This window comes from Canis lupus, chromosome 28 (assembly GCF_003254725.2).
Source record: "Canis lupus dingo isolate Sandy chromosome 28, ASM325472v2, whole genome shotgun sequence".
Lineage (NCBI taxonomy): Eukaryota > Metazoa > Chordata > Mammalia > Carnivora > Canidae > Canis > Canis lupus.
In genome coordinates this window covers 28,543,434-28,687,612 of record NC_064270.1, presented here as the reverse complement: position 1 = coordinate 28,687,612, position 144,179 = coordinate 28,543,434, and the positions used below count along the sequence as shown (strand labels likewise).

Below are 144,179 nucleotides of genomic sequence, written 5' to 3'. Positions count from 1 at the left end.
GAGACTGTATTATTAATGTGCTTCAAACCTAAAAGCCATTACCTCATTCCCCTCATCCAGCCTTGGAACCAGGGGTGGGGTGCTTATTCATCCACAGAGACAAACCCTTGTTATGATTCTGGGCCTGAGTACATATCAGCAAGAAATGGTCCAGCCTTCCCCAGCATCTCTTATAAATAGGTAGCCCTCCATTTCAGCCCTGCACCCTGCCTCTCTTTCACCTCCTTTTCTGCTCTTTGTTGAGAAATTCATGACCAAAGAGGCTGCCAAAACCTCAGTGCTTGAAGGTTCCCCCAATTGGGGCCAAAGAGTGTTCTGTAGGGGTCATCCAGAAGGCACAGCTTTGGGACTTTAAGTTCATCCAAATGGGGGCAGCGAAGAGTCTCCTTCGAGCCATTTCAACGATGAGCAAAGTAAGATAATCAATCACATCATTACAATGACAAAATAGTAATGCAGATGAGTGGTCACAAAAAGCAGTTCCGGGTTCAGACTCTGGAGCAAGATGACTGGTTTGAAATCTGCTGGTTAAGAGCTGTGTAACCTTGGGCTAGTTGCTTCATTTCCCTGTGTCCACATCCTCATCTCCAGTGGGGATGATTTTAACAGTATCTACCCCTGAGATGGAAGATTGCCATGAATTAAACTCTGAGAACTCTGAGAACAGCTTGTGGCATGAGATAAAGTCTTAAAAGTACAGCTTTCATTAGTGACCCCCAGCACAGCCTCTCCCTGGTCAGCTTCCCTCCCTGAATGGCATTTACTTCCACTTACCTGCTGGAAGTACTCAGGGTCCTCTGTATGTGCTTTTTCCTTCCCTATTGAAACCCATTCTCTAAGTCTTTATTTAGCGTAAAGGGAAAAAAATGATCCATAACATCCTGAGTTATTCCCACGAAAGGTACATGTGTATTTCTAGGGATCTAAAACCAGCATGAAAGAATTTGGACAGTGTCGTTATAGAGGCCAGCCAAGAGGTTGAGGGTATTGGAGGGGCCTAGGGGTATAGGAAGGGTTTTCCTGGGGCCCTAAAATCATGGCATTCTGGGAGGGCTGCCTTCTCTATGTGTTAAAGGTCACCTCAATTGGCAAATGTTCCAGTGGAAGGAGAAAGATGTTCATCTATCATATCATTTTGCTGAATAGCCCAGATCAGCCCACAATGCCTTTTGATCTGCCTGTCTGCACCTAGAAAATCCTCTGAGGATGGGGATGAGAAATTGATGAACTGCTTCCTGGATATGGAGTCAGCACCATCCCCTCCTGGGGTTGAAAAGAGGCAACTTGACATTCAGATCCTCCTCAGTGGAGCTCATGACAAGGGTAAAGGACAGTTTGCAAAATGCTTTCATTTGCATTTCATCGTAACAATTTCACAAATGTTTCAACATTCCATATGGCAGTTGCTTTTTGATCCTGAATATCTCGACAAAGTAGTATCAACAAGAGTGGGAGAACTTGCACTTCTTCTCAAAACACAGGCTTTTTCCCCAGAGGACTTTCATGTAAGAGGCATTTGTTTTGTTTAGCCTAGGAGTGGTGCCGTGGACCAAGGGAGAATGGCCATGAAGGAACCAGTGCACACTCTCCTTCCCCGGGATGAGGAAGCCATCCTGCTCGTCTTGGGGAAAGGAACATGGATGGAGATTTGGAAGACCTGGCCTCCCACTGATGAACTGGGTGGCCTTTGGCAAGTCCTTTCCTTCTGGCTTAAGTCTTCTTAGTCATAGGACCTTGAACTGAATGATCAACATAGTGCAGTCCACTTTCAACATTTAATGTTTGGAAATAGATCAGTCTTCTGTTTCCAGGAATCTAGTTTTTGCCTGTTTATCCTATTTATAACTAGAGTCTCCTGGAGAGAGAGGCACATGTAATATTTTAAAGAGTATATTAAATATTCCAAAGAATTCTATCAAGATGTCTATGTATGCGTGTATACACATATCATCCCAATTAGTCACTTTAATTTAGCTCCATTAAGACCATTATTGTTTTTTTACAGCTGGTCTTTGATATTTGAAAAGAGCCTCCAGGAGGGATGCTGAGCTTATCAGTGTAAAATACTTCAGAGGTGCAACGCTTCCCTAAATATTTGGTGCCACTTCTGAGAAGGGAACTGGTAAGACTATTACATCATTACCTCTGAAGTTCTGCGAGGGCATAAAACTGCTTGGCCTTCGTGTTTGAAATCAATCTTAGAACTCATCAGGCAGATAGATTATTTTTTTATTCAACAGCAGATTTTTTTTTGCTTGGATTTAAGGAGAGATCAGATAATACAATACAGCATTTGCTATTTTTCATTTATTGATACTATACAGTGATATTACACGATATTTATGTTATAGGTAATGTCTGATATTATGTATAATATAATATTGTTAATAATATAATGGTACAGCACCAGGATTGAACAAAATAGTTAAGAGTTTGCCAGTTCTTTATAACCTGGCAAAACTATTGGGATGCCTGGGTGGCTCAGCGGTTGAACGTCTGCCTTCAGCACAGAGCATGGTCCTGGAGTCCTGGAATTGAGTCCCACATCGGGCTCCCTGCAGGGAGCCTGCTTCTCACTCTGCCTGTGTCTCTGCCTCTCTCTTTCTCTCTCTCTCTCTGTGTCTCTCATGAATAAATAAATAAAATATTTAAAAAAACCTGGTAAAACTGTCATGAAATTCGTTTAGAGCATTTCATTTAACAGACCACATCTGTGCCCTTAATGAATAGTAATTAAAACTCACAGCAGCACTCCCATTAGGTGACAGAGGCTTATTATACACATCTTCTAAAATAGGTAGACTTTAGACCTTGTAGCCTGCCCCTCTATGTGGGTGCCAGCTCTTAGGAGGAAATTGAGACTTAATTTGAATTTTTCCATTTCTGGAGGACTGGGTACTCTTTACAAAATAACTATTAAGACGAGGAAGCAAAATTCCAGCTTGATCATTTGTTACTACAGCAAGGAGTGATAAAAAAGTACTAATGACAGATTCTAGTCCTGGCTCTAAGTGTTTTGTGATTGACTGGGGTAAAGCATGCACCCTTTCTGATCCTCAGTCGCTCATCTGTAGAAGGAGGGGTTGGATTAAATTCTGCCCAAGACCATGTTTGGCTCTAATTGGCACTGAATTTCTCTCTGCTCCAATACTCCTCCTGGCATCAGCCACCATGGCCAGCAACATTTCCTCATAGACTCCAGCTATTCTCAGGAATAGACTTCTTTCTTTCTTTCTTTCTTTCTTTCTTTCTTTCTTTCTTTCTTTCTTTCTTTCTTTCTTCTTTCTTTCTTTCTTTCTTTCTTCTTTCTTTCTTTCTTTCTTTCTTTTCTTTCTTTCTTTTTATTTTTATTTTTATTTTTTTTAAAGAATTTTATTTTTTATTTATGATAGTCATACAGAGAGAGAGAGAGAGAGGCAGAGACATAGGCAGAGGGAGAAGCAGGCTCCATGCACCAGGAGCCTGACGTGGGATTCGATCCTGGGTCTCCAGGATCGCGCCCTGGGCCAAAGGCAGGCGCCAAACCGCTGCGCCACCCAGGGATCCCTCTTTCTTTCTTTTTAAATAAATAAATTATTCATGAGAGATAAAGAGAGAAGCAGCAGAGGAAGAAGCAGGCTCCCTATGGAGAGCCTGATGTGGGACTCGGTCCCAGGATCCCAGGATCATGACCTGAGCCAAAGGCAGACGCTCAACCACTGAGTTACCCAGATGCCCAAAGAATAGGCTCTTTCTATTAAGAAGGGTATAGACCATTCCCGAGTCCCCTACCCCTTAATCTCAGGGCTTTTGTTCCTTCTTGTTAGGGAGCTGATGCCTCTTCTCCCTCTCTATCCTGTCTGGCCTGTGGCCCCTGACTCTGCCTGGACAGTGGTTCCCCAACAGCTTTCTGTTATTGGTGTCTTCTGGACCCAGTCAGCTGTCAATCAACAGGCTCTGACCTACTGTTTCTGGTAGATTTCTGAGCTATGGTGAGACTTCATGGGTCTAGACTCCTTCTATTTTCCATTCCTTTCCTTAGCCTCCTTGTCATTCTCCTACAAGCTGTGGCTATTCCCCAAGATGGCAAGGATCTTTGTGAGCAAGATGTGTCTTGTTTGGGTTTCTCCAGAAACCAACTCTGGAAAGAGTGCTCAGATGCAAGTAGTTTATTTGGAAGGTAAAGGTAACATGGGTAAGGAAGTGGGGTAAAGGGCAGGGAAATAATTCAAGCAAAAGAAGAGCATGATCAAGCAACTTCCCACAATAAATAACTGGACCGTAATCCCCACAGAGGCCAAGGTAGAGTATACACTCAGAGCTGCACCCCTAAGGAGTGGGGGAGCTTCAGCCACCTTTCCTTCTCGAGACTTTATCCTTCTGGCTTTTGACTCACTACTTCTTTCCTCAACTAATGACCAATCGTCCAATGGCTGAGTTTTCTGCTCCAAAATATCTGCCATGTTGCTACTATTTCTGTGTGACCTCTCCCCTGAACTGTTTTATGAAAAGACCAGTCATTTAGCTTTCCATTATTTACCCATTTTTCCTGGCTTTAGCTTCAGAAGGTCAGAAGTAAGGTTTAAGGGGTCTGATAATGTCATATCTCACATTTGTAGGGCATTTTACAGTTTATAAAAGCAATTTCATGGCACCTTATTAAAGAGTATAAGGGTGAGAGTCAAAAGCATTGAGCTTGCTAACTCTGTGATGTTGGGCAAGTTATTCCTCCTTGCTCAGCATTGGTTTCTTCATCTATACCGTAGGAATAATAGTGGGGACCCTGCCTTCCTTGTGTCAAGGTTTGGTGCAACATGGAGCAGGGCAATGGGTCCCAGACAACCATCAAAGACTCAGTCTACATCTTGGTCACCTGGTTTTCCATAATTTTAGTGTCCACAGCATCCTCATGAAAAGGTAGGTATGATGATGTTTTCCTTGTTTTAAGGACCAGGAACAGAAAATCTCTTCTAACTCTTCTAACTCCAATGACTGAATCTGCAGTTAGTTCTCCACTGCATGTGAGGAACTATTGTAGCTTCAAATCAAAGCAAATCCAAAATACATTTGTAATGTCACATTCTCAAAGAGAAAAGCAAATACATAGTGTTCTTTGAATCAGTACAGTCACAAATCAGAGATCTTGGACTAACTGGGAGTGTGTGATACTTGGATCCTTTAGAAAAAGTTTTGCTCTCCCTCTCAAGATTAGCCACACAGTTAACAGGATCAGTCATTTGAGATTCTAAAATGTACTAATAGGGTTGGGCTGAGAGACCGCGAACTGTGTACTTATCTGTTATTGCTTTTTTAAAATAAAATTCTCCCCAATGACTTTTAATTTCCTAGAGAGGGGGCAGCCAGCCTTTTGAAGAAACTCATTTATTTCAGGGTCAGTCCGAGTTTCTAATGTAAACGTCTTTAGGGGCTGATTTGGAGGAAATAGGGCAGGACATCTCCACTATTGCCTGAAGGCAATTTGCATCTCTTAAAGATGAAGAGGCAGAGATTAAACATAAGCTGAAACTCATCATGACTTATATATCATGGGATTTTTTTATATATCATTTCTCACAAATCCATTTTTAAAAGTTGAATATGTGAGTTTTAAAGTCAAATATCTGCAAAGGAAATTGGACTGACCTGAATCTGCCTTCAATGTTTAATGGTGAGGATGTTGTGAAATTTGAAGCAATTTTGTTTCCCATGCACATATTCTTTTTTAAGGAAGAAAATTTTTCTTTGCTCCACATCCCTCTTTGTGCACACAGAAATGCTTGATTTGGTTTGGTATGAGTCAAACAAACTGTTCTCATCACAGTGGAGCAAAGGGCGGGGGGGGGGGAAAGCTTTTCATTCAAGTTATGGGTTCTGGAAAATTTGTGTAAAAGCATTCTATGTAACTGTAGTTGTTGCCACTCTTTTGTGAGCTATCTGTAGAAGAGTTATTTTTTCCTGCACCCAACAGGAAAATAATGGGGCACGAGAAAATTCAGCCTATTAAAGTGTAGGGAGTATAGAAAAGAGCTTATAGAACTCCCCCCACTTCTTTTCCCCCATCATATGAATGTTCATGCACATCTATGGAGGATTCTTTCTCTGTTACTATGCTTTCCTCCAGACTGTGCCCTGTCAGCCTTGTGGGTTTAAGAGGTGAACTACAAGATGGGAACCATATCAAAAGCTGAATTTCATGTGAAGGTATGGGATACCTATTAAAATCTCCTCTACCACTCATTGCTAGGTTAACATATCTTATATAAATGATTATGGTTCCTGAATCACTTTATATAAAGGTGGGTTTTTAATAAGAAGGAGGTTAAAATGAGCCAAAAATAGAAGTTACATGATTAGCCATTTCCTCTAATGGCAAAAAGCTTCTTAGCAAATGAAAGCAAAAATACCATCAGTGATCACAGGGGAATGAAGCTAAAATCTCAACCAACCCTCTTAGAGATGGTTAAACCCAATCATCCAGTATAATAGAATAACTTCTCCAATGCACTAGGACACAACTAATGTCAACTCTGAAGCTCTTTAAAAGTATCGAGTGTATCAGGCAAAGCTGGGATACTAAAACTGGAGCTTGACTGGGCCTGCCTGATAAATCCGGGTAGATTGGAACGCTGGTGAGGACCCCTGGTAGTTTCGGTGCCAGAGGTATTGGTAGGCCGCTGGAGCTTCCTGAGTTCCAGGAACTGACCTAGGAAAAAACTCTTAGGATCCTCAATTCAGGAGGAGACTGGAAACGCCATCCAGTCTGCCCCCCTGCCTCCAATCCAGACCACACCCAAACTTCTGAAAATCCCATGGAGTTTATACATTGTAATTTAGTAGCACTGTTGCAGAAGAAACCTTGAAAAAAACCACAATCCATTCATTTTCCCCTTCTGAAAAACCTTCATCGGCCTAAAGGAGTTAGTTAAGAGCTTTCACATCATTGTTGATTCTCAGATGAAACATTGCACAGAAGTGCTGGGCATCGTCATTCACCATGCCTCCCCCTTTTCAAATAAGCTTTGGAAACACTTAAGTCTTGGATGTTTTGTCATTCTGGTTTGAGATCTAGCATGACTTAAAAACACTAACCAACAAGTAAATGTCAAGAGATGAAAAAAATCTTCTGTCATGTTCTGGTTTTCATAAAAAATATAGATTTAATAAGTTTCTAAAGGAGAACAGAATGGCCACGTTAGAACCCTGCCAAACTTACAAACTTTGACAGTCCCACATACAGAGATGAACAGGAAAATGCATTTCACAAGAAATAAAATACATTTTTCGTCTTTGGATTCATTGAAGAAGATGAAGAAAAAACACATCTGTCCCAAATTTCTTTGAAGGAACCGGATGGCGTTTAGTTTTTCCGAGCAAGTGAGCTTGCTCTTTCTACTGGATTACCTTAGAGGGCTTTAAAAAAATAATTTTAAAGCTATCATCAAACAAAATCAAAGAGACAAATTGAAAAATCTTTGTGTCTATTAACGTCTCTGGACTGGAAAGAAAAATTTCCGTAGATGGAGGAAGAATATCAATATAAGTAATTAAATATTTATGTGGTTGCTCACTGCAGGGTTGCATGAAATAGGTATAGTATTTTGTGGTATAATCACTTTAAAAATGGGATAATTATAGCCATTTCAGAGCTCTTGTGAAGATCATATAAAATTAATGCTTCTAGCTACAGAAATGTAAGGTCTATTTATTGTTACCAAGTTTAAGATGATTGCAGCTCAGGGAAGTGCATCACAGCATGGACTGCAGAGCAACACCCTCTCGGTTCAAACCCTAACTCTGCTTCTCACTACTTAATCTTGGGCAAGTTTCTTCATCTGCCTATGCTTCATTTTCATCATGTACAAAATGGAGATACTAATAAGATCTACCTCATGTGGCTGTTGTAAGAATTAAGTGAGGTAATATACGTAAGTGCTAAGCATCAGACACGTTGTAAACATGCTGCAAATTATTTCTACTTCCCCATTGTTGCTGACGCTGCCATCACCATCATGGTCATTGCTGTCATTTGTGTTAATATTCCATGCTGCAAAACTGGCCTCTCTGGGGACAGGCTACCTTCACCTAAGTGGTCAAGGTTACAGACAAGGATGTCTGAAAGCAAAGCCCAGGGCTCCCATTCTCTGGATTTGTAGGTCAGAGGTGAAATGAATGGGACTAGGTAACCACGTCCCAAAGGGACAGGACAAGGAAGGCTATGATCTGAGTCCAAGAAGCGTGGGCAAGGGTATGTAAAAGCTCGATCTGGAGGCGCTTCCTCTCCCCTACCATGCACCAGCACTGCTTTGGGTCTGGATCCTGAGGCTGCAGTCAGGGGGTGGCCCTGAGGAACTAAGGGAGTGGACATGTCCCATCTCCTTCTGAAGGATTTTAAAACATAATCTGGAAAAATGTTACAAAATAGCAAATGCTGGATATGTTTTAAAGCAATGCTCCAAAATGACAAGGAAGTCTGAATTTGACATTCAGATAAGGAAAATTCTTTGTAGGTATAAATGGTGTATCAGGATCTCAAAAGACCGATTCAAGCAACCTCTCCAGATAAGGTAACTTTCTGATCCACCAGGGGACTGTACCATCTAATCCAACAGTGCCCACTCCAGGAGAGAGTCTTCCCACCATATATATAAATCTGTATCTGGTTTGTCAATTCAGTAAACGTTGTAGGAAAAAGTCAAATCATTGAAGACATCAGTAAAACAAATTGGTATTTTGGCTCAAAGTAGACAAAAGATTTGAAGCGTTGATTTTCAACTAGCTTTTTTGTCCCTGTATAAACTACTATTGTAGACACCTTTCCTATGCTTGATTGTAATCCTTTTCTCCTTTGAATAGAAAAATCATTCAAAACAAAGTGAGGTTGCAAATTTTTATCATTTTACTTATCTTCTGAGGAGAAGAATTAGGAGAAAATTTCCCTTGGGTAGTGAGCGCCTCTGTATTTTCAGCCTTCTTTGGAAAGGGTGCTCCTTTAAAAGGCAGATTCCCAGACCCCACACTATGAAAGAAGTCGGCATCTTTGACCTATGGGGAAAAGTCAGTAGGTATAGAAATAAATATGAGGTCAAGAAACATCTTTCAGAAAAAATAATGACATGTGGAGTGCCTCTCCATTTGCAAAATGAGAATAACAGTCTTGTGCTGAAATATGTTGTAGATATTCTGATAGAGCTATCTCCAAGACTAGTTCCAAAGCCTAACTCATCAGTCTTTCTTGTTTGTTATATATTCTTGTCTGATTATGAAAGTTCTGTTTTTCATAAAATATAGTTAATTATTTCTAAAAAAAAAAAGCACAGTTTTATGGTAAACTGTCTTTTTTTGGAATTAATTAGTATATAAGTAAAGGAATGAATGCCTAGAAAAAAATACAAGTATGAGCAGAAAAACATTAGCTGGAGACAGGATTTTTCTCTCTTTTTAATATATATGTTTTACATAACAGGAAATTCTGTAGTTTATTTTTAGGAGGATGTAATATATATGCCTAAAGGAATAACTATAATCTGCTCTTTCATGAGACTATAGATAAGACCTACTGAAATTCCTAAATACTGCATTTTCTGGAAAGTTCCCAGCAATCACAAAGATAGCCTAGTATGAACAAAACTAACACCATCTGAGAACATAGCCACCAAGATCTTTAAATTCACAGCCACCATATCTTTTGTTACTTGTAGTTCAAAAGTAGAATATTCCTTGAACGAAAATGGCCCCTCTCTTGCAATTTTGATGAGTAAACCAAGCTGATGATTTCTCAAGGACAATAATATCTGTGTACCCAGGTAGTCTTCTTTAGCTTGTTGGCACTTATCCTAATATTCTTTCTGTCTCTCCATCTAGATTACATTTAAGCTCTGAGGATGACCTCCCGCCCACCCTCCCCAACCCACCATATTCCGCAGCCTTTATATACTTGTCAGCTCTCAGACTGAGGGAAATTGATCATGGTTACATTCAAAATTATTGGTACTTTTGAAATGACCAAAATGGATGTAAATGCACTCTGTTCTACAAAGAAAATTGAACACTTGGGTGATATGGTTAAGGAGAAATTTTATTAGTGTGTCATCATGTTTGATAACAGCCATGTTAACAGTTACTATTTCAAAAATCATTATTCTACTCTTACAAAAGGCTCTCACAAGAGAAATATTTCTGGATCTCATATGTCTTAAATTCTAACCCTTGAATGTTGTTATCACTAATACCTAAGAGGTGAGCCACAATCTGATGGATGCATACGTCCAGAAGAAGAAATGTAAAAGGAGAGGTAATTATGGGAACTAATGCTTGTTATCTTTATTGACCTAATAGCATCATGATACAAGAAAGCTAATCAAAGAATGATGTCATCTGAGGCCATGGTTTCCATTTTCACTCCTGTAGATTGGAGACTGTATAGCAAGGAGAAAAACATTACTGGAACAGAGTCAGGAAGCCTGGGTCCTAATTCTGACCCTCTGGCCAATTAGTTCTATAGCATCAGGCAAATAATTTAAATCCTGTTGGAATTAGTTTCCCCACTTGTGAAAGAAATGAATTGAACTACAAAATCTCTAAATTCACCTCTAGTGTTAAAGCTTTAAAATGGACATGTGTGTACTCTCCATGACTAAAAATAAAGCCAGCTAACAATAAGTAAGTGAAAAACCAGTAATATTTCTCAATTTGTCCAACTGACTGATAAATAAAAATCTACACAGATATTTACTGTTTATAGAGATATCTCCAGGCTATGAGATATAGTAATGGAATAGCAGAAGAAGTCAGGTATTCTTCTCTTAGTCAAACCAAACCTATAAATTAAATAAGATTGATCTACAAGTTAGAGATCTTCTTGGAGTTATCTGTTAAGATTGCTCGGACAGAAAGCAGGAACTGTGTGCTTGCCCCCCTTTGCGACAACAGTAGACAATTTGCCTTTAAACTTTTATATGTCCAAAGTAGCTTACATAACCAAGCAAAAATACACAGAAGTGCTCTAGCTGCAGAAACAAATTGTTGTTCCATACTGAATGATCCACTGACAGTTGCTCACTGCTGAAGGGGAGACTCCTTGTTCTTTAGGGTCTTAACCAAAGTAAAGAGACCAAACCAACCAATAAGCACATTAAAATGGCATGAATTTTCCTTTTGAAGTAAATGTACATAAGAATTTGTGTGGTATAACCAGATACTCTACTACTGCAGTAATTTCCAGTCAATGCCATAAAATTCATGAAATGTGCTTCTTCCAATTGGAGAAATGTTAAAAGTGTTACCTATCATCCTTGTTCCATCCTATTTTGCTATACTCTCTGACTCAACCAGGCTGCTGAAGGCCTCAGAAGCTTTCACTTAATTTTTCTCTTGGAAGGTACTAGCGTTACATCAAGACATAACCCCAGGATTAATAAACTCCAGTCCACATTCATTTGTACTTCCTGTCTTGCAAGAAGGTGAATGAAGGGAGAGATGTGGTAAGGTTTCCCAGGAGCCCATGGGATTAACTGACCAAGTTAAACAGGAATGTCAAGTAGAGAGAGGGAACCAGAGAGGAACAAGACAGTTTGGAAGCACAACCTCTATCAGGGGCATCAAGTACAGGAGGTCAGCAAATCATTTTATTCTCCAAGATGACCAACAAGCTCTCAAACTCAAGGAACACCAACCAGTCTAGCAGGACATGGAGTCTGCTTCTTACCAGATGATGGGTCTTGAGCCAGTGTGCTAAATTTTTGACAGAAATGTAGCTCCAGAAGATATGCAAGCTGACCTTGTATTTCTGAACAATGCCAAAGATGAGATAGTCGCTGAGTAAAAATAAATAGAAGACAGATTTGTTCCAAGTCTATAGAACATTTGACAGACACTGTCATGAAAGAATTTGCTATGGCTTATCACATCTATCATCTACTCATGGATTCCAGAAAATAGTTAAGAAGTTATAGAAGCTTGGATTTTGTCTTCTGTTTTTAATTTTTTAACCCAAAAATTGTTTTCATGATATTCTTATTAAAGTTCTAAAATTAGTATCCTAAGGAATTGTTAGCATAGAGAATATGGAGAAGTGAATAATGAGCATGTTTGGAGAGATGGTATTAGTCAATCTGAGTGATACGGGAAAATGATATGCTTCCCTTAATAGCAGGCTACCATGTCCAATTTAGTCATCTAATGATATATTTTCAGTCAGAAAGTGGCAGGAGATATTCTGTAAGCCTATTTGAAGTTGGGCAAAGTTTTGGTAGGTGCTAAGATGTAATTCCCATGCTTTTAAATCTACCTTCATTCCTTTGAAAACATTCTGAGTATAAGCTGTCAAACAATGAAATTGACCGAAAGTTCTGCAGAAAAAGTAGTTCTGCGGGTCAAATTATTCTAAGCAAAACAATCATTACTCCTTCAGCAAAGCCTGAAAATTCTTGCCTTCAGGTACCTGCTTAGGCTGTTTCTCCCACCCAGAGTATACTCTTGATATTGAAGGCTGCATAAGCAAATTCGATCATTCATTTAACAAATATTTACTAAAACCGTGTTCTACGCAAGGCATCATTCTAGGTGGTGGATGATGAACAAAAGACCAAATAGCTACACTAATGGAGCTTCCATGAATATGGAGAGAGATGGATGATATCGGGTTTAAATGGTGGTAGCAGGATAAGACTTGGGGATAGTAAGTCCATGCTACTTGTCCCATGCTTAGGATCCATTATTGCCACTGTATTTTCCCACACACTCCCGTCCCCATTTCACTGACCTGCACCTCAGGTGGCTGAGGAAAGAAGCTGCCTGGCAGGCCCAGGACCAGCTTTTTGTCAACCCAGCTGTCACTCTTTGCTTTGCAGTGAATTCTCGCTGGTGGACGTCCCTGTGAGATGCAAGGATGCTTTGTGCCCATTTCCAAAATTCCATCCACATGGTCCTTCCAGACTTCTCGCCTCCAATCTTCTAGTTTTACTTATTTTAGGTTCCTGACAAATGGTGAAGCTATTTGTTTCTGCCCAAACGTTTGTGTACATCCATACCTCAGGGCAGCCTGCCTCCATTCAAACAGTCGAGCATACTGCTCACAGCTATACCTACTACAAGAATCTTCCTTCACCAATGACTTTAGGCTAACACCCACATTACACAAACCCATCTGTGAACTAAGCCTGCATTTTTTCCTGAAATCTCGTTGTACCTCCCCCACCTCCACCCCATGATGTCGTAGGTGTGAGTTGAGGGAGGGGTTTTGGTTCAACAAAGGTGAATGCCATTGACGTCTGGGCTATCTGTTTGTGTAATCTACTTATGTCTTGTGGACACAATCCCAAATGTACTTGACCTGATGCCAAAGGTACCATTTCATCACACAATAGTATCATTTGGCCCGAGCTCCAGATCAGTTGCCCCATAGTTGGGACCTTGGTGGAGAAAATAAATTCTCAGGCCTTTCCAGCTCTTATCTCCTATAGGTAAAGCAGTCCTCTGGAACCCGAAGACCACCCTCTAAAGAAGAACTTCAGGTGTTGGGTTTAGAAGCAAAAACACACCAAAATGTGAGACAGAGTGCATAAAAAGGGGGGGAAGATAGTTGAGAAGATCGGAGGGGAACACCTCCATTGCCTGCCATGTCTGCTGTGTCCACCATGGTCTGTTACATTTCACCAGACAGGTGGAATGCACAGAGGTGTAATGGAGCCACTAGCACCACAACTTTAAATCTTAAGAATAACCCTAGCAACTCCCCTGGGATGTATGTTACTTCTGATACTGTCTTAACTCAGGGAACCAGCCCTTTCTACTTACATGGCTCTTCCGCCATAGGTCAGGATGAACCACCTGACCTACTAAATGTCAGTGACATCCTGCTCCCCCTCCCCCAGTCCTAGTTGTGACAACCAAAAATGTCTTCAGACATTGCAAAATATTCCTTGGGTGCAAAAATGTCCCCAGGTAAGAATCACATCTCTAGAAGACCCAGCCTCCTTTCAATCAACAGACTCTAGGTCTGAAAACTGACTTAGATCTGGATATTGGGTGAGGGACCAGGATTTTCCAATGCAGTGCAGACATCAGCTTTCTGCTCTTATTTTAAAATTATGATTATTATACCAGCCAGGTAACCGGCCGTGGGTTATTCACACAGCTCACGCTCTGTTGCTATAGCCACAGGTTCCTCTAAGGTCCAGGCATCCAGCTTGCTACTCCACCCTTGAAGCCCATGTTAGGAATCACATGTGTCTTATCTCTAAGGCCCAAGAGCTGTCACCTGTCCTTGGCCACTCCAGAAATATCTCACTGCTCTTTCCTCTGCAGTGAATTCTCGCTGGTGGACACCCCTGAGAGATGCAAGGATGCTTTGTGCCCATTTCCAAGGGTCCATCCATATGGCCTTTCCAGACTTCTTTGCCTCCAATCTTCTAGATTTACTGAGCCTGTTTCCATGTAATATCTCCTGTTTTCATGAAATATCTCCCATCATACTTCTAGCCTGGAATGGTGAAATGCTTTTCCTGAGTTTAGAGACACATTTCATAAGGTTTTTATAGACTCTGCAGAATTAAGACATCCATAGTGGTTTTTCCCTACTCCCCTGTTTTACTCTCCTTGCCCCTAACTCCTGATTCCTGGGGATCACATTTCAAAATAGCCACCTACATTAGGCCTTTGTTTCAGGTGTGTCTTAACAGGTTAAGACTCCTGTTATCAAGAGTGACCCTAGGAAGCAGACCCTCAGGGTAGGGTTTTGTGGCTGGATCATTCACTAGCCATTTAAGGATAAGAATCCCATGCTTGTGGTAAGTGGAGTGTGATACAGGCAAAAGCTATTTGTGGCAATTGAATATTATGGAGGCAATAATAATTATATAGATTATGGAGTGGCCTGGCCTTTGTTGAGTGCTTTTAGAAATCTGGAAAAGTAGGGACCCCTGGGTAGCTCAGCGGTTGAGTGTCTGCCTTCAGCTCAGGGCTGTGATCCTGGAGTCCCGGGATCAAGTCCTACATCGGGCTCCCTGCATGGATCCTGCATCTCCCTCTGCCTACGTCTCTGCCTCTGTGTGTGTGTGTGTGTGTGTGTGTGTGTGTCCCATGAATAAACAAATAAAATCTTAAAAAAAAAAAAGAAATCTGGAAAAGGGGAAGAATCAAGAAACTCAGCTCATTAACTATTAACTTAAATCATACTGTGAGATCCTGAAGGGCTCTCTGGTGCATTAAGAAGTCCTGGATCTTACACAGCCACAGAAGAGATTGCTTAAAATTAGACCCAGGCTCTGTTTGTGAAGGGACAGAACTATAAAGGAATCTGTCTAGGTTATGCACTTAGGCTTGTTTATACCTCTGCCTTACATCAAGAATCTTAGCTGGGACTCCCTTAGAGAAGACACTGAAGAAAAGGCCTAGTGTAGGTAGTTTATTTTGGAATGTGAACCTCCTAAAGCAGGACTAAGGGAGAAGGATAGCTAAACAGAGGAGTAGGGGTAAACTGGCCTGGATGACTCAGTCTGATAGGGCCTTCACAAAAGCCTTATAAAACACGTCTCCAATCTGTCTGCTCAGGGAAGACTGGAAAAAGCATTTATCCCTTTGGCTCCTATCCTTGGTTTGTCAGAGATTGCTACAAGGAATGTTAACTCCCCTCCACTTCTGGATCATTCGTGAGTTAGTTCCACCTGGTTTCTATACGATGTCTCACTGCTTGTTGTAGGAGAAGCCCCAGGGCAGGAAGCAAGAGACATAAGATAGGGTCAGCTCATGCATGCACAAAACTGGTTGGAACCTTCATGTAACTCTTCCCCCACAGCAATGGCTAGAGTAAGAATTGGGGCCTAGAATGTTTGAAGCAATGCACAAAATATACCTGATGCAGCTAAGAGAGACAGTGTTTCAGGGAATGGGACATGATAAATTGTGTCCAATGCTGCTAATAAGTGAGATAAGGGCTGAGAATTAACCTTCAGCAACATTGGAGGTCATGGTGACCTTGACAAGAGCGGTTCTAATGGAGGGATGGGGGCCAAAGGCTGATTCATCCACCTAGACTCCGCTTCTCTTCAATACGACTTTGAAAAAATAAGCCCCAAGATAGTAACACCCTCAATGTCTGCCACGTAACATTGCAGTCTATCTTGGCAATCGTCTTTGGCTTCTTCCCTTTAGTTGCAAGGGAGGAGGCAGTCCTCTTCCTGTCCAAGAGCTAGCCTGTCCTCTCCCAGCATCCCAGGGTCTTCAGCTTCTTCATTATTCACTTTTCCTTCTATGAATAAAAAGGATGGAGAACAGGAAGCATTTAAAGATGTTCAGGTCTTCCTCAGCTCCACACTTCCTTCTAGCTTACACCTTGCTTTTCTTTCCCCGTCTTACCTTGAAAAGACTTCTACTTTCACTATTTCTGTGCTCTCACCCCCCACTTGTCACTTCCTCACCATCTGATTTCCACCCCCACCCCCACCGTGACACCGCCACGGCTCCTGCCAAGCTGAGCGATGACCTCACTGTCACTCCACCTCTGTCTGAACCTCTTTGCAGCACTTGATTCCTTTGATTGTTTCTTCCTTCCTGACAACACCCTCTTCCATTTGCTTCCTTGACAGTGCATTCTCTTCTCTGACACTTTCTACCCCTACTTCCACCCCTCTCCCCCCACTTCTTTGAAGTCTCTTTTTCCTCTGCCTAGATTGCAAGGTGTTTCTATCTCTGGTCTCTCTCCCTTCCGACTCCTTGGTTCTCCTCCAGTGAGCTCATTCCCTCTACCACTACCATTTCTCCATGCTAATGATTCCCAAATCTATACGCCACATCCATATCAGTCTTCCTCCTGGCCCAGTGGGTGTCTGCACTTGCATGTCTTCAAAGCACCTTGAATTTCAACTTGACTCAAACAGAACTCAGAATGTCACCCTCTCCCACTCACCAAACTACTCCTCCTGCTGAGCTCCCTACCTTGTTAATAGCATCATCCAGTGACAAATGTCCTTTTATAGGAGATAGAAGAAGAGAAGACAGAGACACAGAGCAGAAGGCAGAGAAAGATGGAGACAGAGAGTAGAGTTAAACAGCCACATGCCTAAGTATTCCTAAAGCCAATAGAAGCCAGAAGAGGCAAAAGATGGATTTTGCCCTAGAGCTTCCAAAGGAAGCATGACCCTGCCGACATCTTGATTTCTGACTTCTGGTCTGCAGAACTGTAGAAGAATAAATTTCTGTTGTTTGAAGGTGCCAGGTTTATGGTAATGAGTTATAGCAGCCCAACAAATAAAATGCCCAAACAGTGTTTTTTATTTCCTTTCTCAATACTTTTTTTCCCATCTTCCTCATATCAGTCAAGTGTGCTAAAATCCACCTTATTCCTCAGGTCTAAACTCTAGGAGTAATCCTTGGCTCCTCTCCCAGCTCTGTTTTTTAAAAACTATTCCAACCCTAATCACTTCTCATGAAACCAACTATTACCACAACGTTTCAGGCTGTTGCCATGTTTCCTCTAGACTGTTGCTTTCATCTCCTAGATAGTTCCCTGGTTTCCTTTCTTCTTGAACCACCATGGGGCACTCCTAAACTCAGATGCCATCTCATCTCTGATTGAAACCTTCCGGTGGTTTCTCAAGTCCTCAGACTAACCATGGTACCAAAATTGGCTCATGGGCCCCAAATAGTCTGACGTTTGCTACCTGCCCAACTTCATCCCCACTATGCTCCCTTTTGGCCACCCTGCTCTGGCTGCTCAGGTCACCTATCTATTCCTTGAGAGCACCAAGCTCTTCCCTCTCACAGGTGCTTACAGTTGCCACTTCCTCTGCTCAAAAGTCTCTTTTCCAAGGCTCTCCCATGGTCTGCTTCTCTCGTTCATTAGACCTCTCTCCTCCAGAGCCTTCCCTAGACATCCTATCTAAAGTGACCATGTGCATCTTTTCGTCATCTATCCTGCTAAACCAGTTTACTTTCTTTGTAGTCTTGATTATGTAAAAATAAAAAATATTATTAGACGCTTACTCATGTATTGAGTGTCTCCTCTACTATGATGTAAGCTCTGTAAAGGAAAGGGCTTTGCCTGTTCTTCAGACAACCCTCAGAGTCCAGAACAATACTTGGCATACAATAGAGCCTCCATATACGTTTGGCTGCTCATATAAATTTTGACTGCCTCTTTATCTGTATCTTGCTTACAATAGTCCTTAAATGTATATGTTAAATCAGTGGATGTATAAATGAATAGTTTCTTGATTAAATTAGCTGGAAGAAATCTCTCCCTCCTCAGAACTCATACATGAGCCTTGGAAGCAGTTCATTGATATATGCTATTTCTCTCATTGACTATAAACTCCTTAGCTCAGGACCACAGTCTCTCTCATGTTTAGTTTCCACACAACGTAGTTTGTCCTACATGACAGAGAGTGGTACTTCAACAGATATTTGGTGACTAACTGAATGAATGAGTGAATGACTAAGAGGGACATAATCTGTCAACTTATAAACTTCCACATGCTTAAGGTTGTTGAATCCTTTCAGATTTGTCCCAGATCTGCCACAGCTCTCCACCAAATCCACCACTTGAGGTATTAAGAGTATCGAAAAACTTCATTCCTTCCCTCTGAGCAGTGAATACAAGAGGCTGCAAGTAGCAAAACACTCATGATACCCATGGGCCTATTGGACTCTTTTTTGGCCACTAACTCACTTAATTTGGTGTAGTTTAGCACATTACAAGATTGTTCAAGAGTACTATAAATGATGTCAGACACCATCAGAAACCACTTCAGAAAATCATTGCCTGTAGCCGGATCAAAAGGTGAACACCTGGAAACTAGCAATGCTAGAAAAACAGAATAAATCACTTTTTTTCCCTCCACCCTGTAGATATTTGCACCTTTTTGCTCTAAGGAATGTCTATATCAACTTAAATTTTAAGCTTCTATAATATAGTTATAAGATGTCAGTATAAGAAAGCATTTTGCTACCTGACTAAAGAGGAATTATCTTGGGTTCTCTGATTTCTCTGCAAAGACTCCGGGCTATTTTCAGGCTATTTTATTTATTTGGGTCATTTGTTCAGCATATTCTATTCTGATCTTATTTTCAACATAAAGATAGTCATATTTAGCCAAATCATTATCATCACTTTGCATTTTCAATAAATGAACTTTTTGAACTTTATATATTTTAACTGAAATATTTTAAATTGACACTAGAATTTTTTTAATGCATTTATTCATGAGAGACACACAGAGAGAGGCAGAGACATAGTAGAGGGAGAAACAGGCTCCCTCAGGGGAGCCCAATATGGAACTCGATCCTAGGACCCAGGGATCATGACCTGAGCCAAAGGCAGACACTCAACCACTGAGTCACCCAGGCGTCCCTTAAATTGACTTTAAAAAGCAACGTGGCAATGTTAAACTGCTTTCAGCCTCCTAGTTAGGGCTCAGAACATGATGCTTTTACATCTGTATATTTTCCTTTCTGTCTCAGAAGACGGTTGCAAAACACCAGTTGGCCAAACAGAGTTCTTATATGAATGACAGTTAACATATCCCATTTTAATCCAATCATTTATTTCTTGAGTGTTTGCTAACTAACTACTACCTCCTTAGCGCCTTGCAAAATGATAAATGTGGTTAATATGACCTCACATCGACTGTCAGGGTGCCTGGGGCAGGTAACTTATACTGCATTTTGAGTAGATATCCAGCCAGCAACAGCCATGAATGTATCTGCAGCAACTCTCCTCTCCAAGAGATACCAAAGCTGGACTTTCTTAAAGAAGTGTGGGAAAAGGAAGTGAGATGTGGGAAAAATTAAGGCTTTTTTTTTTTGGTCATTTTATAGCTTGAACGTGGTTTATCTGAAATTTTGTGAACTTGATATGCTATTGTGTTAATGCATCAAGGCTGCAGAGTTCAAAAAGAGATGGTTTGTTTGAAATTATGGCACCAAAATGTGTTTCCACTTAGGATTTTACAAAACAAATGCTTTAGAGATTTGAAGAAGGGCATAGCACGGAAAGAAAGATCTTTCACATTTTATGTTAACATTCACTTCTCAGTGCTCAGAGGAATTCAGCCCAGTATGCTGTGACAATCACATCTGTGAAGCCCCTTTTGGATTCATCTCAGTCTTGAGTGGAACATTCAAAAATGCCCAGGAGAGTTTTGTTCTTCTGGAAAGTGAACCTGCTTCGCTCTGAAGACACTTCTGAAATAAGATTGTTACTTTCTTGAAATGTTACTAGACTGGAATGTATTATGAATTATATATACCTGGACTCCCTTGGGTTTTTTTATTTTTTAATTTTTTAAGAAGATTTTATATATTTATTTGAGACAGAGAAAGAGAGAGAGCACAAGCATGGGGAGGAGCAGAGGGAGAGGGAGAAGCGGGGAGCCCACTGAGCAGGGAGCCAGCCATGGGGCTCGATCCCAGGACCCCAAGATCATGATCTGAGCTGAACATAGACGTTTAACTGACTGATCCACCCAGACCCACTGGAATCCTTTGTTTAAAAAAATGTAAAACTATGAAATTAATCAACTGATCAAAAAATGTGTTTCTAAGTGGATAGTTTTCCCTCAAGATATTTTTCCCTAGTTTATATAGAATGACCATCAATATAACAGAGAAGGACAAAATGTGTGTGTACAAGCCAGTATGTATGGGGAGAGTGCCTTGTTGTGCTTGATATGCATTCATTCATTCATTCATTCATTCTTCTACCTCCACACCATTCACAGAGGAGCTGGGGAGGAACACAGGCCTGATAGAATGTTGGAGAGGGAGACATGACCAAGGGCACAGGCACTTGATACTTCAAGTCAGTTCTGCTAAGAATACATCCCCATGCTAGTCAGGATCTCTCCCCTATGCCATTTAGCTTTAAAAAGCTGAAATGGGGTAATTGAGTGACGGGCACTGAGGAAGGCACTCGATGGGATGAGCACTGGGTGTTATACTATATGTTGGCAAATTGAATTTAAATGAAAAGATGCTTTTACATATGTAAAAAATAATAATAAAAAAATAAAAAGCTGAAAGATAAACACATCAACAGAAGCTCATTGTAAAGATATAGTTCCCAGACTTATCATTTACATCTCACCTTCAGAATTTTTGACATATTCAAGTGTCACCAGCCTGTTAGTTACTTAATCCTTGTTAGCATACTTGACACACATGGAAAAACAAACAAAACAAACAAACAAAGCACCTTAAATAAATTAATTTTGTGAAGGGGGATTTTTTTCACTGCCATACATAGATATGCTATTTAGATATATATTTTTACATCTCTATATTTTATATATTATATTGGCATTATATTTATATATAAGTATATAACTATATATTTATTATCTATTTATATAAAATAGATAAATACTTATATAAATAGATAAATATTTATTTATATTAATAGATAATAAATATATAAAATAGAGTGATTTATTTATTAATATATTATAATATGCATATATTTACATGTAATATATATTTCTGAAACATTGTATATTAAAAAGATCAATATTCAGCAAAGATTTGCCATCTGAAAGTAATTCTCTTTAGAAGACATTGTTCTGAAGTATCCAAAGTAGAATTTAAAAAGAAAGGCAAATCTTTAAAAAAATAAAAAAATAAAAAGAAAGGCAAGAGGCTTAGGTGTGGGAAGTGCCATACACCCACACATGGGGAGCCTCTAGCTGATAATGCTCCTTCTTTGCTTCATGACTTCTTTCTATTTTTCTGCCCTTCTGCCATGACTTTCTCAGGTAACCCTTTCCAAAGCCGTATTTCCTTTTCTTTCCACCCCTTACCTTACATACCTCACAGAGATCACACTTAACCTTTGCTTTAAAAAAAAACAAAAAACAAAAAAACAGGCATGGACACATTCACATATACGAGAGCAATCAACCAGTTATTCAAAAATCGTATTCACTGTTGAGCAAAGGGTCCTCAAATCCTACTCACTGTCCCATCATCCAGGATACTGCATGTTAATTACACGTGGTCGTCAAAATATCGGAGACATGAAATCATATTTTTTAATTTGTTAAGATTGCTAAAATTGGTTTAAGATTTTTTAATATGTCAATTGAAGTCATAAATTAAGGCGACCTTTTTATCAGACAATGATAGCAAATATACCTTATTAACCAAAAAATCAAGACTAGATTTTATTATAGGTTAATGGCCAGCCACCCATTTCACTTCATTTGAGTACATAGAAAGCTGTGCCTGGATTTAGAAATATGGTACTTCTCAGATACTAACATAAAAAAATAAAAAATCAGTATCATTATTCCCTTTAGCTTTCTTAATTCATCTAGAAATGGACTTCTTTGTTTTGCACTTATTTGCTCTTAAGATGAAGATTAGGCCTAAAATGTATAGCAATAATAAGCAGTTTTAAAGTGTTTTAAACTTAGTATTCTTGAATATAACATATATTTTCTGGTTAGCAAGCTCACTGACTCTTTGATGAGTTGATGTACAATACAGGAAGTTTTGGTATGATATAAGGGTACTATTTTAAATAAACCCTAAATAAAATACTCTGCTGATAAACATTTTTTTTTTATTCAGTCAAAAGATAACTCATTGGTCCTCAGTTTCCCCATTTGTAAAAGGACTGGATCTAGGAAGGGAAGTCTTCAAGTCCACTTCCAAACCTAAAAGCCTCTAATTCTGAGATTCTGTATTTTCCAAAGATGTCAAGTATTATATTTTAGTGTTGATAAGATAACTAGAGAAGCAAACACAAGTTAAAACATTAGAATAATGATGTACTTTTTTGTTTATTAATAAATTGTGGACCCTACACTAAATACTTGTATATTCACAGTATCCTCCCTTAAATGATCTCAATGTTCAGTTGATCAGCCCAAAGCATCACTACAAAATTCGAAATTAAAAATAAAACAACTATCCAATGTTGACATGTACCCAAATTGCATTCTATGGACAAAAAATTAGTGAGCTAAATTCTAGCCATCCTTCTGTGTCTTATCATGGGGCTTGAGTCTAGACTGAGCCAGAGATACATATGGCTGCATATCTTTAAGTTAAAAGAAAAAATACAGCTGTGTCTCTTTAATGTTAATACACTATTTTATGTGGTCCTTAAATTAAAAATTCTCATTTACATATGTTACAAACTTTAAGTCTAAGAGGTTTACTCTGAACAAAGGCTAAGAGGAAAAGAGGAAATGTCATTATTTTTGCTGAAAAAAGGCAGAGATGAGTTGACTGAATTCTAATTAAGGCTGAGCCATAGCATAAGTATGGGGTGAGATGAGGTGGGTGGGTGGGGGCCTGTAGGAATCCCCTATGACCCAAGCTGGGGCCTGAAATTTTCACTTTGGAGGTTATCTCTAAAAGAGATTAAACATATTGTTTTTCTACTTATGTTGTGTTATAAACACTAATTTGTTAAATATAATCACTTAAAATTCACTAAAATTTAGAAATACTGATTTTATCATGTCTTCATTTTTTAAAATGTATTCAGAAATCTAGAGTAATGCAAGTAACTTGATTGTGGCTTTATTATTGGTTTCTGGTTACCTGAATATCGGTGATCATCAGAACCACCAGAACCCAAGCTCTGTGAATGCTGGGATATTTGTCTATTTTACCCACCACTGTATCCCCAGTGTTTAGAACAGTCCCTGGCATACAGTGGACCCTCAACCAATATTTGGTGAATAAATGAATGAATAAGGAGGATGAATATATTTGCATATCTGTGTTGTCAAAATGTCCATCTCTGGGGTACCTGGGTGGCTCAGTTGGTTAAGCATTTGCCTTCAGCTCAGGTCATGATCTCAGAGGCATGAGACCAAGCCCCATGTCAAGCTCCCTGCTCAGCAGGAAGTGTGCTTCTTCCTCTCCCTCTAACTCCCTCTCCACCCTGCTCATTCTCTCAATCTCTCTCTCTCTCTCTCTTTCAAATAAATAAATAAAATATTAAAAAAAAATAAGTCCATCTCCCCACTCCTCCCTCTCAGACTTTGGGGAAGCCTATAGCAATGAACTGATAAACAATGTAATCTTTTTAGTCTTTCTTTGGGATATCCCTCAAATTGTGTTCTGATCTTGTCTTTAAAACCAGACAAAAAGTGAATTAGCAAGCACCCAGTAAAGGCAGGTAGCAGCAATATATAAATGGCCTAAGTTAATAAGGATGCAATTATTTTTTTCTTGACTTGATCAGTTAATGCTCAAACCCTCTGTCACTCGATGTTATTTATACTGGGCAGAAGAAAATGAATAAGGTTGGAAAAGGCTACTTTATCTCCCTTTGAAAACTTAATTATAGTAATAAATACCACTCGTTATTACTATAAGCTAATTTGTACAAAGTGCTTATTTTGTGTCAGGTTCTGTTCTAAAGGCTTCATATGTATTAACTCAAGTTATTCTCACCATCTTGAGAGATATGCCCTGTTTCTAGCTCTGTCTTGCAGATGAGGAAACTGAGGTACAGGGAGATTAAGTGACCTGACAGTCAGTGGTGAGGTCAGAAGTCAAAGCATCAGGAGCTGCAAAGTCAACACTCACGAGCACTCTGTTCTGCTGCCTCTAAGACTCAGTAAAGAAAGATCTCTACTTTTCTTTAATGCAATGTTCTCAAACTTGCTTGACCACATGTACCAGTCAATATGCCCAAAATACAGTTTGGCAAACACAGAAGCAGAACATTTCTTTGGTTCCTTACAAGTCAAAACATTCTAACAGCAAAAGGAGTTATACTTGGAAATATCCTCCAAATTTCAGAAGAAAGTTAGCATGGAGTGAGTTTGAATTCTCATCCTCCCTATGTTACATAACTCACCCACCAAAGAAGGGAAGGAGGCAAGATATTCTTTGCCACATCTTTTTTTTTTCTTTGCCACGTCTTAAAAATGAAACTTAACTTCTTTGATTGATATTTACGAGATACGAACCAAACAGAATCTCCAAAATGTACATCGCTTGGCAAAACAACATGACAAAGGATAGCATGAAGTTCATGGGGAAAGAATGCTAAGAAATGTTTGGTTCTCCCAAGTATCGAAACCTGAGCTTTACTATGCATGTGTGAGTCATTCCAGCTGCCACAGTCGTCACAGCCACCAGCAGGATCTAGACGGACTCCAGTGCCAAGTCTAACATGGAACCCTACTTGTTTGTGTATGCCTACGTCTGACCTTGAACAAGGGAAGTAGGTTTGACTAGGTTATAATGTATTCCTAAGAAAGGTGAGCTTGCCCTTCTGAGAGGCATGTAGTCCAGGTCTGCAATTCAGAACAGGGATCTTTGAGCATCTTCAGCTGTATTTTGAATTCTTACCCCTATCCACCAAATTCAAGTTTAAGGTGGGGAAGGATGATGGGTGGGGGTGATGGAAGGAGCAAGGCCGGAGGCAGAATAAGAAGGTGCAGAATCACTCCATCTTCACTCCCAGTCACCTGAGATTGACATCAGTGACAGCTTTGTCCTAAATGAAGCCTTGGGTCAAACAAAGGCCTCTTGCAACACACCTACAGCTTTGGTTTACTTTCTTCATTACTCACCACTGAATGGGACTGTGAATTCAATATGCTCTCAAAAGCAAAGGGCTTGGTGAGCTGAAGCAGTCTGAGTTTTCCATGGAGCTTTTTTTTATTAAAATTCTGATGATTGTTGGTCTACAGATCAGATAGCATCAGAATCCAGAATATCTGGCCATGCTTTGTAACACACAGCATGTGAACTCTACTGTAAATGATGGCATTTTAAATAACAAGTAGGGGGAAAGTGGCTTTTAATTATTTCACTATTAAGCCCTAAAGTTTATTTTACTAAATACCATTGCTAATGTTATAAGTCGACATAACTTTTGAAGAAAGGAAATATCTTATGTCAATGACTGTAAAGAATAACACGCATATCCATCTCAGTCTCCCGAAGTTAAAGGTACAATATGAGATATATCATTGGAATACATAACAGAATCCTTGAATCATTCAATGGATGGCTTGAATTAATAAAAACATGGGGAAATTATTCTTTAAAACCATGAATTCACAACTACAAAGGTTATTTTTGCTTTGCTATTATTAATACAATAAGAAGTTTGACTTTGACCTTGGAATCACAAACGTGGAAAACATTAACAGTATTATATTTACATGTTCTGAGCCTCTCTTTTTCTGTATTAAGCTGAGGCTTCTGATAAGTTCGGAGGAGTCCCTGTGGCACCAAATAAAACCAAACAATGCATAAAGACTAAGATCAAGGAGGTCTAGTGAACCAAAAGATTCCAGCTCCTTGATAAAAGGGAGTCTGTTTGAAACCACTGGCAATTATTAATGTTTTAAAACTGTAATTTAAGAAATTATTCTTTGTAAAAATAAATAATATTCTTTTGGAAAATCTGTCCTTTATAATGTGCTATATGGCAGGGTTTTCAAAGAGATTTCAGACTTAAATTGATAAAAATGTCTTCATACTGTTAACTAAGCCTTTTTCCTTTTGACAGGATACATTTCAACTGTCTAAGGATGAATTAAAAGGTGGCAGGTGTCTTTAATGTAATAATAGCACATCCCTCATAATAAAATAAGCCACTTCTTAAAATGTTATAATTTCCCCACGAATTTAATACTTAAGGTCCAGTGTTGGCAATAGAAAATAAAATGAGATTTTTGTCTTCCAGATTGTCAGTTAGTCTCCCCTGGGGTAAGAGTGGCAGTTTGTTGCAAACTGTGAGTTTTGCAAGGCTTCTCTGTAACATTGCATCAGGAAAACTGCATGTGGTGTCACAGGCTGTGGAGGAAGACACAATGCTGTTTTTCTGTTGCTTTTCAGTCTTAATAGACTATTACTAATAGTAATAGTCTTAGTAGCCATGGATCACGCTTTAATGGAACATACTCCAGAGTTAGGTATATAACAAAGAGAAGTAGCTAGGAAGCAGCTGTCACTGGTCATCTGATCATGATATCTCCAGCAATTATTCCATACCAACCTTCCCCAAATAAGATAACAGGCTGGAGACTTGGTTTAATGCCTGTCACATAAAACAATAAATAAATAAATAAAAATAAAGTCTGTCACAGCCTGAAAAGACCTTGCATGAATCCAAGTGTCTGTAAATATTGCTAACTACAGCTCAGTGGTTCTTTAGACATTACACTTTCTTAGATTTCCTGCTGAAATGACCACTTTGGGAAAGCTGTCAGGATGAAGCACATCCTGAAGGTAATTTCTGTCCGACAAATAAAGCAAAAGTAAATAAATAAATAAATAAATAAATAAATAAATAAATAAATAAGATATAATTATAAATCTTAAAAGAGTATTTCCCTTTTCAGTCTGGTTAAAGTATATGGAATTCTAAAATATCAAATTGTAATGATGTTTACAAATTATTGGAATGGGGATCCAGCTTAGTTGGTCTTTAGATACATTATAGAGGCAGTGCTTCATTAAGAGGAGGTAAGTGTTAAATCTATTTTTTGGTTAAAAAGTTTGGTAAATGTTGATTTCTTAATGGCTAAAGTAAGCCTTCTCAACAAACAAACAAAAACAACAGAAAAAGCAGTTTGGATTGACTTCCTTCATCTCAAAAAGGATGTGTTTTCATTCCAAAAGTGTATATACTTATGGTAATTGACATGTTATGTTGATTTACTTGACAACTGTCAATGGGCCCCAAGTTAGCAGGATAACCTGACTCCTTTGGGGTATAGTACTTAAAATAGTCATTTGAACCAAAAATAAATTGAGACAACTTTGGGTTATAGTTGACCTCAGTTTCTGGTGTCCTTGAGAACAGCTTTTGTGTATGCAAAAGACTATCTCAATTTATTTTTGATTTAAACAATTAGTGTCCAATTTACCTAAGGAAAAATTTAAACTTAAAAATCTCATTAGTCCATGGATAAGTAGTATACCAAATATTAACAGGTTTTTAAAAGGGGTTTCAAATAATGTTTGGTCTCATTAGTTAAACATTTCAAACACTTTAAACTTTGCTTATAAATTTAGTATGTTATATTTCTGTTTTAAGTACTTCAATGATCTGAATTATAGAAACCCCAGTATACACTTACATAGCTTTCATATATTTAGTACATTAAGTTTAAAGACACAGTGACACTCAAGTTCTCTTAGATGATACAATATTGTATACAAGTTTAGTAAGAATTCATTTTAAAAACTCAAGTCTAAATTAAGTGACCAATCCAATCATCTTAAACTTAGGGATGTCCAGGATGCATGAATTTCAGTTAAAAAAAAAAAAAAAAAGCCAGTCCTGAGCAAATCAGGACAAGTTGGTCATCCCAAGTAAAAATCACACAATTACAAATTTTCAACTGAAGTTATAAGACTGTCATTCCAAGTAGGCCAAGTACATAAAATAACAAATATGCTTAGTTTATTTCTTAACCTTCAAATGTTAATACCTCAATTTTAATCATTGCAATCTTTTCTGTATAATTCTGAATCTTCCCAGGGTTAAAAGATTCTCACTCATAAAGGAAGTCTGTTACCATCCTAGGTAATATAGGTTACTTGCAGACAGATTTTGGCCTCAATGAGAACTGGATTTTTGTTAAAGATCCCGATGAGTCTCATTGAATCTTGTTTTATGGTTGAAATATTCTGGGCTCATTGTATAGGTGAGCTCAATGTCACTAATTTTTAGGAAAATGTAAATAAAACCACAGTGAGCTATTTTTTCACATCCACTAGGATGTGAAATGTGAAATGGTACAGCCACAATGGAAAACAATATAACAGTATTTTTTAAAAAAAAGAATTACTGTATAACCCAACAATTTTACTTGTGTGTATATACACCAAAAAATTGAAAGCACGGTCTCGCAGAGGTGTTTGAACACCCATGTTCATGGTAACATCATTTATAATAACTCAATAGTGAAAGTAAACCGTGTGTTCATCAATGGATAATTGGATAAACAAAATGTGGAATACACCTACAATGGAAAATTATTCAGCCTTAAAAAGGAAAGGAATTCTAACACATGCTTCCACATGGATGAATTTCGACATTCTGCTAGGTAAAATAAGCCAGTCACAAAAGACAAATATCATGATCCTATTTATATGAGGTACATAGAATAGTCAAACTCATAGAGACAAAATGTAGAATGGTATTTTCCAGGAGCTGGGAGTAAAGGAAATGGGCAGTTGATATTTAATGGGTATAAAGTTTTGGTTTTGCAAGATGGAAAGAGTATGGAAGAGTGGTTGAATAACAGTGTAAAGGTACTTAAGGTTACTGCACTGTACACTTAAAAAGTCCTTACTATGGTAAGTCTTACATTGTGTGCGTTTTAAATTAAAGTTTTAAAAATTAAATTTGTCCTTAACTGTGTAAGAATCAAAACGTTGGATAATGAGAAGCACTGATGAGGATGCATGGCAATAAGAACCATCATGCCCTGCTGGCGGGAAGGTAAAATGGTGCAACCACTTGGGAAAAGAGTCTAGCAGTTCCTCAGATGATTGAACATAGAGTTCCCATAAGAGGGTATGTCAGTAGAAACTTCCCAAACTGAAAAACAAAGAGCAATAAGACTGAAAAAGATGGAACCAAACATTCAAGGATGGTTGGACAACTATGCAAGATGTAATATGTGCGGAAATGGGGATAACAGAGGAAGAGAGAAAGGAACAGAAGGCATTTTTGAAGCAATAATGACTATGAATTCCCCCAAATGAATGTCAGACATCAAACACAGATCCAGGAAACTCAGAGAATATAAAGCAGGGTAAAGGCTGAAAAATACTACATTTAGGCATATCAAATTCTAACTGCAGAAAATCAAAGATTGAGAAAAAAAATCTTATCTTGAAAGAAGGCAGAAGAAAAGTGAATAAAATGTTGGTCCCTGCCTACAGCATGGATGAGCTTTGAAAACATGCTGAATGAGAAAGAAGTTAATCTCAAAAGGCCACGTAGCCTGAGTCTACTCACGTGGAAGTCCAGAATGGGACAAATTTATAAAGACAGGAAGAAAGTAGATCAGCAGTTGCTCAGGGCTGGGAGAGAGTGATAGGAGATGGAGGGCTCACATCAAGGGTACAAGGTTTCTTTCTGAGGTGATGAAAATGTTCTAAACTTGACTGTGGTGGTGGTTGCTTCTATCTGTGAATATACTAGAAGCCACTGAACTGAACATTCTACATGGATGAATTGTATCATGAGAGAATTGTATGTCAATAAGGCTGTGAAAAATGCTTTTGTTAAATGTGAGGGTGGTTCTCAGAGCCCATAGTATCTAGTCCTTTGCCTGCCCAAAGAAATTTGAAACTCTGGTCCAGGTTGAGCCCTTGATTAGATTTTGTACTTCTCTGACTCATGATTTATGCACATGTTCTTTTTTTTTTTTAAAGATTTTATTTATTTTTATTGAGAGAGAGAAACAATGAGAGTAAGCACAGTAGGAGGAAGGGCAGAGGGAGAGAGACAAACAGACTCTCTATGGTGCAGGGAGCCCAATACAGAGCCTGATCCTGGGACCCTGAGATCGTAGCCTGAGCCCAAGTCAGACCCTTAACCAACTGAGTCACCCAGGTGCCCCTACACATGTTCTAAAACACTAAAGACCTTTGGATCCCATAAAAACCTTAGTCATATGAATACATTTTCTATCTAACCTGATGGAATCTTGCATTCTTTCCTATTATTAGGACTTATATCTCTAAGCAGTATTTAAAATAATATCCAAAGAATTCTGGAGATCTCCCCTAGGTTTGCCACCACCATACACAAGACCCTTCTGCTGTCTGCCACCTGTGATATGGTGAGATATATTTATTTCTCATAATGTGATATAATCATTCTCATGATGTGCTTTTCTGTGGCCAAAGGATGATTCACAAATAATATTAGTCCTCTGAATCACCAATTTGCCAAAGTTAAAAGATTCACCAAAATTATTTAAAATTTGATTGTTTTGCCCATGATAAAGCTTACATAGATTAGAAATGGAGGGGATGGTTTCTATAGCTTTAACAGGAATGTTAAACTTGTTAGAATCCAGAGATCACAGGGTAATTTAATCTTATGAACATACTTAATATTCAGAAAAGAAACCAAAAGCCATAAATGGATGTGTGTGACCATGAGATTTATGACTTTTAATTCATATAGAAATTTTGTAGTTAATATTGTTATAGGCTGAATTATATCCCCCTCAAATTCATGCAATGAACCCCTAGCCTCCCAGTGTGATTGTATGTGGAGATGAGACCTCTAAGGAAGTAATTAAGGTGAAATAAGGTCATCAGGAAGGCATTAATCTTACAAGTCTAGTATTCTTTTAAGAAGAGGAAGAGATACCAGGAGTGCTCCCAAACAGAGGAAAAGCCATGTGAAGACACAGTGAGAAGAGGCCAGGAAGATCGCACCAGAAACCAAGCCTGCCAATACCTTTATCTTAGATTTCCAGGCACCAGAACCTTGAGAAAATAAATTCTTGTTCCTTAAACCACCTAATCTGTTCTGTTCTGTTATGGCAGTCCAAGCAGAATGATAGAATACCAATTTCTAAAAGTTATTCTGATGACTTATTCTGAGAAACCTTTCAGCCCTTTTGAGGATTATTTCACCATTTTTCTAAGTCACATGGCAACTTCTGTATGTTGTGTTTATTAACTGGACACCAAAATTTAACATGCAATGTGGTGGTCCCTGAATCTTCCTAGTTATTTTTTTATTCGTTTTTGCCTTAATTTTTCATCTTTTAGCATTCTTTAAGGATTTGTTACCACTGTATTTTCTTGAATAATTATTTTTTCAATTAATTTTATTTATTTGAGAGAGAGAGAATGAGGAGAGGGACAGAGAGAGAGAGAATCCTCAAGCAGACTCCGATGTGGGGCTCTATCCCAGGACCCCGAGGTTATGACCTGAGCTGAAATCAAGAGTTGGGCGTTTAACCAACTGAGCCACCCAGACACCCCTTGAATAATTCTTTTTTTATGGCTGATGTATTTCAACTTTGTATTTTGAACTTGTACTTACACATAGGAATCCCTGCTTAGCATCTTCACTTCACTTCTGCACATTGACATATTGTCCAGAAGCCATAACTCCATGGTTCCGATTTACTCAAGTTTTGGTTAGGTTTGGTTTGGTTTGGTTAAGCTTTGCTGTATTCTTTTTTGACCCAGCCATTTGCAGTGGATTTGTCAGTGTGTTCAGTTAGATATCAAGTTCATTGAGGACCTGGGACATTGGGCTCTTCTCAAAAGCTTAAAATACATGGAAATGGTCATATTGGTCTGATTAACTAAACAATGAATTAAGAGAGGTACAGAAAGCTGGATTGAAAATATGTTAATAGAGAAACCTATCCCATTGCTTTAAATCATGACAGTCCACACAATTACATTTGTCATTTGAAATATACCAGAATATTTTTATTTTCTAAAGTTGGTATATAATGAAGTCTGTGATATTCTGGTTTGGCTCACCACTGTAGCTGCAGAAAAACTAAAGCCAAATGAAAGTTTTGAAAGAAAAAAGAAATCCTTAGGAGTGTTGCAACCATCTCATGCATCATGGTTACTGATAGTACAAGATAAAATTAATGGAAACAATTTGATTTTCAGTAAATTGTTCATTCGACAAATTGGTTTTCCAGCAAGCTGATTTTCTTCTTTCCCTTTCTGAATGTGTATGCCATTAATATCCATACAGAAGTTTAAGCAGTGGAAGATAAACTCCTTCAGTAAACCCTGAGTCTTTTTACTGTGTATCATGTCCCTAGTTGAAACAGAAGAAAACAATGTCTTGGTCAAAGAACATGATACATTTGTCATCTGAAGAGACCTTCAAGTTAGAAACATTTTTAAGCTTAACTGAGGTTACTAGTGACAAATTTATTCTCAATAGAAACATTTTTTGTGTGTTCTATACTAACTAGAAAGATAGCTTTATTCAGCTGGACATTTTAAAGCACTTAGTAAAACAGCTCCTTGACATATAACATTTTTTCCTCTTGAAAACAAATTTATCTTTATAAGGGTTTGAAGTGATAAATACACTGAACGTAAGTGAATACTTCTCAGTGACTTCACGTGGTTATCCGCCCTGCACCGTTAATGTGTAATAAATAGATGTTTTAAATATTTGCTCCTCGAGGTCTCTTCTTGAACTTAAGCATAAGTTATCTAAACAGTTGAAAAAAGATTTATAGTTATGAAGAGGCCTATATGTCAAGGAAAGTTTTATGATATGTTCCATAATAAATTAGCAATAAATGGATACAGGTGACTGTGGAATTTATGACATTTAATGCTTTAATACTGCACTAAAGAAAAACTAATTATTAAGGTCTTAAAGGGTAATATAAGAATACCATCTACAAATTGTCAAATTAAGCCGTTAGTGCTAGTTTTTGAGGTAGGTACTTTCTTAGGTGGCTCCAGCAGAGAGGCAGGCAATGCATATAAATAGAAGAAAACTTGATGCCATAAGTAGTAGAAAAGCAACAGTCAGCCTTTCCAGCTGAAATGAAAGAATTATTTCTAAACTTTCTTCTTCTGTTGAAAAATAATCATTCTTTCAGCACTTTAGTGACAGTGCTGTTTATACTGGGGGGAAAAAGAGGCTAATTTCATTAAGTTCTCCCATGGCATTTGTTGTGCATTTTCCCCCAAGCCTCAGGAAGATGTTTGAATACAAGAGGTCCCAGAAAAAGTTATCTGACTAAAAAATCAAATTGAAGCTACTTGCAGGTTTTAGAACTGTCCCTTCCATAAGGGACTTCAATTAAAGCACTCATGGTGGGGAGGCATCTGTACTTTCATCTTTAGTTTTTCATAAGAAAAAAGAACTTACCCTTTTATTCCTAATTTGAACCTCACCAGGAGGTAGATGAGTTTATTTCCTAGAGGGAAGAGGCTATTGTAAAAGTCGGCCTCCGAAGTGATCTTCCAGTTTCCAATCTCTCACCCTTTTAATCCATTCTCCACACTAACACCAGAATGGTCTTTATTTTTAGGGGGAAAAATGCGATTATAGCACATCTCTACTTAAAATCCTTTGACGGGCTCCAACTGCTTAGCCCAACTCCTAAGCAAGGCAGACGGCCTTTTGTGACCCAGTCCCACCCATCCTTCCAGGCTCACTCCCTCCTGGGCCCTCTGCTCCAGTGTGTTGGGTCACTGGCCGTGCCTGCGTGGCTTGCTCATGACTCTCTATGTCTTCACCCTTTGTTTTTGCTGCCCCTATGCCTCTTTTCCTTATTCTTCTTCTTTCAAGGACCAGCTCAAAGGCTCTTCGTGTGCCTTGTCACAAAGACAACCACTGTCCTGTCAGAATCAATTGCTTTTTCAATGCTTTCATGTCATCATATCCTTTTCCTCCCCTTGCGCTTAATTGTGTAGGTGTCTGTCTTGCTATTAAGTTGAAAATCATGGAAGGCAGGGCCCTTGTCATACATCTGTTCATTCTTAGCATCTCAGTGCATATGGATATAATAGTGCTCAACCAAGGTTTGTTGGATGGAAAAGCTGGACAGGGTGAATTGGAGGGAGAGGCGAGGGGAGATAGGTTATGAGTTTGGGACACAGGTCAGCAAACCTTTCTTGTAGGTAGAGTTAGGGGAAGATTTGGAGACAAACCAAAGTGGACTTTTCTTGTCTCCCTAAGAGGTTACTAGATAAAATCCCAGAAAAGAATACACATTATCTGAGATTGAAAGATATTTATGCATGGGGAAAATTAATGAGGAAGTTATAACCATAATAATAAGGAAAATAAGATGAGGTCACTAAATCTGAGAAGCTACTATGTCTCAGAAAACAGGACTTAAAACCAGAATCAGAAAACTGAAGTGAAGTCTCACCTCTCTCTGTGATCTAATGGCAAGTGTTTCTTTCTTCCTACCTACTTTCCACCTCTGTAAAAATAGGAATTATGATGACTACTTCCCAATGTTTCAGTGTGAATTAAAGAAGATCATATATATGAAATGATGATAATGGCTATGACTTGTTGAAAATCTATGATAGGCTTTGTGCTCTTTCTATGTTATCTTTAATTTAATTTTCTGAAAGTACACAATGTATCTGTAATCATTATATTTATGAAACAGGCACTGGTACTCTTTCCCAAGGGGTCATGAGTACCTTGACTTCTTCAGGCTTTATAATATCAGATTCCTAGCCAAGAGATGTGCTTACTGATGTCTTTACCTTAGACAAAAGCATCTCACAGATGTTTCTAGTGTGTGCAAGTGGTTGACTGAACCATGTACTTCCTTAGAAGCAGGGCCAGCTACAGTCAAAACTGTGAGAGAGGCAAAGATTTGTGTCATTTCCATATCATCGTCTTTGTCTCCTCTGTCCCCACTGGCAATACTGTCGTGTTGCCTGTCACCTGCACAAGGATTTCATATCTGGAGCTCTAAAATGATCCCCTATCCTCTTCCCAATCTAGTAAGTGAACCAAAAAAGCAGATGAAATTGCTTCATGGCAACTGTAGGTGTCTGCTTCAGCCCTTCTAGGTGGGTATTTTTCATTTTAAAGAAGGGTACAAATTAATAAATATATTTAGTCAAGAATTTTTAGTTTAAGACTAATCCAGTGGCAGATTTGCTATGAATTAATAAAACTTAACCTTTGGAGTCCTTCATTGACTTATCTCCCTTCTAAATAAATATTTACTCAAATCATTTATGTTTTAGGACTTGGAACAGCCTGTAACAGGTCCTATCTAAAGGTTCCAGCACAATTTGTCTCTGTTTATAGCGTGGCCTCTGGGATTGGCTGACTTCTTTCCCAACTACTACTCAATATCTTTGATTCACTGCATATGCCTTGGATAAATCTAAGGGTAGAAAGGGCAATAGAGGTTGTCATGGGAAGCCCCAAACATTACACAAGCTCTCTGTAGCTCAAGGTGTACCCTTCAACTCCAATTCCCAGAAAATTCCATCTGTTTCCTCTGAGTTTAAAGGAATATATTTATGATCGCTCTGCTAATAAAATAAATAATTTAAAGTGTATAATGTGAAGGGGTAGCCATGAGTGTTTCTTTGTGGTGATGGAACAGTTCTGTATTGGATGGTGGTGGTCATTACGTGAATCTATACATATGATAAATTTCATAATACTATGCATGCTAAAACTGATAAAATCTGAATAAGGCTTGTAGTTTAATTGCACTGTCAGTTTCATAAGGTATTATGGTTATAAAAGACATTATCATTGTGGAAAGCTAGGGCTATTTGGGAAATTTCTGCACTATTTATACATCTTTCTGTGTTTATTTTTGTATCTTAAATTATTGCAAAATAAAAAGTTGAAATATGTAATGGATTCTTTCTAAACTTACCTGAGTAGTTTTCAAGTTTGGGGCTTAGTTGGTAATACTAGTAGAAAACTATCTCAAAGACACTGGCTCACTCTATGAAAGCTGTTACCCTCTTCCAAAAATGGAAAAATAAAACAACAAAAAATGTAGAAAAAAAAATCTCAGTTTTCAACAGCACCTTGTCTTAATATATACTCCAGTGCAGAAAAGTCCTGCCTTCTTCTGCTTTTCTTTGAGTGCCAGAGAGATAGGCACAGATTTTGGGGGGCCTCCTACTGTGATCCTCTTTCCCACCTGTCACTAATCACAAACATGAGTCAGGAGGCTCTCTGAGGGCTGGGTGTGCAACAAGCAGATCTTCAAAGTGGCTTAAAGAGGATGTTTGAATTGAGTGGAAGGTTAGACTAGCCTGGTGATTTCTAAAGTACACAGACTGTGCCAGGACAGTATGAAGGTTTGCTGCATTTATAAATGAGAAAAGTAAGGAGCATAAAGCCCACAAGTAGTTTTAGATCTGATGTATACTTTTTGAGTGAGGATCAATTTTTTAATCCCAAAATTATGTCCTTCAAATTTTGTTGGTCACTGTTGAACTTTATTTTTAGACCCTATTTTGTTTCTAAACTATGGTTTATGAAATAATGATGATAGTAGATAATTGTTTATTTAAAGCTCTTGGCAAAATTAAAAACTGGCAATTCTAAGTCACCCTCTTTCCCATGTTTTTCCTTTTTATTTCACCAATCTGTGAGACCCAACTGGATTAAATGTCTTTAAAGCATTTTCAAATTCTATTCCTTTAATTGTTCACTCACGCAGTGGTTTATTTAGGGCTTCTTACTTGCAAAGCACAGTCTTAGGCATTCTGGGGTTCTGCCTTCCAAAAAGTCAAGATAAGACAGGTGCAGAAATAATAATAATGTGAGGTAGAAAGTGAAAAGTGTTGTGCAAAGTTTGAAAAATGAGCTGGAAATTTATTCTGACACCTATAAACGCACTCAACGCTAGAAAAGGTGAGAACTGAGATGTCAAGTGGCATGAAATTCATTGGCTAGACCTTTCAATAGATAGGGAGCCTCATATCAAGTTCGACAAGGGTAAAGGCTAGAAAAAAGGCAAAGCCTGTCAGGATTGAAATAAACATTCACTAAACTCGAGGAAGTTTAGAGGGGCTTGGACAAGAACCAGAACACATGTCTCAGAGGTCCTTCTAGCCCGAAGGGAATGAAATCATTTATCTCTGTACCTTTAAGCATGTTAGCCACGACACTTCTTTACATGTTGAATCTGAGAAAAAATATTGACTCTGACTATAAAGAATTATTTGGTAGTAGATTTTTTTAAAGCTGAATCCTTAAAGCCAGTAAATTAAAAGAAAATCAGTATGTCAATACATGGATTTATATAAATGATGAGCAAAAGAAAAAAGGAAGAAAAGGAAGGAGCATGTGAAAGGAAAGACAAATCACAGAAGTTACCACTGCAAGAACTAGGGGATGGAAGGAGGGGGTAGCAGAGAAAGGTTGGTGATGGAAGAAGTCAAAAATTCTTCCATTGAACAGAAGGTTTTACTTTCTCACTCCTTCTTGTCACTTAACAGCTATGTTCACAAAACACACAAATCATTGCGAGTTTGAAAGCTCCAGTGTGGTGGCTGTATTTGTCTTAACATCTACACAGGTGAAATTCCAATTGTCAGACTGATTATTAATTGAGCTGGCATTTTATCTAATATATTTCTAGCAGTTTTAAAGCTTAGTCTAGCAGCCCTTCCACCTCAACATTTCTAAGGTCTGCTCTATAATTCTGTAATAGTACAATCTTGAAACTACATTTAAGGGCCAGAAAAGCATAACCATTTCCAATGTAAGTATTATACCCTGCAGTACATCTTTCTACTATGGTTATTTATCGTGTCAGAGGACTGATAACTCAGTTCTCTAGTGCTTACTACTTTTTTCCTTAAAGATGTCTAGGTAGATTTCAAATGTGGGTACTATACTAGTTATGTGTTGCTGCCTAGTAAACTACTACAAACATAGCAGCTTATCACAATACATGTTTGTTATCTTGAAGTTTCTGTGGTTCAGGAATCTGGGCATAACTTGCCTGGGTCCCCTTCCAAGAACCTACCAGGCCACAATTACAGTATTGGCTGACACATTCTCATCTGAAGACTCAACTGAGGAAGAGTCTACTTCCATGCTTATTCAGGTTGTGGGAAAGTTCATTTTCTGGCAGAGATTCTCAGTTTCTAGAGGCTACAGCATGGACTTCTCTATAGGTAGTTCACAGCATGGCAGCTATTCCCTCCAGAGCAGCATGAAAGTAAGAGCTGGAAAAAAGAGTCCTCTATAGTGTGATGCAACCATGAGAGTGACATCCATCACTTTTGTCATAGTCTAATGGTGAGAAGCAGGTCATAGCTCCGTGTATACTTGAAGGGAGCAGATTATATAAGGATGTGAACAACAGAGGGTGGGGTTCATTGTGGGGTATTCTTAGGGTCTATCTACCACAGCTGCTAAAATCAACTTCTCATATTTCAGATATCTTTTTATATGCCAAAAATAGACATCACTAGGTGAAAGAGATAATGGGGAACAGTGCTTTTCACAGAGAGAAAAACAGTTAAAGTGAAAAACCTTTAAAGGCACTTTTCGTAAACTCAGTATGGTAAATTAAATTCAAATTTACATTTTAAAAATTATTAAATAATAAATGGAACTGAATAAATATGTTAGCTAACTGATTTCTTGAAATGTTTACATGCTAGCAATTTTTCTTTTTCTAAGATTTGTTTTTTTTAGAGAGGGGGTAGGGGCAGAGGGTGAAGGAGAAAAAGTCTTGAGCAGATTCCCCACTGAGCATGGAGCCAGATAGGGGGAGGGAGGAGGTTGAACCCATGACCATGATCCTGAGATCATGATCTAACCTGAGCTGAAATCTTGCTTCACAAACTGAGTCACCTAGGTGCAGCCCTGCTAGCAGTTTTTCACATACTCAGAATTCAGAAATCTAAAAAACTAAAAAAAAAAAAAAAAAAAAGGCAGTAAACTGAGAGAAAGTATTTGCAACATGTTTAATAGAGAGAGAATTAATATTCAAAATACAGGAAAAGCTTCAACAAAACACTAAAGAAAAAGCAAACGCCCCAAGGAAAAATAGACAAAACATGCAATTCTCAAAGAACGTATATAGTAAATAAAGATATAAATGCTCAGCTGTTCTTGTAATTAAGTAAATAAGTGATCAAAATAATAATAAAATATGAATGTTCATTCACACAATTGGAAAGATAAAACAAAAGAAGATTTGTAGTCTCAAGAACTTCTCAGGATATGAGAAAATGAATACTCACATATTTAGTGAAAAGATAAGCTTTTTGGAAGGCCATTTATGGAAACCTATAAAATTTTAAAAAGTCTCATTATTTGACCCAGCAATTTAATTTCTGGGAAACTATCCTAAAGAAACACTCCCACTTTTAAAAAAGTAATACACAGAATATTCATTGTAGAATTTTATAACAGAATATTCATTGTAGAATTTATAACAGAAATAGCTTCAATGTACTATTATAAGGAACTGAACATGATAGATTCACATCATGAAATTCTATGCAGCCAATAAAAAGGAAGATGTTGATTTGTGAGTACATACCTTTTAAAAAAGGTTCCATGACATAGGGAGTGAAAAAAACTAAAGAACAGTATATAGGTTATACTCTCATGTGTATGTAAACAAGATATGCAGAGATATGTGCATATATGTGTGAAAGACATAGAAAGGGAGCCCAAAGAATGTACATCCGACTCTCAACCACCCACACCTTTGAGTGGGATGTAGGAGTAGGAGGATGACCAGACAGATTCTTATGCGTTGGTTTGTGAACTTGATTTGTTTGATTCATGTGCATTGAGAAAATAAATGAAGCAGTACCACCTTTCTCTTTGCCATTCTAAATGGGGGGAAAAAAGCCACCCCCAATAATGAAAAAAATAATAACTATTTTAAAAACCAACCACCTAAATTTATTTTTGTCCTTCCTTGGCAAACTTCTTGCTGAGTCAGCTGATTTCCTGGCATGTGATAAACACAAGCAAGAAATGTAAAATTAAAGGGGAAGTTCTAGTATCTACTTGCTGATTGACCTGTCTACCTAACTAACAATTTTCTGTGTTCTAGTCCACCATTCATACTCTCTGCCTTTCCTAAATAGTTTGTATTGCCCTGTTGCCAGTCCTCAAATTTGTACCTTTGTCCCTTAGAGGGTTTATTTCTCAAAAGCCATGAAATAACAAGAGTAGGATGGCAGAAAAATGAGATTACAATAACAGAAATAACAAGATCAATAGAAGAACTGTATCAAAATTAGAATTTTGGCATCATCTGAAAAATCTTTCTTGCCTATGTTTGGCTTCCACGTAGAAAAGATTCAGTAGCTCTATTTTCTTAGCAAAATGATAACAAGCTGCAAGAGGTTTGCCATATAATTCTGATTTATTTTGTCACAGTGAAGAATTTTTTAACGTGGCCTCATGTCACTTTTAGCTGATATGAGTGTTTATTGGCATAGATGGTATATTGTATTATGATACAAGCAACATTTTTAAAAAAAGCAAATCCAACTTTTCTTTTTACATCAAAAAAGCAACTAAAGAGCTTAAAAATTAAACCTAAAATTAGAAACATATGGCTTTGGGTCTTTGGATTTGATTGGGTAAATATGTATATAAATTATACTTGAACGTACTCATTGCCCATTTTTACTTTATGATTACCTTAAGTCAATGTAGGGCCTTGTAAAAATGTACCTATGCTACAGTCATTCCATAAACTCTATGAAATAAAACACATCTCTCTGGCTCAGCGAGGTTCAGAAAATCTGGGTCTTCGCTCCTATAAATGTATCATATTGCATTTACTGCCTAATAAAGTCTCAAAGAACAAGATTGCCCTTCTTTTCACAACTTGATCCTTTACAAATTTACAAATGTAATGCTTTAACCTACTTGAACTCCACTCTGGCTCCCTGAGGGAAGATGCTAACCGAGTAGAAGTGTCTGTTCTCGGTTAGCTGGGCCTTGGCTAGAGGCGTTGGGTACCAGGAGGGGCAGCTGCCTGCGGTGGGGTATGGCTGGCCTCCTGGCCTCTGCTGGAGGTCTGTGTAGCCTGAGTGGATGAGGTCAAAATAAGAAGACAAAGGGAGTGGGTACCAGGAGGTTAGGTCACAAAGAAGGGCAAGAGCTATTATCAAGATGGAAGCCAACTCCCTGAAAACCAAATAGAGATAAAACCAAATAGGTGACATTCTTCAGAACTGAGATATTCGTTCCTTCCCAGCTGTCAAATGCTTAGAGCAAAATGTCTCTGCAGAGCTTCTGTATTTAGACAATCTCAGCCTGAAAAGAAATTGGGACATTCAGGTGACTTTGTGGAGGGTCTTGCAATAATAAGCCCTCACTTGAAGCCCACCCAGAACAAGTGATTTCAGTTTATTTTTTGTGGAAAGGTTATGGTTTAAAACGAGAAGCTCCAGAGGAGATAAATATGTAAGGAAGAAACTATAATAACACTGTAGGCAGTCACTTGAATGTGACCTTGCATAAGAATGGAAATTTCTTTATCAAACAAGGAAATGTTTTGTCTACACAACTCAAAGCGTTCTGAACTCTGAACAGTAAGGCAGTGAGTTTGCGTAGGAAGTAGAGGCAGGTGGAGAATGTAAGGACCAAGGAAGAGAGGAGGAAAAAAGAGCCAGGCCCTGCTGCCACCTCAAAAGCTTGAAAATTGTCCTCATGTAAAACTGGCTATTTTCTCAACACCCTGGATGCTTGACATCGGAAACCACTCACCGAGGAGAATGGAAGCTAAAGCTGGTTCCTAAATCATTCAAAGTCACCACAAAAACTCAACACATGTATCATCTAGATAATTTCAAATCAAAGTGTTTGTATCCAAAATAATTATCTAGCTTTTCATTCTGCTCTGCTAGTGGATGCACACCTGAAAAACTACAAGTGACTTTTTTGGAGTGTGAAATACACATACCTCATTCGTTTTGAAATTTTTAACTGGGCAGATGCACCCATCCATGGCAGTAAAGAGCCATCTCTAACTACCTTGCCACCTCCTCAAAGGAAAAGCAGTCCATGATCACCATCCAAATGCTGACAATAGAATCTGTCTGTTTCACTAAGCTTCAAAGCAAACCACTGAAAGCACTCAATGACCACTGGCCACCTTGTGCATGTTTCCTCCATCTTTGAACAATTCAAAAGCTGATGGAAAGCAAGTAATTTTCATCAAAATGGTTGTAGTTCTGGCTGTCTCTAGATGAATGTGGGGCCCTCAGGAAATAACTTTTCATAAGGTCTCCAATTACTAACATTTTAATCCAGGTGAAAAATCAAGTTACATGAGTCTTTGTGGGAACCCTAGAGAACGAAAGGAGGTCAACCTGAAGGTGGTATGTGGAGGTGATGAGGGGCAGGTAAGGAAATATTGAAAGGCCATATTTTCCAAAGAATTCTCAGGGAAACAAACACCCTCCCCTTCCTTTTCTGTCTCCACTCCATTCTCTGTGATATGAGGGATGAATTTCTTTTCTATTTTTTTTTTAAGCGTATATAGAGAACCCCCTCCACTATCACACAAGTTGTTGTCCTCGTCACTTAGGGCAGGGCCTGGAACAACCATCTTTGATTAACACTTGGGTAACAACATCCACTCTAGGTTTTGAAGCTGCAGTGCCAGTTGGTCTTTATGTAATTTTATCTTTATTTCTGATGCAGTTGAGACACCATGTTTGTGTGTGTGTGTGTGTGTGTGTGTGTGTGTGTGTGTGTGTGTGTATGTTTATGATTTTGAATATAGGAGAAAAGCTTTCCAGTGAAAAATCTGTTTGCAATGGTAATATGCAAAATAATTTGTCTGTTTGATCCAGAAAACAATTGTTCTGTAAGATAAGACTATAGACTCATTCTGGAAGATAAGACTGTAGAACTGTAAATAGCTTACTGATTAAGCCTAGCAACTTGCTCAACAAGATTCCCTTTAAAACCCTAGACTTGCTTTGCACTTCCCCAGAGCCATTATGGCACAGACCGCCCAATCTCCCCCAGTGACCTCTACTCCTGCCTTGCAACACTCCCTTCAATATCACCAGCTCAGACTCTAATCACTTTCCCAATTTTCCCACTTTGAAGCACCACTGAGACCATGTCAAGGTCGTATTCACTCTTATTGCAATAGATCTAATAAATTTCTCTTGGCTTGACCAGTTGCTTTTTCTGGTAGTTTTAAAAGTTATTAATGGTCAGCGCATTCCTTGACAATATCTTTAGCAGGTTTCATAATGGGCCGCTCTGGAATTAAGGTCTGGCTTACAAACCAGTTTATGTCCTCTTCACAATGCATTACTAAGGCTTACCTCACCCCAGGTGAATGGTTCAAGGGACTTGAGGAGGCAGCTTGGCTTTCTCTTTAAGTGGGGGTAGAACAAAAAAGGGAGGGGACATGTGGTTTGAGATGACCTTACCCTGTTTGAAGATGTAACACCTCTGGGAAGAGGGAGGATCTTTGTGGGTAAGTGGTCACTAGTCAGCAGTGTGGAGAGGTTCATTGTCCTTTGCTGCTCTGGCTGGTTCCATATGTTTCTATGTCCAGCAACATGGTGGCCCTTGTGCAGATAGTACATATGGCTTTCTTTGAGCAGAGTCAGCATCATACTTACTGTCCCCTCTATCGTTGATGTTCCACCGAAAGAGGATCGTCCTCTCCATCAGTTCCTAGCTTTAAAAACTTTGGTGTATTTTCTCCCCATTCTTCCCACTTTGTGGAAAGGAAACACTGTGCTCCTTTGTAGGTAATGAGAATAAAATAGAACATTGTTCTGAGATTAAACACACTTTTAAAATATGTGGCCCGTAGACAGTGACTGGTAATCTTTCTTTCCTATTTTACACAGTGCATTGTGTTGGTAATATTACCTTTGGAATTAAGAATGAAATGTAAAAATATTGTATTAATTCACCAATTTCAAAAATATAAGGCAAGGTTCACACGCATTCTATACTTCAAAACCAAAAACTAACCAACTTTGATTTCATCAAAATATAAACTAATGCAAATTTACCAACAAGTATTTTAAAATTCTAGTTCAGATCGATAAGAAAGAAAATTTTGATACCAGAGTGACACTCAGTTGTGACTTTTTTGTTGTTGCCCCTTAATAAATGCTCTTCAGTTCAGTTTCTTGAAAAATAGATATTTCATTGTTGATATGGTTAGACTCTATTCAAGGTGTGAAATTAGTACGTGCCAACACGAAAGGGGGATAGTTCTCTTAATAACATTTTCCATGACATGTCTTAAACACTATGGATATTTGGGAAAGATCCAAAAGAGCAGAGTGAGAAATATTTATAGCATATGAGTGTAATAAAAAATGTAATCATGAACAAACAATACATTAAATTGGTAGGACATAGTTTACATTAGATCACAGGAATGAATATCAAAAATACAGTCAATATTTTTGAAAAAACAACCAGCAGTGAAAAATTTACTTATAATACAAACCAGACACTCCAAAATAATTTGTGGTTTACTTAATTCTTACCGTTCATCCTATATTCTTTTGAATAAGCTGAAGGAAGGCACCCGAGTAACTACCTCAGCTGTTTTTAATTTTGATATTGAATTTTCAGTGAGATGAAAACTCTAGTCTATATAACAAAAAGAGATGGCATGTCATTTTTTAGAAATTTGGATTTTTCCCCCTCAATGTAGATTCCTATTAAAAAGAAATGTATTACAATAAATTACTATATTTCTAAATTGTCTCATTATTTCTGGACAAACAATAATTGCATATAAATTCTGAATAAAGGAATATCACATTGCATCTTATGTGTTCTGCAATATGCACTCATAGAAAATCATTACAGTAACAAAACCAGCTGCATGTAATAGAAAGCAAATGATTTACAATGTTACTATGAGAAACTACTTTATTTCATATTATCATAAAAAGAGCAGAACTGAATATTTGCATGACAAACAGAAGAATCCAGGAAATTCCAAAAGCAACTTGCTTTTTTTTTAATAGGTATTAATGCTGGAAGGTGATTTGAAAGCCTTCTACTCTAGAGAATATTAGCAATTATAATTTGCAGTCATTATTAGGCCAACGATTGAAAGAAAAAAATCTACAAACATTAATAGAATATAGAAAGAAATCCTTGGAGTCATATGTGCTTCTATCATACAACATCTATGTTATAAGAGCTTACATTCAGCGATTTTGAACACCTTATTTAATTTAAGCGAAGAAGTAGAATGTATTTTTGCTCCTAAATGGAGCTTGACCCTGAAATTTGAACCACACCGAAAGTCTTCAAGGTCTGTTTTAAGATGTTTTGTATGTCAACAATCCTATAGGCCTACCAGCAGCCAGGTCCAAGTGAATTGGCCCCGCCCACATCCCTAATAGATTGGAAATCCCATGCAGCCCACAAGTCCCCAGCTCTCTCCTTCCACCCAGCCTACCCAAGGGTGATGGAGGGGGAGCTGCTATGATGTGGCCTGCCTCAAGAAAAGCTGAGCTGGGTTAACAAGACTCCCTCTTGGCAAGGAGAAGGAGCATTCAAGTAAGGAAGATGTGAAAGCCATGAGACATGGACAAAACACAGAGTCCAGGGTACGACAAAACATAGAGTCCAGTGTAGGAGTGAGTAGTTAACAGCACAGCCAGAAGCAGAAGAGAGTCTGAGCCAAAGGGTGCATCTGTGGTGGATTACAGGTGCAAGCTATAAACCCTGCCACTGAGAATCCCAAATGTCCCCAGCTCCAGCACCAATCTCCAGGACACCAAGCTGAGAATTGGCTCCTAGACCTCAATATCCATATCTCTATTCCCTATCTCTAATTTTGCTTCACATATATCAATGTAGGAAAATCATTCTAAGTAAATTAACTGGTAAGAATGTCAGGTTTGTGTAGCCCCCCAAAATCTATAAACTATATACACAGTATAAATTTATACATTCTAATAATATATATCTCATACATATCTTATAAATAATATAATAAGTATGTAATATTATATTATGTGATTGCATATTTTATATTTATAATATAATATTGTTTATAATATATTTATAATATATGATACTAAATATATTAGTAATCACATATATGTTATATACTATATATTATATATATAACATTGTAAGTTCAGATAGATAGATAGATAGATAGATAGATAGATAGACCGGTCTATCTTACCAAGGCAGAGAAAGGCCCCAGGACCCAAATATCTATGACTGAAGTCCAAGCCCCAATCTTTGTTAGAGCTATCATATTAGAGTTCTCTTCATTGATCACGCTTTCTAGAGAATCAACTGGTCCACGTTATTTAATAAACTTTATGGTAAGAGCAGTGGATGAATATAAAACATATTTTAGTCATGATTTTAAAAATACACCAAAGGAGTGCAGTAAGCTGGTTCATGTTTTCATTATCCACCATCACATGTCACAGTGGTATTATGCTACAACACTCCAAATGCTACAACAGAGTAAGCATCTCTCTGAACCTTGGTGTTCTTCTAGGATGTCTTTGCTTTATAAACTTGACATTAACGGTACCCAGTGGATGAAAGATATGTGATTAACTGGATCACATGCTGCTAATCAGCCAAGGAAGACGACTGAAAATTGACCCAGGCAACATGGAAGTGTAGAATGGCCAAGACAAAAATCGGATTGGAGCATGTCCAAGAGAAAATGGGAGAAAGAGAGAGGAAGTATGGACAAATCTTTCAGGAAATTTTTCCCTGAAAAGAAATGGAAAAGTGGGGTGGTAGCTGGAGCAGATGTTGGGACAACTGAGCCATTGTTTTAATATGAGAAATATTAGAGACTATATATGTGAATGAGACTTGGTCCAGCAGGGAAGAAAACCATTGAGGAAGCAGGAGGGAGAAGAGATAATGGCAGATACAAAATCTTGATAACACAAGAAGGGATGAGTCCGATTACCGTGCTTAGAACTGCCCTGAGATGAAAGTACAGATGGACGATCACTGTACCAGGACAGGAGAGGGCAGGAGAGTGTTGGGGCACCTTCATGGCCTAGATTTCCATCAATGCACCCCAAATTTACATTAGCTTTGCAAGAAGCTACCCCACACTATCCGTTTCAGTGGATCAGCCCTGACCCTCCATCTTTTCCCTGTCTACTGCTGAGAGGTTGCCCAGTATACCTGCAGGTGATTTTTAAGATCAAGTTCATTAGAGATATCACCTTAGGATAATACATTTGTAATATATTTCATATGTATTAATATGCTTTAACATTTAGTCCTGATGTAAGCTGGTAGAAAAGGAGATCCTGCATCATCTCATAACACCATAGAGGGGCCCCTCACATCCATGGGCAATTCTCTCACTTTTCTTACAATGGGTTATCCCTTCTAGCAAGTATAGTATTTCAGGCCACACACTCAGGTGATATGCAAGATACGTAACTATTTCCCTGAAGACGGACTTAATCTCTATTTGGATTCTCCTACTTCTGCTCCTGTCAAAATTCACCCAGAAAACATCCTAACTGGATATATTCAGTCATTTCAGGTTTTACACTCAGTAAGGCAAGAATTCCTGCCTCCCTATCTTTCTCTCTGGGACAGAACTGAAATCCTTAGGGCTAAACGGAAGTGGAGGTCCCAGGGGAGAAGCCAGAGTGAGTCCACGTCTGTTGGCATCTATTCCCACTAGTCTCCCCTTGCATACAGACATGTGTGGGTCCCATCAGAGTGGGTCGTTGGTCTTTGACTCTGTGCTCCAGATCTTCCAGATTCTGGCTTGGAGAATCACTTAGGTCTACCAGGGGTTTCCTAAGTCATTTTCACACCTTTCTGGGAAAGATAAAATTCTCAGAGGTTTTTTGGTACTTCATATTAAACAGGAGGCTTGGGGAGTTGCCTCCAGTCTTCTCTGCCTAGAGCCTCACTGCCCTGCTAGTCTACTACCACTGTTGCTGCTCCAAGTCAGCATAGTGCAAGGCACTGGGGTGGAGAAGGGGGTCATGCTCTTGGACCTTGCTCACCTTCAAGAGCCCTCCTAGCAAACAAGATACAACTGATGACTCCTTTTGATGCTCAAATTGGTCTGGAGGCTCAATCAACAATTGGCCCAGTTCCCATGCCAACAAGGAGAGAAGGGAAAGATCTTGGAGACATTTAAAAATATGCAACAAACTTGATCTTCTCTCCAGTCCTTTTTTTTCCTTCTCTCTGACCAGTGACATCTTTCATCAATTGCATTCCTTCCAAAATCCTTCCTTTACTTCATGAACTTTGGTTTTTATACCTCTTCCGCTCCTGGGTACTTTGAGATAGCAAAGTAATGGACCCTGGAGGAGCAGTAAGTCTGGCTCTGCTTGATGCTGCCTGAAACTGGAAGGAAAGTCACAGGGGCCTGGGTAATACTGGGAATGAAAAAATACATCAGTTATTATCAACATATTATCAAACTTGCAGCCACATGAGCTTGTGAAAGTGTGTTTTTCCAAGAAGGAAGTAGGCTTTTCATTTCACAATAAATTTGAATTTAATCTGTCAATACAATGTAATCTTTTCTGCAATGGTCAACCAGTTTTGATCCATCACTTGTATTTATCCACTTAGCTAGCAAGTTCTTATTTTCAGTACCTTGTAAAGTTGATTAAATTTAACATAGTTTGTATGATGGCAAAGTAGAATTTTCTTGTTCTTAAATCTGTTCAACTCTTAATCATTTTAAGCAATTTTTGATGCTAAGACAATGTGTGAATGCTAAGAGGTATATATTTAGATATACACCTAAAAATTATGATGAAATCTTATAAAATTCTTTACAGCTTAACAAAATGCTTTTACATACATTAGTGCGTTTTACTCTTCAGCAAATGTCCAATAAATGTAATTGGTAGGTTGAGATGGTGTGTGAGTTTTGTACTCCTGAATGAAAATCCAGTATTTTTCCACAAGACACTGTTAACATTTTGTCTTTTGATTATGAAAGTAGGAGAATTTTGTAACGTAAAAAGTGATTTTTTTTTTCTCAATGTGTTCACTAATGCACCTCAGTCCCTCAGTTTATGGATGTCCAGCTGCTGCTTCACAGAAGATGCTATGAGTTGCAAAATAGATCAATTGTCTTTTGCTTGTCTGTGCTTTCACTAAAGCAGTGCTAGGCTCTGGGATTGCGTCAAGGATATTATAATAATGCTTAAAGCCAGTCTAAGTATGAGAGTTGATCAAAGGATATGAAGGATTTGGTTTCCAAGTTTCCTCCCTCATCCTGGTGTGAGCAATGCCTAAAGAGGAGAGTTCACCACACAGACTCCCTTCATTCTTTGTGATGGGTTAGGAAAACATAGTGGTAATGTTTGTGTTGACTGTAGTGTTACCTCTTTGAAATTAAATGGGATTGTGATGTTAAGGCATTTAGCATAAGGTGAGCAATCAGCAAATGTTAGCTATTGTTTTTATTAAAAGAGATAACATGCTTCAAATTAGAGTATCGGTGCAAAGAAATCAGAAAACATGGATTAGTAGCCAAATATGTGTTACTAGGTGTATCAAAGGATGTCATGTTTTTGTTTTAAATTCATTTAAATTCATTTTAAATTCATTATTTCACAATTTAATGTGAAAACCTAGTATATTAAAATATTATCTGGTATACGATCTATTACTTAAGTTTCTAATTCAGCTACTTGTAGAGATGGAAGCTGTATAATTTAAGGAGTCCTTATTTTTCTGCAACTCAGAAATCAGATTAATTTTTATGGAGATGTTAAAATCATAGTTTAGTGAATCATTATTAAATTTTAAGTGACGGTTTGAAGTCTTATTAAGGGGTTATTTTATTTCCATTTTTGTTTGGAAAAAGTGTCTAACAATGTTGTATTTGGCTTAAGACAGGAGTAACTCAGGGTCTCCATTCACTGACTCTTGCCTGCTGGGCAAGGAAGGGCATCTGCTGCAGCCTCAGATCCTGAATTAGTTGGTGAAGAACAGCCTAGAACAACTGTTGTCCGGTCTTTGTTTTCAGATATGAGGAAAGCGGTTGCAAAGAGAAGTGGAGTTGCACCATCAACCCAACAGCAACAAATGTCTTTTGAGCACTTCCTATGTACCAGGCCCTCCCTGAACTGTACCTGACCCTTCATTTAATCCTCCTGACAACCCATTTTACAGACAAACCTAAATTTAGAGAGGACATAATTTGCCCCATGTCACACTGGTAGTTAGTGTCCAAGGGACAAAACCTGTCCTGGGCTAGGCACTCAAGGAAAGTTAAGCAAATGTCTATATCCCAGGAACTTTGGAGAAAAATCTTGCCCTAGAAAACGTTGACAGCCCTTGATTGTTGAAATGCCTAATGCATCAGACTTCACTTGTACGAAGCCAGTTTGTTCCATCCCTTTCCAATGTCCAAGTGCATCTAGAAAGGGAAAACAAAACCCCTCAAAATTACAAAGATGATTTAGGCAAAACTTTAACTTAGAAATTCACACAATGCACTTCATATTTGGATGGGAGTGTTTTTTTTTTTCTTAACTTCCTCAATTTTTTTAAGGCCTCAGGTTACAAGAGCATAGTTATAGACACAAATTACACAATGTAAATACCTTAAACTCTGGCTTATGCCTGATAAACAACCACAATAAAACTCAGTGGCTCAATGATGTCAGTCTATTGGGAAGATATTCTGCGTAAACCTAGATCCAAGTTTGGTGATAAAAGAAATTTACAGTCGTTATTCTATTGAGGAAGAATTTAAGTTGCTCAAGGTCATAGAAAACAGTTGTTTGAGTCAAATGACTTCTCTCAGTTCAGTGTTCTATTGTACTACTTAACTTCCTGGACGCAGGTATTTCTTTTAAGTCTACATTGCCAAGCTAAGTCCTATGCTTAACTATGTATCATTAATGATTCCGATAACTTGAAAATGATTATTATACAGTCTTATAACAGTCCTTTTCTGTATCATAACCTGTAAGTGCTCTGAAGGTGACCTAAATCAGGCTAGGTAAAAGATAAGCACCCAGTTCTAAGCCAAACTATCTTTATTATCAGATATTCAGATGGACTAGAACATTGTTCAGGCTGGTTGAAAACTGCTTGGCAGAGATAGTATAAAATCTGACCCTAGAACAAAAAGAGTTAGATCTATCCCTCAAAATGCAACCCCTCATTCCACCCAACCAGGCTTTGTCTCTCTCTCTCTCTCTCTCTCTCTCTCTCTCACACACATACACACACACTATGTGATTTATATATATTATATCATATATATATATATATATCTCAAATACTTTTAATGCCTTTTGCTTGGTTTAGCATATATTAAATAAGTAGAAAGGGAGAGACTACTAGAGTACTGGATTTTATAGAGGGGAAAAAAACCCTAACCACCAAATGTTTCTGCCAGCTGCCTATTAGTTTAATGAGCTCCAAATGAGCACATACATTAGTTCCAGAAATATTATAATTCTAATCCCTTATTTTTCGTTAAAAAATAATCCTCCATCTTGGATTTTAACTGAACTTGAAAAAATGCTAACATGTTTACACAGTACAAAGGTGATGAATTTTCATAACTCTGATATGTAACTCTGGGAAATATTACTTTCAGTAATATTCAAAATTATCCAGTCTCTGTTAACCTTTACATAAGTCTATACAAGTTGCAATATTCTAGGAGATTTCAGAAAGGTTCATGGTGATGAGACAATTGAAACTTAAAGATAAATATCTAAGTTTCACAAAACTTTTATCTATTAACAATAATCTTTGCTCTTCAGTAATTTCATACATATGTAAATTTATTTTATTATATATATAAATATATAGAGAGGAAGTAATCATATATAAATTAATATATATGATATAACCTAAAAGAATATACTATAAATTATACATATCATATGTTATATATGTTAATAGCATATGTAGTATAAAGTAAAATAGCATAAATAGTATATATAGTATAAAATGATAGTAAATAGTATATATAAATTAATATGAGTTACTGGATATTATGTGGCATATATTATATATAATTTATGATATACAGTATATCATATTATGTTATACATCATATACATTATATTAATAGTGCATATTTACATATATAATAATATATATTATATATAAATATATACATTATATAATCTATAATTATATAATATTCTATTATATATTATATATATAATGTATGTAATACTTATAAAGGACTTTGAGAATTCTGAAGATGGAAGGGACCTCAGTGGCACAGAAAGATTATGACTTATTAGGATAACAACTTCTCAATTGGAGACCCAGGACAGATCTAATGCTCAGGCCCATGGGTTTTCCACACTATCATTCACAAACTCCTAATAATTTCGGTGTCAGTTGTCAAAAAGAGGTATGGTTACAAAAACAAAACAAAACAAAACAAAAAAAACAAACCAATTCCCTGCACATGCGCATAAGAGACATGCATAGATATCTCTGCAGCATTGTTTCTGATAGGAAAAAATCAGAAACAATTTAAACATCCTTTGGAAAGAAAAAGAGCCAATGGGGGTCATTCACCATATAACAGTTAAAGTAAATCAATTCATGCTTTGTGCATTAACATGAGTAAATTTTGTCAAGGGAACAAAAATTGCACAACATAATAGTATGATTGCATGAGGAGGAAATTAAAAAGACATCCACACAAAACATTCTTTTTTTAAAAAAAATTTTTTTAAGTTTTTTATGATAGTCACAGAGAGAGAGAGAGAGAGAGAGAGAGACATAGGCAGAGGGAGAAGCAGGCTCCATGCAGCGGGAGCCCAACGTGGGATTTGATCCCAGGTCTCCAGGATCGCACCCTGGGCCAAAGGCAGGCGCCAAACCGCTGTGCCACCCAGGGATCCCAACACACACAAAACATTCTGATGTGCAAATATCTATTCTGGTCCATAAACCCCTATCTTCCTCAGTCGGCATGTCTTCATAGTTTGAAAGAGCTACAAATAGTATGAATAGAAGTTACGTTTATTACTACAAGTGAAAAGTTTCAGTCTTTCCAAAACTGAGTACGCTTACGTGTCATTTCTTCCAAATTTTGAGTATCAATTTTTTTCATGTAGAGTCTATTAATAAATGTTATATTTATTTCCTTTCTGTGATGATCATTTTCATTTGGGAGAACTCTCAAGACATTTATAAGATTTTTTTTCTCTTAGAGGATCCTTTATTAATAAGTTACATAGAAAGAGAATCTGCTTTAGTATATTGACCAAATTCAATTAAATTAAAATGCAATTTGCTTCTTTGTATTGTGGATGTACTACTTAGAATTATTAAATATTATAGAATGCTTTAGTGGTTCCTATTATAGACTCTTATTTTACAGATGAAAAAACAGAGGTCCAAGAAAAGGAAATTACTTCCCTAAAGATATGTAGCTAGTAATAGGCAGATTTAGGATTAAGACCCACATTGCTGACTCGAGCTCTTTATACTACACACCACACTGCTTCTCAGGCACCACAAACTGTGTCCATACACTGCCCAATTTCAGAAGACAAATCAAGCCACCTAATGATGAAAACAAAACGATCATCTCCCTCCCCCAAATACTAGCTTATTGTGATTATAATTTCAAATCAATTTGCCAAATACTCTTTTATTTTATTTTTTTGACTGGTTATGTGAAGATTAATCTATGTATGTATCTTCAATATAACGGGAGTTTTGCCATATGTATGTAAGTTTTGTATATTTTTGATAAAATATATTTTTTGGGATATATAAATTTTGTATATATATCTCAAGTGTTTGTGTGTGTGTGTGTGTATTTGAAGTCTGAAGATTGTGATGATATTTTGGGAAAGCTTCTGGTTGTCCTTGTATCTTTGAACCTCCAAATGGAAAATAATATCTGTTATATAATGTATATGGGAGTGACCTAGTGGGTTATTTAAACACCAAGAGCGTTATAATTGTCCTACAATCAATTCACAAGGTGCGAGTTTAGAGATACTGATGCCCAAAGGGAAAAATCTTTTATAGTGCTTGGAATAAGTCTCCTTATGGGACTTGACTTAGACATGTAGCACTTACTCAATATTTTCAACTAGCGAAATCTTCCACTTTTGGAGAATAAATGTTGACCATTTTTACTTTCTGGTCAAATTGTTCTTATTCGTTGCAACAGGCATTGTAACAGTTTAAAATGAGAACTTTCAGCATTTTACTCCTTTAAGATCTTATTTTCCCAAGTGCTGGTATTTGGTTTCCCAATACCAAACATTTCTGCACATATCATTAGTCATAGGATAATAATAATAAAAAAAATGACTCTTCAAGTTTGGTGTGTTGTCTTTATGTATGCAATCCTTCTCCCCCTTTTAAATTACTGAATATGTATTTCTTTAAAATTAATAAGAAGAATTTTGTAAACTGTAAGACAATAAACATTCTGCAGAACCACTTTGATCCCAGATCTTATATAACTGCCATTATTTCTCTCTTTGAGCCAACCACATATTTGATCCAACTGACATGTTTTTACTTTTTAAATAAATAATCAAAAAAGAAAAAAAACACTTACCTATAGGAAATCACTTCACTTTTACAGTGTAATTCTTGCTTCTATGTAGCTCATTTTTGTTGCTGTTATTTACTTCCCTGGGACAAAAATATGCTATTTTCTTATTCTGGCTTACGCACATTAGGTCATAACTTCTGATCTTGCCAGATAGTAAAATCCAAACAATTTTGGCTCTAGCTAGGTTTTGGGAAAACTCAAAAGAAATGTGGGTGCTACAGGAAGAGATGTTAGCAATTCTAATTGTTTAGCTCTTGCCTTTGGAGTATTCCCTGAATTGTGTTGGAGTATGTTATTGTGTTGCTGTGAACTACTGCTGCCAACTTCCACCCTAGAGATGACTATATTTCAGAGATGAGTGAAATGATACTTGTAAACAAGTTTATAATCATTAATAAAGCTTACCAAACAATTTAAGCTCTTTAGAAACACACATCCACTCTTATAATTAATTGCCTATTGTTTATTTAATTACAACTTTTAATAGAGACATGAAGACTTTAAAAATGCAATGGTAAAAATTCTAAACTTAAATTTGTTTTTATGATGTTTCATTTTGTTTTTGTAACTTTCAGGTGTCAAATTATTTCTCGCTGGAGATCCTGCTTGAAATTCCACCATTGACTGTTCAGTGCACTCTTTAAAAATCCCTAAGAATATTTTTCTTTAAAGTTGACAACTGCCCACTCTGGGATCCAGATGCTGTATATTCACAGTACGATGATTATTTTGTTTTATTTTCCACACATGGCTTTTTCATACACTGGCTCAGAGATGGCAAAAAAATTTTTTTAAACATATTTATGGTATGCTTTTCTTAGAATGACCTAAAACCAGGTCTTTTCATTCTAGATGGTGTCTAGCTCAGTATCATTTCAGATTCATCTCTCATTTGTGTCCCTGAAGATTCTGGTGGTAAACTAATCCAGGGTCTCATTTGGGAGTGACTACTTCATGTAGAACTTACACCAGCCACGTGTGTAAGTAATACTAAAAAACTGAGAATTCCCAATACATGAAAGGAAATCTATAGACACTAGCAAGTGTCAGTGGGTTCCCGAAAGAATGTGCTAGAATTTGGGTTGTCTTTGAGATTCCTGGTGTTGTCTTTTAGTATGAGGAAAGTCCCTTCTTCCACAAGACTAAAATAACACATAAGGTCTCCCCTCCCCCAATAAGATTCTTCAATGGCTACTCTTCTAACACAAATATAGTGGGCCTTCACCTAACTCCATTCAAAAAATATTATATGAAAAGACCCCTGTTTGTTTTCAGTGCTGGTATCCTGCAAACACGGGACACTGAGGAACACGGAGCACATAATGTCCTTAAGTGGAAAAGTTTTAAACCTTGCCAAAAAATTATATACCAGCTTACTTTTGTGGCCATTTTTAGTTGGAAAAGTGTACACACATCTATTATATTGTTTCACTCTCAAAATTCATCCTACAAAGGGAGAAAATGCATTGGATGCTAGGCACTGTGAAGGGAGGATCCACGATACACAAGGCAGTCTAAAGAATTTAGAATTTCCTTGGGAAGGGGGATCCTTGGGTGGCTCAGCAGTTTAGCACCCGCCTTCCACCCAGGGTGTGATCCGGGAGTGCCAGGATCCAGTCCTACATCAGGCTCCCTGCATGGAGCCTGCTTCTCCCTCTGCCTCTGCCTATGTCTCTGCCTCTCTCTCTCCCTCTCTCTGTGTCTCTCATGAATAAATAAATAAAATCTTAAAAAAAAAATTTCCTTGGGAAGATAAGACACGGACAGAAAAAAATACAATAAAGGTAGTATACAAATGTCTCTTGTAATGGGGAAAGAGAGGGGCGAAAGGAGACTCGGGGCCACATATGCCAGAAAATGTACAGTATCTCAGAATACTCCTCCAAACTATTTTAGTCGTGATAAAATAAAATAAAAAGCCAACAGTAGCCATTTTATCTGCAATTTATGGACAAAGAGATGGAGGCTCCCAGAATCTCAGTTCCTTGCCTCAGGTAAGTGCCCATCACAGGCCACACACTGAATCTCTGGCAGAGGCAGAGCATCCAGCAAGGCTCCGAGTCATCAGCCCCACTAGATCTGGCTAGTCCGGAAAAAGCTCAGTATTGCCTTCTCTCTCTCTCTCTCTTTTTAAGATTTTATTTATTCATGAGAGACACACAGAAAGAGAGAGGCAGAGACACGTGCAGAGGGAGAAGCAGGCTCCATGCAAGGAGCCCAACATGGGACTCGATCCCAGGACTCCAGGATCATGCCCTGAGCTCAAGGCAGACGCTCAACCCCTGAGCCACCCAGGGGTCCCCAGTATTGGCTTCTCCTAAAACGCCCCTTGCATTCCTACAGCGCGTGTGTCCATCAGGTTTTGCCCACAGGCACAGGTGAGACAGCCGTCCGCAGCCCTTGGTGAAGGAGAGTCCTCTCTGGGTTCGGCTTCAAAAGGTGGATAGTCTACACAGTGAGCGCCCAGGGGGTGTCCTAGCCCCCGAGGAAGCTGAGGCTCGGGGAGGGGCGAAGACTTGTCCAAGGTCACACAGGCTGATGATGGCAGACATGGGGGGGGGGGGCGGGGATCAGCTCTTCTGACTCTAGCCCCAGTGTCTCTCCCGATCTTTATTGATTCCTGTGTGGTTCTGGAACCTTCCATCTGCTTTCCCCCTCTTCTTCCATTGGAGGTGGAGGACGTCTTCCCAGTGAATTAGAGAAGAGTGGGTAAGGGGTTGGGGAAAAGGGTGCTTTCGGTCAATGAAGAGGGCCGATGCGCCGCGCCAGCCACCATCTATCTGACACCCACCCGCTCTGTGCCAGGCGCCAGGCATCCATCCGGGCGCAGGCAGCCAACACGCTTTCCAAAGACCGAACCCGGGTATCCCTCCCCAGATCGGGCGGGCCCGGGTTGCGGCTGCCACCCCTCAGGAGCGCTCCCCCCGCGCCCCCCGCGGCAGGCCGCCCCGCCCGGTCCTGGGAGCCCAGCGCCCCTGCAGGCCCCCGCGCCGGGCGCGAAGCCGAGGAGGCGCACCCAGCCCCGGGCCCCGGAGCTCGCGCCGCGCGCCGCCGGTCGCCACGGCAACCAGGGAGGCGCTGACCCCTGACCCCGCCGGCCCCGCCCCTCGCGTTCCCGAGTTCAACATGGAGGCGGCCAACCCGGAAGTGCCGCCGCCGCCGCCGCCGCCGCCGCCCGCCGGGGGTTGGGAGCCGCGGGCCCCGCGAGGCTGAGCCCGGCGTCCGCCGCCCTGACAGCCGCTGGGGCGCCGCGTCCCTGCCCTCCCGGTCCAGCTCCGCGGCCAGGCGACCCGCCCCGCCCCCGCCCGAGAGGAGGAGCCGAGGCGAGGGGGAGGAGGCGGAGGAGGCGGAGGAGGAGGGCGAGGTTTGCTAGAGGGAGCCAGGCCGCGCGAGCCGCCGGCGGTTCGTATTACCGGGGTCGGAAGGAGGAGCCGGGCCGGGCCCGCCGAGCAGCGCGGGCGGGCGGGAGGCGCGGAGGCGGCGGGGGTGCGGGCCGGGGCCGGGGGCGGGGGCGGCTCCGCGCGGGCCCCGGCGGCCAGGCCTCAGCCGCCCGCAGGCCCGGGAGCCGCCCGCCGCCGCCGCCGCCGCCGCCGCCGCCGCCGCCGCAGCCCGGGGCCGGTCCCCGCAGCGGGCGGCGCGGAGGCGCGGGCGGCTCGGCCGGGGGCGGCGGGGATGCTGGGCCCCCGGGCCCCTGCCGCGGAGAGGGCCCCCCCAGCGCAGCCGCGCCCCCGGGCCGCCCCAGCGAGGCGCCGCGCCGCGAGCCCCGGGCCCGGCGGGCAGCCGTGAGCTCGCCTGCCGCCGCCGGGTGCCCGGAGGATGCAGTGATTCAGGAATTAGGCTCTCCCCGCGGGAGGGGCTCGGGGCGCCGAGGGAAACCACCACCACCACAACCCCCCCAAAGACCCAGAATGATGCTGTCCGAGCAAGCCCAAAAGTGGTTTCCTACCCACGTGCAGGTCACAGTGCTCCAAGCCAAAGATCTTAAGCCAAAAGGCAAAAGTGGCACCAATGACACATACACCATAATTCAGCTGGGCAAGGAAAAGTACTCCACCTCTGTAGCTGAGAAAACCCTTGAGCCTGTCTGGAAGGAGGAGGCCTCCTTTGAGCTCCCTGGATTGCTAATGCAGGGGAATCCCGAGAAATACATCCTTTTCCTCATAGTTATGCACAGGTCCCTGGTGGGTCTGGATAAGTTTTTAGGGCAGGTGGCAATCAACCTCAATGACATCTTTGAGGACAAACAAAGAAGGAAAACAGAGTAAGTTATGTAATTTATTTTGAATTTGGGGGAGATTATCTTATTTACGGATTTTCTGTTCTTGGAAATTATTTGGGGCATTCTCTCTCTCTCTCTCTCTCTCTCTCTCTTTTTTTTTTTTTTTTTTTGGAGTGAAATATGACCTAGTTGTAAGCACCATGGTTGCACGAATCTGGAGTAAAACATAGCCCTTGTGAAGAAATATATATATATTTTTAAACGGAGGCAGTAATGATCCATTACTCTCGCATTTCTGGTTAAGGTAAACATGTTAAATAATTGAGTATTTTGCACCGGATTTTAAGCAAACTGACATGGTTTTCACCGCTTGTAAGAGGACTTGATCACAGTGCTGACCACCTAAAACTTGTGTGAGTTGCTGTGATCGTTAAACACTACAGTTTGCCAGGAAATGGAGAATTAAATCTGTCAATATAAGGTCTCATGTTGAATTTTGAAGTTGTCTAAAGGTCTATTACCAAATTTAGAGGTCAGGATTTCGTTTCAGCTTTAGAAACACAAGCTGGCCGGTGTTTTAGCTCAGCCATCTTTCAGGGTCAGTACATCTCGATGGAGTCTAGAGCTGTTGAAAGAAAAAAATTTTAAGTGTGTACAAACATTCGCAACCTTGAATGCACGCTGACATTTTTCTGTGAATTCACAACCTATTGGAGTTCGTGTATTACTTCGGAAATAGTTCTGTAAAGCCCGCGTGTTGCAGGTAGTGATGGAGTTCTTGTGATGAAGTGATTCAGGGGCGTCTTCACTGCAAACACATCCTTTTACCTCTGACTTTCAAGCTCAGGAGAGATACGTTGTCATTTAAAAAAGGATGATATAAATTAACACTTGGATGTTATGTCTTAAGTCGGAAAATTACATGTTTTCGGAGATACAGATATACTCACCCTTCCTTAAACCTGATCTGAGAGAACCTTGAAATTAACGGAATTAATGAGAGAAAAATATAGGTTGAGTTTGTAAGAGGACTTCAAGTGTCCAAAGCAGCTTTGGTGTTTCCCACGTGACCGAAATTTATTTGCCCTTTTGAAAACTTTTGATAATGGTAACTTTCTTGAAGTTCATGTCCATTTCATATTACATTTTTACAACAAGTGTGCCTTACTATATTCTCTGTACATCTTCCTGCAAGCTTCTCTTGATTGGAGTTTTTATTTTTATTACCTTTTTTTTTTTTTTTAAATCAGGACTTTATGTAAGATTTAGTACGTGAAAGGTAAAGGGATAGACAGATAAGTACTAGGAATGCAAGAGGAAAAATGGTAAATATTTACTCAGGAGATAACAGTATTTTAAGAAAAAGGAGAGAAAAGTTTTAAAAAAATGTAAAATTGAATGTATATTGATGATTTTTGATAAGTGTTTGCTACCTACAAAATGGTATTTGTTACCTACAAAATTTCCTCTGAGGAGTTTTTCATTAGTTTTTCATTAGCTGAAAGATAGATGATCACCAAGCAGTTTGTTCAAATCACCAATTTTGGATGAAACTTACCCTATGATATTTAAAGTGTTTTGAAAGTAGACTTTCTAGTATATTGTAACTGCAAATGTTATGCTGCCTTTTTTGGTACTTTTTATGTTAATGAGTGACCTATTACAGGCCTCCTATGAAATCTAAATTTTCCGAGCGAAAGTAGGCCCAACTGTGAATCCAGAGATTCAGAGGATGAAGTGAGCTTTTAAAATTCCTCCTTGCTTTACTCCTTATCTTTGGCAACATCCGAATTACAATAAATTTGGCCATAAGTAACTCTCCTATCCTGGTCTCCCTACAGAAATTCTCTATTGGCTACTAAATAAAATTGATTAGAACTTTCAGGAGGAAAATGCTTTTAAATGTTCTCAACAGGGCTTGTGATGTTATTGCATGCAGAGTGATTTTCAGATGTTATTAAATCCCATTTTCTTTGTGGATAAATGAGGACCACATATTTGATGAGATATCTTTATTGGTAATATTTCTAGTTTTTTAATATATTTAATAGCTTCCTTTTCCAGCACAGCTGTGCATGTGGTACAGTACAAGATGAACTTGGGCCACCGGTGTATTGCAAGAAAGATATTTAATATTCTGCACAGTGCTGAGCCTTGTCGGCATATCCCCAAGTGCTTTTTAGAAAACCAGTATGAGTGATGAAGGCTACCAGCTGATTTAGAAGTCCCATGAAACTGCTGGGTGTGACATTTTATACTCTTGACACTGAAGACAAGTATTTACAGCTTGTCTTCCAATTGTGTCATGATAGGCAAAGAAGTGTGATGGCTAAAACTATTATTTTACTTATTTTTATAATTTAAAATTAAATGCCATTCTTCTTTTTTTCTTTTAAGGAGAGGGAAAGGGCCCGAGTCATAACATTTTGAGTGGGGCATGGAAAGAGAACTTCTGTATCTCCCACTTTTATGGGTGTCTGGGTTGGTTCTGGCATGAGATTTAAGGAAATAATGCAGTGTTTAATAATAGAATGGTAAAATCGTTCATGCTGTTATGTAATATCTATTGATTTTTTTTTTACAACAGGAATGGGTGATTTTTTTTTTTTAATGCTCATGAAAAGTAATAACAATCAGAGTCCCTAGAGTTAGGTATGACTCAAACACATGCAGATTTTAGGACTTTTGTGCGAGTTTCTGCAGTGCACCTGTGTCCTGGCCTCTGGCACCCTTCCTGCCAATCTTGTCCCGTTTCTGACCACACAGCACCAATTGCTTGGGAATAGTTCCCACATGTGTGGTGGTTTTTGAACATGGACCTGTGCCCACTAAAAATTGAACAGAGGCCATATACAGTTTAAAAACAGCACTCCAGAGGTGAAAAAAAAATCAGCATTAATCCACTAAGCCCCAAATGCTGTGTCTTCATTTTATCTTTTTGAAGCCTGGGAAAATGAGTGCTATCTCTGGAATGATTCTTGAAGGTCTCATTAAGACTTCCCCATTACCTCACTTTCAAAACAAAGCAGCTAAGGTAGTTTGTCATGCCTAAGTTTTAAGTTTTATACATTTGTTAAAAGTTCTTTGCAGTTCCCCACCCACCCCCCCCACCCCCCCGGGAGTGGAGGGATGGAAACTATCCTGTATTTAGAGTTTGTATTCAAATACTGACTTGCTTGATTCTTTTAAGCTTACCTGATGAGTCTTTAGTGTTCCCTACCATAAAACAAAATGGTGCAACACGCACACAGTTTTAGCTTGGTTACGGTAAGAGTATAGTTTTAGAAAAAAATTATTCAGTAAACATTTGTTGAATGCAAGGCAAATTGCCTTCAAGGAGCTTACCCTTTAGCAGTAGAAAACCTGTATTGCCTTCCTCCTTGGTTGTCACTGCCGCCTGATTAAACACAGGGTCCCCTAACACATGGCCAGCCCTGCCTTTAACCTTATTAACATATGTGGTTTATCAAATAGGAAAGAACTTCTATTTTCATGCAGATGTTATTCATCAGCTTGGGTATTTTCCTTATTGGCTTTAATCTGACACTGGGATGTTACTTAGCCTTTGTGCCCCAGTTCCCTCATCTATGAAACATGGATGTTAAAGTAGATCATTGATTTGGTCTTATTTCTGAAATTCGGTGAGTTTTGATTCCTCTCACCTCCTTCCATCTATTGGTTATTGATTTATTTATTTTTCCTCAGATTTGCTTTGATTTGTTGTATACATGGAAGTCCTCTAGGCCTAAGTTTTTTTGTTTTTGGTACACTTCCTGCAAAGTGTACTCATTTACTTTGCGTAAAGCCTGAGATGTTACAGAACATTTCCCATGTACCATCCATCAGAAGCATTTCTCCCCCCATTGAGAATGGCTTTATTTTCCAGAATTGGGAATTAATAACGGGGTGTCTGACCTTGTTTCATTTCCAGGCTTTTTGAATGCTAAATTTTGTATTGCTCAAGGTTCTCTATTCCACAGAGTTGATTGCTGTCCTTTCTTATTTCTATTTCTAGTCCCTGTGTGTTCAGATTTCACCATTTGCTTCAAAAGCTTTTCTCAGTGTAGGGTCTTGGGGTAATGCTTTTTATTATAAAACATTTTATTTTTAAAAATTACTTTTTTTAATGCAACTAGATCATAATTGATTAAATTGCTTCAAATTAATGAAGATATTTCTCTTGTGTGTTTTACTTTCTAAGATTGTACATATGGTATGTGCCAATTTTCTCTCCTGCCTGGAAAGACTGGTGAACCAGTCTTCCACCTGATGTATAGTAAACATGAGCTTCTTCTGGCTTATCTTCTTGGTAACAGGAGAGAAAGTACTAATGTAAAATTAGATCAGAGTTCCTTTGTAGCTAAGAAAGTTTGTTACACTTGATTAGAGCTATATTTAAGTATAAATGTAACCTATTTGTAGGTTATGCTTCATTGTTAAAAAAATGTGGAAATACTATAGAAACTCTCATCGAGGCTTGATTTTGCAATTTTTTTATTTTTGTATTTTTTAGCTATTTTCTCTGTAAAATGACCACTTGTAACACTGACCACTGGAGACTTTCTCATAGATAAAAAACACCACAGAACAAACCAAAATAAACTTTACTTCTTATACAGTAGCCCCCTCTTATCCACAGGGGATAAGTTCCAAGGCCCCCAGTGGGATCTAGCCTGAAACTGTGGCTGGCACCCAATCCTAGATATACTATGTTTTCCTTTACATGTACATACCTGTGATAAAGTTTAATTTATAAATTTGGCACAGTAAGAGATTAATAATACAGTAGAACAGTTATATACTGTAATAAAAGTAATGCGGATATGATCTCTTTCTTAAAATGTCTTACTGTCCTGTACTCACCCTTCTGGTGATGATGTGAGATGATAAAATGCCTCCGTATTGAGATGAAGTGAGGTGAATGACGTAGGCTTTGTGACATAGCATCAGGCTGCTAACTGACCTTCTGAGGCTGTGTCAGACAGAGGATCGTCTGCTTCCAGAACGCAGTTGACTGCTGGTAACTGAAGCCGTGGAAAGCGAAACCGTGGATAAGGGGGACTACTGTAACGTCATTTGACAACGGACGGTGCAATTCAGCGAACTGACGAAAAGCATAAGATTTGGCTCCAATTAGAATAATTTCTCTTTGGTATTGGTACAGTAGCAATGATAAATGAAGCAAATAGATTCTAACAGGAAGCATTTAAGGTTTCTTTTTCCTTCAAAAACTTTACAGGGTTCACTACTATTTGTCACTTCCTATGTTTTACTCATTTTTCCTATTTTATTCAGGAGAAGGCTTTGGCCCGCTTTACATGAATCTAAATCACATCTTATGTCATTTTCACAGTTAGCACACTGTAATGCAACGCGCTCCGATATTAACAAAATTCTTCCAGTAGCTTTTACAGAAGAAATATTTTGGGGTTGGGGCTAAATATTTAATTATTAAAAATGTCATTATTTTATAGTGCTCAAGAGGAGTTTGTATTGATGAATTATTTCATAGTCTCTGCCTCAGTCCTTTGACATTAACAAATGTTCTTAGGCCATAGCAACACTTAAGTCAGATGGATGCATAATAGCTATCATGCTTCCATTGCTTTGATGGTTCATAGCTTTACCTAAAAAGCTATTTGTACGTAACAAGCCTGTATCCTCTCTGCAGTGTGTGTTACAACCCAGTTTTTTCCTTCTCTTTAAGGTGGTTTAGATTAGAATCCAAACAAGGAAAAAGAGCCAAAAACAGGGGTGAGATAAAGGTCAATATTCAATTCATGCGGAACAATATGACAGCAAGTATGTTTGACTTATCAATGAAAGACAAAACAAGATCTCCTTTTGCAAAATTAAAAGATAAGATGAAAGGTAGAAAAAATGATGGGACATTTTCTGATACGTCTTCTGCAATCATTCCAAGTTCTCACATACCCGATGCCAATACTGACTTTTCAAGTGGTGAAATACAGATGAAATCCAAACCAAAAAAGCCTTTCCTTCTGGGTCCTCAGCGACTCTCTTCAGCACATTCAATGTCTGACTTAACTGGGACCCACATATCTTCTGAGAAACTGAAGTCTGCTGGCACCATTGGTCAAACACATCTTCTTGGTCGGCATGTAGATTCCTTTGGAGTGGTTCCGGAAAGTGGTAAGTGACACTTTCTCATTGTATCCTTAGTGATCCGAACTACCCTTTTAATTTTTAAAGTCTAGCTTATAAAGTTAGAAAATAAAAATTGCAATTTCTAGGTAGTTTCTAAGCTTAGCTCTTTATTGAGTGCCGAATATACTCAAAATTGGTAAGTTTATTGAAGGCAGAACTTGTCTGCATTCAGCATTGTGTTTATATTATTAAATGATAACAAAAATGAGTCCCAGTTGCTTTTCATGGCCTGGCATCTTTTTTTTTTTACTGCTGTTTCTTTGGTCCTGAAAGCCTGAAGCATAAATAAATATTCCATTTAATCAGAAAGTTCCTAGAAAAAAAATCTTGTATGTTCAGAAGTAGCAAAGTATATTTAATGCTAATGATGAAAAAAGTCTTTGAGAATTTATAGCACAATCTTGCCCACCAGAACCTCTGGTTTTGACATTATAGTTTATGTGATTGTTTTTTTCTGAGCTGAGTAAATTACTGATTGTCTAGCAATATGCTAATTATTATTAGCTTACCTACTTGAGACTGCTATACTTCACCATTTTAAGATTGTTTTCCTTGATTATTTTAAAGGTTAATATCTTTAAATAGCTAATTGCTCTCATTCTAAAAGCAGCAGTGTGCACACAGAATGTGTCAAGTAGTGTGATGTAATGTGTCACTGATTATGTACTAACTACAAAATTGTTTGCAGGAAGTCTCAAATCTCCACACAGAAGAACATTAAGCTTTGATACTTCTAAAATGAACCAACCTGACAGCAGTGTGGATGAAGGTGAATCGTCTTTCGGAAGACAAAATGACCCATTTACAAATGTGACTGCTTCATTACCCCAAAAATTTGCAACACTGCCAAGGAAGAAAAATCCATTTGAAGAAAGCAGTGAATCATGGGACAGCAGCATGAATTTATTTTCAAAATCAGTTGAAGTAAGAAAAGAAAATAAAAGAGAGAAAAGAGAGAAAGTTAGCTTGTTTGAAAGAGTGACTGGAAAAAAAGATAGCCGAAGATCTGATAAACTTAACAATGGGGGATCTGATAGCCCTTGTGACTTGAAATCACCTAACGCATTTAGTGAAAATCGGCAGGACTATTTTGATTATGAGTCAACTAATCCGTTTACAACAAAATTCAGGGCTTCAAATATAATGCCATCTTCAAGGTAAGCCTCATGGGGGAAGTTGTGCTATTTTGAAAAAAACTACACTTGAAAGTATCAAATACCCTTTTAAATACTTGAATGTTTTAAATTCCTTTTATTTGACTTGAACACAATTCTTATCTTATTTTTATAATTAATTATGGAGCCAGGCAATGCTACATACATCTTTGGAATTGAACTTTTTATCTTAGAAGGATAAAAGATTCTTAATCCCTACCCTAGTCTATTTCTATGTGAGCCAGAAACTCACTGAAACTTAGGAAGAGAATGGCATAGCTTTTGATGAGAGTGGTTAAGAGTGAATCACCACTGGGTGTTAATTCAGGCCAGAAATTTAGGTGATACATTGGGTTTCTAGATACTATTTTCCAGGGATTAGTTCACAGGCTCTCTGGGGAGGATTAGTGGGCCAATAGCAGCCTATGGGCTGTTCTTTAAGAAATACTGGCTTATGTTAAGTATTAATGGTTTTCATCGTCGGTGTTAACTAGCCTCATCAAATGGCTATTTAGAAGTCACTTCTATTTGTGAATGTTTATTGGAATTTTGTGACCCTTTGGGTACTATAAATATATCAAAGAGTAGCTGTATGATGATTTCTGGTCATAGGGATAATCACTATCATGATAAAGATTAGATTTTCAAAATCTGAGTTCTCAGTTTTGTATATAATGGTACTTCTTCCTTCGCCCAAGTGGGAACTCTATTCCTTTAAATGAGATTATGGATTTTGCAGAAGTGAACAGTAGAAAAGCTGATTAAAGAAAACTTAATCAAAGAATAAGATGAATGTATTGGAATCCTAAGCAGTTATAGGTTAGCATGGTAGAGTGTTTGCCATGGAATGTAGAAGTTTTTCCTCAAGGCTATAATGTATAAATACCAACCAGAGTGGGAATCCTGGCTCAGTAGCTCTGTGACCTCTATAAACCTCATCTTCTCCATCTTTGAAACAAGGAAAAGAATACCTACTTGGTAGGATTGGGTGATGATAAATTATAAATCAAGTACATGGTATAAAGCCAGGGCCCAAATAGGGAACCCGTGAATGGTGGCTGTATACTGTGTTTTATATACTGTCATGTAGTATTTTATTCAAAAACAGTGCTTTGTTTTGTTCCATTGCAAACAAAAAGTATAGTATTAACAAGCACCCTTTTAGACGGTACTTTCCTACCTGTCCTCTCATTTTCTAATGATGTGTTAAAGTATGCATTTAACATTTCCGAGGGAAACGTGTATCTCTTTCATTTTTTTTTTTTTTAGCAATAAATACTTACTGTGGCTTTAAAAAGTATTGTTCAGTTTTCTTTATTAGCTATACTCAAAAAGAATACATTCTTATCGTGTGGTATTAATATTTTACTGAAGAGTCCATAGTTTCATTATGGTATTCTCAAATATTTTATTTTGGTATTTCACATAGTATATTACACATACTGTCTTAAGTCCTAAATTACAGTGGTAAATAGAAATATATTTGCTTTTTCTCCCTTTCGCTAAACTTTTTTTTTGAAGAAGATAATTAAAAACAACTGTCTGAGATAACTTAAGAGATTGCGTAATTTAAATAATTTTAGAGTCAAAAGCAAGAAAAATGGGCAGTGGCAGGAAAATAATGTTTTTAAATTATGGCAGCATGTAGAAAAATAAGTATCCTCAAATCTTTAATTGCTCTATACTGGGGCTGTTTACATGGATTGCCACAGGTTTTAAAAGTGAGTGTGGCATTTTGCCAGATTTAGGCTGTGTTTGGGTGACATCAGTACAAATGCTGTTTCTATCGAAATGAGAGCTATTTCTTGGTAAATGGAAGATTTTTAAATTTTAAGCCTTTCTCTTCGTCGTGTTCTTCGGGAGGCCAGATATGAGGACGACTACATCTGTAGGTTCCTGGAAAGTTACCTTTCCTCTGTGTGTCACAAACTATGTCTGTGGTAAATGCATTTGCAATTAAAGGGTCGCTCTTATTTAGAGTGTAAAATAGAAGGATCACCTATAAGTAGATCTAGGAAGAGAGTTCAGTTCAAAACCTCTGGAAAGCAGCTTTATCTTGAGTGGAGTTTGGGGGGATGCAGTGGAGGTCATTTTGTTTCTGTGTAGCCATATGCTCCTGTTTCTTGTCCTTACATCAGCCCCTGGGGATCATCGGAGACATTTTAGGTTTCTCCCATTCACATCTAAGCCAAATGCACTTTGGAAGCTCTAGACTCCTGTCACTAGGATGTGTGCCACAGATTGTTTTTTTTTCCAGTACTGCTAAACAGATCTCTTCAGGGTTTCCCGGACTCTTGTCACTGATGGCTCTGAGAACTCTGGCCAGAGCAAAGGGTGGATGCCGTCCATAGCCGTGGAACCGGATCGTGTTCTTTGTGAGTGAGCTGGCTCACCTGTGGTCACAGGTGCAGGGGGACCGTGATGTTGCCCTGCAAGTGGATAGGGTGTGATTAAGCCCGGAGAATTTTCTTTATTCCAAAAAGCTTGACAGCACTAAGGAACACTTTCTTAGAAGGCAGAGTTTTTATTTCTTCGTTAAAAAAAAAAAAAAGTAAAATCCACCTGAGGAAATCACCTTGTAAACCACACAAAAAAAAAATACCACGTTCTGCTTCCGTTCTTGGAATAGGTCCTGTAATAGTCTTGCATAAAACCAATAGAGGAAACGAATTCAGCTTTTTGTTGGATCACCCGACAAAAAGAACGGGGTTCTTTGAAACACTTTGGCTTGTACTTACTAACTCACAGGCTCCTCCTTACCTGCCCCTCTTCTCTGAAGCCTTGCCTGCTCTTGTTGAGAGAGCTGTTGGATCCCTTTGGGGCAGCATTTTCTTACACGGAAGTCTTGCTTTGCATGGGCATCCCGTTGTTCAGTAATAGACCAGTCTCTGGTCTCCCTCCCACCATCACCAACATCTTGAGGGCCGTACCTCCATTTCATTCAGCTCTCCACCCTGAATCTCCAGCCCGATGCTTGGTACGTAGTAGGTGTTAGAGAAAACCATTTTTGAATCTGTGAACACAAGATAGCAGACCGATTTCCTAAAACGTGATTTTATTCCTTGAGGCTCCTCTTCTAGCCCGGCGTGGGCTGTGAAGATCTGGTACAGTGAAAACAGACCCACAAAGGCAAAATATGTGCATTGTTTATGTACAACAAAGCATTATTCAAAATCTAAGTCAGTGTCAAGGGCTCCTGAAATGTAGCGTTCAGACCCTAAATAGCACATTTCTGGAGTTTCTTAAGAACTCTGTGTTAAGTAGCTTATCAACTGTAATAGACAACCCCAGATCTCAGTGGCTTATCACAGTGAAAGCATGGCTGCTCGTTGCTGTCGCCACCTGATTCACAATGACAGGGAGGTGGGAAGGGGGTGTTTCGCTCCATTGGGTCATACAGCTCCACGCCGTTATTCCGGAACCAGGCTCCTTCCTTCTCGCGGTGCCACCATTTACCCCACGGCCTCCAGGGCCACGCCGTAGGGGAAGAGAGTGAGGAGGGGGGTCACATGTGGCATGGCTTTGTGTGCCGGGCCTGGCTGTGGCGTGCATCACTTCTGCAGATGTTCCCTTGGCCAGAGTTCATCATGTCCCTGCCTCAGTGCAGCCAGTGAAGAAATCTGGTTCAGCAATGGACCCAGAAGAAACGGAGTTGGGTGTGGTGAGTACACCGCACTGTGTTTGTGGTCTCTGCCAGTGCTAAGAAGTCTGGATACTGTCTCACGCTTGGCATGCTGCAGAACTCCTACTGCACATGCGCCGGCAAGCGTCGTTGGAATTCTTGCCATTTTCAGAAAATGTTTCATCAATTTATGATCAGTATCGAGTTGTTTGCGTTTTAAAATTGCAGCTAACCTTGCTTTTTAATTATAAATCACAGGTAGTTTGGTGTCATCCGTATCTACCAGTGTGTTGCATGGTTAACCCCACATTTTGTAAAGTAATGCTTGTTTGCATCAGCAGTTACATAACTTTCCAAAAACAAAAAAAACCCTGAGTGCATGTTATACCATTTTTTGAAAAACATTTTTATTCATTTATTTGAAAGAGAGAGAGAGCACGAGCGGGGGTTAAGGGCAGAGGGAGAGAGAGAAGCAGACTCCCCACTGAGCAGGGGGCCTGACGTGGGGCTGGATCCCAGAACTCTGGGATCATGACCTGAGCCGAAGGCAGATACTTAAATGACTGAGCCCCTCAGGTGCCCCTGTTATACCTTTTTTTTTTTTTTTAAAGATTTTATTTATTTATTTATTCATGAGAGACACAGAGAGAGAGAGAGAGGGAGGCAGAGACACAGGCAGAGGGAGAAGCAGGCTCCATGCAGGGAGCCTGACGTGGGACTTGATCCCGGGTCTCCAGGATCATGCCCTGGGCTGAAGCCTGCACTAAACCTCTGAGCCACTGGGGCTTGCCCCCTGTTATACCATTTTTAATCATTTGTTCACAGTCATTCCTTCTTTAACACTAGGCTAGTCTTCTAGTGGAAAGTGGAAAGTGGAAATGTGTTCAGCAAACAAGGTGCCCTTTTTTAAAAACAGAAACACAGCCAGACCCTTAGCCAGATGGGGACAGGTGATGAAGTTGTGGTTTATTGAAGAGTTAGTGAAAGAGATATCTACATGTCCAGGTCGGGCCCATGAAGACATCCTATACAGCCATCTATATTGCCTCTCTTCCTCAGTACCTTAGGCCAGGGGTTGACAAACAAGACGGGTCCCGGGTCTGGCTTGCTGCCTGTTTTTGTAAATAATGTGTCAGCGGAGCACACCCCTGCTTGTGCTCTCTCTCTCTCAAATAAATGAATAAAAATGTTTTTTAAAAAATGGTATAACATGCACTCAGGTTTTTTTTGTTTTTGGAAAATTATGTAACTGCTGATGCAAACAGCCATTACAGCCTAGGCTGTCTAACCAGCCTAGACACCGGTTTGTGTCTACTTTAGTGCTACAGCAGTAGAGACTGCATGGCCTGCAGGGTTGACTGAAATATTTTGCTGAGTCTCGGGCTGGTTGAATAGAGATTCTTGAGAAGGGCCGAGCCAGAAGATGGGCAGCCTGGGTCCCTGAATGCATGTGGAAGACCACCTAACCAAGCATAACCAATTAAACCTTACCTGGGGATCCCTGGGTGGCGCAGCGGTTTGGTGCCTGCCTTTGGCCCAGGGCGCGATCCTGGAGACCCGGGATCAAATCCCACGTCGGGCTCCCGGTGCATGGAGCCTGCTTCTCCCTCTGCCTATGTCTCTGCCTCTCTCTCTCTGTGACTATCATAAATAAATAAAAATTAAAAAAAAAAATAAACCTTACCTGAACGAGACACTCTGAGAGTATTAAGTGAACTGTGGTTTTTGCATTTATTTATCATAACATTTAGCGTTATTGTTACTTGGTATTTAGGGCCCTGGGGCCATGGTAACTTTAGTCTGTTTAAAAAGCCTAGTTTGAAAGCGTTAAGAACCCCTGATTTGTAACACCAAATCCAAACTCTTCTAACTTTCAATGTACTTACTGTATTTTGGGCTTTTCTTAGTTCTCCAACTTTTCTTTTAGTATTCCTTATCTCTCAGTTCTAGGTAATTTAATTTCCTTACCTGTCTCTTTTCAGGCCCTTTAAGCCTTGCTGTGACCATCCTTTGGCTCAGTCCTGGAATGCTCTCTAAACTCCTCTGAGCGTGCTTAGCCTATCCTTGAGGCTAAATACTCTTTAATTCTTTCTTGATTAATAACATGGTGTTTCCCTTTGGATTTCTGCTGATATAGAACATAACTGCTCTAGGATATCTATTGTGTCTGGGTCTTAGTCTTCTTTACTAAGCTATCTAAGCTTCTTAATAGCTATGCTGAATCTTCTTTTCTGGGTGCTCCACAGCACCTAGATCAGTGCTTATCCTCAGTGTTGATCATCCGAGGCTCCTGAGGATTTTTTTTCAACTACAATTTGTTCGGTCATACTGCAGACTGAATTAGAATCTTTAGTGCGAATGGGCCTTGAAATGAAAATCAGCATTTTTAGAACTTCCCACTGATTCTCAGTCAGGTCTAAAAATTACTGATCTAAATTATATCATGTATTTCATAAGAGTTCAGTAAAGTACTAATTGATGAATAGGAATCAGGAGTTCTGTTGGTAAATTCCTAGTTGAATAGATGACTTGGTCACACTAGCTTCGCTTCCAGGGCCCTAAGGTGGAGGGCTTAGTTGGGAGGTCAGCCATACTAAAACAGGAATATGGAGAAGAGTATGAGATTTGGCTGAATGGCTAAGAAACATCTAAATTATAGTAGGTATTGAAGTCCCAGCAGAAATGTCTGACTATTTAATATTTATGGCATCTGTGGATGAATTGTTTCTCAGAGTTCAGGTAAAACCCAGACATCAGTAGTGATGAACAACACTTACAAAATATGCTTGTGTTTATTTGCTACCTATCATAACTTGAAGAGAAACTTTGTGAGGTATGTTCTTCTGAGGCTCCCTGAGAAAGTTTATTATTGAGGAAGTCCACCCAGTCAAGGGAATTCATTAACACAGGAGAAAGTTGGTTGTGTGTCTTATTCTGAAATGTAAAAAAAAAATAGAGTAAAAAAATATAAGCATACTCCGTATGGAGAGCTGCTGTTTGATTTTAAAAAGGAAGCTCATTGGAGAGTAAGAACTTATGGGAGATATTTTTACCAGAAAATTTTGATTTGGGAATATTCATCTATTTGTGACTCATACAAAGAACATGCTTTCCCTTCGTTATTTTCTGCCTTCTTGTCGTTGTGAATACCATACAGCAAACTCTTAGTTCTGTGTTAACTTAATGGTATATCTCATGTTATCAATCCTGCTATATTGCTTTTATTAGAGCATATATGCATATATTTCCATTTACTGTACTTACTGAGGAAAAACCTGTTTGTTGCTTAGCTGGTGAAACAGTTTTTAGGACAGTACAGAAGTAGTGCCTAAGATCAAGAACTCCTATCTGTCACTAATATCTTATAATTTTGCATGACCGTGTGCCTTTTACTTGTGGGATCAGGTTAACCTACTTCCCTTTCTCCCTTTCTCCTTTCTTTTCTTTCCTTAACTCATCAATTCCTGTCTATGGTTGTATCATACCTTTCTCAGAAGCTACAAAAAAATTGGTTACCTAGAATGTATGTTTATTTTTATTTTTATTTTTTAAAATTTTTTAAAAATTTTTATTTATTTATGATAGAGAGAGAGAGAGAGGCAGAGACATAGGCAGAGGGAGAAGCAGGCTCCATGCACCGGGAGCCCGATGTGGGATTTGATCCCGGGTCTCCAGGATCGCGCCCTGGGCCAAAGGCAGGCGCCAAACCGCTGCGCCACCCAGGGATCCCAGAATGTATGTTTAAACGTGTGCCTAATTTTCACAAATCACAAAGCACCATAGGCTTATAAGCATGTAGTTGTTATTATGAAGTTATATAACATGTCCATGAAAAAAAGACTATTTACTATAGGCCTACATTTTGATTTTTAAAAGTTAAACAGATGTTCCAAAAGAAATCCTATTCATAGTTTTAAAACCTTCATTTTTGTAACGCTCAGTATGGACCTCCCCCCCCCCCCCCCCGTGTGAGTTTATAGCTCAGTTTTTGGCATAATAAACCTTAACATGTATAAGGTTTATTTTAATAGCAGTATTTATTTTTTGTTCTTATTTGTCTAATAGTAAAGATAATTTTGCCTCTCATCCATGGCAGGCTATAAATCTTTACACAGCTGAAAATTTGTGGCCTAATTTAAAGACAGAAAACAAAAACTTTTGAGATGATTTTTAGACCCATTAATCCATTAGTATCCAGGGATTTGCAGAATGTATCCAATGAAACAGTGACTACGAACATGAAATATGCAATATGATTAGTTCCCTTAACACTAACTAGAACTTTTATGCTAAACTCCCCAGATACTACTTGAAACTTTTTTACCCTTTGTCATCCTAATACTCATTATAATAGCTCTCATTAATTGGTACATCTCCCAATGGGTTAATTTGCAGATACCATCCATGCCATCCTTTTGCTAACTCACTAATGCAAATTGATATTTATAGACTTCAAAATTGAAAACAAAAAAGGCTCTGTAACAAAAAAAGACAAAACTTTGCTAAGTTGTTATTATTTTGAGCTGAGAGATTGAGATATAGAGAGATTTTGTGAGAGAAGAAAACCAGCCAAAAAAATCCACAAAAACTACTGTAGGCTAATAAACTGATGTGAAAATTTCTCAATTTACAGCACTTGACAGGTGCTAAAAGAAAAGCATCTTTAATTTTAATGTGTTGTTAGGACCTCTTTAGAGAGACTGTACAAGTTATTAACAAGGTCCTCTGAGACAGGAGACGGGTAATTAACAAGACCTATGGAGATATAGTTTAGGTAATTAACGAGCTCTTAGGCACTGGACACTGGATAACGCGGCGAGTCCAATAGTTAAAGAGAACAGGTTGTTATGATATGATCAAATACAAGATAGAGTATGTAAGTCCTGAGGTTTCTGATAGGGAAGCATTAAGATAATATTCCAGTGACCCCAGTGCAAATCAATATGTAAATTTTAACTTTTAAGGTAGAATTTGAGAGGATTATTTCATTGTCAAACCAACAAGCTTGTTACATGTAGGTTAATAATTTGTGTTAATTGCCATTAATGAACATGTGTATTTTGAGAACAGTACATTGGAAAGACATAAATTACATGATTCAAAATTATTGTAGACATTTGTTCTGTTTTCACCAGTGGCCTTTTGGCTAAAATTGCCTATTCCAAGTTGACCTTATTTTCTTTATCCCCTTTAAAGCTGTCAGAATCTAGGCCAGAGAGGAGGCTGTTCATCACCAGTGTAGTTTTTACATGATATGTACCGCTTCACTCATGCTCTTACGATACTTTCTAGCTTAAGACCTGATTCTTGATTTCAGACATTTGGTATAGTTATTTCCTACATAAACTTGAAATTGTTGGGGGTATGAATTGAATTTTGGTTCAGAAAAACTCCTGCAATCAGCAGACCTTTATTATAAACATGTTATACTTGGAAGATTAAGAATAAAAAGAAAGCCCTTGCATGCCTCCTCATCCATTCCATTGCCTCCTCCGTGTGACTACTTCCAGATGATTTTTTCTGAATTTTAGATCCGATAATCAAATGACACTTTGATTTGCATTATTTTTGGAATATTTACTCCTCCTCTTAGAGTTCATAGAAACAGGTATGTAAATATTAGGTCTCCATTCCATGCTAAGGACTGGGCATTGTAAAGACTTTGGGGAGCCATGAAGATTTTTAAGTTACATTGTGATTTGATCAGATTAACTAACCCTGTAGCATGAGGGAGTCTGGTGGGGTTTGCAATGGGAAGGGGGAGGACTTGGGGCAGGAAAATGAGTCAGAAAGTTAGTATGATTGTGAAGGTGAGAGTTGATGGAAGTCACCTGGGAGTGAGGACGGGAAAGAAGGGAACATCTTGGAGATGTGTTCCTTTTATATGTGGAGGTCGGGATGGTGGGGGATTGGTAAAGGAGAAGAAACGAGGAGGATTTTTCCAATGATGGTCTTTAATTGGAGTCTTAAATTTGATGAAACAGAGAATTGTAAAAGCTGTACAGACGGTCCCCAACTTAGGATGTTTCAACTTAGGAATTTTCAACTTTATGATGGTAAGTTGATATACATTTGGTAGAAACCATACTTCAGAATTTTGAATTTTGACCTTTTCCCAGGCCTGGAATATGCCGTTGGATTCTCCCTCGTGAGGCTGGGCAGCAGCACCTGCAGCTTGCAGTCAGCCAGGCGATCACTAGGGCACACAACTTACAACCATTCTGCACCCATTTAGCCATCTTGTTTTTCACTTTCAGTACAGTATGCAATAAATTACAGGAGAAACACCATTAAATAGGCTTTGTGTTAGGTGATTTTGCCCAACTGTAGGCTAATAGTAACTGTTCTGAGCACATTCAAGATAGGTTGGGCTAAGCAATGATGTCTGGTAGGTTAGGGGTATTAAATGCATTTTCATTAAAGTATTTTCCATTTTCAGTGGGTTTATTGAGATGTAACCCCATTGTAAGTCAAGGAAGATCCATATTACAGCAATGTCAGGTGTGTTGTCTTTGAATCAAAGTTGGCATTTCAGTCTTGATGGAGACTTCTGAGTTTGTTTTAATGAGGTGCTATCTGTTCATTTTAGAACTTTTTTTAGAGATAGAAATTATGTGTTTTGAATTGTTGAAGACAAGCAAGTTAATATCAGCACACTAACTACAGTTCTTGAGAGTTTATTTCTGAATACTGAACCACACTTGGCTTCTTTGAACACAACAGTGCAAATTTCTGTAATTGCTTATGGGTTTAATGCATTTAAAGTGTGTTCACCTTAGAATTATAATTACTACATGTATTTCTTTCCAGCGGTTTTGGTTTTACCAAGTCTTGTCCCCGTTGGACCCCTTTTGTTAGTTTCTCACAGGAGAATAACTTCTGTTTCTTTTATATTTAGCCCTACTTCTGTGAACACTACTTTTCTGTTTAGAACACTTCCTTTTGGGCCACTATGACTCCATCACCTGTGGTTACTTTTTGCCATAGCAATAAAGCTTTAACTTTCGAAATACAGGTATTGTTTCTATATTTTAATAGATGGTAGTAGTGGTACCTGTGGCGGAGATGTTCTAAATAGCTGCTGGCAATAGAAAGTAAAGCAGCTAATTTGATCATGAAATGATTTTCCTTTTACACATTTAGCTAGTTTCTAAGAATATTGGGATCCAGACATTTGACATTTGTCTCCTTCAACTTATATTTTTAAGGATAAATTAGTGCTCTTTGATTTAAGGTGTTAAATATAGTATTGATATATAACGTAATTGTATTATAAATATGAAAATGTAATATATAAACGTATATTGAATACAATGTATCACACATAGGTAAAAATGTATGTATTTTATGTATTTTAACCTTAGAAATTATAAGTTGGGGAGTGAATGTACAGTTATTTCAGTAAATAGCAAGAAAGCTTATTTTAAAAAATTGCAAGATGCATTTTGAAGGAATATTTTATAAATAACGACTATGTACTCTTGTATCTTCACTCACTATTTGATAAGCTCTTTACTCACTACTTGGTAATTCTATCATTTCTTTTTTAGTTGGAGGCTTGGAGCTAGGTATACTCTATGCCTGGTAGGTTCCTGAGGAAGTATGCTCCTTTAGGCTACCAGGGAGCCAATTAGTGAGTGCCCTGCAGCGGCTCTGCCTTAAGTATAATGACCTCTTTGTTATGGATTCTGGAATGGGAATGGGGGTGTTCAGGTTAATCACATATTTTGTTGACTAGAGATATACAATATATTTTGTTTCATGCAGTTTTTTTCATTTTCAAAGAAATTAAATGCCCCAAATAAGTTAAAAACGGAAATCATACTGAACATAATTTAATATTTGTTTCAGAATATATATTTGATTACCTTCTTCCACTCAAAGATGTTACAATATAACATGAGAATGTAGATATAGTAATAGTAGAATATTCTAAAGGAAATACAGGATAGGTATGAAAAATTCAAATTTAGGATTCAGGTCTGGATTTGAGTCTTGAATAGCTAGATGTATGACCTTATTTAACCTTTCTAAGCCTCATTTTTTTCAACTGAGAATGGGATAACAACCTTGGCAACCTTGGTGTTACAGAAGAGATTAAATAGTGTTGTGCATAGAGTGCTGAGGGTAGTTTGCCACAGGGTGAGCCTGGAAATGGTAGCTCTCATTATGATCTTATTGGACAGCACCTACAGAACATGCAATAATTGCTTTAAATAAGTTAAATTATTTCCAAGTAATAATGTATTCTCAACTTAAATCTTAAAATAGAATTTAGGAGCTCATGTTTCTTGCTGACCAGTAGAGGATGTGTACATTTGGCAGAAAGCAATAAACTTGATAGTTTTTCTATTTTCTTTCAAGATGTATGTTCAGTAATAATCTTTGATAAAATAAACTAAACCACATTGAGTTTAAGGAAAATATTCCCTGTATTAAGTAGAAAATATGTTTTATTGCTTTACAAGGGAAAGGTATTATAATCAATATTGCTATAAAATTCTGTGTTCGGAAATTCTTGCATAGCACTGGTAAGGACAGCGCAGGGTAGACAGCTAAGCTTTGGCTTTACCTTAAATCATGGTGAATATTTTCTAAACTCATGTAGCTGAGCTTAGATTAAATTGTTAAAGAAGGCAGTTCAAACTGTTATTATAAGAAGGATAAATGCTGCTTATGGAAAACCCTTGAGAACATTCCAGAGTCCTCTTTGGAAAAAGGGCCTGTCCCTACCTTAGGAAATTCACACAGACCCTAGTGTATCCCTTCTAAGCAAGATGTGAAGGTGGGCTCTTTCATTTCTTTAAGGGAGAGTGTCTTCTTTTCTCTCTGATTTTCACCAAGAATGTAAGATTCTGCTAGAGGAGTCTCTGAACTCAAGGTTCTCTAATATGCCTGAAATAATATTAATTGCATCTTTGATGTTCTGTTGTTCCAGTTTTAAAAAATATTCCTTATTTAAGAGAAGATATAACCAAAATTTAAATGTAAGATATTTTTGTACTGCCATCAGTTTATTTTATGGAATAATAAGGACAGGTAGGGTCTTATAATGTCACTTTTTTGTGCCTTTTGTCTTTCGACTGTGAGGAGACAGTATGTATTAGGGCGACATGCTAAAAAAAGATGTCCGTTTTAGAACTTGATAATAGGGGATGGACATTACTCTCCTGTCTTGTGTAAGAATTCTGTTAATATTGTGAAACAAAGATGCATCAGGCAACATCTCTTTCGATCAAAGGCAGGTAGATACAAAATATGTAACTGATTGCCCTGATGGGTGACTAACTGCTCAGAGAACTAAAAATGCCAGGTGATTAAATAGGTAAGGTCAGGCAGTCTAGGTGTCATGGAAAAGGTACAATTGGCCCAATCTCAAAGGATGGATCTATGGAGAGAGGAAAGGGCTTTTATGAATGGAGATTAAAATGAGACCAGGCAGTGCATTAAAAATGAGTGTTTTAAGTGGCTATCAGGGACCCAGCCTACCTGAAATTGTTAGGGTCGGAGGTAGTAGTGGAAATGGGACCTTGTTAATGGGAACTTAGCATGCCAGAATGAAGCATTTGCACCTACTTCTATAATAAGTATAAAGATATTTGGGCCTATGAGTGATGCGACGGAAAACCAATTTTGGGAACACCCAGAGAACAGTGACCTGGCTAATGCATATATAATATGGGCCTGAATAGGAAGAAACACTCACAGAATGAGTGAGAAAGATGCCAGTGAGAGCTTCTTTCTAAGTGTGAGTGTTAGATTCAGAATAAAAACTGTGTGCAGTGAAAAGTAATTTTATTTATATAGCTTATAGGAACAGGACAATGGGGAAGTTACTGTGGCAGCAGAAATTTTCAAATATTACAAGGTACACTGTAAAAAAAAAAATCATTGGATGCCTGTGTTTAAAATGTTAGTTTTTTTTTTTTTTTTTAAAACAAAGAACCATTCAGAAAAAGCTGGCTGAGGGATGCAGTATAATGTGCAATTTCCAATAAAATCACTATATTCATCTACTTTTGGAGGGACTACGGAGTGTATTTTTATGTAAAACAATATGTTGTTTTCCAGCAAAATTTTATAATTTCATAGCTCTGTGAAACCAGCTCTTGATCACCAAGAATAGATTTGAAGGCTAGGCATCTCAGCTGACGGTGTAGAGTGGCTAGAAATCTCCCAGTCATCCTAGTAGCTCTGCTTCCAAAGAGTATGCACGTATGCACAGGAGTCTGGGGTTTGTGTCACCTAATGGAGGGGCCTCCATAAATCTGACTGCCTATGAAGTCTCTCCTTGAAGGCTCAGCAGGGGAAGTAGATGCTTTCTGGCCTGGGGCCTCCTTGCAAGCTGGTCTTGAACATCCATGGCCTTCCCGGTGACCAAAGGGCACTAGAGGCTTCCTTTCCAGAACTTGACTTTGTCCCAGGTACAGAGCCAGCTTGGGGTGCTCTTGGCCCAGGGTGTTCTGGGCTCCCTGACTTCCTTTGCTAGGCCAGAGGGACCGAGGCCCAACCTGCCTGGCTTGTCCCTCACGGAGAAGTTCCCTGTGCCCAGATAATCCTCAGCCCTCAGCCTCTCCCAGGAAAAGGCTAATCACACAAGCCATATGTTTGGAAATTTGGGAATGTATTTAAAATAATTTTCATTTCTTCACCAGGAGAAAATGGTAAGTTAAACTGTAGTGAATATGAGATACTTGAAATACTCTTTAATTTCATAGATCTCTTTAAATCCTCAAGTTTTAGGACTTCTTCGATGACATATTCATTACTATTCATGATTGAAAAGCAGCTTGCTCTGAATTTGCTGTCCATGATCTCTGGTGTCATTGACCACAGTTTTTAATTGTCTTGCCTATGAGATCTCATGAAAGACATCCTGTGAGAATATTAATGAGTAAATTACAGTTAATCCCCATAGACATTTATGCATTAGGTTTTGTTTTGCCATTCAGGTATTCAGTGAGTGTGCCCAGTCCCAGGAGAGATAATGTAGTATTTTAATCTATAATATCATTAATTTGATTTGGTGCTGATTTTTTTTTCTTTTCCTAAAAAGAAGGAAAAAGCAATATTGAGTTGTACCTTGTCTCTTAAGCCCTTTTGCACATGTAATAAAACTGAAATATGCTACAGGTTGTGTTAGTGGTATCTCTTTTTGGACACTTTATTGTTTAGAGCTTTTATAAAGAATATCATTAAAGAACATTTCTTTAAACTCCTTTAACATAGAGCTTTTGTGGATTACATGTTTTCAGGATTTACCAGAAAAATCTCAAATTAATCTGTATTGTGGTCAAACACCTAAACTAGTAGACCTGGTTGGTAAACTGGATAAACTGGCTAGTTGAATTGATTTTATTGCGGGTCACCAATTTCAATTCATAGTAGCAGTTTTAAGTATCAGAATAATTCTTTCTGTCTTAAAAAGAACTGAAAAATATTCCATTAATATACCATCAGGTCTAGATATAATTAATCTTTGTTACTCAGAAAAATGATTTCTTTTCTTTGAGGACTTGATATCTTCTTGTTAAAACTTATGTTGACTTACCATCGTTTTATTCAGTCAACTACTAGCTCAGTTCTTAGAAATTTTCATTAAGCACTGACTATTGATCTATTCGATATAGATTTGTTAAGCATCTGCCATGCTCTAGATACTGGGTCAGATGCCAGGATTGAAAAGATTACTGAAATATCATTCTTTTATTCAAGTAATTTATAGCAGAAGGGGCAGGGAATCCAGGAATTAAGATAGATGCACAAAAGGCAAATTTTTAAAAAAATGTTTTGTTTTTTTTTTGTTTTTTTTTGTTTTTGTTTTTGTTTTACAGCAGTTTAGGTTACAGCAAAATTGGAAAGGAAAAAGTTCCAGTATGTGTCCTACCCCCACACATGGATAGCCTCTGCCACTAGAATGGTACATTTATTACAATTGATGGACTTAGGATGACACATCATAATTATGCAAAGTCCCTGGTTTATATTAGGGTTGACTCTTGGTGTTGTATATTCTGTGGGTTTGGTGGACAGATGTTTAGTGACGTGTATCTACCTTTACACAATCATATAAAATATTTCAGTTCCCTAAAAGTCCCTTGTGCTCTGACTATTGACCGCTACCTTCCCCCAAACCCTGAAAACCACTTATCTTTTTACTATTTCCATAGTTTGTGCCTTTTCCAGAATGTCCTATAGTTAGAAACTTACAGTTAGTAGCCCTCCTTTTCAGATTGGCTTCTTTCACTTAGTAATGTGTACCTAAAGTTCCTCCATGTTTTATCATGGCTTGATAACTCATTTCTTCTTTAGCACTGAGTAGTATTCCATTGTTTGTATGTACTGTAGGTTATTTATCCATTCACCTACTGAAGAGCATTTTGGTTACTTCCAGGCTTTGACAATTATGAATAAAGCTTCTGTGTGCAGATTTTGTGTGGACTTTTGGATAAATACCACGGAGTGTAATTGTAATTGTGCATGGATTGAATTGTAAGAGTATGTTTAGTGGGTTGGCTGGCCAGTTGGTTAAGCACCTGGCCTTTAGTTTTGGCTCAGGTCATGATCTCAGGGTCATGAGATTACAGCATGGAGTCTGCATAAGATTCTCTCCCTCTGTCCTTCCCTCTTTGAGCTCTCTCTGTCTCTCTCTCTCTCTCTCTCACTCTCAAATCTTAAAAAAGAAAAAAAAAAAAAAACCCCGAATATATTTAGTTTTGTAAGAAACCACAAACTTCCAAAGTGACTATACCATTTTTCACTTCCACCAGCAATAAATGAGAGTTCTTGGTGCTTCAAATCTTCATTGGCATTTGGTGTTGTCAGTGATCTGGATTTTGGCCGTTCCAATATCTCGTTGTTATTTTAATTTACACTTCCCCAATGTATGATGTATGGTCATATATTTATTGTCATCTGTCACTTCTTTTGTGAAGTTGTCTCTTGAGATTTGGGGCCTATTTTTCCATGGGGTCGCTTGTTTTCTTATTGTTGAGTTTTAAGAGTTCTTTGTATATTTTGGATAATAATCCTTTATCAGATGTCTTTGCAAATATTGTCTCCCGGCCTGTGGCTTATCTTTTCATTCTCTTAATGCCTTTCACAGAGCAGAAACTTTTAATGAGGTTCAGCTTATCAGTTTGTTCTTTCATGGATCATGCCCTTGGTTTTGTACCTAAAAAGGTATTTACCATATCCAAGGTCCTCTGGATTTCCTCCTATGTTATCTTCTAGGAGTTTCACAGTTTTATGTCTTACATTTAGGCCTGTGACCAATCTTGAGTTAACTTTTATAAAGGATATAAGGTCCTGTGTGTAGGTTTACTTACCTTATATTTGAATAGCACTTTGTCATAAACATTTCAAATTCATTTCTTTTAACCTTCTTTCAATCCTAATTTTTTGAAGTAGGTGGCATCTCTTATTTCTTTATTAAAAATAGGAAATTTAGAGCAAGTTGGTTGTACCTGGGTACTAGGTGATGGGCAGTAAGTTTGGAAAGATCATTTGAGCCCAATCCAATAGGTTTTGAAAGCCAGGCTAAGAAATTTGTTATTCAGGAGGAAGTTGAAGGCCACAAGTGTTTTGACAGGTGAGTAACAAGGTTAGATTTGAGCTTTAGTGTGTCCTACCCAGCCATGTTGCTTAGGCTGTATTGGACAAAGAAGGACTGGCCGAGACTGGTAAGAGGCTGTTCGCAATAGCCTGAGCTGGAGGGATATGGTCTTGTGATCAGAAAGGTAGCAGTGACCTTGAGTAGCAAGGAAAAAAGAGAGATTCATGTTCAGAAGCTGAATGGGGAGAATCTGGCAGCTTACTTATGAGGCAGTAGCTTTCAAGCCGAAGGCTGGAGTCCAGGGCATTCCTGAGGCTTCACCTTGGGTGACCAGGAAACTTGGTTATGCCAGAAATTGGAAAATCAGACAGAACTGATACAAAAGTCAAGATGATGATTGGTTTGGGACATGTTAACCTTGAGGTACAGGTAAGATATCCAATCCAGGACTTTAAACAGACATTTGTAAAGGTGGTATTCAAAGGATAATACAGCTGTAGTGGAAGATAAAAGACTGAGCAGTCACACCAGCAGTCACACTGTATTGTGGTGGCAGGGGCACTGGAAGGAGAATGTGAAATCACCAGGGTAGAGTACAAAGAGGTCTGAAAGCAGAACCTTAAGAAATATCCAGTGTCTCTCTCATAGGAGTGAGAAGAGTAAGATGACAAGGAAAAGGAGTAATTGGAAACATAGAAAATCTCGGCTACTAGGTATCTCAAAAGAGAGTCTTAAAAAGAAAGAACAAGTCATTGGTATCAGATGGAGCTGAGGGGTTAAAGAGAATGAGGCTGTTGCCTTTGGTAAAAATAGTTTGTTGGTGACCTTTGTAAAAGCAGCAGTGAGTACTGGTGATGGGGGATGTGTTTCAGATTACAGGAGGTGAGTGAGTAACAGAGTCAGCAGGGGTTCCTCAGGAAGGACTAGAAATTGGCAAGATAAAAATGGGGCAGTTGTAGGAGGGGTAAGAGGCAGTGAACATGCTCTAGTGGGAGAGGTGAGTAAACACAATAAATGAGGGAACAGTTGGGCTGGTAGTGGGTCCAAAAAGCAGGTGAAAAGTGGGGGAATCAGAAGATGAAATTGATCAGATGGGATTTTTGATTGAATGGATCTGACCGAGAGTAGCCGTATCCCACTCTTCCTTTGGAACTATATCTAGAGAAATTCTGTTTGGGATGTAAGGTAGTATATAAATATGAGGTGGTATTATTCAAATTCAAGTCACTTTAAGCCATTACGCTATTTCCAAACTGCAAGAGCAATCAGTCTTTAATAATGTAATTCTGAATTGAAAATCATTTGAACATAAAGTACTCTAGCTCTATGAATGTGAAAAGTGTTGTTAAATGAAGGCCAGGAACTTTTTTTGTGGCCAGCATGTAAATGTGAATTATCATTTACAAAGTAGAAGACGGTGTATATTCTTGGAAGAAAGAAAGGAGTGTTAAAATAAGTAGTGATAGAGCAAAAGCCAGAAAATGAAAGGCAAAGGGAAGTGTAGATAATTCATATGAATAATTGTGGGATATTGTTTTTCTTTGGCTCTCTTCTTTCTTCTTTCTTTTTAACAGATAAATAGGATAAACCTTTGTCGTTAACCACTTTATATTATGAAGTTAATAGTTTATGGCATTTATTGTATATTCTTGTATCAGTTATAGCATCCCAGCAGGAAACAAATGACACACTCAAAACAGATAATTGAAGAACGTTTAGTGAGAGACCATTTCCAGAGGGGTGCCTGGGGTTAAGGATGGCGCAGAGGGAAGGTATTGCACCAGGAGCCAGCAGTGTCTGGAAGGGACTGCTGTATTAGGTGTGAAGGGACAGCTGTAGCTCATCTGTGGCTGTTTATAGACTAGTGCTTAAACCTGTAGCACAGCAGGGAGGGCCTGCGGCAGCAGTGACATGAACTGGGAGTGGGGACGATAAATACCCTACCTCCCCTTCCTTCTATCCCCTGTCTCTTGCAGGTGCCTCCCAGGGCCAGAGAGTAAACGGAAGCCACTGGGCAAAGCAGCCCAGATGAAGCACTCTGCAGACATCAGCCTCCTAGGGCGCAGGGAGGGGCCTGTGGAACAGAACAGTGGGCTTGGTTATTTCCAAACCTCTTGCTTTTCAGCCTGTGTTCTACCTCTTTAAGATTGCCTTGGACTTCTCTTAATCACTTCTGATTGGGAGAAACCTCAGGAAATTGTCCTGGACTGCTGAAGCAAACCCTCTCTGAGCTCACAGCACAGCTGAAGAGTTCAGAACACGTTGGAGGGTGGGGGGAAGAAGCACAGTTCCTGGCTAAAGAGCTTGGACTGTGGAGTTTGGCTGCCTTTCCTTGAATCTTGACCCTGCCACTTAATAACTGTGTTACCTTGAGTAAGCTGCTTAACCTCTCTGTGCATCTTTCCCCTTCTGTAAATGGAAGTAAAAACAGCACGTTACAAGAATTAAGTAAGTTAACATGTAGAGTGCTCTGAAAGGTGCCTGGTACCACAGCTAAAGTCAATAAAATATCATTTGCTATAAGGCATACTATCATTATTATTTGTAATGATAAAGAATTATACACTTTCTTCACTGTAAGTGGGGTATTTTTTTCTTTTGCTTTTTTCAGATTCATTGCAAAGTTTTATGTTATGTTGTCGTCTTCTCCCAACTACATTCGTCACCAAAGTGAAGGCCTGGGTCTCTAGTGCCTACTCTCACAGTTAAACAGGGAAATCAATAGGATGGTATGATTTGAAAATGATCTTAGAAGTTCTTCTGTGATAGTTTGAAGTTATACTTACTTCCCATACACAATAAGAAATTGAATGTTGTTTGAGAAAGTTACTCCTCTACTACCCACCCTCTTCCTTCTTTTTCCCCTTCCAGCCAGGTGGGGCTGGAAATCCACCTCCTGGATTTTGCAAATAACTTGAATTCACTTCTTGAATACAAAAATGGATCAAGGTGTAGGCCAGAAATGTATTTAGCTTCATAATTTCAGCAATGATGGGGTTTGGAAAGAGATATTATGGAAGATGAAATAATACTTGTTTTTAAATGCCTCCAGAAGAGCTTCAAGCATTGTTACATGACTTCTTACTGAAAGATTTAAGGTCCTAGAGTCAGGAATTTACAGTTTGCATTGTCTTACTCTCAGTTAATCAGATTTAATAGATCTTTGTTCTTCTGTGGGGTTTTTTTTTCTTGACAAGCACTTTATACATTTTTAATTCTCAACAGTCTCTACTCTTAGATATTCTTGTTCCAAAAGAATGTATTTGTTAGAGAAAAGGAAGGGTGAAGAAGAAAATGATTGGTGCCAAGTGCTTGAATGATTCGGAGGTTGTAAAGATTATTTGGCCTTTCTGGCCTATCTGTGGAAGACTGGTCCAAAGCAGATATGTTAGGACAGTTTCAAGTCCTCCCCAGTTATTTCTTTACTCAGTATTTATTTTAATTTCAAAATAAATTAATAAATGATGTTATGTAAGAGATAACTAATGATTCCTTGAAATATATTTGAGTGGTATTCACTTCAAACTTATAAATTAGAGTTTACTTGGAAAAAAATTCTTGAAAATTTGTTGTAAATATGTTGTAAAAAATCAGTTTCTTCCTACAAACTTTAGAATGTTAAGGTAAAATACCTTAGCTTAAGATATTTTTGAAAGTAGGAACTTAAAATATTTTCATCCGTTTAAAGTTTGCTTTAAAGTTCTCTGTCACCCCCAAACTCTTTCAGTTTTGATTTCTCAAACTAATTTTTTTTTAATCATGAAGTTAAAGTTTGTATATAGACTTTTTCAGTAGGAGCATGTCCAAGTTTATCTTACACCTGATTAAAAACACCATTTCCCTTAACCTGTCAACAACTTAGTTGAGCAGTCAGACTGTATTATTCGATATCTTGTCTGACAGGAGGACAGCAGTCCAAAGAGAAAGATAACACAAATTGGTGCCACACTTCGATAAATAGAGACATTTTATTTTTTCACCAAGCTAATTCAATCCAGTTCAGTTAACTCTTTTTCCCCCCTTCAGGACAGATCAAAAAAGGCAGCCATGAATGACTGACTGTGTCCTGTGTTTGACACGTCAGTGTGTGAAAATAAAGCCGACCACAAGGGAGGGGCTGTGCCTTTAGATTGCAGACAATGCCCTGAGCAAGAGCCCTCTCTCTGCTCTGCTCTGTGCTCTGCTGGCAGTGATAATGGGGGAGCTGGGGCTTGCCGCGCACGACACCCTTTCCCCTTCCAGTGTGCAACCTTTGTGGTTTCAGCATTCTTGAGACTTTGCAGACATTTTTCAGGCTGTCACTGAGCTGTTCTTTATTTCCAGAGGCTAAAGCTACTGGATGTTACATATTGGTAGTTTTGTGATTTTGGTAAACTGTGTCCTTGGCGTCTGTTTTCTAAAAATTTCATTATGATAAATGTAACGCTGGCATTTCTGTTTGTCAGGTCACTAATTTCTTCCTGAGACGTAGAATGATATTTACACAGTCATCATATTGTTGATGATACTCATCCAGTGATCATTACTGTCAATTGTTAATGGGTATGGGTTATGCTACCAGACATGAATTGTCTAAATAGCATTTGTAAAAGAAGATTAAGTTGGTCAGAAACTTGCCCACTGCTCTGAGGGATCGGGTCCAAGAGTCCCATCTTTTGCATCAAGTTTTGCATCAAGAGCCTTTAAGGGCTGCTTCCCACCCATGACCTCATGTTCTAGTCTCTTCGGTGTCTCGAAGCCCCAGGCCACGTGTCTATTTGCAGAGCCCTCCTTCTCTGCCAAACCTACCCTTCATGTAATTTTAAATCCTACTTTTTCCTTGACTTTGGCCATCCTTAGCTAACTGCTGTGATGGGACATTGCCTTCTTCCATGTGATCTAAAAATTAGACTCTTGAGTATGCTCTCCTCCTTCCAGGGGTGCAGCTCTGCATGTGCACCTCAGAATGAGATGGTATTTTATTTTCTGAGTAATCCATGTGTCCTGTCTGTTCAGGGCTTCAGCAGTGCAGCCAGGGCTCACTAAGATCTGTGTGCAGAGAGCAGGCCAAGGGGCTGTGTGTCACAGGTAGGAGGGCAGATTCTAGAGCCAGACACCTTCCCCCCACCTCTTCCTGACCGTATGGCCACACTCAAGCTACCAAACCTCTCTGTGACTTGTTTCCTTACTCTGAAAATGAAAAATCCTACCTACCTTATGGGTGATCAAGATTAAATGGGTTAATTTTGGTAAAGTGCTCAGAATAGTATCTGGCACAGTCTAAGTGCTATGTAAATGTTTCTTAAATAAAATAATTTACTGAACATGTTCTGTTAGTCACTGTGCTAAATGTTTTACATGTTGTTGACTCATTTCATCTTATAGTAGTCTCATAGGCAGGGAGTGTTGCCATCCCCATTTGACAGATGACACAAAGTTAAGTGACTTGCTCAGGGTCACACAGCAATATTAGGGCAGAGTCTGGATTTGAATTCACGCCCGTTGGCCCTGGGGGCCTGTGAGTCACTTTTCTCCTTGAACCACTGTGGTTGGTGTACTGCAGACCTGAGTATAAATCATGTTGTCATTTGGATGGAGAGACATGCAGCAGGATGTTCCTTCTTGACTGTTAGAAAACAATGGGCCAGGAGATGATAGCCAGGAGAGGTTAGGCCCTGGGGACTAACCTGATGATGACTGCCTTGGACTGGAAATCAAGGAGGACAGGGACCACATATGTTAGCAGCTGCTTCAATGGCACTCCAGGCCTAGGTGTGCCATGTGATCATGGCTTTCTGGATTTTATTTTTGTTAATTTATTTTAAGCCGCTCTTTTGTCAGGCTCCTGAGAGCTGGTACACTGACTCTAGCCTGGAACCATACAGGACACCATAAAGACCGTGAATGAGGAAATGGGTCAGCTGCATCAGCCTGCTGATGGGGTGTTCATCTGTGGGTGTTTAAAACATGTTTTCATCTCCTCTTCTGTGTCACCCAGCTCTCCTGAAATAATTTATCCACAGAGTTCTAGCTAGTAAAAGTCAGCAGTCAGTTCAGAACGCTCATACTACAAATCTTAGTCATAACAAATGAAATATTGGACACGTGGGGCATTCTCTTGTGCAGGTACATGAACGTGTGTGTGGTTTTACAGCTTGGGACAGGTACCTGTAGGAGTAGAGATTGTTGAGCTGTTACAGTTGGTGTTTGGACTTTGCAGCCACACCGTCAAACATCATAAAAGTGAATTTTTTTCAAAAGATTCAATTATTAGGCTGAAAAAGCACAGATAATGAGAAAACTGTCCATTTTACAGTTAAGTCTTTTTGGGAGGGGAGGGGGACAAAAAGGTTCCTAGGACAGTAATGCTTTGTCGAGGCTCTAATGTCCAGTACTCTTAAGTGCCAGGTAAAAGTTAAACTTGAATGGCAATGATGAAATATTTACTCATCAGATGACTTTGAAGTTTAGCCTCTTTTTGGTTGCAGTCCCTTCCTAATGGACATGTTTCAAAGAAGGAAACGATTATAGCATTCGGCTGTGATGTTCTCTGACTCTCTGCATGGAAGAAATCCATTGTATTTTAGACCATTTGGATATTTAAATCTTTGGAGACCACTTTCTTAGAAATCACATTAATGGCAGCAATAGTTCATACAACTCTGAATTCATTCTCATTGATAGGATTGTGTTTAAAAGTTAATTTTTCTAATACCTGTATACTTTTTTTTTTTTTTTAAAAAAAAAAAAGATTGCTTTAACTGGTATTCTGCAGTCTTTCCAACTTAAATTTATTGGATTCTCCACAGTCTATATATCTGAAGGGTCTAAGGTGAGTGAGTGCATGTATATAATGTGATAAAATTCAGTTCTGTAAACTATCTTGCAGGGTAAAATCACTTACATTTAAAGATCTTCAGAAACCCTGTATTTAGAGGTACAGTTCTTCAGTTCTGATAATAACCGGAGGGCTTTCCTTTAGAGTTTAAAATTGTAGATGCTTTAGAAGGTTGAGTGAGTATTGTTTTTCTCCTGCATCCTGGATTAAGTTTCATTCATCCATGTGATTTAGGACTTTAAAAGGTTAGAAAGGTTCTGTTTTTATGTTTCCTCAACCACGTGGACCGTGCGATACACTTTTAACATTTGTGTCTGTCCTTTGTTCCTTAGTTTTCATATGAATCCAACAAGCAATGAGGACCTCAGGAAAATCCCGGTAAGTTGCTGAGGGGCTAGTGCATTTCAGAAAAGAAGCCACAAGCTGGCCTTCCTTCTGGCATACATTTTTAAAAAGACCTTCATCCTGAATCCCCGAGTTACCTTTGGATTGTAGTTTAATGTGGTAGTGTGGGGGAGAAAGAAAAGCAAAATTCCAACTTTGTCTCTATATACGATAGGGTGTGCAACTCTATAATCTATAGAAATTCAAGCAAATATTATAGTTCTAATTAAAGCCAATTTAGAATCCACATATTTTGTTTACAGACTTTTAAAATTAATGTGAAAGTTGTGTGTCAAGGTCAACATTATAGTTATGAAATAAGAGCATGTGGAGAAAATGAACCTTTTTTGTTGTTGTTGTGGCAAAAATCAAAGAATAAAACTGCCTTGTTAACATCCAACAATGGGAAAAGCATCCTGGCAAGAGATCTAGTTAACCAGGAAAGGCTTTGAAAGAGCCTTTAGGACACTTACCTTCTTAGTCAGAACAAAACCAAATATATTAACAGACTTGGAAGCGACCAACTGCATTAACTCACAGATTTTGCAAGGACTATTCAGATATCTCAACTTCATTTTATTATTATTTGAAGTCCAGGTTTGATTGTTCAGAGTTCCACTGCGTCCACAGTCAATTCTAAATGCATCAAACCTAGAGAGTAAGTTACTTTACAAAAATATGGGCACATGTTCTTGGTAGAAAACTGACTTCTCACTGAATAACAGAAATAGAGCCTTTATTCCAAGAGGCTGGTGGTTGCTGTTTGAACCATCTGTCCCTAAAGTGTGTGTGATCCAGATGTAGAATAAGAATCTTTTAAAGCAATAACATATCAATTTTTCTATGATGTGATAGAAATGCCTAGAAGTCACTGTGGTGTGGTGTATAAACCTTTCTAAATGTAGTTATTTGTACTTAAAATTGTAGAAAACATTATAGAAGCAGAGGACTTTGTACTGCGTTTTTGCTGTTTTATGTAAATGATTTATAAGTTTTGATGTTTCATAAATACTCAAGTCTTTAGAATATGGCAGTCTGGCGAGAAATGTCAGAATATATGAAGTCAGCCTTTGATCAGATAGTAAAATGAATTCTATCAGGCGGTTACTTAATCTCAAACAAAATGCAACATCAAAAAATCGATCTAATGTGCAGCCATTGTTTATGAAGTCACCTTAATTACAATTTCTCTGTGCTTGTAAATGTACTTTTCCCAATCTTGTAATTTATTGCTGTAAAAGCATCCTTAGAATTCTTTAAAGAAATAAAATGTGAAAATTGTTTTAGTTAAGGGATTTAAAGGTGATAAAAGAATCCTTGATGTGTGATTATTTTTCTCTGGAATACTAACTATTCTAAATGACAGTGAAAGGATTACTAGGTGTTGTTAATTTACTGCAGGATACAATTAAGAGGAGAAAGCTCATCCCTTCTACAGAGCGTTACTGAGGAAAAGTATTTGAGCAATTTTTATGTTGAAGATTATAAGATGTTTGAAGTAATTTACATTAAGTTCTCCAATAATAGCCATCCACCAAGTTATTTTTTTCCCCTTCTGGACGTAGTATTTTGTAATTAAGTTTGTATGTCTTACATGCTAATGCCAACACCTGTCTGTGAAAGCACAGTGTTTAAACAGGAGCAGTAGCCAGTTGAAAGGGCAGTGCGAGCTCTTTAAGGCCTAATTAAGAACTGAAAGGGAGATGAAGGCAGTAGGACAAAAGATGTGAAAGTAGCTGAGATGATATTCCCAGAGCAAAGTTCCTCATTAGAACAATAATGAGATGATCAGAGAATGCCAAGCCTTCATCTTATCTCTCTCTCTCTCCTCTAGCTGCCTTGGATGTCAGTTAGTACCCCACCAAGATTTGGTTACCAGGACAACCTGTCTTTAAATCTCCAGTTATTTTGAATCCTGATAATTTGCTTTTGTTGAAATTTAAATATCGCAAAAAATATACATTTCCTAGTTTAAAAGGCTAGGCTATGTGTGAAGTAAAAATAGATCACTAGTGATTCTCTGAAGTCTTCTGTACAACTCTGTTCTTGAAAATTAGGAAACTTCATGTAATAATTCTAACCAATCTCTCACCTACTCCCTATTTTCTGATATCTGTGTATGGCAATTTTTAGCCGAGGTTCGGTCTGGAATGACAAAGGATTGGTTGTGAAAGGAGAAGAGAGAAAACAAATTTACATTGAAATTCAAGACATCTTAAAAACACATGTGCTATCTGTGCAGAGTGCCAGGGGAGTAAATACCGAGTCCTCCGGAGTCCCACTGTAGGTCATTTGAGTTTCTACCAGTTTGGAGGTTTCTCAGTTTCAGAAGTTCTTCCAAGAACAGTATTATAGAAGTATCTTTTGGAAAAAGAAGTGATTTTTGTATTTGCTTGAGAGTTTTCTTCTTCAAGCAAAATAATTTTTGTGACCAGAAAATGGTTTAATTTCCTATTCTATGGATTAATATTAATCTTTATTAGTTTATTGGGAACTATATCAACAGAAGGGGCGGTACATATGTACATATGTACATATGTATTGAGTATGTCAGTCAGTTGGAGAATCTTACGCCTAAAATTAGAAGGATTAAATAATTGCTTTTCAAATATGAGATAAAATCTGGAACTAAGCACAAAACTGTTTTTAATTATTTTATATTCTTTTCCAGAATATAGTTTATAGTACATGTGTTTCTAAGATGTTTTCCTGCCTAGAAACTTGATGCAGAAATTTGGGGGAAAATTTTCACATAAAAGGACAAATGGAAAATGTACTGGAAAGGTCAGAAATGTATTTCCAGGAAATCTGTCTGTATATAAGTATTACATGGTTGTGAAGGGAAATATAAGCCAAATAATGGCTTCTCTACTCTAGATTATGGCTTTAAAGCATTGAACAGTATCCTGGGATGATAATGAATTATTTTGAGAGATTAAATTGTTAGATTGATTCATATCATAGCAATAATGTAAACTGCATATGTCAGAATAAGAATTTTTCCACACGTCTTTCATCCTCATTGTCTTTACAGCAATGAATTTTTTTTTTTTTTAAAAGCTTCAATCACATTATCTTCAATTCAAATTAGTACTGGTGTGTTGTTAAATATAACAATATAAATTATTTGCTAACTGTATCATCATTTAATTAGTTTGGAGAAATCAGTTCATATATGTGTAATTTGATTAAGATTAGAGAGAGTTAGTGTTACTATGTTAAACCAAGAAAACACATAAAACAGTCAACTAGTCAGTAATGAAGCCCATTTAGTTCGATTTCATTAACCACTGCAATTCACACAAGAACACCTATTTTTCCGTACACATTTTATTAGATAAATGAAATCGTATTAGTTGGATGTTATTACTTTTCTAAAATGCAGTTCAGAAAAAAAATTACTTTGTAGACCAGGAAATTTTAGAGTTGAAAGGAACCGTGGAGAACATCTCATTTATCAGATAAGGGAAGTGAGGCCTGGACCGGTATCTGTCTCAAATCTATGCAGAATTACTTAGGTTACAGTAAGAAAGTTTAGCTGATTTTTAATAAATTTTAAAAATGTACTTACCTCAATACTGTGTCTTATCTTTTCTACAGAAATCTGCTTAATATAATAAATGTTTAATAAGAATGTGGCTAGGAAATTGTAAGTTTTATATCTTTAAACTGTTCATGACCAATTAAATAAATTAGTAAATACGTGAATTGTTTGTGCGTGTGTATGTGTGTGTGTATACTCTTACTATTATGAAAGATTGAAAGAGAAGAAAATGTAAACCAACACTTGTGTCCAGAGTTGTGATAAAGCAATATTCTTAAATGCTTTTGAGGGACAAAGATAATACAGCTGCTAAAGTTGCATCTGTTCCCAGTTTCTAATACTAAAATTAGTTGTTTTAAATATAATCATATAGAATGTAAGCTCACTTTCCATTGGCATCCCCTCTCTTCATCCTGTTAATCTGGTGGAGGCTTTTATTAACTTGTCTTTAATGTTTCAGTAGCTTGACAACGACTCTCAGCCCCTCCAAATGATCCTACTTACTGTTGCCATTTTACTTTTCCTAGAACTTCACCCCAGTCCCATCCTGCCCCTGTTTAGAAACCATCAGTGGCTTCCTATTTCCTGTTGCAGTAAGTCTGAAAGTCCTTTAACAATAGCCTCCAGTATCCTTGAGGGTCTGTTGAAACCTCCCATCTCAGCCTCCCCAGACCATGCCCTGAACCTTGCTCTCCAGCCACCATTCTGCCCTGATCACCTGCTCCTGACTCCACTGTGCCTTCAACCCTCTTTCCTCCTTTAAACAAGCAGAGCCCACTGCTTGGGATGCCCGTCAGCCACTTCTTCTCGGCAGAGTCCCTGAAGACCTGGCGTGAGCTCTATCTTCTTTATAGAACATGAGAGATTCCATGGGATTGGGGCAATTATCAGTCCTGAATTTTTCCCTTTGTCCTAGGGAAGGGAATGACTTTGGGAACGTAAACATCAAATTGATATCTGTACTTCAGGTGTTTCTCTGGATGGCAAAGTCAAGGCACCTGTAAAAAGTGACACTTTGGCTTTCCCCGCTGAGCACTAGATGCATGTCAAATAAGTAAATCCTGAAAATGCATAAAGACAAATGTAATCTGATGAAAAAGAGAGAGAGAAAGGCCTTTCTGCATTCACCTCCTAGTCCCTGTTCTCCATCCTCCATGAAATAGATTACCTACAATTATTCCTTAAGAGCAAGACCGATTTCCTCAGTGTTAGGGTTTATTTTCCTTAAAGCCAGATGCAAAAGTTTTGAAAGAAAGTGATAAAAACCATTTCTAAGTTGTTGAGTTTTAAGGATAGAACTATGTATAAAAAGGCATAAAGGTTGCTCCTTAATATTTGTGTGTTCTATCTCATATAATGAAAACTCTAAATCCTATACACCGTGGATGATGTTCCAGTGCTGTTTTGATTAAATTTCTGACAGATATTTTTTCTTTTAATATTAGACTGATTTGTAATAAAAATGAATTGCTTTAATGTCTTTTTCCATTTAGTTTATTATTATTTTTGTGTAAGAAAGGATATTCATCGATAGAATAAGCTTATTAGCAAAATAAGTAGATAAGTGAAAGGAGAGAATGCAGATATACTAATCCTGAGTTTACTTAACATGATTGTAGGTGAATTCTGAGTTTCTTAATGACCAGGGCAAAAAGGGAAATAAGTTATATAGGTATTAGCACTTAGGAGGAGGAATTAGACTGGTTACTCAGGGGAGAAAAAGCTTTGTTTGCCTCTAAATTATAACAGAAGCTACTCCCATGGGGCTTCTTACAAGGCTGCTCATTGATTTAATCCTGAATGCTTTGAACATATCATAGTAAAGTGGAGAAGCACACTTGACACCACTGCTTCTTGGAATCATCTTCAGTCAAAAGCCAGAGTCATAACATTAAACCATAGTCCATCAGCAGCAGTTCCATGAAGGCTAAGCCATTGTCCAAATGTATAGTTCTCAGTAGCTTCCTAGAGTTTTTCCAAGTGTAGACTCTTAGAGATCTTTAGTCTTTACCTCTTTTAATTATATGTGTTACATAACAGTTTATCTCTTCACTTAGTCCTAAATGATATAGTCAATTTCATATATGAGGACATTGTCCACAATGTAAAACATGGTTCTAGAAGGATTTAGAATTACAGTCAAGGCTATGGTGCACCTGCCCTAGTTCTTGCCTCAGGACTGGCCAGCCATGGTGTGAACTGTTGTCTTGGTTCTAGGCAAGGGCACAGAAGAAGCTTGATCATAATTTGAAAAATCAAAAGTTGAAGTTCAAAATCATTCTTAACTTGCCCCCCACTGCCATGTTCTGTCTCCTAAAATGACCCATCTTTCTCCTGCTCCAGGACAGCAACCCTTTTGATGCCACTGCAGGGTACCGTGGTCTGACCTATGAGGAGGTCCTACAGGAGCTCGTGAAGCACAAGGAGCTCCTCAGGAGGAAAGACACGCACATCCGGGAACTCGAGGACTACATCGACAATCTCCTCGTCAGGGTCATGGAGGAAACACCCAGTATCCTCAGAGTGCCATACGAACCATCCAGGAAGGCTGGCAAGTTCGCCAACAGTTAATAAGCCAGTTGTACGACATGTGTGATGAGGGGCAAAAAGGAAAGAAGAAAGAGCAAAAGAAAGCAGAAAATCTTGGCACTGCAAGAAACTACATTATCAGGCTTCATTACATACTCCACTCCATTGCAAAAAGTTATTTTACCTGTAAATATTAGCAGGGACCATCAAGAGTGACCTCTGAAGTGAGCTAAACAATTTAAACATTTAAAGTGAAAACAGGCAAGATTCCCAATGAATAAGCAGTTCTTTAGGATTCACTTAGGTGCTGGCACTGGGCTACTAACCTGCCATAGGCCTAGGGACAGCTTCAGAAGGATGTGACTTATTATTCCTCAGGAATAGAGCTCATAAAGCAGAATTGATGCTGTAGCTGGTTTCTCAGAAGTCCGTTTGTAGACATAATTAGCTGCAGGAATACCGTTCAGTATAACACTAAAAAAAAAAAAAGTTCATATTTTATATGCATATATATGTACATGAATGTATGTTCATGTATCTTTGTATATAAAATACATGCATATACCTCATAGATACATGTGTTTTTAGAACATTTAAAAACAACTGATTGCCTCTAAAATTAGGATACCAGTTTCTTAATTTGAAAATCTATGTGTGCTCTATCGATGCAGAACAAATCATCATTGCTACTAGCACAGTTTGTTATAGGGAAGCTGCTTCAGATCACTCTTGACTTGGCAAATCTTCGTTTCAAAATGAGCTGCTCCTATATATTATTCCAGCATCAGATGTTTGCTCTTTTTCTCAAAGGAATGATCCAAAGGGTTTTGGGTTTTTTTGTTTTTTTTTTTTTCAAAGCATGACATGTTATAGGAAACTTGACTAGTGTCACAAGAGTACGAATTTCTTGAGTGAATTTTTTATCTTAACACTTGAATTCTGTGTAAGTAGAAGAGAAGCTAATATAGTCTGTTTTGTTGAGATTCTGAATGCCCTTAAATCCCTAGCAAAGAAAATATTAGGAAGTTAGATCTGAAAGTAATTCTAAGGGAAAAAAAGTAGGTGATCGTCTGATGCCTGATAACCCAAAGCAATGGGCAAATTTTAGGAATGAAGAATTCGGCTTGGTTTCAAGTTACATAAATAATAGAACAGATGGTTGCATTTGGGTCTTGAACCAAAATAAGAGCCATTGAAGGAGGAGTGAATTCTTGGAACAGAACTTCACTCGCATGGCACTATCTACTATTCTTCGGCCACCCTTAAGAATTGGTTAATTACAAAATTATATGTACACTCTTTTTATAAAATCCACACCCCCAAAATATCAGGCACTTGCGTGAATTATCTTGATATATTTGTACTGAATTAGCCTGGAATGTAAAGTGAAAACAATGGTACGAAAATATTACTAATCATCTATTTTTTCCCTTAAAAATCTAAAATACTTACTATGAAACACTGAATCCGTGTCTCTGGTTTTAAATGGAAAAATTCACCTGTATATGGAGACATGTATTCTCCAGGCTTTTAATGAACTGCATTTTTGTCTAATATTTTTCTCCACAGACTTTATTGAAAATTCAGTACAAAGCAGAATAGTTTTGCTCATTTTAATATTTTGAATCAGATAATACTTGGCCAAGTGTATATTCATGAGCTAAAATTGCTCGTTTGTATTTTCTGAGTTTCTTTAGTTTTCCTATGAGAGCATACATTTTGAAATTCTGAGAACTTTTCCTAAATACAAAAAATTGAATAATTTTTTTAAATGAAGTGGAGAAGGAAAAACATCTTTTACCAACTTTTTTTTTCCATTTATAAATTTCTGTAGTAAACCTTAAAATCTGGTTTAGAATGCTATTTTCTCATTTGAGGTCTTAGTAATTATTATTTTCTAACAGGGTGCCATTTTTAGTTAATATGTTATTAAATATTACAAAATTCTTAGCACTTTTTTTCTGTTGGTATAACTGAAACTCTTCTTATACTTTTTAAAATACTAATATCCATGCGTTTTCAGTATTATGACAGATTATCTGGAGATATTTTAATATGCTTCGGCCAAATTTGTTCTTTATAAAATGAACCAAGATGTCAGTTTTATATTGGGGATATGTTTTATGTAAATAGAATTCGTTATAAAGTATTGTTCAAATACTACTATTCTTTTTATGAGGAAATTCATTTCTAAGGAGAGGCTCCACACCAGGATGAGACTGTTAAGGATTAGATTTATCAGACGTGAATGATTTGGTTATAACTGAATCAATATTTTTATCTTTCAATCTGAGACAAGAATTGTACTGAAATCTGAATCTGCACTTGTCACTGCCTGAAAATGTTCTGCAACGTTTATGAACTTCCGCTCATGACCTAGAGTCAAACGTATTACATGTTTTCATAATTGGTCCACATAAAACACTCAAACCAAAAAGTAAAAATGAATTCTCAAGTACACATGTCTGTGTTTCCTGTATTTGGACAGAAGTGCAAACAGAGTAATTTTAGTTTCTTGCATTATAGGGGGAAAAAAGCCAAAAAAATCACCTTCAGTTAATTTCTCCAAAATGTAACTTTCAGATATTCTAATGGCATATTTTGTTAGTAGTTTAGAAATAGAAATAAAAGACATGCACTCATTAAATAATGCACACAGCACAGTAGACTTAAAACATTTTGCTTTTAGGCTTAAAACAATGCATGCTGAAGAATATTCCCATTGTAAGAGAATTTTTTTAAATCGCAGAATCAATATTTATCCTGAACCTATCTTAAGCTAACCTATCTCTGTTACTGATTAAAGTATTTCTGCTATTATTTTCAAAACAGTATTGTTTTACAACCATTTCCCCTTCCAGTTCTAAAATTTGGCTTTGAGAGTATTGAATATACTGTCCTACCACTTAGGCTTCGAGTTTCATTTACCAAATACCAGGGTTATATCTTAGAATTGTATATAAAGTGACTTGTCACCCATTCATGAAAAATGTTTGAGTATTGCTTTTTGCTGCTATATTGTGCATTGAACCTAGTTTTGCCATCCTCCCATGAATGTAGTATTATCCTTAGATTAGGCATAACTACATCTATTGCTTTTGGCAGTAAATGAAGATTTTGTTGTAATTTTCCAGCTGTGAAAATGTTGCCTTGTATTTAAAAGGATTTCATGAATGGAAACCTAAGTAAAACTCAGCTCATTAGTGACAGACTTGCTTTCCTCACATCCTCCCTTCACCTACTCCTCCACCCTCACAACCCCTCCACCACCACCTACCACCCCCACAAGGGTGCTTATTCTTGAGCAAAGAGAATCTTAAAAACAAAAACAAAAACAAAAAACCTGCTGTCTTTAATGTATCTAGTAATTGTTACACTAGAGCTTTTATTTTCCTCTGTAGCCTTTTAGGAGAAGCAAACTACTTTGGATTTGTAATTCAAGCAGAAACTTTTTGATGTCCATGTACTCATACGTCTTATAGATATGGTAGGTGTTGTGTGTGCGCGCGCGCGTGCGTGCGTGTATGTATGTGTGTGTGTGTAAGTGAAGTATAAAGCATGCTCATTCACTCGATCCTTTTGAAGTAAGAGGTAAAGGACCACAGTGCCGCTGGTTCATGGAGATGTAAGGGTCTGTCAGCACACATCGAAAGCCCCCGTTTTCACAGATTTATAACTTTAATAATCCAGATGCAATCATTGGAAGTATTTAATATGCAATAGGTAGCACCTTAACTAATTAATCTGCATATGAAGGGTTTTCTGATGTATTTAATAAGAAGTGTAGAAGCTTTCAAGCATTAAACTAGAGTTGACATTTTATTTCATTTATTTTCTGTGTCGAAAATTTCCACTCTTAAAATGGAATGGAAGTCTGTAAAAAATGATACATTGGACCTATTAATCTTTGAAGCTTCCAGGTGGTTTGTATTTTGAGGTACAAAAAAAAAATGCTGCAGATCTAGAAGTGTATATATATTTAGCAGGTACTTGAAAGATAATAAGCATTATTTATAACTGAAGAGTATTACATCCTATTAAGTAAAATGCTCTGGTAACTTGTATACATTCTTGCAGGTACGAACCCAAAAGTCTGTAAGCATTGCATAATGTGACGGTTGTATAATTTATGTAATCTGATGCATGAATCAGAATTTTTATATAATATATAACTATCAATTTATTATAGTTGATTAAAGTGTTTAATCTTAATTCAGTTGTCAGTGATTTCTTGTTGCAGATAAGACTGCACGATGCATGCATTTGTACATGAGTCCTGCTTGTCTTTGAAAAATATGTAGGATGCCTCTTCTTTGATGTATTGCAGCCGGTGTATCGTAAGACCTGCAGACTCACTTCCCTATGAAAGTAGTTTCGAAAAGTCGTTCAGAGAGTGGTTTCCAGGCCCTTGGGAGTGACATGCTTCAACAGAGATGTGAACGCCCTCCATGTGTAAGACACCCCTTCCGAGGGCTGGAGCTTTGGTTGGGGTAGAAAATGACATTTGAGTATTTGGGTAGAGGCTAAAGTCAATCCAGAATGTTTTCTATTTATGCATTATTTCATTTACACCTCACAACCACCCTGTGAGGACCGCTTAGGCATTCAGAGGACATTTAAGACAACTAATGAAAAAATCTGCTTGTGAAACTCTAGAATTGGCAAACCTGTAGCACTTCTCACCGTTTCTTGTCCCACTCATGAAGGAGTCGCTCAGCCCTCACCCCCTCCGCCCTCACAGCCCAGCGGTCCCTGGGTACACCTGTCCATCCAGGTGCTGGCTGCAGGAGGCCAGTGTGGAGAGGCTCGGGAGTGGATCTGGATGGCAGCGTCTCAGGCAGTTGTATGATCCACATCGGGAGATGTGATCCATATGTAGCAGTTGGGGACATAAATCATATACACTTGGAGCAAGAGCTTTCTCTGCAGGCCAGAACGTCTTCCTGTTCTCTAGATTTTCCCCTTTCTGCCTCTCCCCCACATTTATGTTTCCTTAGTCTACTGAGACACAGATATGTGGGGTAATTTGGGAATAGGGACGTGTTATCATTAAAGTGGCCATTTCCCCCGTAAGATCTGTTGTGATGCAAGGCCCGACTCAGGAATGTTTGTTTAGTTTGTCAGGGTAATCTCTTGTGACCTGGACGCCTAGCATTCTACATTTTTTCCTCCCAAATAATCTTACATGCTAACATGAATGTCATGCTTTCACATTTTTATGCTCGTACAGGGATACCAGCAACATTTTGAGGAACCTATAATTATGTGAACTAGAAATGCTTGATTCTCTTGTTTTACTCCTTTTACCCTAAAATTTGTGAAATTTTCATTTGTTAGACATACCCGGAAGCAGAATTTACGCTGGGAAGCACAGAATCAAATTTCTCTATCAAAGGTTTTCCGTGATAAGTGTATTGCGGTCAAATGTGAGATGTGGTCCAGTTTGTTACTAACATTAGTACCAAAGTTTGCAAACGATTTTTTTCTAATGAATTAGAACAGAGTAGGGGCGCCTAGAGGCTCAGCAGTTGAGCATCTGCCTTTGGCTCAGGTCAGGATCCCAGGGTCCTGGGACCCAGTGCCGCATTGGGCTCCCCTCAGGGAGCCTGCTTCTCCCTCTGCCTGTGTCTCTGCCTCTATGTCTCTCATGAATAAATAAAATCTTCAAAAAAAAAAAAAGTAAAGATCTCACCATTATAACATTACTTGTGTTCTGTTACGCTGAGGCAAGTGACAGGAGAGCATAGGAGACCAAATCTACAGGTCATTTGCAGTTTCCAGGAAACTTCCTACTTGTGCAACAGCCTTACTGCAGGGATTGCAGACTCCAGAGTCAACAGAGCCAGGTAAGTATGGAGCTTAACCAGGCAGGCCAGGTGTAGCAGAGTAGGGATTACAGATCTGGAGAGCCCACTTCTCCCACTAAAAGGGGACGGCAGCTGTTCAGCTCCAGCTTATGTGCCCACATGGAAATGAATGTGAGGCCAGGGTTGCTAACCCTGATCTCCCTAGAGAAAAGGAAAACAGGTTTCTATGTGAAATACGATTTCCAAATGCTAGCAACTAATTCACTTTTTTAACAAAAAAAGCTGAGGGCCACCAGTGTATGACCTCATCCCTAGTCACTGTTTCTGATGTGCCATCAAGTCATCAGAGCGATTCAGACTGGTGGTTTTACCCGGCGCACAAATGATTTTGTGTTTAATCAAAAATTGGATTGACCAAGGGGCATGTGGGGTGGACATAAAGTTTCAGTGATGCTAGATGAATAAATTCTAGAGCTCTGCTGTGGAACCTTGTGTCTCTTGCTAACAACATTGTTTTGTACTTTTAAAAAGTTACTAAATGGGTGGGTCTCATTAAATCTTACTAAAGTAAAGAACCAAGCCCTGCCCCTGGGCCCGATGTACAGTTGCTTAAGAAGGAAACAGTACAGATAAGCCCAAGTTAGTCAGAGGCCACTGCTTTAGTGTCTAGAGCGTTTTATAGAATGTCAGCTCAGGATCTGCTATGTACTCTTTTTGTGGTAATTATGATTTTTCAATATCTTATTTATGATGGTCTTGCCTTTTGGCAGAAATTGTGTTAAAACTCTTAGTGTCCCGTTCTCCCTCCCCCCCCCCAAAAAAAAGAAACCTGGGGCACCTGGGTGGCTCAGACAGTTAAGAATCTGACTTCGGCTTAGGTCATAAACTCCAGGGTCCTGGGATGGAGCCCTGTGTTGGGCTCCCTGCTCATTGGGGAGCCTGCTTCTCCCTCTGCCTCTGCCTATCTCTGCCCCTCCCCTTGCAAGTGCTCACTAGCTCACTCACTCTGTCAAATAAATATCTTTAAAACACCTACAAAACTATATGGCATTAACAATTATTTAAGAAACAACCAAAACAAACAGAAGACAACCAAAACCCCCGAGAAAACAAAAAACAAAACAAAACAAAACAAAACAAAAAGCCAAAAATCTTAGTGTCCCAGAGATCAGTTATGCACCTAATATTGTGCTGTGTTAAGGTCATATGGTATGTGACCATTTCTGGTAATACTTACTTTATATTGACTTGATGTGTTTTCATGGGCTTTTTTTAGGATAGAAAATTCACATTTCAATGAAAATATGACGGCTGTCAGTTCCATGGTTTGCTTGATTTTGTACATTAGCCATTTAAAATTTTACTCTACTAAAAAATAATAATAAAATAAATCCTACTATACTTTTTGACCAGCCAGATCAGGAAAGGTGAATAGTATAGATCACTGGTTCTTACAGTGTTGTTCCTAAAGCACCAATGCCCCTGTCACCTGAGAATTTGTCAGAATGCACATTCTCAAGCCATTTCCAGAATGACTAAATTGGAAGCTCTGGGGGTAGGACCCAGAATGCTCTTTTAATAAACCCTCCAGGTATTCCAAATTCACTTTCAAATTTGAGAACCATTGAGATAGAGCCCCTATCTTTTTTTTTTTTTTTTTTTGGTAGTTTATTGTAGAGAATTTTTTTAAAAACTTATTGTGACTTTCCTTGCCAGTCCTGAATTTGTGAATCTTGGGGAGTTTTGTTTGTTGGTTTTTATTCTTATTTTTTTTATTTTTATTTTATTTTTTTTAGTTTTCTGGTGAGATGAACATTTTGTATTTTAAAGAAATTTAGTCTTCAAGTGTCATACCTTTTTTTTTTTTAAGATTTTATTTATTTACTCATGAGAGAGAGAGAGAGAGAGGCAGAAACACAGGCAGAGGGAGAAGCAGGCTCCATGCAGGGAGCCCGATATGGGACTCAATCCTGGGACTCCAGGATCACACCCTGGACCAAAGGCGGCGCTAAACCACTGAGCCACCCAGGGATCCCACAAGTATCATACTTGATGACACTTCATATAGTAGAATGTTCAGAAGATAAGCACAATGCATCACGCAAAGCAGATACATTATAAAAATATGGATTCATTGATCCGACGTTTTGGTTTGTGCTGTAAGATTTGAGATCGTGACTGAGAATATGGGCCTCCGTGCAAAAATGCCAGAGCACCTTCCTTTTGTTGTGACTTGGCTGTTCCACATTTGGTCAAGGAGGGCAGCATCCTTCTCTGCCTCACAGAGGCCTTTACCTGAAGTCAAAGATACTAGTGTAGAGAAGAATCCGAGAACACAGTTGCATACTGACTGTGGTAAAATAAAGTCTGACTGTGTGTGAAATTGGGTAGTGAACCTTAATAGCACAAGCACAGCCAGCTTATGACTGTAGGTGAGAGGTGCTATTTAATAGGCACCTTGGTAACTTTGCTGGTTATAACCATTTTGTCAAAGAGTTATGAAAGCTTATATTATTTTCACATTCAGAACGGGGTTGAGTTCTCATTTCCAGGAAAATCTAGAATGAAATTGAAAAGTCTTGCAAGATCCTGCATCAGTTACTAGAGACGCCAAGTGATTGGGTTCAAGTAACATTATCTAAAGTAAGGGGGTAGGAGGGAGAGCAACTAGCAGGAGAGCGTTTTATTGGTTTTTATTCCTCGGTGGAATAACGACTAGAACATTAACTGCGTAAAATGGATCCAGAGACATCTGAACACTGGCAAAAGTTGTTGGGTTGGGGTTTTTATGTTTCTATTCCTTTTCTCCATGGAGATATCAGTGCCAAACACCTGCTTAGCCGATTGTGGAAGGGGAACCGAGAGTTCAGGGCATTCAAGTCTCAGCCAGTTCAGAATCCTCAACTTGAACCTGTAGTTTGAACCTCTTTCAGCAAAATTCTGCTGAAGTTTATCCGAAGAGTACCAGAACTGGCCTACGCATTTCCTTTCCTTTCCTAGTTATGAAAGGGGCTTTAATGAGGGGAAATGGCAAGAGAGCCATGGAAGGTGGGTGGGGAGGCCAGGCCCACAGGTAAACTAGTTGCCAGCCTCAGATTAATTTAGGGTCTAATCTGAGACTGTACAAGATGACCACCTGTTTTAAGAAAAAAAATTCGTTTGCCGTAAACAGTGGACTGATCCAATAGTGGCATTTAATGTTTTTATGTTTACATTTAAAGATTTTTTTATTAATGTACTGTTATTGAACATCTTCCATGATTTATAAGCTGTAAAATATTTTAATCCTTGACTCATTTGTTTACCAAGCTATTCACTTAATGCTATATAATATGTAGCACTTGAGACCATCTGTTGGGAATATTTGAATAATATGCATGCTATGAAGATATGTACAGCAAGTAAAGCACAAAACACATGAAATATTCAGGAAGAGTTTGTGAGGACAATCCATGTATTTTAATTTTAAAAAATGTGGACTGAAATCTAGCAGTAAGTCTTTCCAAAAATGCAGCCCACTTCTTATTCTGGGCAAATTGCTCTGCTGAGTGGCATTAAGATGTCATTTTGACTTTAAGTGAATAGATTTTGAATGAAAACATTGGAATTCATACTACTTGGAGTTGTGCTTATATGAGCTCTTCATTAGGTGTGAAGAGGGCTTGCAGAGAGACTGCATGGGATCCATGGTAAGCATAATGCTTTGTGCAGCAGGCCAAGAGGGAGACCGGGACTGGGACAGCGGGGGGAGCTTAGGGTCATGCCTGGACAAAGGGTTTGCGGGGAGCATCATGTTTAATTGGATGGTCTTGGAAACACTGAGCTGGCTGGGTGAATCCTAGGTCTGCCAGGCTCCCTTAATACCATTGCAGGTTGAGGCTATGTGTTTATTTCTTTTCTCCGAATTGGTGGAAGATGGCAACAGATTGGCACCATGGGCGAGTCCTCCAGAGCAGGAGACCTTGTGTGAAAGGTTGGAAACAGAGGTGTCCAAGTCACTCAGCTGCATGGAGACAGCTGGATTCCTACACCAGCCACCTTTTATTTTAGCCAGGAGCGATTCTAAGACTTGACCATTCCTGGGAGGCTAGTTGTGACTTCGGGGTAACACCACTTGAGGAACCATTATGGCCTAGACGCCTTTATGATGCCTCCTCTAAGAATGTGCAAGAATGGTATACACATGAGATGAAATTTAGATCCCACCAGACCTAGGGAGTATCTAGCTGATTGTAAGCCTTCATCCTGGGACTCACCCTCCAGCAGTGCCATCTCTAACTGCTTTCAACTCTTGAGCTTTGTTGCCTAAACCACACTCCCTTGGAATTAAACCAGTTTCTTAGTGCCTGTTATTTACTGGTCCCCAGCGACAGGAGTGACCTCACTCGTGGGCATCCCTCAAAACTCCCAAAGCGCATCTCCTGTCAAAAGTCCGATTAAGATCACAGCAATGGAATTTCCAATTCACTATTGCAAAAATCTCACTATTTTATAATATTAAGCATGTTACTTCAACCTTTTGTCTGATCCTTACTCTTTCAATCTTATTACAGACTCCCTAGGTATTTATTATCATTATCCACCTAAGATAGTTTGAGTCTCTCTCGTCTGTTGATCCCCACAAACTGGCCACTTTGTAAATGTCTCTCTGTTGTCTCTGCACTGAGGTCCTCCAATTTGCATAGTGAATCATTGAATTGAACAGATTTCCCCAGTTACTCTTCAGTTTGGCAATCACTAGTGTTTGGCATTCCCTAGTGGCTACATGAATTTCAGTTTGCATTTTTCAATGGTAAACCTACTCTTATCTTTATTATATTTATATCCTTATTTCTTTGTCCTGACTCATTTGCTTCATCATTTTGAATTATATGTATCTTCGTAAATCCCCTCAGATCTTTCGTGGAATGAGTTATCATGAATACATTTATATCAGATGAGTACATTTCTTCCAATCCTGGCTTGTTCTGCTCCACACAAATTGCCACATCTGATCTCTGCTGATCTCCAGCGAACCCCCAACCCACACATTTATTTGTCCTTGTTTTGGAGTCTAATAGTTATGTTTTAAAAAATATTATAAAAATATACAAAGAATTCCCGGCAAGGAGTTGAAGCCTCTAGTCATCAGAGCCCCGGCATTGACAGCTAGCGCAGTGCCTGATATATAGTTGGTACTCAATAAATATTTGTTGAATGAGTGGTCAAATTATTATCTTTTAAGGATTTTTATTTATTTATTTGAATGAGTGAGAGCAAGAGAGGTCACAGAGGGAGAGGGAGAAGCAGACTCCCTGCTTAGCAGGGAGCCCCATGCGGGGCTCAATCCCAGGACCCTGGAATCATGACCTGAGCAGGAGTCGTCTAGACGCTCAACCACTGAGCTACCCAGTCGCCCCTAAGTGATCAAATTATTTTTACCAAGATCCATATAGTTATTACAAATATCTGTTATGAAATTATAAGTAGTGATTTTATCTTATAAGGGAGCCCCCTCTGAAATGAATGAAAGTAGGGGTTTTTGGTAGGTGGTAGGAGTTGGGTCTAGAGGAGAAATGATTGCTACCAAAACATTGCCCAGGGGAAACTCGGAGTAGGCAGAAATAAATTCATCTCAAATTATAGGCAGCCTATCAAAATTTAATAAGCATGCTTAATCAACTTCAGTATTTTAGTGAAGGCTTGCCATGTCCTACTGTAGGTATTTGTTTACTTGAGCGCCCTGCTCATCTGTATGCAAACTGAACAGAACAAAATAGCTGCTCACCTTTGCTTCGCCACCGCTGATAGGTCACATGTCGCATTCCAGGTCCTCACTAGATGCTCGTTAGAGAAAGGGGCAGGGAGGAGTTTCATAGCTGGCTCTTTGAAATTCGATGCAAGGTTTTACTTTTATTGTTGTATGTGGTTTAGATGGCAGCATGCTGAGATTTTAATTATCTGCACTTTAAAATATTGCAACCATGGTTATTATAAAAACACTTTTCATTGTCTTGATGAAGGGAGGAGCTCCCATTCTAATATGGCTTATATTTGTAATTAATGAGAAAGAAAGAAGCCTTGAGTGGTTCCTAATTGAAACAGGGTGTACATCAATCCACTTTTGCTTTAGCAGTCTTATGGAAATTCTAGATGTAAAAACAGTTTACTTAATTGTATCATGATGCAAAAATATATCTCATGAGGACAATAAGCAAGGTAGGCTTTTTTAACTAAAGTGTTTTATTTAATGTACCTATCTTTCATTGGATAGTCTGGAAAAATGAGTACAGAAGCCTCAGTGAAACAGGGTAAATAGATTTCATCTCCAGTATTAATTGATCAATAAGCATTTATTGCTAGTTGTAGATGTCGGCAAAGCCTCCTCTGGCCTCTCCCATCCATCTATTCATTGGAACCCACATCCATCCATCTTTTTTCCTTCCACTCAACAAATTAAATACCTGCTATGTATAAAGCACTGTTCAAAACACAAATGATACAGAGTTGAGCAAAATGTACAAACAGTGCCATAATCAATCAGTGATGTCTACTAAGGGTTCAGTAAGTCTATGTTTTCCTCTTCCCCACCCCACTTTTAAGGGGCATTTTGAGTCTTTTAAGGTCTACTCAAGTTGGAATAACCAATTAATTGTTATCTTCTTGTGAAGGTAGACATTTATGTCATCTGGTGATACTGAGACTACACAATAGATAATGAGAAATGTATCCAGTATTACAAAGAAGTAATGATGAGCTCACATGCAATCCTTCCATGACTCTCTTAGTTAATTCATGAGTTTAATTTTGACCAAATATAGTTGAAACCTGGAAGATGTTTCCAAGCAAAGTTAAAAAAAAAAAAAGAAGAAACACTGAATTATCTCCAGTATAGAGACAATTCTTGAATGATTAGAGGTAATGATGTAAATGGATTATTGTTATCCTTTTCTTTCTTTTTCTAAAAAGATTTATTTATGTATTTGAGAGGGAGAGAGAGCACAGGCTGGGGTGCAAAGGGAAAGGGAATCCATATGTAGCATCCCCACTGAGCAAGGAGCCCAATGTGGGGCTTGATCTCGTCACCCTGAGGTCATGACCCTAAGATCATGACCTGAGCTGAAATCAAGTTTTGGATGCTTAACCAGCTGAGCCACCCAGAAGCCCCAATTATTATTCTTTTCTGCATTGCCAAAAACTTACTATCATTCTCCATTTGGAATTGGAACCATATCAGTTAGAGATGAAAGATGAAGAAAATATATTTTATTTAAGAAAACTTCATTAATGGGTGCCTGGGTGACTCAGTGAGTTAAGTGTCCAACTTTTGATTTTGGCTCAGGTCATGAACTCAGGGTCGTGAGATCAAGCCCTGAGTCAGGCTCTGCACTGGGCATGGAGCCTGCTTAAGATTCTCTCTCCCTCTCCCTTTGTCACCCCACCCCAATGCTCTCTCTCTAAAACTCTTTTAAAAAGAGAGAGAGAAGAAAATAAAAAAAGAAAACTTCATCAACATTTATGATGCATGATTTCTTTCATTTGGTGAAAAGTGAGTACCAAACTGCCAAATGGATTAAGAGTTGTATATAAAGGAATTGTTTTCAGTAGCTTCTAAACTGAATAAACTAACTGAAAAATTTTCATACCCAGAATTTAATGATGTCTGATTTGGCCTTTTTATTGAGAATAATTACCTCCAAAAGATGAAAACCAAACATCAAAGCAATGGGAAAAAGCTGGGCCAATCAATAAATAGACTTAGAACAACTGAGTGCCATCTGGAAAAAATACAAATTCAAATCCAAACCTCACTCTTTATACCAAAATAAATTCTATATGGTTTAAAATTTTAAACATACAATATTAGAGGCACCAAAAAAAGCGTGGGAGTCTTTGCCCCATTTTTGTTTTGTTTCTTAGTATCAGAGCGGGAAAGGCCTTTCTGTTCAAGTCACAAAACCTAAATTCTATAAAGGAAAACATATTTGATGACATAAAACCTTTTAAAGCATTTGAACAACAAAGTACCATAAACAAAGTCAAAAGGCAAATGGTAAAATGGCAAAAGACTGCCCCACACATGACAAATAAGGTCTATCTTCTCTATCACACAAAGCGGTGCCACACCACACCTGTAAGAGAAAGGTAAACCATTAGGAAAATGGGCAGAAGAAAAAACCCAAATGTCCTTATAAACACCTACAAATTAGAACAAAACAAAGAAGATGCCTTGTTTCACCTAGCAGACTACTCGGCAGGATTAACACAGTGGCTTCCAGGAGAAGGGGACGTGGGTACTCAGGTCATTTGCAATGTAATTGGAGACAAGCCCTTCGGAGGGCAATTTCACAGTATCTTAATTTCTTCAATGCATCCTTTTACTGATCCAATAATTTTTTTTTCTAGAAATTTATCTTACAGATATTCTGGAACATATACAAATATGTGCTTGACAGGATGCTAACTGCATCATTGCTGATGTTAACAAAAAACCGGAAATGGGTCACCGGAAATGTAAATCAAACATTTTTGATATCTCATGGAATACTATGCAGGAATTAAAAAGCAAGAGATCTGTATACAAGTTGATACACAAAATATTCAAGGTACACTGCTGAGGGAGAAGGGAAAGGCAACAGAAAAATATACAGAACTCCAATCATCTTATTAAAATATGTATGGGGATGTGTGTTTGCAGGAACATTCCTGGAAGAATGTATGAGATGGTGGTTACTTAGGAAGAATAGGACTGAGGATTTGCAAAGGAGACAGATTCACTTTTCATAAACCCCTTTTGGCCTGTTTTAATTTTTCATCATATCTGTATGTCATTTTCAGAATTAAATAGGATACATCTTTTGATCAACCTCAGGAATATTTGACTATTATCTGATTATAGACTTGAGCCACTTTTTTATGTAATTCGGGGGTCTGTATTTGAAAAATAATACCGAGGGAGCCTCAAGCAAACCACTGCTCTGCTGAGGTGAGTGGTTTACCATCTGGCCAAGAATAGGAGTCAGGCTCCTCCATTTTCAAAACTGTCAGCTTTCCCACTCTCACATCTGGCATCCAGAACACATGGGGCCCTTCTCCCGAGAGCAGAGTCCCTGTGACCCAGTCTCTTCATGAGGATTGATGCTGCCTCTGCTGGAGAACCACAGGAAAGGTGCTGCCCATCATGTTTCTTAGGGTAAATTTCCGGCAGAAATCAACCCAGGAATTTCTTTTTAAATTTTCTGTATGAATTGGACAGTGAAGTTCTCAAATTGTTTCTTTACCAGATTGCTGCACTTTTTTTTTTCCTTCAATCTTAGCACCAAATTCAGAGTTCAGTACAGAACTGGGTGTTTAATGACTATTTAAGGATCTGGTTTGTGACCAAGACATTTATGAGAGAAACCATGACATCAAAATAAACTAAAGAAATGATCAGGCTTAATGTCACTCTGATGGGAATCTTTTCTTTCACATGTAGGTGAGATGTAGGGAAGGCATGCTTTCCTTCTAGGAAAAATAGCTACCTCCTTGGCAGTATCCTGGCCAAAAATACTTAATTTTGTTTTCTTTTTCTTATTTATTTATTTATTCATTCATTTATTTATTTATTTTAAGATACTTAATTTTGATCTAATAATGAGAAACTAACCAGATGAGTCCAGAAATAGTACATTCTAATCAGTTGTCTGTGAAATCTTCAAAGTCCTGAAAAACAGTGAAAGAAAAAGGATTGCTCCAAATTAAAATAGTTTAATGAGACACAACCAAATGTATCGCTCGGGTATTGGATCTGGAGTAGGGGGGAACAAAGCAAAAAAAAAAGGTATTTGGAAAGCAATTGAGAAAATTGAATATGAACTATTAGTAAAGTTAATTTTCTCAGGTGTTTTGATGGTTATGTAATAAAATGCCTTTTTTATTAGGTAAGGGGCCTATTAAAGTGTTTAGGATGGAGGCATTTTGGTGCTTGCAACTTGTTTTAAAATGGCTAAAGAGGGATCCCTGGGTGGCGCAGCGGTTTAGTGCCTGCCTTTGGCCCAGGGCGCGATCCTGGAGACCCGGGATTGAATCCCACGTCGGGCTCCCGGTGCATGGAGCCTGCTTCTCCCTCTGCCTATGTCTCTGCCTCTCTCTCTCTATCATAAATAAATAAAAATTAAAAAAAATAAAATGGCTAAAGAAAAGTACACAGAGCCAGAGAGCTAAAGTAAATGTAGCAACACGGCAACAATTTGTAAATCGAGGTGAAAGGTAGATGGGCATAGACCGTATATTCCTTTCAATTCTTTTAAGAAAGTTTGAAATTTTCAAATGAAAAAATAGGGGAAAAAAATCTGATGTGACTCATATAATCCTACTGTTAGTAAACAGCAAAAATAATATTATGGTAGTTAAATAGTAATACAATTAAAATTTTAGCCCTATTAAGTGATATTAAGTAGGAATAATAGTATTTAATTGCAGTAGTAGTAAATCGTAATAAAAAATAAAATAATAAACAAGAAGAAGAATTCTTTCTTTTCAGGTTAGATTCCCTTGCTTTCTGCTGACCCTCTGACTTTGCCAGTTACCCTATTCCTCCAAGGGGAGGACAGTCTCTTAGGTCCCTATCAGCCTGGTCCATCTGACCTCTTCTGACAGCACACCGGCTCATGGGCAGTGCCTGCCCCCCTGTGTAGCCTCCATTCCTGCCAGCCTCCTTGGCCTGCCTCCTTACACCTTCTCCTGGCGGGGAGTGTTTCCATCAGGGTCCCAGGTGGCTTGTTTTTCTCAACCTTTGCCCTGACCCCCCTTCGCTGTCGCTCCCCAGGTGTCTCTGCTTTCAGACCTCACCCCACCCCTGCAGCCTTTGTCTAATTAAACTGAAGTGGTGCCACCTGGCAGTCTTCCTTCCTGGGCCTCTTTGGGTGGGTTTTTGTGTTGTTTTTTTTTTTTCTTTTCCTTTTTCCCCTCTGGGGCTGTCATGAATTTCTCATCGGCATCATTGGCCTTTCCTGCCCTCCCTTCCCCTTAGCTGGGGCCAGGTGTCCGGCTCACAGTTGTGATATAAATTGCTCTTGGCCTTTTCCAAAACCAGGAAGGCCCAGTTGAGAGTGCTCCATGCCTTTCCAGACGCAGCTTCCAAACATGGGTGCCCTGGTAGGTGTTTTCAATCATCAGCATCTGTTTTCCCTAGCTAGGGCATGTCTGGGTTTGTGTTACCACTTGTCAGTAGCCTGTGTGGCAAGAAAGGTGCCATCGCTTCTTCCTTCCTGGGGGCCCTCCTGCCCTTTCTCACCCATGTTTGACCTTTTAACTTTCACACTTTGAAATTTAATGCCAAAACCTTTCCTATCATTCTCCTGGAATCCCCGAGACCTCCCAAATAACACCAGATGCAAATAAATCTCAAACAGTTGAGGCCAATTTGAGAATTTTCATACTGGGTCCACCAAAGGAAGGAAGCAAGGCATGGATAAATCTCACCTAGATTTCCCAGATTGGAGCTGTGATCTGGCCAATGGGTTGGACTATGAGTATAGGGACTGTAGTATAAAATATACCAGGAAGAGAAATGAAAACTGGAAAATTGTGGGAACCAAGGGGCGGTCAGGCTAGAACATGCTGTGACATAGATTCAGCCTTAAATACTTCATCAAATCCACACTACACACAAAATACAGGTAGTTAGGTGGCATTGACACTGCCTTCTTCTCTCGTCTCTTGGATATTCTTCCTTCGAGTTTCCAACATTTGAGAAACAGAGATGAACAAAGATAGTTGGAGGATCTGAAAAAGGGAGTACTGGTCCTGACCTAGTCAGCGATGAGCTTTGTAATTTTGTTCAAGTTGCCAAACTCGTTTGTGTCTCTTTCTCTTGTTGTAAACCGAGGGAGTGGGGTGAAGCCTGGTGGATTTGATGACCTGCAGGGCCTCCTCCAGCACCAAAGCTCCGTGACTGTGAAATAGGTTGGGCTGAAGTTTTTTTTGCATTCTTCTAGAAAATGCCTTTTAAACACTGAGGGGCCTTTGTGTTTTTCATAATTCTGATAGCTCTGTTCCGAGAAACCAAACCTGATCAGAACCCAGGGTGAGGATGACAGAAAACGGACCGCGTGACAAGCTAAGGCCTGAGCATGGGCCAGCAGGGCAGTGAATCAACACCGAGGGGTCTTCCTCATTGATCTGAGTCCCAGAGGAGCCTCTCCGCAAACGCCACTGGATGCCCGGGCCTGCGCGGCTGCATTCTACACCACCCGGCCCTGCCTGGTTTCATCACCTCTCCCTGAGTGTTTGATGATGGTAACTTTGATCTGAGCCCGAAACCCCAAATCAAAGTGATCGTTTGTTTAATATTTGTCACACATCCGGAAATTCTAAGACCCAAAACAGAACAGAAAGCACTATAACAAGGATTTTCCTTTCCAGCCAATTAAGGTCATTAAAGAACAGTGTCCCGATTCAAATAGTTGCCTAAGCTTAGAATTAGTGAGTTTCCCCAGCAACAAGTTACAAAAAGAGTCCACCAAATCATGTCGGAGAACAGAGGGAAAATAGAAACGTAGAAATAAAAGTATGATTAAACAATTCCTTTGACACCTACGTAATTTAATCTAAATAGAAGGCAGATCCCACATGTGCATCTAAGCAAGGACCTGAACTTTCGAGTTACTTGGAGGAACACAGGTTTCCCTCCGCTATTCAAAAGCTGAGTGCTCCGCTGAAACCTTTCATAAGCTGAAAGGGAAGAAATAATTAGCATTAATTTGCACGGAAAATAATGTGAGCATTTCCAGACCCCCAAATAAAAAGCCTGGGCTTTCCGGATACCTTGGGACACATCTTGCTAACGGACGCACAAGACAGATCCAGATAAAGCACAGGTGCTCCGTGACACTGAGAGCTCCGGGGGCCTGATGCTGAGATGCCGAGTGTGGCTCAGGGGGGTGAGCTGGGGGGTGCTGCTACCCCACCCAGCTCCCCTCCTGCAGACCCCACAATGCTGTTTTCACTTCCCCCACCCACTACCCTTTCTTTTTGCAAAAGTGAAAATCTCGTTTTGGTAAGTGAAGACAGGAACTCATGTAGGTCTTCCAGAAAAGCAAAGGGGCAAAACGTGAACTTTGGAAAAGGTTATCCCCTGGTCGCCACAGTGAGTCAAGTTGAGAAATCTAGCCACCGTGACGCCCATATCCCTGGGTGGCGCAGCGGTTTGGCGCCTGCCTTTGGCCCGGGGCGTGATCCTGGAGACCCGGGATCGAATCCCACGTCGGGCTCCCGGTGCATGGAGCCTGCTTCTCCCTCTGCCTGTGTCTCTGCCTCTCTCTCTCTCTCTCTCTCTGTGACTATCATGAATAAATAAATAAAATCTTTAAAAAAAAAAAAAAAAAGAATCATCAAACCTATCATTTGACACCCCCCCCATCACTACCACCCCCCATTTTACTAAACAGTCACTTCCACGGCTGTATGGCTCCATAGAGAGGCAGCAGCGATTCCCGCTCTGCTTCCAGAAAGGAAAAGCATTTGGAACCCTTCCAGCTTCTGGGGGCCAGGAGGGGGCGTGGCTTACCTGACAGGTGAGGGTGGGAAGGGAGGTGAGCATCTTTGACTCTGCGGCAGGCCGTCCCCAGGTGTGCATTCTGGGGCATCTCAGTCAAATAATGAGCTCCTGGGTGAGCCCCCCATCTGTAGGGGGAACCTCTAGTTGGCCAGAGCTGACTGTGACTGAGTGGCCAGTTCGATCCACTTCAGAATGAAGGATCAAGAAGCCCATTCCGGGTGCATGATGCTTTTAGTTTTATCTTTAACACAGCTGGTATTTTTGTCTCCCATTGACCGATTCCTCCTCTGTCTCAGGTTAGGAAGAAAGGGGTGTTATTTATTGTGGCCCCTACAACTCCAGTAAGTCAATCAACCCTTACCTACAAGGAGCCTTCCTCATTCCCAGGGACTGAGTCTTTAAAGAAGGCTAAGCCTTGGTCCCTGTCCTGAGCAACCTGCAGTCTAGGATTATGAAATTCAATTTTATTAATTTTAATTGTGAACAGTGTTCTCCCTCACTCTTCTGATCTCTTCGGGTGTTATCATTCTGTCCTATAAATAAATAGCATTATGTTTCTAATATGAATTATGGCAGAGCTATTTTGGTCCTCTTTGTATTACTGTTGGGTTTTAACAGCTCATACAGAACAAATTTGATTGTGTTTATATTTAAACCTTCTTAACGAGGGAAACAGAAGGATTAGATTCAAGAAAAACAGGAGCAGCATTCTGAATGTGTTTAAACAAGTTTTCCCCACTGATAAATAGAACTATCGAGTATCATTTTCAACTAGACTGACAAGAAAAAAAAAGCCATCCGCTCCCCCTAAAGAATTTGTACAATGCTCAAGGCAAGTTACAGCTGGATCCTCTTAAAGAAATCAATCTTTTCTAGTAAATGACTCGTAAGACAATTTAAATCTATGAAGCTTTTCAGTAAATTTATTCAATTAAAAGGATTTTCAATATTTTAGCAAACATTAAATTACTTCTAATATTCTTGCGATGTCAGAACAGAAAACAAAACACAGCGCCCACCCAACAGCCCCTCTCCGGAGCCGCAGCCGGCGCCCACAGCGCCCTGCCAGCCTCTGGGCAAGTCTCGGAGTAGGCTGATGGAAGCTACTTCGGTGCGCTAATGCTGACAAATTTACTTATCATTCATGATAATCACTCCCGCCGCTTCAGGGGAAAAATTTTTCAAGCACCTAAGTACTGGGGGATTACATTATGCCATAAGAAAAGGCAGAAAATAATTTCTGTAATGACAAGGCAACATCAGTCAAGACTCTGGACCAGATAATCATATTATTCTGTTATTAAAGAAGACTAACTTCTCTGGGTCCGGAGTATATTGCATCTCATCCTGGGACTTCTTCTAGAAATCGTTTGAAGAAGTTTACTTTTGGGCACCTGGGTGGGTCAGGGGCTGAGTATCTGCTTTTGGCTCGGGTCGTGATCCCTGGGGTCCTGGGATCGAGTCCCACATTGGAGCCTCCTTCTCCCTCTCTGTGTCTCTGCCTCTCTCTCTCTCTCTGTGTCTCTCATGAATAAATAAATAAAATCTGAAAAAAAAAAGAAAGGAAAAGGTCACTTTCTAGTCTATGCTTTGGATTTCTATTTAAGTAACATTCTTTTTTTTTTTTTTTCAATTGATGAAACATCCTAGTCACAAGTAGGGGTTATCGTTCCCATCCAAGAAGTATATGCTACTGATTAGCATAATGAGCTGACTAAATGGAGGGATACGATGATAAGAAGAACAGTCCTCATCCCTCCCTCCTTGCCAGTAGGTGGAGATTAGAATTTATGAGTTTATAAGCTTTTTGGTGCATAATAGAATCAATCTCAAGTAGGGAGAATCACCCAGGTCTGAGTATGGACACAAAGAGATTTAAAAGTCTTTCAAGCTCCACCCCCTAACCCCCAAAAGGACTGTGTTAGTTCTAGAAATACTCTTTGGACCAATAGAGCCATGAGATACCACTTTCCATTAGGCTGGGAAGAAGGAAGTTGGTGGGGACACAGCAACACAAGCATATTCCCACCCTGCTGGCCGGGGTGGGCAGGTAAGCCCACATACCTCATCATTCACCAGGTCTGCCTTTCAAGGTACATCCCAAGCACATGCTCATCCAGGTGCCTACAGGACCAGTAGAGGATGGTTTCATTGCAGTCTTATTTTTCACAGGGGATCCTGGAAGCAACTGGGGAGTGTTGGGCAGGTAAAACAGGGTGGAGTCTATCCTGGATGCTGTGCAGTAATTCTAAATAACAAAGTTGATATCTACACAGCAAGATGGATTGACTTGAAAACATTTAGTCCTGACCAAAAAATGCCAGATACAGAGTGAGAACTATGTGACAGCACCTTTTCTGTCGGTCGACAATACTTGCGTACAGATAACAGTTTGCATTTTACAAACAAAAGACACTAGTGAATTGGAGTGGTTGCATGTGGTGGAGGTGGGTGATGGGTGTAGGGCACGAAGAATAAATAAATAATTAAAATACAGAAAAGGGGGCTATGCATAGAATGATAGCGCATGGAGTAATGGTGTATCACGAACTGGGTATGATGAACCCATATCTCTGTATTTCAAGTACTGTCCCTCTTCCAAATATAATACACACCCACACATAGACACACACAGGATTGCAAGGTGGTGACACATGTGCCAAATCAGTACATAGAGATGTCATGTCTTCTTTGGCTCTTGCAGTATATATAAATGGTTTTGATTAGTTGCCAACATTTGAAGTGCAGGGCTTCAGCTACTCTTAGAAGATCCAGCAAGCTTGGGCTGATGGTAGCAATCCCCAGATGTGCCTGGAAGATGCCCCATCTGAACAAGCATGTCATGTCCCCATCACCCCAGCCCTCACCCCCCTGCATCGTCGGCTGAGGGTGAGGTCACCTGCCTCAGGCTTTGTGCTAAATCAGACCATTTCTGTTCTACCTCCCGCCTGGGTTGTGACGCGGTGCTGACACCAGCTGCCCTCCCTCACTCTCCTACCACACCCTTTCTGGGGTTTGTTGACCCAGACCAAGTGAAGGAAAGGGAGGAACAGGGATGATTCCTAAAATGTTGGTTAAAGTGATGGAGCAGGTTTGGGCCTTTCGCTGAAATGAGGGACACTGGGACAGCATCAGACTTGGGGGGAAATTCAAGAATCTCCTTTTCCACCATGAGATGTTTCAGGTGACTGCTGGACAGCCAGGCATTGGGGTTAAAGCACCAGGGGGATGCGAGTGTGGACTTCCAGGGAGAGGCCAAGGTTGAAGGACAACCAGGTGGGCATCATCACCAGGAATGTGGCGTATGAAGCTGTGGGACTGAATGTGATCACTTTAAGCCAAGTCCAGAAGTGGGGAAGGGGAATTAAGGAAACAGGAAATTAGAAATAATCTCTGTTGAGATGGGACATGTGAATTAAAAAAATGAAAGTTTAGGAGAATTCCCAAGCTATATCATTTCGCTTTTTTTTTCCCCAGGGCAATAGCCAATTGAATACATCTAAAAAATTCAACACTCAGTGCCAAAACATGCTGCAGAATGGCATGTATAGTTTGGTAGCATTTATGACCGCTGAAAAGAATATTTATGATTATTGAAAAGAATATGCAAAACAATCCAGTGTATTTTTTATGAGTATTTTTTATAAGGCACAGCCTTCCGAGAGGAACAAAGGAGAGTGGGGCTGAGGAGGCGTGTGGGGGGGGGCAATAGGACTATAGTAATCTGTAATATTCTATTTTGATTTCTTAAGATTAAAAGGAATAAATATGATAACGTGTACCAGGCCATACTGCTGGACTCTGAGAATCCGCTGTTGAAGATAAGGATGTGGTCCTTGATCTCATGGGATTTCCAGGTCAGGCGATTTGGGGGTTGACAGCACACAGTCAATGTGGTACATGATTACAAGTGTTAAGTAGAAGAGAAGAGTGGACCTCTGGGAGTCAGTAAAGTCAGGGAATCTACTTCAGACGAGGAGTCTGGAAGGGCTTCCCTGAGGTGGTGAACCTCTACGTGGAATCCTAAAGGTAGGAAGACTCTGTCCAGTGATGGGGGAGGGGCAGCTGGAACAGCACGTGCAAAGGCCCCAGGGCAGATGAGTTTGACAAGTCTTTTCATTCAGTGCTTTGGGTGGGGTTAAGGGAGAGTCTTAATGTTTGCTGGAGACTCAAAAAGGCAGCCATTCAGAGAGGAGATCACACCCACCTTGGATCCCTAGGTTGCCATGGTAACTACATTTGTGTCTCAAAGTCATTCTTGATCTCCTGTTGGTGGTCTCACCTGAGTATTCCCAGGGAGGCGAGGGGAGAAGGGTGTGGCTTGAACAGACAGTAGGGTTCGGCTTTGCTCCATACCTTCCTAGGGAATACCCCATTTTGAAAAATCACTACGAGGATAGGGACTCTTTTTCCAGATGGCCCCACAAAGCAATGACTTTGGTTGCTTTCCAATGAAGCCAAGTCACCCAAAGACCTCATCAAAGGTGGTGAAAACATGAAGTCTGATTATCCGACCTGCGTGAGGAGGGTGGGGCAAGATGAACCACATTGTAATGTGTGTATTTGAAAGATTTTTTTTCATTTATTTGAGACAGAGAGAGTTCGAGAGAGCAGGAGTGGAGGGGAGGGGCAGAGGGAAAGGGAGAAGCAGACCCCCCCCTGCTGAGCAGGGAGTCTGATGTGACATGCGGGGCTGGATCCCAGGACCCTGAGATCACTACCTGAGCTCAAGGCAGAGGCCTAATGGACTGAGCCACCCATGCTCCCCTGTAATATGTGTTGTAAACACCCACGAGCTAGACCCCTGTGTGGGTTTCAGGGACTCCATCTCTGGAGCAGGGAAACAAGCCTACAACCGTCCGAGAACAATAAGAACATTTCAACAACAAATCTCCAAGCATCTGACGCATAAATTCTATGCCGTCCTTATTCTGTGACAGCATAGCTTTTGCCCAGTCTTCAAAGCTACAGTAAAATAGGCCAGGGATTTAGCGAGTTTTCTTTATTTTTATTTGTGCATATGCAAACAGGCCCCAGCCAGCCACTCCTGGCAACTGAACATCTGTGCTCACCTTCCTTTTAAAAATAAGCAAGCAAATCAAATTCTGAAAAAACTCTTTGCCTAGATTATCTTCTCCATGTTTTAGCAATCCTTGTTCACTGGCCCCTTCTCTGGATGTGACAGGTGACATTTATTAGGACTCTAGTGCAGGTTTTCTTATTTGCCTTTTGCCTTTTTTTTTTTTTTTTTTTTTTTGCATGACTTTGCACTTTTCCAAAGTTTCTCTGTAATTTTTGCTTTGGTTCCAGTGTTTTAAGGTTGGCCTGGGATTACTTTGTTTTGTCTTACTGGCATCAGACATTAACATTAAAGAGAGAGGGAGAGAGAGGCATAGGCAGAGGGGGAAGCAGGCTCCCCAAAGAGCAGGGAGCCCGATGCGGGACCTGATGCCAGGAACCCCGGGATCACCACCTGAGCCAAAAGAAGGCAGATGCTCAACCACTGAGCCCTCCAGGAGCCCCTTAACTTTTCTTTCTTTCTGAACTTCTGACCTGAACTTCTGGCTCTTGTGGGCCTCCCCTTAGGCAGCTCTGTATCCTCTTTCCCTCCCATTTTATTCTTCCCAGTGGTTTCACCATTTGGAAAGGTGTCAAAGTCGCATTAACTTTACTCAACACCTAGTAGTCTCTGCGATGCACCATCAGCTGAATTGAGTCACATTAAAATCTAATTACTGCACTAAATGGATTATGATTACATACTCCACTGCTTTGGTCTGTCAAGTGTATTTTCAACAAGGTGAAAACTTGCCTCTTTACCTGGGAAGAGATTTAAAGAAAAGGAATTTACCAACTTTCTGCTAAAATAATACCCGTTTGTTCATTCATTGAATACTTATTGAGCTTCTATTATATGCTAGGCACTGTGCTAATTATTGAGTATAAACTGATGAATAAAAGGAACATCGGCCCTGCCCTTGAGGAACGTAAGTCTGAGGGGAGACACAGACATTAACAGACAAATGTACGGCACATAATTTAAAATTACGGTGAGCAAATGGAGAAAATGAATAGGGAGCTATGGTTGCGAATAACTTGGGGGAACTATGTGGGTTGTTGATAGAGTTGCCAGATTAGCAAATAAAAATACGGGACTCCCAGTTAAATCTAAATTTCAAATAAATGATGAATACATTTTTGGCAGAATTATATCCTACACAATGTTTGGGATTGACTTATGCTAAGAAATATGTGTTACATTTGTTATTTATCTGATATTCAGATTTAACTGGGTGTCCTGTATTTTATCTAACAAGCTGCTAGTTGGGGAGGGGCCCTCTGAAGAGGTGATATTATTTTTTGTTTTGTTTTTCAAATTTATTTATTTATGAAAGACACACAGAGAGAGGCAGAGGGAGAAGCAAGCTCCCCATGGAGCAGGGAGCCCGATGCAGGACTCGATCCCAGGACCCAGGGATCACCACCTGGGCCAAAAGGCAAATGCTCAACCACTGAGGCACCCAGGCTTGAACTGAGAACTGAAGGATAAAAGAGAATGGAGTTGAAATCCCAAGAGTTAGAGCTGGGCATGATCCAGGGGCAGAGTGGGGAGTGAGTCCCTGATTGGGTTGGAGGTGTGGATAGAGGCCAGATCATATGAGGCTTTCTATGTCCTGGCAAGGAGGGTAAATTTTATTTGAAATACATTACAAAGCCTTTGAAACATGTTAAGCATGAAATGGGGATGATAGATCAAATTTAAGTGTTAAAATCATAATCCTGGCTGCAGCATGAAGAAGAGCTTGGAGGGGACCAGAGGCGAAGTGAGGCAGAAAGTGAGATAGATATTACAGTTATCCAGGGAAAGAGAGCTGTTTGGATGGAGGGGAGATAAGTAGATCTGAGATATATTTTGCAGACAGAATTGACCATATTTGCTCATATATTGGACACAGAAAGCAGTGGGGGGGAAGGAATCTAGAGAATACATTGTTTTGAATGGAGGGTCTAGGTAGACAGTGGGGCCACTCCTGAGATCGGAAGGACTGGGAGGAACAGTGAGGAGGTACTATGAAAGGGAAAGGAGTCAAGAGTTCACAATCAGAAGGCTTAGGTTACGCCAGCCATGAGACACCCAATGACCCCCACCACTGAGTCATCCACGGAGCTTCATGGTTCATGAATGTTTCCCACCTAATCATATTGTTTGACACGGCACTTCCTTAATTCTGGCATTTCTGATTCCTGCAGCTCTGTGATGGCGATATTGTATCTGAACCGAAAATGTTCCTCATTTGGCATCTTGCTTGAGCCCCATTGGTTTGTACCCTGTGTGATGTGTCACATCTTGTCTCATACTGTCTATAATATGGATGTTGTCTTTCTTCTGTAAAGCCAGGTTATCAAAGTCTCCTATTACACAGATCAGAATTGAGCTAGTCTTGCGGTTCAGGGGTGCCATCTACACACTGGACTAAAAAGAAACCAGCCATTTGGTGCGTCAGTTTTGGGAAATGTTGAGCCCCCAGTACCCCTGCCTTGGTGCTAAGAACTCCTGAGGTCATAGGCAATGAAAGGCTTCCTGAGAGAGAAACTCTGAGTTCTCCTTGACCTAAGCCTGACCAAGGGACTAAACCACAACCATTCAAGAGGCCAGTGGCTAAGGTTATGGGATCTGGCATCAAGAGACCTGGGTTCAAGCCCAGGCTTCCCTACCAACTAGTTGTGTGACCTTGAACATGTTATTGATTATTGCATAACCCGAGCAACTTCATATTTTACGCACTTAGCATGGAGCCCAAACAAACACAGTATGCGGCCTGTAACTGTTGTCCTTTGCTGCCTTCTTTTATAACATATGATGGAACTGAGGGAATGTATTTGTTAGCCCAAAAATATGTGGTGCAAGCGATGAGCCATGATGATTCTGAATGATGGAGAAGTCAGCACGGTGGTTAAGAACATGCACCCTGGAGTCAGGTTGCCTGGGTTTGAATGCTGATTCTGACGCTTACTGGCTATGGGGCCTTGAGCAGTCACTGAATTTCCCAGAGCCTTGGTTTCTTGATCTTTTTAATGGACTCATAGGTTGTTGTAAGAATTAAATGAGTGATATAAGGGAAACATCCAGAAGAGTGCATGAGGGCAAGATGCCTTTGTGAATACGAGCTAGTGCTATGGAAGGGACACGGTTGGTGGGAGGCAGGAGGAATGGACACTAAATTGAAGTTAGGTAAGTTTGAGTTGTTGCCCTGAGACGACTGGACCTGTTATTCCCCAGCGCCAAGGCACTTGGTAGAGCTGCTGATGGTGGCGGTCAGTCTTCCCCATTCCTTCTCACTTCTTTCTCTAAACCTTTAAAATGACAAAAAGGGGAGTTTACTTTGATATTCATGAGGAAGTGACTGGTGGCCCTCTGGAATAATCTGCCCCTGCAGAAGATGGAATGTGTGCAATCACAGAGTGGAAAAGAATAGAGTGTGTGAAGGGGAAGCAGGTTCACCCCGATGGGCCACTGAACACAAGTCATGGAACAGGAACTGAGGATCGGGACCATTTAGTGTGTGCTGAAGGGTGTCGTCACGGGGCACAGGAGAAGAGGAACAAGGGGGGAATGGTGGCCATATGATCTCAAAAATCATGTGCAGAAGTTTGGAGAAAACGTATGTTGAGGGTGGACCCTCCCCAGAAACGAGAATTTCTCCCTGCATAGAATTCTCACTGACGGATATTACCTTGGTAAAATATCCAGGTTTCAACCCTCCTGACAACCCATGTTTCTATTTGGGTTTCCTGTGATTCCAGGGAAGGTGGTCCCAGCCTCTTACCCTGAGGTGAAGCTCCTGACCTGGTGTAAGACAAATCACACCTACGTTGATCTTCTTGTACTCTTCCCCCAGTAACAGGTTCTAAGGAAGGCATGTGACCCAAGTTGGTTCAATGAGTTCATCTCAAGTCTTTGGTTTGGGAGTTCTAGGATAAATAAGAGAAATAAAAACAACAACAACAACAACAACAACAACAACAACAACTATGTTAATACAAAAAGCTATACACGAATGCTTATAGTAGCTTTATTTGTAACTTCTGGAAAAGAACTAGAAACAACCCTGATGTTGTTTAACGGGTGAAAGGTTAAACAAATGGTGATACACCTACACTGTAGACTACTGGTCAGCCATAAAAGTAAATGAGTCATTGATACAAAAACCTGTATAAATCTTCAGATAATTATGCTTAGTGAAAACATCCAACTTCAAAAGGTGACATGCTGCATGATTACATTTATAGAACATCCTTCAATGACCTAATTATAGAAATTAGACAACAAATTAGTGGCTGCCAGAGATTAAGGGGGGGAGCAAAGGAGAAGTGGATATGACTATAAAAGTGTAATATGAGGGGCATCTGAGTGGCTCAATTGGTTAAGTATCTGCATGTGGCTCAGGTCATGATCTCAGGGTCCTGAGCTGATTGCTCAGCGGGGAGCTTCCTTCTCCCTCTCCCTTTGCCCCTCCCCCTGCTTATTCTCTCTCTCTCTCTCTTTCTCAAATAAATAAATAAAATCTTTTTAAAAAGTATAATATGAGGGATCCTTGCTATGATGGAGATGATGCGTATCCTGACTCTATTAGTGTAAATAACCTGGTTATTGCACTTGCTACAGTGTAATATAGGTTTGCAAGATATTGCCATTGGGGAAACTGGGTAAAGGGTAAATGTATCTTTTCATATTATTTCTTAGAACTACATGTGAATCTATATTTACCTCAAGATAAATGAATTGACTTTTTAAAATGTTCACTGTAACCATTAAAATAACAATGCTACATTATATGTATGGTTCCATGTACACAGTATATATGTACTATTATTTTAAGATGTAGTTAATATTTAATTAGAGGCATTCAATGTCATATGTATATCACTATAAAGCTATTAGAGGATATATTCATACAATGAAATACTACTAAGTCATGAAAAAGTAACATACTCTTGATAGAAGCAAGGACAGAGTTAAATCTCAAAACCAGTATACTTGAAAGAATCCTAATACAGAAAGTATATATTTTATAATTCAATTTATATGAAATTCTAAGACAGACAAAAACTAATCTATTGTAGAAACAAATTAGAATAGTGTTTGTCTCCTCAGAGGTGAGAGTGGGGATTGACCAAGAAGGGTAAGGGTCATAAGAGAACATTCTGGATAAGAATATTTTCTTTCTTGATAGAGTTTCGAGTTATACAGGTGCCTGCATTCATCAAGACTCATTGAATGGGACATTTAAGATATGTTCATTTAGCCATATATACATCTTATCTCAAAATCTATAAACAAATATTGAATTCTAGTAATTTTGTATATTCTTAAGTGATTTGGAGTAAAATGTATCAATGGTTGTAACTTACTTAAATCCTTTTAAAAATGAAGTGAATTGCTGAATGAATAGAGGATGGATAGTTACGAGAAAATGAATACAATAAAATAATGTAGAATCTACTTCATGGGCATTTGTGTGTTCGGGCTAGAATTCTTTCAATTTATCCTTATGCTTGAAAATTTATGTAAGAAAATAAACTGCTAACAGAGGGAAGATATCATAATAAGAATAAGAATAAGAACATAAACCTTGTTAATCTCAAGGAAACCAGGAAAGGAGGAAGAAGGAAACAAAGAATAAAAAGGTCACATATCTGTACCCAGATTTGATATAAATGAACTAAACAGTCCAATTAAAAGATAAAAAAATCAAAACTTGGACTTAAATAAGAACAACCCTATGCTATTTACTAGAGATACATTTTAAATATAAGGACACAAATGGATTAGAAGTAAAAGGATGAAAACAGAAAACAAAAAGCTAAGTGGAGGTAGCAGGACTATATTAATATCAGACAAAGTATGTTGTTTTAGCTCAAGATACATAATAAAATACTACTGACTGGGTGGATCCAACAACAGAATTTTGTTTTCTCATAGTTGTGGGACCAGAAGTCCGAAGATCATGGTCATTTCCTGGTGAGGACTCTCATCCGGGCTTGTGGATGGCCCCCTTCCCTCTCCGACCTCACATGGCCTTTCCTTGGTGAGCGCACCTGCAGGGAGAGAACAAGCTCTTTTCTTATAAGGGCACCAATTCAGTCATGAAGACCACACCCTCAGGACTTCATCTAACCATAATTACCTCCCAAAGGCCCCATTTCCAAATATCATCACACTGGGGGTTAGGGCTTCAATATTTGAATTTTGAGGGGAGTAAAACACTCAGTACATAATAAAAGTAAAACATATTAGAGATTTTAAAAGCACATTTTTTAATGCTAAAGATTCGATTCAATTGAAAGCTTAAGGATCCTTAATTTGTACGCACCTAATAACAGCTTTAAAATATATAAGGAAAATGTTGACAGACCTAAAAGGAGAAATAGACAAATTCACATCTGCAGTTGTTTTTTTGTTTTTGTTTTGGGTTTTATTGTAGGTGACTTTGTTATGAATCTATTGTTTGCGATAGTAGAAACTAAATCAAATTAGCTTAGGTTAAAATTTTCATCTGGCTTCTGGTAGAACTGTTCAAGTTTTTATTCTGTGTTGCTAATTTGAATTCTTATATTACTGAGTTTATTGTTCACTGCTTCTATCAAAGTTATGTGGCAACTATGTTTTAAATGTCCCCTACTTGGGACGCCTGGGTGACTCAGTGGTTGAGCATCTGCGTTGGGCTCAGGTAGTGATTCTGGGATTCTAGGATCAAGCCTCTTTGCAGGGAGCTTGCTTCTCTCTCTCTGCCTATGTCTCTGCCTTTCTCTGTGTGTCTCTCATGAATATATAAATAAAACCTTTAAAAAAAATCCCTATTCTTCCCTTATCTCAGCTGGTTACTAATGATCGCTGTTTTAGTTTTATAGATTCAGGGTCCTCTCGAATCTTTATTAATATGAAAATTTCTCAAGGTTTTTTTTTTTTTTTTTCCCAGTAATGTGAATTAGGGAGAGAATTCTCCTCCAGAGTCCTCTTCCCAGGTTATTTTCCAGCCCAGCAGCCTTCAGGGAGTGCTTCAGCCTTCTCACTGAGGTTGAACACATGAAGGCACCCTACTGGGCCAGCCAGTCCTAATTTCTGCCCCAAGGTAAGCCTTTGAACTTCAAACTGGGGTATGTCAATGGGGACATTTTAAGGCTCATGAAATTCCTTCCTGGTCACAGTGCTTTCTCATAAGAAGTGGAATTAGGAGTTTGGCTTTTCATTCTCTGTTAATCCCATCTGATTAGGAATCTCTACGTGAAAGAGACCTTGAAGTATTTGGTAAGGAAATGACACCATTCTTAGTTTCCAGAAGCAAGTTTCCTTCCTGAGTAGATTTTGATGGCTAGAGTTGGGAGGGAGTACATACCCCATCATCTTACTGGAGGCCTCCTCCTAACATCACAAACATCTATAGTTTGTTTATACTTTTATTTATAAAGCATTTATTGAGCACGTAATACATACCAGGCTCTATGGTTCTCTCTATGGACAAATAAGTTAACAAGACTGGATATTGTCCTTGCCTAACGTGGCTTATGAGCCAGCAGATTTCTTGTCTTTCCCTGGGATCCTAGATAAACTCATTGCAGACTGCAGACAATCAACGTGATCGTTTGCTAACAATGATCCACCACCTTGTGTTGTTGCTTATCCTTCTGTGTCGGTCATACTGTATTCCAAGCCCATAAAGCCCAGAACCATCTTCTACACCCCACTTGTATGCCTAGTCTGAACCACTTATTGGACTTTTCAGTGACTTAATCACTGTGCTGTGACGTCAACACACTTGGATGTCTAAGTTTTTCATTTCTTTTGTTGTCCACTGAATAGCCCAGCCCAGCATGCCCAAAGAAAGGGCCAGAAGAGATGTTCCATCCACTTGAAGTCTTGGTGTGGCAGTTTAATGGTCTTCTGTCATTAAGAAGGTTTTCCCTGAGTGGCAGTAGTGATATGCCTGATGCAAAGGATACTGCTTAGAATTCATGTTCCCAACAGAACTGATGATGAAAAGTCAGAGAGGACAGCATGACTCTGAACAAGCAAATCCAGTGGCAACTAGCCAGGCCACAGTGGCAAGCCACTTCTGGTAGATTTGGCTGCTAAACTTTCAAAGTCAGCTTTGGGAGTGTGTTGCTGGTAGAAGGCACACTGATTGTAGCTGTGACCTTGACAAAGTTGTGGGGAGATTAGCTACCCGTAATACTGGGGGGGGGGCATACTTAGGAGGAAAATGACCTACCTGTAATATTGAATTTTGTCCAGAATAATTCTTCTGCAGGCTTTTAGGGTTTGCCTTGTGTTTCTCATGCTTCTTAATTTCACGAAGCCTGAACTGTAGGACTGGGGCTCACGTAGGTGATGTTTCTGTAGGAAACACCCCGCTTATTGGTCCCAGGTGGCACTAAGGCTTTTGATCATAATGCAACCATTTTTAAAGCAATGCCTGGGACCTGTAAAATTGGTCATTTTATTACAGAAATACATTATGCTTTTGGTTAGAAAATGCCCTTGTTGAGAGCTGCCACCTGATTGGCCAACGACGCACTCAACTTTTGCAGTCACTTTTTAACCAAATAATACATTAGATTTTTAAAAATAATAATTATTATTTTAAAATATTTTATTTATTTATTCATGGGAGACACAGAGAGAGAGGCAGAGACATAGGCAGAGGGAGAAGCAGGCTCCATGCAGGGAGCCTGACAGGACTCGATCCGGGGTCTCCAGGATCACACCCTGGGCTGAAGGCAGTGCTAAACTGCTGAGCCACCCGGGCTGCCCAATACATTAGATTTTAAAAACATCTTTGCTTGTGTGGTTCAGGGAGAGAAAAACATCCTGTACATGTAGTAAGATGAAACTGAGTGCACTTAAACAAGAAAATTATTAAACAAAACTCCAGATTATTTTAAATGATTGAAACAGAAACTTGCTAGTTCATAAATTATTATTAACAATCGTGCCAATGCTTTGCAATTATCACTTGTTTATTATCTCACCATCCCGTTTGATCCTCATAACGGCCATATGGGATGTCATTATGCCTGCTGGTTGGAGGAAGAAAATAAGGTTCATGGGAACCTTATGAAATGATCCAGTCTCATGTGACCACAGAGGTGGATCTGGATTGAGGACTTTTATTCCAATCGGTTTTCCAGATCATTTCTTCCAGGTTCTTCCTAATGCTAATGATCTATAACTCTGGGAACATCTTGAGAGGAGTCTTATGGTCCAAGGGTTCAGAGATGAGTGGAGTTGGTTAGTTCTGGGAAAAGCAAAAGCTTTAGTGGCCATATTGGCAAGAAGGAGGCAACATGAAAGATAAAATAATGAGATCCTTCCATTTTTTTTGTCTGTTCTTTGCTTTGCTGGCTGAGAAGAAAGTGGTAAAACTTGAAGACCACCAGAAACACACCCTATCATCTGTTATTTTGCTTATAAAGTACCGGCCCCATTTAGTGACCAACACCACCTGATCATCATCTTTTCCAGTGGAAATAATTCTGTTAAGAGCCATCCTTCTCTACGAGTGCACCTTTATGGAGCAGACCAGAGGGAAAAGTAATTGAATTTAATAAAAGCTGTTCTCAATATAAAGCCACAGGGAAATACATTTAACTTCAAAGCCAAGATGCATGGTTCCTAAATATAATTAATTGCCTGACTGTTTCTTCCATCAAATCTCAATTTGACAGTAAAGAAGTGAATTCTTTGGCATTTTAAAAAATTTTATAGTAACATGAATTCTCCACTGATAGTTACGGAGAGATTGACAAATGTCACTCTCAGAAATGTCATTCTTGCGATTTATCAAAGTTCCCACAGCTGCAACTTCTTCCCCAATTTGTTCAGGAGAGCTAGAAACCCTGTTAGGTAATCTCAACAGAGTTGTCAAAGGGGAAATTTGGAGCATAGCACTTTTTCCCTCTTAACCTCCTCCCCACCTCCTTCTTAAAACTTTCCTTCAAAAGAAAAAAAAAAATCTTCAGAGAAAATTCTGTTCTGAGCAACCCATGGAGAGAATGCTTCTGTCTTTGGTGCCCTTGTTTTCAAATGCTAAGGGTTGGTGAAACACAGATTTAGAAGTTAGGAAATTTGCTCATCATTGTCTGAAGCCCAGGAAGGGGTGAATGCTTCCAACTCAGCAGATTGAGAAAGTGTTCCCTGGGAAGCAGAAGCTGCAGGCTTGCTGGAGGGACCTCTGACTTGCACTACCTGTCGCTCTTCCAGGGTCAGAGTTCCCTCCCAGGTGACCAGCCATTGTTGTCTAAGGACTGGCCCCTTCCTACTCTCCCAAGGGAGGGGTGAATTCCTCATTCTCTGAATCCCCATAAGGAGAGAAGGTGGATCTAAGAAGGGAAAGCTTATTTCAAGAACTGAGTCTGTGTAGAAGACCTGCTGCCCCAAATTCGTTTCCACAAAGAACAAGCACAGGACATCCCAGATGAGTTTGAACGGGAGGTATGCCAAAGCAACATCTGTATCTTTAGCCTCACAAGTCACGATGAGAGACAATTTTTCACCAAGAGGCCGCTTCACACTACGTTGCTTGCATTTAGAAGTGTCTCTGGGAAAAATAATACGCAGTTGAAAAAGAGAGATGGTGACATATGCATGAACACATGTATTTAAAAATTTAATAATATCAAATTTCCGACCAAATTTGAAAGACAAAAGTTATATGTATGAAAATATCAACTGCAGGGTTATCCATAATAGTAAAATACTAAGAATCACATAAATGTCCAAATGAAAGATATTGCTTAAAAAAGCTACAGTGCATTTACTTGGTAATATAATAATGCAGTTATTAAAATGTGAACTATAAAGGCTGGAAGGAATATGGAAAAGTGTTTATGATAGAGTGTAAAATTTAAAAACACAAGTATGTGCACATAGGACTGCAACTATGTAAAAGAGTTTAAGGGCAAAGACTAGAAGTAACTACTATATAAAGAGGAAAATATTTATGTTGGGATAATGAAATCACAGGTGGTTTTAAAACTTCTACGTTTTATTTCATACCGTGATATATATCTTTTATAACGAAAAAACATAGTAGAAAAGTTGAAGCCGCTGTTAGGTACTTCTTAGCTTCTTGTGGAGGACTTTTAGCTTTAGATGCCCCTTATCTATGCACCTTCAGCCCTAGTCAGCTGTTGGATTTTAGCCACAGGGCCAGAGAGCAGGAGGGTCTGTGTATGATTGGAAAAGCATTGCTTTCTCCATCTGCCCTGTGAGCCAGACAGACCCCTTCATTTCCCTCTGTTCACAGCTCTCTGCATTCTCAGAGTTAGCTAATCCTCAGCTGGCCAGATGGATCAACAGTTGGACGGGGCCTCCTTTGGGTTTTATAAAGAACAAGATTATTGCATGCTTTCTGATGACTCAGTTCCCATAAGGGGGAATTTATGGTGAGCAGTTAGGAGCTTGGGGGACTGCTGACCAAGGGGATGAGCCCATCTACCCACCTTCCCGGGGTATCAGATCCCCAACTAGTATTTCTGGGATGAAATGGGGTGCCCTTGGTCTGGGAGTGTGCAGAAAGAGCCCCTCAGGAGACCGTGCCCATCAGATGGGAAGTCAGCCAGGCTCTGGACACACGCCTCCTGCAGCGGAGCCTGGAAAGGACAGGATGGTGAGCCCCCTCTGAGTCTGAACAGAGAAGCTGTCCTCTGGTGGTGGCCCGGGTCACCTGGCAAGAACAGGAGGAGGAGGCCGACGACGTGGAGCTTGGACCTATGTGCTGAGCAAGCAGATGTTGCACAATATGCAGGGGGGGCCGTGTGATCTCGCTCATGTTCACCTGCCATTCTGGCCTCACTCCCTGCCCTCCACCCCACAGGGCTTTGCTTGGAGTGTCCCACATGACGACCACTTGTCCTTCTGCAGGCGCTTGCACTCTCTCTTTCCAATTCCCCTTTCTCCACAGTTGTCTTTTCATCCTTCTTACTAAAAGGACGCCCATCGAGTGGCTTTCTCTCTCCCCTGTGTAAAGTCTGCTGCTCCTCGATTTGATTATTCTTTCAACTTCGTGCTTGTTTCTATCCAGCAAGCTCTGGGCCATAGAAAGTAGAATTTTTATTTGCTGCCTTGCTTCTCTGCTTTTATTCGGTCTTCCTTCCTAGAGTGTAAGCTTGCCGAAATCAGAGACTGTGTTGGTCTCGCTCACCACCATGTACTGGCAACCAGCAAGGTGCTTGGCACATAGTAGGGGCTCCGTCAGTATCTGCTGAGTGAATGAGTAAGTAAATGTGAGATGAGCCAACGTGGCATTTTCTTCATCAGAGCCCAACTCTGGGGGCCTGGCCTCGCTTACCTCCAGTACAAAGTTTGCTTCCTGCTGCTCATGGCCTCTGTGGCTCGAGAGTGATATTCTCTGAGTCCGAGACAGTCCAGACCATCAGGTGGTGGTGTTGGGGGAAGGGGTAGGATAAAATGCAAGGGTGAACTTGACCGTTGAAATAAAGCCTTGGTGATCATTGCAGAGTGACCTAAAGATGCTTGAACCAATGAGACTTAAAATGAAGGCCTGTAGAGTCTGGGGGACCTCGATGGCCACTGGAAGACAATGTAGCTATGAAAAAAAACAAGGACTCCGTGGAGGGCAGTGTCCTGGAGAATCACCGCTGGACCCTCTAATGCCCAGGGTGGTGATGTGTGTGGAAGAAATGGAAGGAAAATTCTAGCACAATGCCAATTACTGACTTAGTCTCTGGCTTAGGGCTTGCTGCTCGCCCTGCATCCTGGTAGGAGGTGCAGCCATCATATTTCTTTATTAAGACTCTTGATTCAAAGTCTGTTTTCTTGCTTATGTAAGTTCTTCAAGAAAGACTTTTAAAAAGTCTCTGCTAGTAATTTCTCATATTTTTAGAAAATGTGAGGTCAGTGTTACTCATCATTGTGCTCTTGAGCCCAGAAGATCAAGGCAGGAATACCATTTTTGTTATCTTTGGTCAATAAATAGCCCAAACAGTAGGAGGTATCCCCCCTCTTAATTTCCAGTTCAGCCTGTCTCAGGCGTAGTATTTAGGAAGGTGGCAGCTTTATTAGCCTTCCAGTCTTATAATCCAATGGCCAAAGACTCCAAAAAAAAACGATTTTGCTAATTTATTTAGCTCTTTCCATATTGGAATGTTCTAGTTGGTTCCTTTTTGTTTTTATACATTATACTGTAATGGGCATCCTTGGTATTTATGTCTTCGTAAATTTATTTTTTCTCCTAGGAAATTCTTGGTTCCCAAGAATCAACTATAGTAGGAAACATTTAAATATTTTATTATGAAATATAGCATACATATGAGTACATATGACACATGTATGGACTAGAGAATAACTATGAAATTAATACCTGGGAATCCACCACCCAACACATGGGAAACTCTCCCTTCGTCCCAACTGCACCCATTCCCTGACTATCCCTATCCCTGATCTTGTCCTGGTCTCTCCCTCCAGAGATAATCACTCTTCTGAATTTTGTTGAGCCATTCATGCATACATTCCCAAAAATATACATATGTGCATATTTTTATTTTGCATGTTTTGGCCTATATATAAATGGAGCCAGACCCTCTATATTCCGTGACATGCTTTTATTCACTCAATTTTACAGTTCTAGGGTTTAAACATGTCATTACTCTTCGTGGCTGTATAGTATTCCTTCAAATAACTATATCAGTGCTTATATCAATTCTACCATTTTGGAGATTTCAGTTGTTTTAAATTTTTGCCCCATAAGCAACATTGCCATGACTGTTCTGTCCATTTTTCCTGGAGCACATAGGCAAGTGTTTTCCATAGGAGTGAAATTTCATGTTCACGCTCTGCCTGTTCAGACCTAAGAGAGCATCATTTAAATCCATGTGTTCTACAATGAAAGCACAGGCATTGGTAAAGCAGCCTAGGGAAAATTTCAGGGTTTCTCTGACACCTGAGTTGCAGTGAACAGCACACGTGACACACACCAGCTGCCTACCCACCCAAGAGGAAAGCATCGCTCTGGCCCAGGTGAGAGCCGTGAAGGGTCGGGCATTTCCTGAGCTCAGTGGTATCTGAGCTACGTAGCACGACGTCGCTTAGACACAAATAGGCACAGGGCTTTGAGCAGCCTTTGGGAGCAGGACTAAGGGAATGTGCGTTTACTGAGTTTCTCAACTGGATTAAGCAAATTGTCAGGCACTTCATATACAGTATTTTATTATCTCCCTTCATCTCTGGGGCTACCCTTTGACATAGAGAATAGAGTTCCTTTTGCAGGTGGGTAAACTGAGGCTCCTGGAGGTTGAGAAACACATTCAAGGCACTGTTAGCAGGTGGTGAAGGTGGGACTCCAGTCTTGTCTCATCATTTCTTCAAGCTGGTGATAATGCCTGGCCCAGGGCTGGTGCTCTGTCAATATTAGTGAACAAATGAAAGGAGAAAGAAAGATACGGAAGGGGTGATGCTTACAAACCTAACCAAACCCAAACATTGGCAGGCTCCGGCGTCCGGTGTTCATCCACTGAGAGCTGTGACTGCGGCCGCCCTCCCCTGTGCCCGGTCCTTCGCTGCAGGGGGTGACCAGAGCTCTGCACGGCCACCTGTCTTGGGGGAGCCGTCATGTTTTCTGACCTTCGGAATGACCTCCTGTGAAGCAACAGCTGGAGGAGCAGATGTTCCCCTCTGTGGGTGAGGACAGGGCACTGGCTATTCTGGGCTCACTCAGGAAGCCTCCAGACGTTGGACCAGCCCCCTGTTTTTTCAATGCAGGATTTCAAAGAGACTTGTAAAGAGGACTTCCTAATCCAGCCAAGCCCTGGGGAGGAGGTGGTATTATCTCCAGATTGGGGTGGAGAGGGCCTGATGCATTGGGGAAGTCATAAATCAGGGGCTGGGTAGCTGGGGGCAGCCGAGGAAGCCTCAGTGCTTGAGGGTCAAAATGCAGCCAAAATGCAGAGTCCAGGTGCAACCCTTGTCAGAGAGGGATTCCGGCCCTTGCCTGCGGTCATCGGAGGCCGGGGAGTGGGGCCTGGCTTCTGGGTTCAGGTGTCCTCATCCTCTTAGATTTGAAAACCCATCCCCAAAGGTTGCACATCATTCCTCAGATCTTTCCTGCAGACACTTCAGGAAAAAAACAAGGGAGCCAACAAACCTGTGATAAATTATATTGATGCTGTCGGGGAAGAGACAGTATGTCTTTTGAAAAGACAAACCAATTTCAAAACATGGATCTGTATTAAGGGCTCCATAATCAGCCTTTGTTGCTACTTGAAAAGACTAGGAACACTTAATAATAATAGTAATAATAATAAGTAGATGCGTGTATATATGTATACATTATATATATATATTTTGTCATACATTATTTAAAATATTCAAGGTCTTTATTATTGACTGAGATAAATTCCAGCTTCCAACCTTGGCTGCCTTGGGTTATGAAGTGTCCTTCTCACCGTATATCTGAATGGGTATTAATACATTTTTATGTACTCTATTATATGTCAGTATATAACTATGCAGTTATCTAATTACCTTTATATTATATACATAAATTTATGATATAATTATGTATATATTACTGTATATTACATACAGTTTTACAGTCTACATGTAAGTATATATATAGAACATTTTAAATTGTGTACATTCACACTCACATAATTTATACCTGAGTTCATGAATATAATATTAACAGTTCAGATATATTTATGCATACTTCAATATATACTTAGATGTGTAATATGAATTATGCACGTCGCCGTGGGCACTGAGGGGAGGGGTTGTATCTCAGCTCACACGGGAACAAAGCAGGGTGGCTGCAAACAGGAGTTTGGGTTTCCCCTTCCTGCTGTTGCAATAATACCAAATCTCTTAGCAGCCCAGGTACTGCATCTGAGCTCTCCTTGTGGAGAGTATCAGCCTTGCAAGTCTTGTAAAGCTGCAGGCTTGTTAATCTAGAAGGCACTACAGATGGACTAACCGAAGCTTTAGTCATTATACTTAATTGGGCGAGTGGCCCTCAGAGCTGTCTATAAACTGTGTGTTCACAGTGAGGTAATTAATAACGCCACTTCCTTTCGGGAGACATATCATTAGCCATTATTTCTAGAAACATGACATTGATCTCTTTATTCAGAGAGGTAATTGCAGGTTTCTGAAAAGAGTGTATGGTTTACCCAACAATTCCCCACAAATGACATCATCTCTGAAAAGTAAAACCCACAAAATCTGTCATTTTAAATCTATAGTTGGGATTTTGTTCCCTAGGTGGTAAACGAAGACTCTGGAAAAAAAAAATAATAATGAACCATTTGGGTATGGAAATAAGCATGAACGATAAGGTTTTGTTTTGTTTTTTTCTGATATTAGTAATTTCTTTATGAGCCTGGGTTCAGTTGGGCTTGTGCTTGCTAGGATTCTAGCAAGGAGTGAAACAAAGTCATGATAAAAGGGAAAAAATTTTAAAGGTTTACAACTGCCTTTAGATAATAGTTTTCTTATTGTGTCTAACAACATGCTCACAAATGAATTCCATTTCAACATTAACATGTGAAAACCCATGACTTCCAAAATCCAATTCTTAACGTTAAAAGGAAGCAGAGAGACGCAACACAGGACTTGACATTTGCATTGATTGGATTCTATACTGCGGAGCAAGAATCAAAGGAGAATTTCAGAACAGTTTTTGCTAAACCCTCTAGCTGACTTACTGTCAACAATCCTACTTTCAGTGCACACATTAAATTGAAAAAAAATCTCACTTGCCACATTTCACTTTTTCAGGGTCTTTATACGGTAATGGTAGGATTAAAAGGAAACAAGACCTTTCTTCACTTGGATTATTTGCTTGCCAGCTTCAAATCCTTGCCTGGTTTGGAGGATACTCTGAGTCCATCCGAGAAAGGAGGGGTTAGTGAATTAGAACAAGGTGGCTTCTTTAAATCAACTGAAAGATAATCTGCTTCCAAACTCTTTTGTAAACTTTGTAGTGTGAACCCTGTTGTGTTTGTTGATGAATTCCTTGAACTATGATTTTCCCGTGCATCCTTCTTTTTACAACCTTGTTTGGCACCAACTTCCCTGCTTTTTCAGGTAGAGTTCTAAATGGAAACCATAGAACCTCTAAACTTGCCATAAACTAGCATTTCTCAGTTGAGTTAGAGGGATACCGAATATGCAAGATGCTGCAAAGAAATTTAGAACACGATGCATTTTCGAGTCTCTTGAAAACTCTTCGGAAACATTGTCCCAAATGTCTCCCTTTAATCTATTTGTTGAGTTTCCTTCCTTTTCAGATACACAAGAGAATCACCTGATGACATAAGAAAACTTTAAATTTGGAAACTATTGAATGTCACAGGTGTGAAGTTATTTCTCAGGTAAAAGGAATTTTCAGTGTTACTCAAAGCTGGCGAGATGGTATTGACGAGACCGGATTTACATTCAGCCTGAAAATAGAAGGGAAAAGATGTTTTTCATTAAGCAGTTGTAATCAGCAATACATTTACGTTGCTAGAAATATATTCAAAATTTTAAGAGGAACTGGCTGAAGGAAAATGTCTCTCAGTTAAATTTTAGGTTCAAATAAATGATGGAATTAAAAATGATGTTCAAATGCCTAAATAATTATTTTAAAGATAATCCTAAAATGTCATTTAATGTCTCAATACCAAATGGGTAGATACTGGATTGGATAATTTGGCATTTTAGGATTTGGAGACTTGGAGAGGGTATTTATGGCTTATGAGTTTTAAAGCCATAATCTCATGATGAATTTGGTTAACGTTATTAAAAGCTACATCTTAAATATCTATGCTTTGTTTAATATATTGAATTTATTAGTAGAGTTGTCTGTTGGATTTTATTTTTAACCTGGCAGGAGCATATGCATTTTAATCTAAATTTAATCTAAATGCTCAAATTTATCTTCAAATGCTTTACTTAGTTAATTATGCAGACATATCTTGCTAATGCAGCAAACAACTCTATCCAAGATGTACTTTGGATGCTTAATTATCCATAAGAATTAAAAATCCTTTGATTAAAACAAATCACTCCCATTAAGAATCAAAAACTGCATTTTCCTCTCCCAAATTCAGATCCTAACATGTCTTTGTTCATGAAATCTCCCACCAGAGGGGCTTTACTCAGGGGGAGGGGACACCACAGGAGAATCTTGGGATGGGGGTCTGAGGTAGGCACTGGGATGCTTTCTCTGAAGAGCATCCTTCTAGGGTTTATTAGTTTCAGGAGTATTAAAATGTACTGATGAATCTAATGTTTTCCTAATGTCTTGGATTATTCTATGTGTGACAAATAAACAACGAAAAAGGCTTCTAAGGGGTATTTAAGTTAAACAAATAAATCCTGGCTACGTCAAGTTAGTGGATCAAGATGTTTTTGTCTTTCCTGCTTTGGCGGGCCTGATAAAATCAGAAACTTCGCTCCCCTTTGGATTTTTAAGTAGGAAAGAAAGACCAGATTTAGGCCTGGATGCCTCTCCCTGGACCCACTGAACCCGAACCAAGTGGTTGTGGATTGCAGGAACAAGAGCTCCTTTGTCATCTTCATTAATCAAACCCACCAAGCCAGATGAATGGGAGGCATTTTTTAAAGTAAAATAATTCACTAGAATTTGGATGTGTTTCTCTTTAATTAGTTTGATGAGCTCTGAGTCTGAGGACTTGTCAAACACCTGGCATTAACCCTGTGCTACTGACCCGGGAGGTGCTGGGGAGGGCGGGGAGCCGGGAGAGGCGAAAGGATGGAGGCAGGTGGGATGAGCTGAATGAGGGGCCTTTTCTGTGCAGCCTGTGCCCCAGATGAAAAGAATCATTACCACAATGATACTTCTAATTATACTGTCATTAGGATACGTAGTCAGTTGGCTGTGGTTTGGGGAGCCTTGCCTTTAGACAACATGATCCAGGAGACAGTGAAAGCAGGGGGGCCCGGGAGGTGTTTAACCCCTTCACCAGATGCAACACAGGGAGTCCTCAACGTTGACCCCAAAGAGTTTTCCATTTGTCTTGGCCCTTTCTTCCCACGTTGCCCATGAACGGTGTCAAAACGTGCACTACAGGGTGCCTTGGTGACTCAGCGGTTGAGCATCTGCCTTTGGCTCAGGTCGTGATCCCGGGGTCCTGGGATGAAGCCCTACATTGGGCTTCCTGCAGGGAGCCTGCTTCTCCCTCTGCCTATGTCTCTGCCTCTCTCTGTCTCTCATGAATAAATAAATAAAATCTTAAAAACAAACAAACCAGGCACCACATACATCATGGTGGGGAAACACATCAGTGAGAGACTCTTGGTACCCCCAACTACCCCCCACCTCGTATCACAGGCGGCATTCCTGTGCTTCTGTGTTCAAAGTTCCACTCCAGCTCAGCCCATAGACACGTTTATCGTGGGAAGTAACAGCAATCTAACCACCCGCCTTCCACCCACCAGTGGGTACTACAGGACCAAACAAAGTTACTTTAGGATGGATTCCTAATTCTAGCATTTGTTTACAAAAGCAAAATTGGAGGCTCCAGCATTTAAGGGGAGGGGGTGATGTATCTGTCCATGGAGGGGTGTAACCCAGAGGGAGGCAGGTATGGGCTTTGGAGCTGGATGGGCCTGGATTGGAATCTCAGGCTCTCCACTCGCTAGACCTTTGACCTTGCAAAGATGACAAATCTCCAAGCCTAGGTTCCCCACCTGTAAAGTGGAGGTTGGTAATCGTACCTATCTCACAAACTGTTCAGGGAAATAAAAGATAATTCAGGTACATTGCCAAATGTGTAGTTACGAGGTGGGTCGTGTAAAAAAGTTTTCCTAAAGTGAGTCTCTTCCCTGAAATGCTGAGTCTAGCACAAGTTCCTGCCTGTGTTATGATGAAGGAACTCACCAACTGACTCCTTATTTCTGAGGTTAAATGCTAAGTAAGCCCTTTCTATACATTCCCATTGCAAAATGCCTAAAGAAGGCTGATCAGGAAATGAAATGCTTTGTTTTTTAAGTCTGCTTTGAATACAACAAGCTCCTCCTGACTGTTTTGGTATAAGTACCTGATAAGATACATTTTCCTAATAACTGGGACCTTTTGGATAGTGAGAATGATAGTATTTGGAAGACTCTCTGAATATTTTTGGACTTTATTCTTCAGGATGATAAATTGCGATGGCCCAAATGGGGTCATGGATTTTTGGATGAATAAATCCGACCCTGTTGACATCTCTTAAATCCTCTGCCTGCCCCCAGCCTTCAACTGGGGCTGAGATTTCAAAAGACATTTTGTTCTATATATTATGTATACATAAAAATGGATTTACACATCAGATGAGAATTTGAACTATTTGGAAGAAAGGCACTATTTATATTGAAAGTATTCTTACACTTCATTGCTATTCTTTTGAGAATCGCAAACATACATGTCTGTATTGAACAATGGCCTAGGGAGACCGCAATTTAAACTATTTCAAAATAAGTCGTTCTCAAATTTCACACTTAGAGGGTGTGGATGTTTCATGAAGCGTAATGAAAAGCATATATTGGGGTAATTTATTTTAATGACAAATATCACTAAAGATTCACTGTGGTGAGTGGTATGGGGTTAGTGCAATGTATCAAGGGAGGCGAGTGTCATCAGAGGACGCGTATACACACTATGCAAATTTTATGCAAAAAAATACTGTATGTGTATATATCTCAGACAGTGTTGTAACTGCATACATATGCCAGATAATTATTGACCACTGAAAAAAAATCTAAAAATAAGTGTTGTCATATATTTCTAACTCAATAATAGGATTTTTAAAAAGATTTTATTTATTTATCCCAATGCGGGACTCGATCCCAGGACCCCGGGATCACACCCTGAGCTGAAGGCAGATGCTCAACCACTGAGTCACCCAGGTGTCCCAATAATGGGATTTTCATCAGGCGATATAATTCTTCTCCTTTCTCTCCTCCCCCTCCTCTTCTTCTTCTTCACTTATTTATTTGTTTTTAAGTCTCTGCCATGATTATTTTAAAGTATATACATTTTGTGGGTTTTGGTATCATGCTAAAGTCGAATTATTATGGGCTCTGAAGGCTAGCTAAATCTATGAGCTAGTTAATTTCTACAACCATTGTAAAGATGACATTGTATTGCTATGAATTTTAATTAAAATGGCAGACTTTGTTTAATCCTTTTATTAAAAAAGCTTCCTACAATGCAAGTCAAAAGTTTATGTAAGAAAGCAGTTAATTTTTGAGATGTTTGAATATCTTTTCTGCTCAAATCTCTTAAATGTAGCCCTCCATCAATCTGGTTTTCCTTTTCAAGGCAGTTTTCCACCTATTTTGTATAAAAAGTACAGCCCGGAATTTGCTTTAAATATAATTAGGGCCCTAAAATGTATGGTTGCTCTCTGAAAACTATATCTCCAAGCTCTTTTGCAATACAAGTTAATTAACTGGATTTAGATATTTGCAAGATGATATATTTAATGGGATTACTGCTCATATAATGTTCTCAGTGACTGATTTGCAATCTAAGCTCACAGAACCGAGTGCTGAATTTCCAGCTCTTTGAGAGTTAATGTTGTGTTAAAGAAAAGTACAATTTGAACCTCATTGTTCATGAATAGGTGAGTTATTCCCGTGAAATGGAGCCGGGCCCTACAAGGGCTGCGGCAGGCAGATGCGTGATCAGGAGCTCGCAAACCATCACATTCCAGCCACGGCCCCAGGTAGCTGGATCCCCACACCTGAACTCCTGACAAGTTCAAGGCAATTGTGTGTCTCGTCAAAATATAATGGCCCATTATTCACCGTCTGTCTTCCAAGTGGGATCAATTAGATGCTTCTGCTCCCCACGCTTAAAGATAAACACCTATGTTTTGGTTGGTCGAGGGTTAAAAATGAGACCATACATAACCATTCTGCACCCCTAGATCTGGCCATTGTGCGATCCGAATGTTCTAAATCCACCTCTCAATGCAGCCATTCAAAATATTTGTGATTATTTTATTAGGCTGGGTAGGAAGGTAAGTAATAATTTGCTTTGAAGGAAGATCAATAGAAAAATGTCAGCCTTTCAAAAGAAAAAAATCCCTTTCCATTCATGTCTGCCTTTGTCTTACTCTTTCCTTTTTTGTTAAGCAAATATATTTCTGCCCGTCAATTGAGTTCACTCCAATGTTATGGCTTCAGTCATTGAACATGACATCACTAATGAACATAATTTAAATCTCTCTGATCAGAGAACTACTGTAAAAATAGCATTTTAACTAAAATGTTGAAACTTTTATTAAATGTATAAATATTAGCTCAGTCAATAACTATTAAGAGAAAATTTAAATTCTCCCTTAGTTGGAAGGCTATATAATAGTATATCCAGTTTCTCATTTTCATTGGAACTTACTGAGTGAAACGGTTCTTTGTATTTGACCTAACGAGATAATTTCCAGGGATCCAGAGACGTAGTCTGGGTCTGGTATCTGAGCTCTGGATCGCCACTGAACTCTCTCAAGCAAAAGAGTGACTTTAAAAGGAGACATCCTTCTGTAATATAGACATGACAGCTTCCTGAGTTTTTAGCTAGGCACTCATTTCGGTGAGCTGTTAGGCAAAAATAAAAGCAAAATTGGAATATAAGGGTCAAAAAGTCAGAGACCAGAATCACCAAATGCCAAGAGCTGAGTCGGCAGAGAGGTCATTTGGTCTAAGTTCACTTTATGGATGAGAAGGCTGGAGTCCAAAGGGGTAAAGTGATTTCCTGGATGGGGAAGTTAGGGCTTGGATCTGGTTCAGCTCTTGAGACCCCCTGGGTGGATGGCTTAGTCTGAGGGGTGGTGGTCTGGGAGAGGGGAGACATATGAAGAAGGGAAGGAGTCTTGACTTTTATTTCTGTTGCTTCCCAAATACTCCACAAAGTCAAAAGGAGCTGTCA

At 39.2% G+C, this 144,179-nt stretch overlaps 1 protein-coding gene and 1 long non-coding RNA gene across 6 annotated transcripts; one reads left to right on the top strand and one right to left on the bottom strand.

Annotated features, from left to right (window-relative positions):
• The first annotated feature begins 58,105 nt into the window (after positions 1–58,105).
• RAB11FIP2 (RAB11 family interacting protein 2) lies at positions 58,106–115,837 on the top strand. Of its 5 annotated transcripts, XM_049103044.1 has the most exons (7): positions 58,106–58,328; positions 58,883–59,187; positions 64,853–65,298; positions 66,002–66,470; positions 90,794–90,839; positions 94,917–94,982; positions 96,733–101,130. In XM_049103044.1, the coding sequence occupies exons 2-7, from the start codon at positions 59,051–59,053 to the stop codon at positions 96,958–96,960; spliced, it is 1,392 nt and encodes a 463-aa protein (XP_048959001.1). In that variant the 5' UTR covers positions 58,106–58,328; positions 58,883–59,050; the 3' UTR covers positions 96,961–101,130. The 5 variants fall into 5 exon arrangements, 4 of the variants coding, with proteins under 4 accessions (XP_048959001.1, XP_025323159.1, XP_025323162.1 ...); XM_025467374.3 differs by lacking the exon at positions 58,106–58,328 and having other exon boundaries at positions 58,573–59,187; XR_004810051.2 differs by lacking the exons at positions 58,106–58,328; positions 94,917–94,982; positions 96,733–101,130 and adding exons at positions 101,246–101,370; positions 114,738–115,837 and having other exon boundaries at positions 58,574–59,187.
• On the bottom strand, positions 109,084–120,443 carry LOC112672402 (uncharacterized). The gene is made up of 3 exons (XR_003144259.3): positions 120,030–120,443; positions 112,354–112,409; positions 109,084–110,836 (listed from the first exon to the last, which is right to left on the bottom strand). It is a non-coding gene; the product is annotated as an uncharacterized LOC112672402 (long non-coding RNA).
• Between the last annotated feature and the right edge of the window lie 23,736 nt (positions 120,444–144,179).

Coding starts and splice junctions, on each gene's coding strand:
- RAB11FIP2 (XM_025467374.3), top strand. CDS start 58,835: ATGATGCTGTCCGAGCAAGCCCAAAAGTGGTTTCCTACCCACGTGCAG. Junction 66,471..90,793: donor AATATAATGCCATCTTCAAG/GTAAGCCTCATG, acceptor TTTGTTCCTTAG/TTTTCATATGAATCCAACAA. Junction 90,840..94,916: donor AGGACCTCAGGAAAATCCCG/GTAAGTTGCTGA, acceptor TACTTTTCCTAG/AACTTCACCCCAGTCCCATC.